This window comes from Eubalaena glacialis, chromosome 6, assembly GCF_028564815.1.
Source record: "Eubalaena glacialis isolate mEubGla1 chromosome 6, mEubGla1.1.hap2.+ XY, whole genome shotgun sequence".
Lineage (NCBI taxonomy): Eukaryota > Metazoa > Chordata > Mammalia > Artiodactyla > Balaenidae > Eubalaena > Eubalaena glacialis.
Genome location: NC_083721.1, coordinates 56,669,327 through 56,795,985, shown reverse-complemented (window position 1 = coordinate 56,795,985; position 126,659 = coordinate 56,669,327). Strand labels below are relative to the sequence as shown.

General features: G+C 35.5%; 1 protein-coding gene across 1 annotated transcript; it reads right to left on the bottom strand.

Annotated features, from left to right (window-relative positions):
* Positions 1–13,991: 13,991 nt before the first annotated feature.
* On the bottom strand, positions 13,992–120,793 carry DZIP3 (DAZ interacting zinc finger protein 3). The gene is made up of 31 exons (XM_061193054.1): positions 120,744–120,793; positions 116,988–117,057; positions 113,630–113,785; positions 107,551–107,667; positions 104,000–104,080; positions 102,635–102,759; positions 92,720–92,834; positions 87,225–87,344; positions 85,749–85,850; positions 84,076–84,168; positions 83,234–83,286; positions 75,271–75,347; positions 72,973–73,590; positions 71,095–71,127; positions 69,846–70,015; positions 69,022–69,066; positions 53,906–53,931; positions 46,330–46,495; positions 44,735–44,830; positions 44,458–44,585; positions 38,286–38,354; positions 35,742–35,838; positions 33,743–33,846; positions 32,207–32,294; positions 30,757–30,858; positions 22,882–23,007; positions 20,683–20,822; positions 17,512–17,632; positions 16,869–17,015; positions 16,681–16,782; positions 13,992–15,369 (listed from the first exon to the last, which is right to left on the bottom strand). Exons 1-31 carry the CDS (start codon positions 120,773–120,775, stop codon positions 15,259–15,261), a joined length of 3,630 nt encoding a protein of 1,209 aa, XP_061049037.1. The 5' UTR covers positions 120,776–120,793; the 3' UTR covers positions 13,992–15,258.
* Positions 120,794–126,659: the final 5,866 nt, after the last annotated feature.

Below are 126,659 nucleotides of genomic sequence, written 5' to 3'. Positions count from 1 at the left end.
CATAAGGCTATCAGCTGATTTTTCTGTAGAAACTTTGCAGGCCAGAGGGAGTGGCATGATATATTTAAAATGTTGAAAGAGAAAACCTACAACCTCAGATACTCAGTGAGATTATCATTCAGAATTGAAGGAGAGATAAAGAACTTCTCAGACAAGCCAAATCTAAGAGTTCATCAATACTAAACCAACCCTAAAAGGAAATATTAAAATGTCTTCTCTAGGTGGAAGAGAAAACACTACAACAAGAAGAATTTATAGGAAAGGAAAAATCCCACTAGTAAAGGTAAATACATAGTAAAGGCTAGTATGAAGATTTAAAAGACAAAAATTGTAAAATCAGGTATAACTAAAATAAACAGTAAAGAAATATACATGAAGATGTAAAATATGACATCAAAAACACAAAATGTGGGGGAGGGGAGTAAAATAAAAGTAGATCTTTTAGAATGTGTTTGAACTTAAATAACTTTCAGTTTAAAACGGGTAGATATAGTCAGGGGTCAACATATATGTACCTCATGGTAATCACAAATCAAAAACCTACAATAGATACACAAAAACTAGAAAGAAAGGAACATAAGATAGCACTAAAGAAAATCATCAAACCATAAGGGAAGAAACTAAAAGAAGAAAAACTAGAAGGATTACAAAAAGGTAACAAAACGGTAATAACTACATTCCTATCAATAATCACTTTAAATGTCAATGGACCAAATGCTCCAAAAAGAAGACACAAGGATGATTTGGATAAAAAACAAGACCCACTTATAAGCTGTTTATAAGAGACTCACGTCAGTGCTAAAGACATACAGACTCAAAGTAAAGGGGATGAAAAAAGATATTTCATGCAAATGGAACCAACAAGAAAGCTGTGGTAGCAATACTCCTATCAGAGAAAGTAATCTTTAAAACAAAGTCTATAACAAAAAACAAGAATGGAATTATATAATGATGAAGGGATCAATACAAGAAGAAGATATAACATTCATTAATATATGTACCTAATATAGGAGCACCTAAATATGTAAAGAAAATGTTAACAGATAAAGAGATAAATTGACCATAATACAATTACAGTAGGAGACTTTAACACCCCACTTACATCAATGGACAGAGCATCCAGACAGAAAATCAATAAGGAAACAGTAGTCTTAAATGAAACCTTAGAACAGTTGGACTTAATAAATATCTACAGGACATTCCATCCCAAAATAGCAGGATATACATTCTTTTCAAGTGTGCATGGAACATTCTCCAGGATAGATCATATGCTAGGCCACAAAACAAGTCTCAACAAATTTAAGAGGATAGAAATTATATCAAGCATTTTTTCTGACCACAACGGTATGAAACTACAAATCAATTACAGGAAGAAAAATGAGAAAAACACAAACATGTGGAGACTAAACAACAAGCTATTAAAAAAAGCAATGGGTCATAGGTCAATGAAGAAATAAAGAGGAAATCAGAAAATACCTCGAGACAAATGAAAAGAAAAACATAACTTTCTGTTCTATGGGATGCAGCAAAAGCAGTTATAAGAGGGAATTTAATAGCAATACAGGCTTACTTCAAGAAACAAGAAAAGTCTCAAATAAGCAACCTAACCTAACATCTAACGTTATTAGAAAATGAAAAGCAAACAAAGCCCAAAGTCAGCAGAAGGAAGGAAATAATAAAAATCAGAGAGGAAATAATTAGAAACGAAAAAAAAAAAAAAAAGAGAGAGAGAGAGAGAAATATAGAAAAGATAACTGAAAGCAAGAGCTAATTTTTTGAAAAGGTAAGCAAAATTCATAAGCGTTTAGTTAGGCTCATCAAGAAAAAAAAGGACACAAATAAACAAAATAAGAAATGAAAGAGGAGAAATTATAACCAATTTGACAGATATAAAAATATCATAAGAGAATACTACAAACAGTTATATGCCAACAAATTGGACAACCTAGAAGAAATGGATAAATTTCTGGAAACATATAATCTTCCAAGACTGAATCAGGAAGAAATAGACAGTCTGAACAGACTGATCACCAGTAATGAAACTGAATTAGGAATGCCAGTAAACAAAAGCCCAGCACTGGACAGCTTCACAGGGAAATTCTACCAAGTATATAAAGATGAGCTAATACCCATTCTTCTCAAGCGATTCCAAAAAATTAAAGAAGGAACACTTCCCAATTCATTCTGTGAGGCCTCCACTACCCTGATACTGAACTAGAAAAAGACACTACAAAAAAGGAGAAAATTATAGACCAATATCTCTGATGAATATAGCTGCAAAAATCCTCAACAAAATATTAGCAAGCCAAATTCAACAACATATAAAAAGGATCATACAGCACAATCAAGTGGGATTTATTCCAGGGATGTAAGGGTAGTTCAGTATCCACTAGTTGATCCACTAGTATCCATTAGTTGATTTAACTAATGTGATGCACCACATTAACAAAAGTAAATATAAAAATCATATGATCATCTCAATACATGCAGAAAAAGCATGTGACAAAATTCAACATCCATTCATGATAAAAACTCTCATCAAAGTGGATATAGAGGGAACATATCTCAACATAATAGAGGCTATATATCACAAACCCAGAGCTAACATCATAATCAATGGTGAAAAGTTGAAAACTTTTCCTCTAAAATCAGGAACAAGACAAGATGCCCACTCTTGCCACTTTTATTTAACATAGTATTGGAAATCCTAGCCACAGCAATCAGACAAGAAAAAGAAACTTTTATCCATCCAAACTTTTATCCATCTAAATTGGAAAGTAAGAGGTAAAACTGTCACTCTTTGCAGATGACATGATACTCTATATAGAAAACCCTAAAGTCCTCACCAAAAAAACTATTAGAACTAATAAATGAACTCAACAAACTTGCAGGACACAAGATTAATATACAGAAATCTGTTGCTTTTCTATACACTAATAATGAACTATTGGAAGGAGAAAGCAAGAAAACAATCCCATTTAAAATAGCATCAAAGAATAAAATACCTAGGAATAAATTTAACTAAGGAGGTGAAAGACCTATACTCTGAAAACTATAAAACACTGATGAAGGAAACTGAAGATTATTCATTTAAATGGAAAGATATCCCATGTTCATAGATTGGAAGAATTAATATTGTTAAAATGTCCATACTACCAAAAGCACACTACAGATTTAATGCAATCCCTATGAAAATACTGATGACATTTTTCACAGAACTAGAACAAACAATTCTAAACCACAAAAGACCCCTAATAGCCAAAGCAAACTTGAGAAAAAAGAACACAGCTGGAGGTATCACGCTCCCTGACTTCAGACATGTGCTAGTAAGCAAAACAGCACAAAAATAGACACATAGCTCAATGGAACAGAATAGAGAGCTATGTGAAATAAACCTATGCCTTTATAGTCAATTAATCTGTGGCAAAGGAGGCAAGAATATACAATGGAGAAAATATATTCTCTTCAATAAGTGGTGCTGGGAAAACTGGACAGCTACATATAAAAGAATGCAATTAGAACATTTTCTCACATCATATACAAAAATAAACTCAAAATGGATTAAAGACATAATGTAAGACTGGAAACCATAAACTCCTAGAAGAAAACATAGGCAGAACACTCTTTGACATAAATCATAGCAATATTTTTTTGGATCTATCTCCTAAGGCAAAGGAAATGAAAGCAAAAATAAATACCTGGGACCTAATTAAATTTAAAAGCTTTTGCACAGCAAAGGAAACCATCAACAAAATGAAGACAATCTACTGAATGGGAGAAAATATTTGCAAATGATATGACAGATACAGGGTTAATATCCAAAATAAACAGCTCATACAACTCAATATCAAACAACAACAAAAGCAACAACAAACAGCCCAATTAAAAGATGGACAGAAAAAAAAATGGACAGAAGACCTGAATAGACATTTTACAAAGAAGACATACAGATGACCAACAGGCACATGAAAAGATGCTCAACATCGCTAGTCATCAGAGAAGTGCAAATCAACACCACAATAATCACTTTACACCTGTCAGAATGGCTATCATCAAAAAGACCACAAATGTTGGAGAAGATATGATGAAAAGAGAACCCTAGTACACTGCTGGTGGGAATGTAAATTTTTGCAACCACCATGGAAAACAGTATGGAGGTTCCTCAAGAAACTTAAAAATACAACTACCATATGACTCAGCAATCCCACTCCTGGGCATATATCCAGAGAAAACCATAATTCTAAACTATACATGCACCCCAATGTTCATTGCAGCACTATTTACAATAGCCAAGATGTGGATGCAACCTAAATGTCCATCAACAGAGGAATGGATAAAGAAGATGTGGTATATATACATACAATGAAATACTACTCAACAGTAAAAAAAGAATGAAGTTTTGCCTTTTGCAACAACATGGATGGACCTGGAGGGTATTATGTTTAGTGAAATGTCAGAGAAAGACAAATACTATATGTTATTACTTATGTGGAATCTAAAAAATAAAACAAATGAATATAACAAAACAGAAACAGACTCACATATAAAGAAAACAAACTCGTGGTTACCAGTGGGGAGAGGGAAGAGGAGAGGGGCAAGATAGAGGTAGAGGATTAAGAGGTACAGACTACTATGTATAAAATAAATAAACTACAAGGATATATTATATAACACAGGGAATATAGCCAATATTTTATAATAACTTTAAAACAAGTATAATCTATAAAAATATTGAATCACTATGTTGTATACCTGAAACATACAGTAAGTCAACTAAACTTAAATTTAAAAAAAAAAAGAAAAAAATTGGTTACATTAATTTATATTCTTATAAGAAATTAAGAGTTTCTGTTGCTCTACGTTTTTTGCCAAACTCTGGTAGTTTAGGTTTTTGCTTGTTTGTTTTCATTTTAGCCATTTTTCTGTGTATTTAGTGGTATCTCATTGTGGTTCTAATTTGCAGTTTTCTGATGACCAACGATGACCATTATTCATGTGCTTTTGGCTATTTGGATACCCTCATTTTTGAGGTATCTGTTCTGGTCTTTTGATTATATTAAATTCACTTGTTTTTCTTATTTATCTATATAAGTTCTTTATATATTCTGAATAATAGCCTTTGTCTTATTTATGTATTTCAAATATTTTCTCCCTGACCGTGGCTTCCCTTTTGGCTCTCTTAATATGTCTTAAAAATAAACAAAATAATTTTCTTGAGGTACAAGTTACTTGCAATTAAATTCATCCATTTTAAGTGTTAGTTTGAAGATCTTTAGTAAATTTATTCAGTTAGATAACGATCACTGACTGCCACAATTTAGTTTTAGATTTGTTTGATTTCCAGAGCCCAGAGTTTTGGGGACAACTTAGAATATTCTATACTTTACTTTTATAGAGAGGATTCACTCCATAACGATTCATTGTAGCCAGAAGTCCCATAGGTCAACGGTCTTATAATAAACATAAAATCTTAATTGTAATGAAATATAGATTATTAATCCACTTTTTCATGGTTAGACATTTTTGTGTCTTAATTAAGAGGCACATGGGGATTTTTCTCTTATCTTCACACTGACAACCTGGTGGGGCTCTTGGAGGCAAAACTCACAAAACTGGGGTGAGGCCTTCCTTTAGGCTGGGTGCAGGGAGCTTATTCTCAAGCTAGTCCACACTCAGTCTCCAACAATTAGTCAATTGCCTTTTAAGTGTTTTTACTAGTTACTGGCTCCAGCAGAGTCTTCTATTCCCAGTAAGCTGTGATTCTCTGTATTCTCCTCCCCTCATTTTCAGAGCAGCTATTTGCCCTTTGACTTCAATTCTTTGACAGATTCAAGAAGAGTTGTTGATTTTCAGTTTGTTCCGCTTTTTTCTTATTATCCGGTTGGGAGTGATGAATTCCAAGCCCTTCACATGTTGGACTAGAAACTGGAAGTCCTTATGTTTACTTTTGATATTGATTTCTAGTTTAATTCTATGGTCAGAGAATATACCATGTGTTATTCCAACCGTTTGAAAGTTGTTGACAATTGCTTTGTGGCACAGCATATGGTCTGCTTTGGTCAGCCTTCCAAATGTAGCTGAAAAGAACATGTAATCTGCAGTTGCTGAAAGCAGTATTCTATAAATGTCAAGGTCTGCTTGTTCCATCACTTATTGAGACAGCTGTATGAAATATCCCAGTGATTATGCATTCATCTCTTTCTCCTTTTACTTATTTCAGCTTTACAAAGGCTTTGTTACAAAATATCCCCAAATTGAGAATTTTTGTAAATATCTCCCTTGAAATGAGCCCTTTATCATTATCTCTCTCAGTAACCCTAGTAATAATTTTTGCCTTCATGTCTGTTTGATCTGATCTTAATGTAGCTATACCAAGTTTATTTGGCTTAGTGTTTGCATATAACTTTTTACATACTTTTAATTTCAACACTTCTGTGTTCTTACCTTTAAGGTGTTTCCCTTCAATATAAAAAATCATTGTTGTTTTTATTCCTTTTGTTTATTTTTTATATCTGAGCTTGCAATCCTTGTCTTTCATGTAGAAAATTTCAGTTACTGTTATGTAATGTAACTACTAATATATTTGCCATTTAAATCTATTATATTTCTGTTTTCATATTTGTCTTTTGTGCTTTGTTTCTCTTTTCTTTCTTTCTTGCCTTCTGGCTTAATCAACTATTTTTTTTACTATTCCATTTTCCCTTCAATTGGCTTGATAGTAATATGTTTTCTTTTTATAATTTCAGGCAGTTACCCCAGAAAGGATTTTTCTTACTATGACAAATGACAAAAATATTAAGAAACTGTACTGATGCTACAATTGTACCTCAGTAGCCATTTGCATGTGGATCAAGAAGAGAAAGAATTAAAGTTTAATAACAGTAGATTTATTAGAGCAAGGAATTGAGAGTGATATTTACAATTTAAAAATTACTGTTATAATGTTTACACACTAAGTATTCTCATCTCCCAAATGGAGATGAAATCTTCCCTACATACCTTCAAAACTTTCAGTCTTCTAGATCATTGTCAGTTACCAATCTTACTAGGCAGTATTAAGGATTATTAAAGTTTATGTAGTTCAAGTGGATCAATCAAATGTTAGGGAGATGTAGTATTTTATGCAATAGGTTTACTACTCAACATTATGGGGCCATGTAAAACTGGAAGTGGGACTAATGGTTCTATTCTTTCCTCCCTTCATTTTAATAAGGATAGTTGAAGATAAAAAAAAAACTTTTAAGAATTTTTCATCAAGGAGTAAATTCAAACAGGTTGAGTGACTAATGGAAGGCTTGTTACTTTGAGAACAAAGACTAATACAGATATTTACCAACAATAACTCTGTCAGACAAGTAGTCTTTCCCCCATTTTACAGAGGATTTGGTTGAAAAAAATTTAAATAATTTGTTTATGATCACACAACATGCCAGATGGAATTCAAAAGTTCAAATCTAGATCTGCCTGAAAAAGCCACTTTTTCCTACACCAATGGTTTTCAATATTTAGTGTGCTTCAGAACAACTGGGTACTCATTCCAAACAGATTCCCAGGTGGCCTCTTGGAATATGCATTTTTATGAACACACCATGTAAATGTGACATGGCCAGGATTCATATTTAAGATCAATAGTCCATTAGCTCTAAAAACTGCCTACTCAAGAAAATCAGAAACCATATAGCTTTATAATAAATTAGTATTCCTTTGTTATTTTTATCTGGCTATAAACCAGATATTCCTCAGCTACTGCAGTCCTAGAATTCTTACATGAGAGGCTATGTGATGAGGTATTCCAGAAGCATTTTATAAATGCAGAGGAGATTTGTTAAATTTTGTTGTTTTATTTTTTTGTTAGTTCCTGATCATTCTTTTTTTTAATTTAATTTTTATTTTATATTATAGTTGACTTAAAATGTTGTATTAGTTTCAGGTATACAGCAAAGTGATTCAGTTATACATATATGTATATCCATTCTTTTTCAGATTCTTTTCCCATATACGTAATTACAGATTATTGAGTAGAGTTCCCTGTGCTATACAGTAAATCCTTGCTGATTATTTATTTTATATATAGTAGTGTGTATATGTTAATCCCAAACTCCTAGTTTATCCCTCCCCCGCTTCCTCTTTGGTAACCATAAGTTTGTTTTTGAAGTCTCTCAGTCTGTTTGTTTTATAAATAAGTTCATTTGTATCACTTTTTTAGATTCCACATCTAAGTGATATCATATGATATTTGTCTTTCTCTGTCTGACTTACTTTACCTAGTATGATAATCTCTAGGTCCAACCATGTTGCTGCAAATGGCATTATTTCATTCTTTTTTTTATGGCTAAGTAAATGAATATTGGAGTGTATGTCTCTTTTTGAATTATTGTTTTCTCTGGATATATGCCCAAGAGTGGGATTGCTGGATCATATGGTAGTTCTATTTTTAGTTTTTTAAGAAAGCTCCACACTGTTCTCCATAAATGGTTGTACCAATTTACATTCCCAGCAACAGTGTAGGAAGGTTCCCTTTTCTCCACACCCCCTCCAGCATTTATTGTTTGTAGACATTTGATGATGGCTATTCTGACTGGTGTGAGGTGATACCTCATTGCAGTTTTGATTTCTCTGTTAGCGATGTTGAGCATTTCTTCATGTGCTTTTTGGCCATCTGTGTGTCTTCTTCAGAGAAATGTCTATTTAGATCTTCTGCCCATTATTTGATTGGGTTGTTTGTTTTTCGATATTGAGCTGCATGAGCTTTTTGTATATTTTGGAGATTAATCCCTTGTCAGTCACTTCATTTGCAAATATTTTCTCCCATTCTGTGGGTTGTCTTTTCATTTTGTTTATGGTTTCCTCTGCTGTGCAAAAGCTTTTGAGTTTAATTAGGTCCCATTTGTTTATTTTTGTTTTTATTTTCATTACTCTAGGTGGTGGATCCAAAAAGATCCTGCTGCAATTTATGTCAGAGTGTTTTGCCTATGTTTTCCTCTAAGAGTTTTATAATATCTGGTCTTACATGTAGGTCTTTAATCCATTTTGAGTTTATTTTTGTGTATGGTGTTAGAGAATGTTGTAGTTTCATTCTTTTACATGTAGCTGTCCAGTTTTCCCAGCACCACTTATTGAAGAGACTGTCTTTTCTTCATTGTATATTCTTGCCATCTTTTGTCGTAAGTTAATTCACCATAGGTGTGTGGGACTATTTCTGGGATTTCTATCCTGTTCCATTGATCTATATTTCTGTTTTTGTGCCAGTACCATATTGTTTTGGTTACTGTAGCTTTCTGGTATAGTCTGAAGTCAGGGAGCCTGATTCCTCCAGCTCCATTTTTCTTTCTCAGGATTGCTTTGGCTTTTAGAGGGCTTCTGTGTTTCCATACAAATTAAAAAATTTTTTGTTCTAGCTCTTTGAAAAATGCCATTGGTAACTTAATAGGGATTGCATTGAATCTGTAGATTGCCTTGGGTAGTATAATCATTTTGACAATATTGGTTTTCCAATCCAAGAACATGGTATATCTTTCCATCTGTTTGTGTCATCTTCAATTTCTTTCATAATCATCTCACAGTTTTCAGAGTACACGTCTTTTGCCTCCTTAGGTAGGTTTATTCCTTGGTATTTTATTCTTTTTGACGTGATGGTCAATGGGGTTGTTTCCTTAATTTCTTTCTGATTTTTCATTGTTAGTGTATAGAAATGCAAGAGATTTCTGTATATTAATTTTGTATCCTGCAACTTTACCAGATTCATTGATGAGCTCTAGTAGTTTTCTGGTAGCATCTTCAGGATTTTCTGTGTATAGTAGCGTACCGTCTGCAAACAGTGATAGTTTTACTTCTTCTTTTCCAATCTGGATTCCTTTTATTTCTTTTTCTTCTCTGATTGCTGTGGCTAGGACTCCCAAAACTATGCTGAATAAAAACAAACAAACAAAAAACAGGTGAGAGTGGACATCCTTGTCTTATTTCCAATCTTAGAGGAAATATTTTCAGCTTTTCACCATTGAGAATGATGTTAGCTGTGGGTTTGTCATATATGGCCTTTATTATGTTGAGGTAAGTTCCCTCTATGCCCACTTTCTGGAGAGTTTTTATCATAAATGGGTGTTGAATTTTGTCAAAAGTTTTTCTGCATCTATTGAAATGATCATATAGTTTTTATTCTTCAGTTTGTTAATGTGGTGTATCACACCGTTTGATTTGCATATACTGAAGAATCCTTGCATTCCTGGGATAAATCCCACTTGATCATGGTGTATGATCCTTTTAATGTGTTGTTGGATTCTGTTTGCTAGTATTTTGTTGAGGATTTTTGCATCTATGTTCATTACTGATATTGGCCTGTAATTTTCTTTTTTTGTGCTATCTTTGTCTGGTTTTGGTATCAGTGTGATGGTGGCCTCATAGAATGAATTTGGGAGTGTTCCTTCCTCTGCAATTTTTTGGAATCATTTTAGAAGGCTAGGTGTTAACTCTTCTCTAAATGTTTGACAGAATTCGCCTGTGAAGCCATCTGGTCCTTGACTTTTGTTTAAGTTTTTTAATCACAGTTTCAATTTCAGTACTTGTGTTTGGTCTGTTTATATTTTCTATTTCTTCCTGGTTCAGTCTTGGGAGGTTGTACCTTTCTAAGAATTTGTCCATTTCTTCCAGGCGGTCCATTTTATTGGCATAGAGTTGCTTGTAGTAGTCTCTTAGGATACTTTGTATTTCTGCGTTGTCTGTTGTAACTTCTCCTTTTTCATTTCTAATTTTATTGATTTGAGTCCTCTCCCTCTTTTTCTTGATGAGTCTGGCTAATGGTTTATCAATTTTGTTCATCTTCTCGAAGAACCAGCTTTTAGTTTTATTGATCTTTGCTATTGTTTTGTTTCTATTTCATTTATTTCTGCTCAGATCATTATAATTTCTTTCCTTCTACTAACTTTGGGTTTTGTTTGTTCTTCTTTCTCTAGTTGCTTTACGCGTAAGGTTAGGTTGTTTGAGATTTTTCTTGTTTCCTGAGGTAAGATTGTATTGCTATAAACTTCTCTCTTAGAACTGCTTTTGCTGCTTTCCATAGGTTTTGGATCACTGTGTTTTTGTTGTCCTTTATCTCTAGGTATTTTTCGATTTCCTCTTTGATTTCTTCAGTGATCCATTGGTTGTTTAATAACATATTGTTTAGCTCCCACGTTTGTGTTTTTTACAGTTTTTTCTTGTAGTTGATTTCTAATCTCACAGTGTTGTGGTCGGAAAAGATGCTTGATATGATTACAATTTTCATAAATTTACTGAGGCTCACTTTGTGATCAATCCTGGAGAACGTTCCATGTGCACTTGAGAAAAATTTGTATCCTGCTGCTTTTGGATGGAATGCTCTATAAATATCAGTTAAGTCCATCTGGTCTAATGTGTCATTTAAGGCCTGTGTTTCCTTATTGATTTTATGTCTGGATGATCTGTTCATTGATGAAAGTGGGGTGTTAAAAGTCTCTCACTATTATTTTGTGTCGATTTCTCCTTTTATGGCTGTTAGCATTTGCCTTATATATTGAGGTGTTCCTATGTTGGGTGCATATATATTTACAATTGTTATACCTTCCTCTTGGATTGCTCCCTTGATCATTATGTAGTGTCCTTCTTTGTCTCTTGTAACAGTCTTTATTTTAAAATCTATTTTGTCTGATATGAGTATTGCTACTCCATCTTTCTTTTGATTTCCATTTGCATGGAATAGCTTTTACTATCCCCTCACTTTCAGTCTGTATGTGTCCCTAGATCTGAAGTGGGTTTCTTGTAGTAAGCATATATACAGGTCTTGTTTTTGTATCTATTCAGCCAGTCTATGTCTTTTGGTTGGAACATTTAATCCATTTACATTTAAGGTAATTACCAGTATGTATGTTCTTATTGCCATCTTGTTGTTTTGGATTTGTTTTTGTAGGTTTTTTTTATTCCCTTCCTCTTTTGTTCTCTCCTCTTATGATTTGATGACTATCTTTAGTGTTGTGTTTGGATTGCTTTTTCTTTTTTGTGTGTGTATCTATTGTAGATTTTTGGTTTGCAATTACCATGAGGTTTTGATATAGCAGTGTGTGTGTATATGTATATGTGTATATATATAATTGTTCTAAGTTGCTGTTCTCTTAATTTCAAATGCATTTCCACTATCCTGCATTTGTACTCTCCTCTTCTCACGATTGCTGGTTTTGATATCATTTCTGTGTGTGGATGATTTCCTACCTGAGAGGCTATGTGTGTGGATGATTCTTACCTGACAGGCTACATGATAAGGTATTCCAGGAGCATTTTATAAATGCAGAGGAGTTTTGCTAAATTTTGAATCTCGTAAAAAAAATTAACCATGAAATATAATTCATCATCCATACTAGGACACTGTTGAGAGTAAAAGGGAGCACTATTAATAATATAATAAATATGTCAAGACAATGGGCATTAACTGGAACCATCCCAAGCAAACCAAGACATCTGAGGGAAAAGTCTAACTTTTCTTATCATGTTGTATCATTATTATATATTTTATTATATACTCAATACCATGTTTGTAGTCCAAAACAATCAGTAGGTTTACCATTCATTTCATTTTCTTATCTTGAAGAATATTATTTAAAACAATATTTGGGTGTACATTCAATCTGAAATTGGGATGCAGCAATAAAGTACTGAAAGAGAAAACCAGCTAAGGCACGGAAGATCTGCATTCAAATCCCAGAATGCCACTTCATAGCTATGACCTCAGACAAATTATTTCCCTCTTATTTGAGCCTCAGTTTCATCGTCTGTAAAATAAAAAGGAGAGTATCCACGTTAAAGTTATTAGTGGATCAAATAAAGTAACATTTGATCAAGGAAAGTGTCCCATAAAAGCTGGAAAATATTATTATACACATGGACAATAAATATGAAGGAAAACATTACAAGACATATTATCTGACGGCAGCTGCAGTGATATTACAGGATGCTTACAGATTGTTTTTGATGTAAATATTGCTACTTCCCTCACTGAATTTCTGTGCAGTATGGTGTTCTGGATCCTTCAGCAGCCACAGGCATGACAGTGATCACTGTTTATAGAAGAATGGCCACTACAGTTGTCTTTATTGTTAAATTTTACTTCAAAAAGAAAAAAAATCCCATTACCTTCAGCATCTGCAGAATTGGATATGACTTTCAAGAGCATGGTCCTACTATATTCTCACTGTATATCAGCTATCTTGTTAAGTCTTCTGGCCCCCTCCTTGGAGCCAAGAACAGCAGTTCAGCACCAATACAGCCTAGCAGCCTGAATTTGTGGAGGAAGCATGTGACTTACTGAGCATCAGGACTCTCAAGTATTAGGACTGGCTCAGCCACTATTTAGCCACATGACCTAGGGCAAGATGTTCCTGTAAAATGAGGGAATAGATCAGAGGATCATTAAGGACCCTATAAGCTCTGACATTCTATGATTCTAAGGCATACTTGGTATTTTACAAGTCTAGATGACTGCTTTCCTTTTGGATATTTTCCCATCCTTTCTCACAACAGAAGAAAAAGTTTAAGCACAATGAAACAGAAATAGATGTTTGAAATAGAGATTTCAAGTAGCTTTAGGACACAGTTAAAGTGATATACACAGATAAAATAGTTATTCAATTAAGAAACATTTATTCTTTCCCACATGAAAGTGAAATTACAGTTGTAAACATACACTAAAAAATATTTGTTTTACAAGGTAATTTGCTATATGACCATGACGTTGAGGTGTTAGACAAGATAATTATTAAAGGCCCTTTAAGTTCTGAATTGTACAATTCTAAGACATTCTTGGCACTTTACATGTCTAGATGACTGCCTTCATTTTGGGGTATTTTCCTCCACATTTTCCAGTCTATTCTCATTAGAGAAGAAAACATTTAGCATACAATTATAGAAATAATAATTTTAAATAGAGATTTAAAGTAAATTCAAGATATATTTACACTGAAATATACAGGTAAAATAGTTGCTGAGTCAGGAAACACTTATTCACAGTATGAATTTCATTAATTTATGGAAAATAATATGAACCGCGTAACATTTTTCTTACAAGGTCACTGAATTCTTTTAATTTTGTAGCTAGAGACATGTACAACACTTATAGAATTTACACAGTACTAATTTCAAAATAGGTTTTCGACCTCTAAGAATGAAAGTTCTCAGTGACAAGCTTTAGATGTGCAGCTTTAGCTCAGTGGGTGTCAACTCTGTCATGAGAAGCAACTATACACAAACAGTACCCCCCCAGCATGAGAAAGTGAAATTAGAAACTTTCAAGGCAGAAAAAAAATCTCTCCAAAGTACACACGATTAGGGTCCAAAGAGCATGTTTACAAATGACCAAAGTTATTCAGCTGAGCAAATGACTTAATTTGCACAGTAACTTTTCTTACTGCTTCCTGATTTCTAATTCTCGGGACTATTTATGCTGCATCTACTGTGCAAGACATTGAGAACAGTAAGAATCATCAGACATGGTCCCAGAGGTATACTGGTAAATGTTTAATAACCAGCTCTTGAGGGGAAAATAAGCCCTTACTTACAGCGTTTACCAATTTCCATGGTGTAAAATACTCCCACTATGGCAGATTTCAAGCTACCAACAATTCCAATAACTGGCTCACAAAATTCCCGAAACTAACAGTTGTCTCTCATAAACCAGTATAAGCCAGCTCCAAAACACCACTGTTTGGACCCCACCCTCAAGTAGATCATAATCTATTCATAGGTACGTATTTTAGAGAATAGAAAAGAATAGGGAAGATAGAGATAAAATGTAAATAAATAATATATATTTTTATAATCAATTTTAAAAGTTAAAAGGAACACTAAAATCTGGGGAATTTTCCTACTCTTGTTTACATTTATTTCAGGAAATTAAAGTGTAGTATATTTGGGAGAAAGTAAAGGATGAGTGGAATAAGGACAAAAAAAGACATCCTAGTATACATGCTAACAGTAATCATCTTTATGTTGGAAGAAAATACCTGCTAAGGTAAGGGCAAATATAATGTAACTTTTAAAATTCTATCTTCTTTAAACCTGTTCAATTCAGTTCACAGTCCTGAAGATTTGTCCTCTCCTCTTTGGCTCCAGCTTTGATGAGTTTAGCTAGCTTATTTTGCATAATACTGAAGAGCGTACTGCTTCACATCACTCACACTATCATCAGCCCAAATAAAAGGCAAAACTAAATGCTGCAGTCTGAAAATTGAACTTCCCTTGCATAGTCACCCCGTGGTATCAGATCTTGGGCAAGTGCCGGCTGGGGTGACCAGGAAATTCTTCTGGTAGCAAAACGTGGAGTCTGCAGGTTGGGCATGTCCCCTGTTGCATCAACCAAGGTCTAATGCACTAAGGAGCAAAAGGATTCATGTCAGTCTCTCAGATTTAGCCTAGCAGAGGCAGCTGTTACTCCATACATAAGGGTTGCCAACCAACATATCTTCCAGTGGATCTCAGAGCCTTATTTGGTGGATTGCCATGAAAACTGCTGCAATCATGGAACTTTGTGGTTTGCTGAGCAATATAGTTGGTAACAGGAGAACACTTTTCAGCCAGTTTATTCTATTAAGATCCTTTCCCCTAACCCCAATCTTCAGGAAGACTAGTTCTTCCTAATAAGGAGACTGAGGAAACCTATTACATTTTTTCTCTAGTTTATTATATATTATTCTAATTTATAATCTAGAAAAAGTCATACCTAAACATACAAATGTCACAAATACCTTGTATCAAGTGCTTATGGTGTTTTGAAGTTAAAATCCCTAGATAACGGATATACTTTTCAGATTGCTCTTTTTTGTGAAACATTTATTTTCTAAATGGATCTTTAGGACTTTCAAAACTTCAAATGGGAAAACCAGATGGCTACGTATCTATCCTGGAGGTCTTTTGGGATTAGCCATTCTGTGTATAGCTCTTCTTATCAGAGCAGATACAAAACATAATTCTGTACCAGGTATCATATATCTTTGAAATGATGTTTTACAGATACGGCTTGAATGAGCTGGTTATTGTTCACTTCCCTGAGAAGCCTTTCTTGTGTAAGATTATCTTTTCCTGTGTCAAATTACACCTCTGCATCAGAAGACTTGGATCATAAATTGTATATCAATAGCACTTGCATAGCAACAACACCAGAAGTTAATCTATATAAATGCTGAGAATTAACAAAAGATATGCCAGCCTCACATTTTTATAACATCAAAACTCAGGCCTCAGCATCTTCAAAAGCAAATACAGGAGCCTGGACAGACTGTTAAGTCTTATGCGTTATAACAGCAGTTGGCTATCATTAGGTGTGGACAAAGGACACTATTTATAACAAGCCAAGGTGAAGTGGCACTGTTGCTAAACTGCCAACTGCCAAGTCAATCAACATTCCTTCCAGTTCTGTTCAAAGGAACTGCCGCTCTGTCCCATTAAATCTCGTCATTGTCCCCTTCTCCTGCTAGGTGTATCAAGATCTGAGAAAACACAATGCAATCCATGGCTAGGTATGGGAAAACATATAAATGCTTCTGTGCAGTACCCAAAAGCCCAGAGTTATATCCAGTGAAATTCATGACACAGCAGTGGATGATACATGTATACAATTTCAAGGAATGCAGTATGAATTTCACTTAATTGATTAATGGCGAAATATTAAAAAGATAAGTTCACCTGAGAGTGGAATTTGTGTGCACAGGGCAAAACTGAGAGGTTTTCTGGAGAGAGATTCTCATGACAGATCACACAAGGTTCCTCTTCCTCTTCCTCATCATCCTAGGGAGAATACACATAAGGTTAAATTCAGCTCATTTCTCTCCTCTAACTTTAAATGTATTCAGAATCAACAGTCTCAGTCTCACCAAATTATTGGCTCCTTCCCATGTGGCAGGACCTTGTGAACCGAGGGGCCTCTGGGCTGGTTTTGAGCGCTGGGCAGCATTAGCCTGAGGTGGAGGAGTATGGCTGGGTGAAGCACTATTACCATTTGGCACTGATTTTCCTTGACTCTGAAAATTAGAATATTATACTTATTATTTTTTTTAGAATTGAACTAAAACAGGAAGAACTGATAAATACCATAGAATAGGCTACCGTGAGAATTAGCAAAAGGGTAAAGGTTAATCAGGTTCATGAGAAACCTTGAAATAAATGTTGGCAATATTACTTATATACTAAGAACCAGGTAAAACCAAAAATAACTCTATGTGCTCTTTCAATTAAAACAAGTCTTTGCAGAAAATTAGAAAAAATGTCTCCTTTTAGAGCCATTCAAAATAACCTAGAGTAAATTTCAAGAGGGTCAGTTTTATTCTAGAATGATCAGGTGGTGTTTCCCATGCCATTTGTCAAGCTGCACTGTTTGTTGTTAATAGATGATTTAATATGATTATAGACTGTTTTCCTGATCATGTAATGGAGATAATTAATACGACTAACTACTAAAGATAAGGGCCAGGAGATAAAGTTGTCTTTTCTTTTTTTCTTTTTTTTTTTTTTTTTTACCTGAGATCTCTTGGGGTCAATAAATTGGGAAATCTTGTGAACAATTTCATCAAATGTCAGTCTAGATAAGGACTTCCCATGAGTATCCTTCAATTTCCGTAAGAAATCTGTAAGCTCCTTTCTGGAAGAGATCAAGGAAAGAGCACTGGTGATTTTCCTACTGCCTTGAGGATATGCCCTCCAAAGGAGATATGAAATCCTATCATAGGATTGATATGTAGTATACAGATGTGACCCTTTAGATTTCTGATCTAAAAAAGTGATCACAGGTCCATCTGCATTTATTTTAAACCAAAATGAAAACTCCTAATGTATTGATTAATGATAATTAATGTGTTTGTGAGTGATAAAGTTTAGTATTTATTTTCTTTCCAAAAAGAGATTTTAACTGTTTCTAAAAGCTCACTGTGTGAAAATTAAATTTGTTGTCTACTTATTTATGTACTGAGCTCATTATATCATATCTCTCAATGCTCTCTTACTCAAGACTAAAATATTCTCTATGACATAAATCACAGCAAGATCCTTCTTGACCCATCTCCTCGAATAATGGAAATAAGACCAAAAATAAACAAATGGGACCTAATGAAACTTAAAAGCTTTTACACAGCAAAGGAAACTATAAACAAGACTAAAAGACAACCCTCAGAATGGGAGAAAATATTTGCAAATGAAGCAACTGACAAAGGATTAATCTCCAAAATATACAAGTAGCTCATGCAGCTCAATATCAAAAAAACAAACAACCCAATCCAAAAATGAGTGGAAGGCCTAAATAGGCATTTCTCCAAAGAAGACATACAGATTGCCAAGAAACACATGAAAAGATGCTCGACATCACTAATCATTAGAGAAATGCAAATCAAAACCACAATGAGGGGCTTCCCTGGTGGCGCAGTGGTTAAGAATCCGCCTGCCAATGCAGGGGACACAGGTTCGAGCCCTGGTCCGGAAAGACCCCACATGCCACGGAGCAACTAAGCCCATGCACCACAACTACTGAGCCTGTGCTCTAGAGCCCGCGAGCCACAACTACTGAGCCTGTGCGCCACAACTACTGAAGCCCACGCACCTAGAGCCCGTGCTCTGTAACAAGAGAAGTCACTGCAATGAGAAGCCTGCGCGCTGCAATGAAGAGTAGCCCCCGCTTGCCGCAACTAGAGAAAGCGTACACACAGCAATGAAGACCCAGTGCAGCCAAAAATAAATAAATAAAATAAATTTAAAAAAAACCCAAAACACAATGAGGTATCACCTCACTCCAGTCAGACTGGCCATCATCAAAAAATCTAGAAACAACAAATGCTGGAGAGGGTGTGGAGAAAAGGGAACCCTCCTGCACTGCTGGTGGAAATGTAAATTGATACAGCCACTGTGGAGAACAGCATGGAGGTTCCTTACAAAACTAAAAATAGAACTACCATATGATCCAGCAACCCCACTACTGGGTATATACCTGAGAAAACCATAATTCAAAAAGATACATGTAGCACAATGTTCACTGCAGCACTATTTACAATAGCCAAGACATGGAAGTAACCTAAATGTCCATCGACAGATGAATGGATAAAGAAGATGTGGCACATATATACAATGGAATATTACTAAGTCATAAAAAGGAACAAAATTGAGTTATTTGTAATGAGGTGGATGGACCTGGAGTTGTCATACAGAGTGAAGTAAGTTAGAAAGAGAAAAACAAATACCGTATGCTAATGCATATATATGGAATTTAAAAAAACGGTACTGATGAACCTAGTGGCAGGGCAGGAATAAAGACACAGATGTAGAGAACGGACTTGAGGACACAGTGGGGGAAGGGGAAGCTGGGACGTAGTGAGAGAGTGGCATTGACATATATACGCTACCAAATGTAAAATAGATAGTTAGTGGGAAGCAGCTGCATAGCACAGGGAGATCAGCTCAATGCTCTGTGATGACCTAGAGGGGTGGGATAGGGAGGGTGGGAGGGAGGCTCAGGAGGGAGGGGATATGGAGATATGTGTACATATATATATATAGCTGATTCACTTTGTTGTACAGCAGCAACTAACACAACATTGTAAAGCAATTATACTCTAATAAAGATGTAAAAAAAAAAAAAGACTAAAATATTCCTTTTAAACTATGTTACTATCAGTCTCTTTCTATCATTGCTAATAGTTCTACTTCTGTAAAATTCAGAAACAGAAAACAAAGATTTAACAGAAAATGAAAGCAAGGACTGAAAGACACATTAATTATGTGATAAAGAAATCTAGGAATATTTTAACTGATATGTTCTTTTTCCATTCCCATGGCCATTGACCCAAAGCCTGCATATACATTTTTGGTAGGATAGGGTAGGATGATAAAAGCAGTTTTCTTTCTCAAATGAAATGTCATGTCATCAGCCTTATAAAACTACCTTTGATTTACTATTTATTTTCTATATATATTTATAACAACTATATTACAGTTCTATTTTCATTTTCTATTCACTATTATATTTATAAAACCATAATCTAATCCTGAAACATAACAGTACATATGTTAAATAAAAGCATTGGTCTTCAAATGAAAATGCTGGTGAAAACTAGAATTATTTCATTTGATACAAGATTAAAGACACTTCATTTCTGGAGGAGTAGAATTAAATAGCTTTCTGCTGGAGTCAGAACTGTGAAAAGCACAGTAAAATAATGATTTCTTGCATTTAACTATGTCCCCTTTCTTTGTCCCCTAACAAAGAAACTACAAGAACCCTCAATAAAATTAAGGAAATAGGAAAGTAAAACCTGATTATGTTTGGGCTTATGTGGCATACAATTAACTTAAAATTCACTTTGGAAATAGGTTATTAAGATAATTATTGCAGCTAGTGGCATAAAATTGGGTAGGTTTACAACTGGTTGTACTTTCAGTAAATGAGCAAACCTAAATTTAAAAGTTTATTCTCTCATGACTTTAAACTAATAATTTTAGTGAAGAGGTTTAGCATTTATACTGAAAACTGTCCCTTCTTAATAAATTTCATTTTCCCTACCAAGGCCATGGTTAGGAAATACCTGTACTTTGTGTGTATGTGTGTGTGGGGGTGTTATATTTCTCTGAAATGTTTCACTGGCATAATTATGGCTGTGGAAACTATAGAGTATGATCTGTACTCAACACTAAAAGAGACTAAGGTACCTGGTCTGTTGTGGAAAGGCAGTTTTCAGCCTGTCTGTAATCTTCTCCCAATTCATCATGGGGGGATCACTTCCCAGACCTGCACTTGGAGGCACAGCTTCTCCCACAGGTGCTGGCACCGTCCAGGCTATGCTAGTCATCTGTAAGGAGCACAGAGTTACAACCCATCAGCTTCAATTATTAGGAAGCAAAGCTCCATGCCAACATTACATTTCCATACCTCAGAAAATGGGTAGAATGAAGAGGAATACTGACATACATGTTCCCTTTTTAGAATTTTTTTTCCTTACAGCACAATATTTGTTTGTATATGTTTACCTTTATTTTAAAAATGGCACATGCTAGTCTCAGTAATTGCAAACATATACAGAAATACATACAGAGTGTGCATTTCTGAAAGCAACCTAAAGTTTGTTAATAGGGGAATAAGTCAATAAATTGTAGCATATCTAATCAAGTCCTTAAAAATAGATTTGTATGTCTGAGCATGCGAGATGTCCACAATATATGTCTCATTTTTAAAAAAAAGTCTACAACACAGCATTTATGGTAGAACTCATTTTATATTAAAACATTTCTTAAATGGGTATGCACAGAAAAAGGTCTGTAAGACATAGAATAATCTGAAAACAGTGATTATTTTCTAGGATTCAACAGCAGGGTAATTTTGCTTTCTACTTTATATAATTATTATATACTTTGTATATGCTTTATGTATTTCTATATTATTTGCTTTTTTATAATTAACATATACGACTTTTATAATTAGAAAAATAATGAAGTTTAATTTTCAAACAACTAAATAAAGATGAGAATACTACTAGAATATCTGCCCAGTGTCATGAATGTTACAAAGGTGGTATGGAAGTAGTAGCGACAACTTTGAGCCATGAAACCATCAAACAAAGTTTTCCTCATATTTTATGATGGTTCCTTCTTAGAACCATCAATTTTCTAATTAATTAATATCAGTAAGGGAATATTTTTGAAGTGCTTATCTGATTACTAGGATAATTATACACATGCAACCTTTACCTAAGACTATAGATTATTTTCAAATATAAGGTTATTACTTATGAAAAATTACTAACAGCCACTGAAATTACTCACACAAAGCCTACTAAGTCAGAGAAAGAGCAGAATATCACCAGAAATCTGGGTTTGCCTCAGTGTCAAGCTTTTTCAGAGGAATCAGGAAGTAATCTTATTAGAAGGTTGAGGTACTTTAATGTTTTCAATAAAATGTTATAGTTCCTTATAGAATGGTGCAGGAGCAAACCACATAAGCAACACTGTAATATCATGGTGACAAAAAAGATGTGGTACTTAGTAAACATGTTAAGGCCTAGATACATATTTATTCATAGAGAGGCAGCCTCTACACAAATGAGTAAGTCCATTTGACTATATGTTTCAAAGGGAGGCTGTCAGCAATACATAGGTGCAAAATAAACCCCAACTGACTAGAATGTAGTTATGGGAAAGTCAAGATTAGAGAATTTTTTCATTAATTATATTAAACATCAATCATCTGGGAGAAGATTTTTCTTTTAATAAAAAGTTTACCTTGATCAAGATTACAACTAATAATCCTAATCATTTTAAATTTCTCTGTTGCTTCTTCAGGTTTGGATAAAGCTTATATGGCTCTTTGTAGCTAGAAAGATTTATAACTTTATAGTATAATATGTTGCAAGGTGATATTATTTATATTACCTGTTTATAGATAAACAGTGTCCTACTATACACACTTATATGTGTGTGTGTATATAAAATTTTTCTTTAGCTTTGTGGCATAATGTTGTGACTTGGGTAGGTTGAAAAGCAAAGAAGCTAACAATCATGCTAAATATAAATTATCTATTAAAAATATCAATCTACCCTGCATTAGTGCCTGTTATAGAAGCAAAACTATAAGAATTCTCTACTATAATATTATATTTATCTTTGTATCTAAAAAGTAAGCTATAAGCACTTAATGAAATAGTTAAATATATATAATGCATTTAACACAGTGCCTCACATGGAACTATTCATTCAATCATCATCATGATCATCATCATCATCATCATCACTACCACCATCACCTTCATCATTACTTATCAAGTAAATGAACAAAGAGAAGACATTCATTCTGGAAGTCCACTGTAAGTGACAGCAAGCTAGTTAATGTATATTCTACCAAGAAGGGATCTGTACCAGTGGGGGTCTAGGTTGACCAGTTGCAGAGATGACTCCAGAACAAACGGCAGGCATTTGAGGAACAGTGAGTACGGGTCTAAAGAAAGATTCTTTCATAACGGGTCTTCCCAAGAACTGCTGTATCTAAAATAGAAAAGATAGAAAATAAAAATAAAACCCCCACGTATTTATATATTTATATAATCAATAATCTAAACTCATAGAGCAATGTTTTTTTTCGGGGGGGGAACTGATTTGAAATCTAGATACAAAGCATATTAGAAACAATGTTGTCATAACATTAGTTAAATATATGAATATTTGAAAAAGCAAAGGGCAGTAAAATATACTAAAGAGCACGGAGACAGAAGAGAACTGGGTTCTAGTCCTACTTTCTCTCCACCTAGCTGGGTAATCTTGGATACCAAGTTATTAATCTATAAAGTAAGAGGGTTGGGTTAGGTGATCTTTAAAGTTCTCTGACAAATGGAATAATATAGGACTATGGAAAGGAGCTCCTCAATGAGTACTCTTCATGCTGATAAACAATATTGACACTCAGAAATTCTGCTAAAGAACCAAAGTTGTCTACAGAAAATATTACTTTTGCTATTATGTATTGAAGGGACCTTGTACCACCTGGTGGAGTTCTGACCTTATGTTTAGTTCCAAGGACAGTGGAAAGCTGAAGTGGGGTGGGCCAGGGGGATAAACCCTCCTACAGTGACTTGTAGACATGCCTGTGAATGTTACTGAACTTCCCAGGGGGTTGTAGAAAGCTAGCCCTTCTTAGCATCTACCAATGGCATGGATACCTTATTGGCTGGACTACAAAAGAGGACAGGTTTATGGAGCATCTACTATGTGCCAGGTCTAGCACTGGCATAAAGCAGAAATTCAACTATTCGTTGAATTTAAAAAATGAGCATCAATATAGCTCTTAAGTAACGATACTGAAACCAGTAGGGTGAAAGTTAATGGGGAACTTTATAATGGAGAGATAAGGATGACATGTGATTCTTAACGTCACTAAACGAGAGACACTGTGTGTCTTCTAATGTGTGTATACATCATCACCTATAAAGTACTCTTGCCAAAAATACTGAACCTGATTCTAACTAACCCTCTAGATCTAATGATCAGGTTATAGGAAATAGAAGAATATGTATAATGACATCACAAGGATATAATCAGTTACATTAATAATGTAGGAAGTTAGTTTTTTAACAGACAAATGATATGAATAAAAGGGAGGGGGTTAGGTAGCTGTTATATTTTAAAGAAAAATAATCAGCCAAATGAAAGCATAAACCTTGTTTGGACTGTTTTTTTAAAAATAAGGGTTTTTAAAGTAATGGTAATTATAACCACATTGGAAGTACTGTCAATCTAGTTAAGAAAAAGACATTTTTGAGACAACTGGGGAAATATAAATTTCAATATTAGACATTAAAAATTATAATTTTCTTAGGTACAAAATGGCGGTGTGATTATAGCCAATAAGAGTAAGAGTCCTGAGGCATAAATCTGAGCGTAGGGAACAAGACTAAGGATTGAGTTTTATGATCACAAAGGTCAGCAGCAGCTTTATACTAAGGAAGTCACTGAGTTCACCGTGTGGCTGACAGGGTCTTTGTGCTCCGGCCTGTGTCAGGCCTGAGCCTCTGAGGTGGGAGAGCCGAGTTCAGGACATTGGGCCACCAGAGACCTCCTGGCCCCATGTAGTATCAATTGACGAGAGCTCTCCCAGAGATCTCCGTATCAACGCTAAGACCCAGCTCCATCCAACCGCCAGCAAGCTCCAGTGCTGGATGCCCCATGCCAAACAACTAGCAAGACAGGAACACAACCCCACCCATTAGCAGAGACACTGCCTAAAATCATACTAAGTTCAAAGACACCCCAAAACACACCACCGGGGGCAGCCCTGCCCACCAGAAAGACAAGATCCAGCCCCACCCACCAGAACACAGGCACCAGTCTCCTCCACCAGGAAGCCTACAAAAGCCACTGAATCAACCTCACCCACTGGGGGCAAACACCAAAAACAACAGGAACTACGAACCTGCAGCCTGCGAAAAGGAGACCCCAAACGCAGTAAGTTAAACAAAATGAGAAGACAGAGAAATATGCAGCAGACGAAGAAGCAAGGTAAAAACCCACTAGACCAAATAAGTGAAGAGGAAATAGGCAGTCTACCTGAAAAAGAATTCTAAGTAATGATAGTAAAGATGATCCAAAATCTTGGAAATAGAATGGAGAAAATACAAGAAACATTTAACAAGGACCTAGAAGAACTAAAGAGCAAACAAACAATGATGAACAGCACAATAAATGAAATTAAAAACTCTCTAGAAGGAATCAATAGCAGAATAACTGAGGCAGAAGAATGGATAAGTGACCTGGAAGATAAAATAGTGGAAATAACTACCGCAGAGCAGAATAAAGAAAAAAGAATGAAAAGAATTGAGGACAGTCTCAGAGACCTCAGGGACAACATTAAATGCACAACTTTCAAATTATAGGGGTCCCAGAAGAAGAAGAGGAAAAGAAAGGTCTGAGAGAATATGTGAAGAGATTATAGTTGAAAACTTCCCTAACATGGGAAAGGAAATAGTCAATAAAGTCCAGGAAGCGCAGAGAGTCCCATACAGGATAAATCCAAGGAGAAACCCACCAAGGCACATATTAATCAAACTATCAAAAATTAAATACAAAGAAAAAATATTAAAAGCAGCAAGCGAAAAGCAACAAATAATATACAAGGGAATCCCCATAAGGTTAACAGCTGATCTTTCAGCAGAAAATCCGCAAGCCAGAAGGGAGTGGCAGGACATATTTAAGTGATGAAAGGGAAAAACCCACAACCAAGATTACTCTACCCAGCGAGGATCTCATTCAGATTTGATGGAGAAATTAAAACCTTTACAGACAAGCAAAAGTTAAGAGAATTCAAAAAAATAAAAAAATAAAAGTTAAGAGAATTCAGCACCACCAAACCAGCTTTACAACAAATGCTAAAGGAACTTCTCTAGGCAGAAAACACAAGAGAAGGAAAAGACCTACAAAAACAAACCCAAAACAATTAAGAAAATGGTAATAGGAACATACATATTGATAATTACCTTAAATGTAAATGGATTAAATGCTCCAACCAAAAGACATAGACTGGCTGAATGGATACAAAAACAAGACTCGTATATAGGCTGTCTACAAGAGACCCACTTCAGACCTAGGGACACATACAGACTGAAAGTGAGGGGATGGAAAAAGATATTCCATGCAAATGGAAATCAAAAGAAAGCTGGAGTAGCAATTCTCATATCAGACAAAATAGACTTTAAAATAAAGACTATTACAAGAGACAAAGAAGGACACTACATAATGATCAAGGGATCAATCCAAGAAGAAGATATAACAGTTGTAAATATTTATGCACCCAACGTAGGAGCACCTCATTACATAAGGCAAATGCTAACAGCCATAAAAGGGGAAATTGACAGTAACACAATCATAGTAGGGGACTTTAACACCCCACTTTCACCAATGGACAGATCATCCAAAATGAAAATAAATAAGGAAACACAAGCTTTAAATGACACATTAGACAAGAAGGACTTAATTGATATTTATAAGACATTCCATCCAAAAACAACAGAATACACTTTCTTCTCAAGTGCTCATGGAACATTCTCCAGGATAGATCATATCTTGGGTCACAAATCAAGCCTTGGTAAATTTTAGAAAACTGAAATCATATCAAGTATCTTTTCCGACCACAACACTATGAAACTAGATATCAATTACAGGAAAAAAACCGTAAAAAATACAAACTCATGGAGGCTAAACAATACGCTACTGAATAACCAAGAGATCACTGAAGAAATCAAAAAGGAAATCAAAAAATACCTAGAAACAAATGACAATGAAAACACGATGACCCAAAACCTATGGGATGAAGCAAGAGCAGTTCTAAGAGGGAAGTTTATAGCAATACAATCCTACCTCAAGAAACAAGAAAAATCTCAAGAATAAGAGTCCTCATCTTTGTGGAATGCATACTAAAGTATAAATGGATGAGATGTAGGGTTTACTTTAAAATGTTCCAGTGGGGAGGAAGAAGGGGATGACATGGCACAAGACTGACAAAATGTTGATAATGATGTTGAAGTTGGCTCTTGGGTTCACAGAGGTTCATCATTCTGTTTTTATGTATGTTTCAAAATTTTCATAATATAAAGTTCTTAAATAATGAATGATGGGTACTGGGTTAGTAGTCCTGCTCTTTTTGAGGACAACAATTACCTAACACTACTTTTAGGATTAGACAGCCAGGCTACAAAAATCAAAACATAATGAAACACATAAAAATACTGGGTTAAACTGGGAACAATATCCATTATTCCAGACTTCTCAGGTTAGACTACTATATATATTTAAAACCTGGTAACCATTCTTTACAATACTAGAATCTCAGAAAGACAGACTTTAGTGATCAGATCATCTAGTACAATTTCCTGATTTGTAGATAGGAAAACCAAAGTCTGGGACAGCTGAGTTTCCCAAAACCAACACAGTTCTTCACAGAGTTAGGACCTGAACCCAGACCTCTAATGTATTTCCATTATATAATACCACCTCAATTTATTGCAAAAATAATGGTCACAGTTCTAGCATCTGTGCTCTCAAACTGTTCTACTAATTCTCAGTGGTCACTGATGCTTGTACTTTAACACAACTGTCAGCTTTGATAAAGCACAGCAGTGACTCTGGTTAGGAAGCACAAAAGATACACATGTACCTCTCAAGTGTTAGCAAGGGATGCTTATAAATTCCATTGAGCCTAACTGCCAGCAGGTTTTTTCCCTTGACTAAACCTGGGTAGCCACATCAGCCATAAGCAAGTCTCTGAAGGGATGAGGATGTAGAGGTCAAGGTTTGATTATGTTTGTCAGTTATAGTGTCACTAGTATCAGATAGATTATGCCAGTCTGGTTCCAGAAAACTCCAAAGAACAACTCTGTTTCTAGTGTCCGAGTCTCTAGAGCCATTTTATATTTAGAGTCATGGGAGAGTTTAACTACAACCTATAGGCAGTAGTTTGAATACAGGCAGAGGCAACAGGTTTCTAGAAATCCTACCAAGAATATGTGTTACTTCCCATAGAACTACAGGGAATCTGGGATTTCTGTCATCTACGCAACACACTCCTTATCAGGAGAGTTGGGTATGATGGTGTTCAAAGCCTAGAATAATAATATCCATAATATAATGCTCCTATAAAACCTGATTTAACCAAAAATATAAAAGGCAATACTGTCATTCTAAACTAAAGCCCATGGTGCATATCATAATGCTTTCAGCTCTGAATTCTGCTTTTGAAACATAGTGTAACTCCACACAATTCACATAATTTTTAAGTTCTTTGATATACTCAACTAGTATTTGTAGAAAAAACATTTTCAAAGTTCTACTATAAGCAGAAATGCTAATGTCAAAAGTGATCTACCCCTAAATATATCACACCTTTCTTCTTTTCTTACCCTCAGATCTGTTATCATAATAAAGGTTATTATCTAGTGGTTCTGTTTTTTTTTTTTAACATCTTTATTGGAGTATAATTGCTTTACAATGGTGTGTTAGTTTCTGCATTATAACAAAGTGAATCAGTTATACATATACGTATGTTCCCATATCTCTTCCCTCTTGCATCTCCCTCCCTCCCACCCTCCCTATCCCACCCCTCTAGGTGGTCACAAACCACCGAGCTGATCTCCCTGTGCTATGCGGCTGCTTCCCACTAGCTATCTATTTCATGTTTGGTAGTGTATATATGTCCATGCCACTCTCTCACTTTGTCACAGCTTACCCTTCCCCCTCCCCATATCCTCAAGTCCATTCTCTAGTAGGTCTGTGTCTTTATTCCCATCTTACCCCTAGGTTCTTCATGACTTTTTTTTTTTGTCTTAGATTCCATATATATGTGTTAGCATACGGTATTTGTTTTTCTCTTTCTGACTTACTTCACTCTGTATGACAGACTCTAGGTCCATCCACCTCACTACAAATAACTCAATTTCCTTTCTTTTTATGGCTGAGTAATATTCCATTGTATATATGTGCCACATCTTCTTTATCCATTCATCTGTTGATGGACACTTAGGTTGCTTCCATGTCCTGGCTATTGTAAATAGAGCTGCAATGAACATTGTGGTACATGACTCTTTTTGAATTATGGTTTTCTCAGGGTATATGCCCAGTAGAGGAAACAAGCAATGATGAACAACACAATAAATGAAATTAAAAATACTCTAGAAGGGATCAATAGCAGAATAACTGAGGCAGAAGAACGGATAAGTGACCTGGAAGATAAAATAGTGGAAATAAAGAATGAAAAGAACTGAGGACAGTCTCAGAGACCTCTGGGACAACATTAAACACACCAACATTCGAATTATAGGGGTCCCAGAAGAAGAAGAGAAAAAGAAAGGGACTGAGAAAATATTTGAAGAGATTATAGTAGAAAACTTCCCTAATATGGGAAAGGAAATAGTTAATCAAGTCCAGGAAGCACAGAGAGCCCCATATAGGATAAATCCAAGGAGAAACACGCCAAGACATATATTAATCAAACTATCAAAAATTAAATACAAAGAAAACATATTAAAAGCAGCAAGGGAAAAACAACAAATAACACACAAGGGAATCCCCATAAGGTTAACAGCTGATCTTTCAGCAGAAACTCTGCAAGCCAGAAGGGAGTGGCAGGACATATGTAAAGTGATGAAGGAGAAAAACCTACAACCCAGATTACTGTACCCAGCAAGGATCTCATTCAGATTTGATGGAGAAATTAAAACCTTTACAGACAAGCAAAAGCTGAGAGGGTTCAGCACCACCAAACCAGCTTTACAACAAATACTAAAGTGGTTCTGTTCTAAAAGGTCTTTTGGAAAGCTGTATGAGTTTATTGGGTTAAGGTGCTGTGTTCCCCAGAAGGCTAACATAAATAGTATAGCATAGACATTAGTTTGTCTGATGAAGACCCATTTATCCCTTACAGTAAGCAGGGAAGGGTCATAAATGAAACCTGTCCTTACTGTTAAAGGTAGAATAGAAGATAAAAGTTAAGGAAAACAAAGTCTAAAGTGGAAGTGGGGGGGTGAAGTCCAGCATGCTAGGGTATTATGCTGAGATGTTTTAGTCATCTAGCAGTAACTTGAGGGCATTGGGAATTCTAGGCATTCATCAGTTTTCTCTCATAACGTAAGTGTGATCGACAGGATGAATGAGCATATATTACCTCTTTAGATATCAAACGCATTACTAAAATCCAGTGATACAACCTACCTCTTGCCTCAGCTGAGTCAGCCAACTAGTCATATCATCTGTAGATGATACAGCAGGAATGGACATAATTACAAATGATACGCACTACATGTACCCTTTCCACTCTGAACACACAAACATAATGCATATTCAGCGTTCTAAAGCTGTTACCATTTTATCAAGATGAAGATGGTGATTTTTCAAAATGTTATACAGTTGACACTTGAACAACACAGGTCTGAATTATGTGGGTCCACTTATACACTGATTTTTTTCAATAAATACAGTCCCTATATTTTCATTTTACAGATCTTTAAATTAACTAAATGTGGAGAAAGTTTGCATTTGATTAGAAATCACAATATGTGGAATCAAAAAACTAGGGTTTGAGTCCTGATTCTATCCAAACTGTTTCAGCTTCCTGCTCTTGGGTAGTCATTTATCAATTCCGTTGTTTGTGAGGCAGAGAGAGCAGTACCCAGATTTCCGACTGCATGGGGCAGGGGGAGGGGGGGTTGGCACCCCCAACCCCTGCGTTGTTCAAGAGTCAACTGTATTTCTTACCAGTATCTCAGGACTGGGTGGTGGTGGAGGAAGCTGGATTGGAGGCAAGGTACTCAAGGCAAACCCTTGCTTCACCTTGTTAATTTGTTCATTGTACTGTGTCTAGTAGGAGAAACAATATTTCACAGCAAAATCAACTTCAAAGAAATAGCATATGGAAATACTTGATGTAGTTTTGAATAGTACAACATAGATGAGTGACTTCCAATCTATTATGCCAGAAATAACATAAAAAGAATTTTTGACATAAAAACAACTCTATACACCACTATCCATAAATGTAAATCGTTGTATTTTTAGAAGTATCTATTGATTGACAAGATACAGAGACACATAATTCACAGATCTCTGTGATAACTCCTCAGTGTTTCCATAATTTTTAGCCCCCAAATGGGAACCACTGATATAAAGTAAACAGAGTCTAAAGATGAAGAAGATGTAAATAATCTACTTGCTGATAAATATGGGGAAAAAAATATTTGTAACAAAGAGTTGAACTACTTGCAAATGTTCATTTTAAAAACTGGAGGGGAAGTTTTAGGGAAAACTTTTGAATGTCCACATTTTTTTTAATCTTAAAAGTTATACCTGTAGCTTTCTCCAGTTCCACATATACCTTTGTTTTTTCTTCTTAGATTTTGCCAAAGGTAAGACTCCTATCCTTGAAGCTTAAAAACATACTTTCAACATTTTTGGCATTGTCCCCATTTTGCTTTATATGTTATTTTGTAAACAAACCACAAGAGCTGGAAGAGAAAGTCTTCAAACATTTAGAAACTTCCATATATAGGACACGTTCTTAGAAGAAAACAATGATAGAGAACAAGGGGCATCTCTTCTGAGGCCAGAACTTTGAATAAATCCAATAAATATGCTAAGCATCACTAAAGACTGAGTATGAATGAGTCTGGGAAAGAAACAGGGAAGACCACCAAGGACAAAGCTAGACAAATATTCAGTGGGTTACCTCTTTAGATTACTTTTAGCACAGTCCTAATTCTATTACATGAATAATTAAGAATTTATTATTTTGCATTAGGGAGTAATTACATAAAAAGTTAAGATTGAAAACTATACAGATCTGCTTGATCTTCCTTTTAATTCTGTAAACACATAATTCCTCAGATCAAGTTAAGACATTTATTTCTGACTGGAGCAGAGTTAGCTTTGGAATTCTAGGAAAATTAAGTGTGAGGCACAATTTTTGAGTTTACCATTTACTAGACTAAGGACCTAGAAGACCACATGTAAGAGCCTAGGATGTTATCTACAACCAACTACAATGGAAGTAATCAGTCTCAAACCTCAAAAAGGCATAAACTTTAATAACTGCAATGAAAAAACATGTTCTTCCTTAAATTTCTCTAGTAATTGTTTTTAATGTTAGATGTTTTCTTTAAGTATATACCACCTACACCATTCAATTTACTCTAAATACTTCATGACTTACCCTGAGGAATGCAATCTTGTTTCTAACATCTGTCACAATGGCATTCCAACTGTCTACTGCAGCCTTTAACTGAAGTGATTTTAGGTTGCTGGTATAGAAGTGGAGACACAAGAGAAAGTTCTTTCTTTTTATATGCCACTTAGATTTCCAAAAATTTCTATTATGTTCTCTAGCATGTATATAGATAAAGTAAAACAACAAAATTACCTCTATCACCAATTACCTCAAATGGGCAGAAAGTTGTATGGAAGGGCTTGTTATCAAAAATTTTTAAAAGAACTAGGAAACAAAGACATTCGTCTGTATAGGAATCCTCCATTGAAGAAGGGAGGCAGAAGGCCACACAGGGAAACTGCCCTAGCCATCCAATGCAGGAGCATTCTCAAAGATGTTGACATCCTGAAAGCAGGTTTTGGACTATCTTCACATTAACCCTGACATCACAGGGCCACGGTTGGCCTATCAGGCTCTTTTGCAAATTAGAAAAAGGTATTCCCTATAGAAAGGAAAGTCAGAAAGAAATACCTCTTCTGCGAGGATGAATTAGATTGTTGTCTCTATGATATGCTAAATTGCACAAACACAGCAGCTCTGCCCACCATGCCCATCAAACGACTTAAGTAAAACAGCTTTGAGGTGTTTAGGGTCTGGCATCTCAAGAAGAGAGATTTCATGTGGCCTTTCAAAAGGCTCTATCTGTTAAAACATCCCCACCCCACCATCACCTGGCACAAAAGAGCATAACAAGTTATCACTGAGATCATCTCATACAAAGAAGCTTGATAATATTCTAATTTACAGAGCATCCTTTCTCCCTCTAGCAAGCAAAGATAGACTGATCACTTACAACAGTGCTTCCCTGACATGAATGCACATCAGTATCTCCTGGGAATCTTGTTAAACATCAGAGATTCTGATTCTTTAGAATTGAAGAATAATGATGATTATATTAAAATAATAATCATTAAAAGTAGTGATGCTTTGGTCCCAGAGATTTTAATCTAATTAATTCCTTAAGTTCAAAGGTGTACCCCATAAAATTATAAACTGAAGAATCCCATGCAACCTGCCTAAAATTTGAAAACCACTCATTTGTAGCACAGCAGGAAACTGCCTTTAACACGGTTTTAGGTGTTAATACTGATTTTTCCCTCAATGTATTTTTCCAAAGGTATTTAAAACCAAGCGTTAAGAGAGAAAAGAATTAGAAAAAAGTTTTCCAATTAGAATTCACCTTGTTTTGTAAATATCTGGTCTTCAAGCATATCTCTGACTGAGACTTTTGATCTGTTTCATTGCTGAGGAGGGGAAAAATCTGCCATCAGCTACTTAGTAGCCTACTCAGTGCTACAGCAGGAGCAACAAAGTAAAAGCTCAAAGTGACTAAATGACATTTGAGGTTTAAAAAAACAATGGCTTCTTCACTCCAGAGTCTGATGTCATATATGTAAAACACATAACAGATTACATTCAACCTTGGAGCCACCTGTGAGTACCTCAGAGACCAAGACACATTAAGGAAGAGGGAGAGGTTACCTTGCTGCCATGTGAGTCGCCCTGGCAAGCTGACTGAGGCATTCCTTTTCAGTCTGCTCTAGATGAAGCAAACCAAAATCTCTACGACACTGTAAGAAATATACCTACAGATTTTTGAGAGAAAGAGAAAGAAGTTAAAGATGTCCTTGTAAATGAACACATTCTTTCCTCAAACATTTCAAGTAAATTTAGTTATTTTTTTTCCAATCTCTTCCAACAGCACCTGAGCTTCTTTCCTGCCCATAACACATTTTAAAGCTCTTTGATCAATTCTGAAATTCTAATATTTTTATTCGAAAGTTACTGGGTTGGGAAACATTTTAGAACATTAGTTTTTAAACTTGCATATGCACTGGAATCATCTCAGAAACTTAAAAAAATGATGGCTTGGTTTCAGAGATTCTAATTTAATTGATACTAGGTGTAGCCAGGGAAACGGGTTTTTTTTTAAAATTTCTGAGTATCTTTTTCTTTTTATGTTATTGATTTTTTTTTAATAAACATTTATTTTATGTATTTATTTTTGGCTGCGTTGGGTCTTTGTTGCTGTGCGCAGGCTTTCTCTAGTTGCTGCAAGTGGGGGCTACTCTTCATTGCGGTGCACGGGCTTCTCATTGCGGTGGCTTTTCTTGTTGTGGAGCACGGGTTCTAGGAGTATGGGCTTCAGTAGTTGTGGCACGTGAGCTCAGTAGTTATGGCTCATGGGCTCTAGAGTGCAGGCTCAGTAGTTGTGACACATGGGCTTAGTTGCTCCGGGGCATGAGGGATCTTCCTGGACCAGGGCTCGAACCCGTATCCCCTGCATTGGCAGGTGGATTCTTAACCACTGCGCCACCAGGGAAGCCCTGAAAAGGCGTTTTTAAAAGCTCTCAGATAACTCTATTATGCAGCAAGTGTGTTTAAGAACACTCAAAAGAAGTCCTGCTATTTGATTTTTTTTTTAATTGATGAAGGAGTAAGAAAACAATCAGACCATACCGGACTATGCTGTCCAAATGGGCCTTGGAGGTCATCTAGGCCGATGTCTCTCCAACAGTGGGAATCCCTTCCAACTATTATTGATGCATGGTCATTTGGCCTCTGTTTTTTCCTATTGATCACTCAATATTCACTGAAAATAGCTCATTATACTCTTAGACAGCATTAAGTGTTTCTAAAATTAATAATGGAAGTAGAAAGGAACTTTCTGATTAAAAGCAGTGAAAAACAAAGTCTACAAACTTGAACTCTTAAGGTAATCTGAGCTTTTTTTTTTTTCCGGTTAAATTTAATACTCCAATACTTTACTGTCCAGGGATTTTTGGTGCAGATATCACCCGTTGATTGTTGAGCTCTGGATTCCAGAGTACTCTGCTAAAAAATAGACCTTACCATGACAAAGGTGAGAAGGTTTCTAATGCTTTTAATGTCAACGAGTGCTCCAAAAATTTGAATTTTATTGTATATCAAGTTTGGTTATCTATAAATAAAAATTACATACATACATACAATCACATTTCTTTTGAGAGATCCTAGCTGTGGTGTTCTAAAATAACTTAGAAGAAACTGGATGCCTTTCTGGGGGAAGAGTTAAGTTGGTTTCCGACACTGGAATGTATGGTGTGTATGTGTTTTTGGAAGATCTATGTAGTTAAATAGCAAAGAAAGGAGATATTATGGCAGCAGTGAAATGTTATTCTTAGAAGTTTGGCTTAGTCACCTGGATTAATGAGAATTTTCTACGATGTCTATATTTGCTATACATACTGAAGCAAAACAATTTCTTGGAGTCATTTGGGGGAAAACAACATAAGATCATCAATCTTCAAGTAAAAATATACAAAATGCCAACAAGTCAAAAAAGCACAAGAGTTTGAGCTGTGTTTTTCTGGCTGGTCCTCAGATGTCTTAATTCTGTTTATTCAAAAAACAATCTTTTAAAAATTCTTTAGTATACAAGCACACAAGTAAAACTTCACTCCTCAACCCCATCTCTCTCTCCCTCTTTCTTTTTTTTTACCTCAGCTGTTAAAGCTCTGCTAGTTTCTGCATTCAGTTTGTTTAAGTATGTTTTAATTGTGCTTTCCAGATTATGCTTCTCCATTTCCCACTGAGATCTGAAATATATGATAAAGAGTCAGTAACACTGCAGCAAGGACAGACTTTTCAACCTTATTCAGGAGGCAGACAGATACAAGTTATTCAATGAATAGGAGATGATTTCCTGGAAAGTATACAGCATAAAAAAGCAATAGAAGACATTACTTAACTCTTACTGTTACCCTTTACTATCATGAATGTGGAGGGTTTAAAGTTGTCATTTAAACTTTGGTTCTGAAATCAAGTTGTCTGAAGATGAATCTGACCTCCACAACTTATTAAATGTGAAACCGTGGGAAAGTTACTTCTCTATACCTCAGTTTCCTCACATATAAAAATGGAGAAAATTATATTACTTACCTCAAAGAGTTGTTGTGAAAATTCATTCAGATAATATACATAAAGCACTTTGTGTTTGGCACATACTAAGTACTAAATAAATGTTAGCTATTATTATTAATAAATTTTACATAAAATAAAGTTTCTACAAGCCTTTTTGTGTCCTAACAATAGCAACCACACAAGTTTTTATTATCTCTGTCATAAAGCTAAGTCACCGTATTAAAATATTTTACTGTTTATCTCAGTGCTCACATTCAGTACCTTAGAATGAAAACAATTCCCATAGCTTGAGAAGGAGAGAAGGAGATGATGATAAGGATATTATTTATGAAGGACATTATGGAAAATGGCTACCTATGAGGTTTCTCTTTTTCCTATTCCATTTCAGCTTCCTACACCTGAGCCCCAGAACGCTAGAGCATACAAACCAAATTATGTTTCTAATGAAAGCAATTAATTGGACGTATAACATTTTTGTAATAAGGACTTTCACAAAGGCTTTCCTCAATGTTTTATTATTAGAAACAGCTGGATGCTTGAGTACCTGACAAACATTGATGAGAAGCCTGATAAGACAATATGTTGTTAATATCAATAAGGCCAGATTACTTTGAGGGGAAAAATTATAAAATATTCAAGGAGTCAACAAAAAGGAATTATGATGCCACTGAATACCGTGCAAAACTTGCCTACGAGAGAAAAAATAGATAAATTGGACTTCATCAAAATCAACTGTGCTTCTAAGGACATGATCGAGAAAGTGAAAAGACAACCCACAGAATGGAAGAAAATATTCGAAAATCATGTATCTGACAAGGAACTTGTATCCAGAATATACAAAAAACTCTTAAAGCTCAATAGTTAAAAGAGAAACAACCCAATATTAAAAATAGTCAAAGGAAGTAAATGGACATTTCTCCAAGTAGATACACAAATAGCCAATAAGCACATGAAAAGATACTCAACATAATTAATTATTAGGAAAATGCAAATCAAAACCAAAAAGACATACCACTTTACAAACACTACAATGGGTGAAATAAAGACAGATAACATAATAAGTCTTGGTGAGAATGTGGAGAATTGGAACACTCATCCATTCCTGCTGGGATTATAAAATGGTGCAGTCAGTTGGAAAACAGTTTGGCAGTTCCTCCAAAAGTTAAACAGAGTTTACTGCATGTCTCAGCAATTCTACTCTTAGGTATATACCCAAGAGAATTGAAATCATATGTCCACACAAAAATTAGTAGACAAATGTTCATACCAGCCTTATTCATAACAGCCAAAAAATGGACACAAACCAAATGTCCATCAACTGATGAAAAGGTAAGCAAAGTGTGGTATATCCGTACAATGGAATATTATTTGTCCATAAAAAGGAATGAGTACTGATACATGTTAAAACACGGATGAACCTTGAAAACATTGTTAAGTGAAAGAAGTTAATCAAAAGAGGCCACATATTATTATATGATTCCTTTTATATGAAATGTCCAGAATAAGTAAATCCACAGAGACAAAAAAATAGACTAGTGGTTCCCAGAAGCTGGGGGACAAGAGAATGGGGAGTGACTTCTAATGGACCCAGGGTTTCTTTTTAGGGTGAGAAAAATGTTCTGGAATTAGATAGTGATGATGGTTGTACACCTCTGTACATATACTACAAACCAAGGAATAGTATGCTTTAACAGGGTGAATTTTATTCTATATGAATTAGATCTCAAAACAGCTATTATAAAAAATATGTGAATCAGAACAAAACTTACCCAGTTTCATAAAGCAGTCACACCTAGTAGTATTGATTACAGTAAAGAAAAAAGAATTCATAAGCCCTAGTTCCTGACAGTAGTTTGTTGTGGCACCGTAACTTTGCTGATTTAATCACTCTCAGCAGTTTTCCAGGGCCAGAGGCAAGGTGAACATTCCTCCCTATTTGCCTAGGACACTTCCAGCTTTTATCTGTTGTCCCAGTGTAATTATTAATACTGCTCAGTATCATGCTCAAAAGTGCCCCAGTTTGGATGACAAGTTATATGGCCACCTTAGCCAGAATATGCTGAGTGGAATCCACAGAGTTTCAGAGAGGGTGCACTCAACCAAAGCAACAGCTGTTTGTTACCTTTTCATAGAAAGTTGCTCTTTAAGGCTCTTGATTTCATTATCTTTAGCATGGCTCTGACGCTGTAATCTAAGAAAAGAAGAAAGAATGCCATAAAATGTTAGAAATTATTTATCATTAACAGTCAGAACAACTCTACTTGTAGCTGAGGAGGGACTAAGTATGTCCATTTTGGGCCATAAATCTTGAGCCTGAAAATAACTGGACTCCTCTACCTTATTCTTCTAAGATTTATCTTTCTTACGTCTGATGTCCGATTTACTGACTTTACAAAGAAAGAACTAAGTTCTAACCCTGAAAATTAGAAAGCCAAACTGAAGAGTTATATCGTATCCCCAGCTCAATGACTCAGAAAAATGACTTTAGCTCTTTGTTCTTTAGTTTACCCACTAGAAAACAGAGATGGCATCTTGTGATGTTCTAGGCCTATGGTGGGACTGAGAACTTCAAATTCCTTAAAGAGATAGTATATCAAGTCATGCAAACTATTAAAGACTTAAGTTCTGAAAGAAATCAGATCTTAAATACAGAAACAATGAGGCTGTGTACAAATAAGAATTTTAATTAAAACTATAAATTATGGGGCTTCCCTGGTGGCGCAGTGGTTGAGAATCTGCCTGCCAATGAAGGGAACACAGGTTCGAGCCCTGGTCTGGGAAGATCCCACATGCCGAGGAGCAACTAGGCCCATGAGCCACAACTACTGAGCCTGCGTGTCTGGAGCCTGTGCTATGCTACGCAACAAGAGAGCCCCGCGCACCGCGATGAAGAGTGGCCCCTGCTCGCCGCAACTAGAGAAAGCCCTCGCACAGAAACGAAGACCCAACGCACGCAAAAATAAATAAATACATAAATAAATTTATTAAAAAAAAAAAAACTATAAATTATAACAGGGAGTCACTCACATGACCTGATCAACAGAAGATTGGGTAAAAATTTTGTATACATCAGAAAACATAACCCATGATTAGCTTAATAACCGACATGCAAAAAAATATTAAAATAAATGCAAAGTAATACTTTCGGGGTTGACATATATTCACATACCATTTTTGATGTTCCTCCCTTGTGCTGCATTTTTCTTTACCACCTGTTAATCTGCTTCAATATGAAGAGATTTATAGCAAAAGCACATTTCTCTTTAAGTCTCTGATATGTTCAGACACTTGGGATACATATGAGTTTTGGTTTACGTAAACTATGGAATGATAAAGCCTTAAAACAGTGATGTTACATGTTGGCTGGATTGCTCACCACTAGATTTCAGAGACCACCTACTTATGTTTAAGCTTCTTGGAAGCTGTAGAGACTTACGATGAATGTTGTATTGGACTGATAAATGCAATGAAAAGAAACCAGGTCTCTTTAGATACAAAAGAGATCATGTTCTTGAGTAAAGAATAAGAAATACAAGCTTTGTTACTGTATACTCTACAGGAGTATGTAGAGAGAATTGAAAAGTAAGTTGTAAGATTTCTAATACTGACATCTTTCTTTCCCATGTATACTTCCATTACTTCATTATTTTACCCAGCTCTAGTTTAGAGCGGGCGATAAGAACTGACAAAGCTGATCGGGAATTCAGAAGACCTGGATTCTTAAGTAACACAGGATAAGGTAGGCATAGTTCCTATCATCCTGCTCATATATGAACCAGCTATATATGTTCAGGTAGTCATAACTAGTTAGTCCTATTTTTCTCATGAAAACCATGACAGGGTGGGATTAGATTTTGTTCTCTAAAATATCTGAAGTTCTCAAGCTTACTCTGGCTGGCTATGAAGTTTATTATACAAATTTTACAGAGAGCAGTTTCTTAACATTTATTAAGTATTGTAATTTGTGCAAAATATGTCATTTTTGTATGTCTTCTTTATTAACACTGCAATTATCATCAACATATTTACCAAACATTTACTGTAGTATTGGCATTGAATTAGGCCAAAGAAAAAAGATGTTTTTGCTTCCAAATAAACAAGATGTTCTAAGATGAAAGAAATCAACATTTTACAACGAAAGAATATTTATATTTTTATCACATGCTCTTGGGACATGACCAGGTGAATTAAACAAAGAAAGGCTCAAAAGCTTGTATGAGAATACACGCAACATTCATGCTTTCCTCTCTGGTCTGAATGCCCTCTGTCTTTTCTCCCATCTCACCCTATGTACTACCTAGCTTAGGTACAACACTATGTCTTCAATGAAGTTCTTTCTTACCTCAACATCAAAAGTACTCTTTTTACCCCACAATATCCCTATTAAATACAGCTCCATTTGACAGTTATTTATATGCACTTTTTCAAAAAGTTAAGCTTTTTCAGATAAACATAGATTCACATGCAGGTGTAAGAAATGATACAGACAGATCCCATGTACCCTTTTATCCACATTTCCCCAATGCAACATCTTGCAAAACGACAGTATAATAACCCAGGATGTTGTCAGTGATACAGTTAAAGATAGTGAACAATTTTATCACCACAAGAACCCCTTATTTTGCCCTTTTATAGCCACAGCCACTTCCCTCCCTCTTCCATCTCCTCCTTAAAACCTTGGGACCACTAATCTAATCTATTTTCCATTTTTATCACTTTGTCATTTTTGAACTATTTGAAATTTTGTCATTTCAAGAATGTTACAGAAATGGAATAATATAGTATATAAGCTTTGGGGATTGGTTTTTTTCACTCAGCACAATTCTCTGATGTCGGCAGGGTCTGTAGTGATATCATCATTTCATTCCTGAGGGTGGTAACTTGTGTCTTCTCTTTTTTTGTCAGGTTTGCTAGAGGTTTGTCAGTTGCATGGATATTTTCAAAGAAACAGCTCTTTGTTTCATGGATTTTCTCTACTGCTTTTTCTGTTTCCAATTTCAGTATTTCCAATCTTTATTATTTCCATCCTTCTGCTTGTTTTGGGTCATTCTGCTTTTCTTCTTCTGGGTTCTTGAGGTGGGAGCTTGTATTGTATTATACATTTGAGACTTCTCCCCTTTTCTAATGTGCACATTTAGTGCTATAAATCTCAGAACTGCTTTAGCTGTGTCCCACAAACTTTGACATATTGTATTTTCATGTTAATTCAATTCAACGTATTTTTATTTCCCTTGAGACCTCTTCTTTGACTCATGAATTAATTAGAAGTATATTGTGTAGTTTCCACGTGTTTGCAGATTTTCCTGTTACATTTCTGTTAGTGATTTCTAGTTTGTTTCCACTGTGATCTGAGACATGCTTTTCATGATTTCAATTCTTTTAAATTTGTTGAGGTTTGTTTTATGGCCCAGAAAATAGTTTATCTTGGTATATTTCCTGTGGGTACTTGAAAGCATATGTATTCTGTTATTGTCTGGTGAAGTGTTCTATAAATATCAATCAGATCCTGTTGCTTGATGGTGTTGTAGAGGTCTTCTATTTCTTCTTTCAGTTCTGTCTGATTTTGCTTCATATATTTTGAGGCTCTGTTGTTTGGTATGTACACCTTTAGGTTCTTATGTCTTCCCGGTGGACTGATCCTTTTATCATTATGTAATGTCCCTCTTTGTCTCCAGTTTTTTTTGCTCTGAAGTCCATTTTATCTGATATTAATATAGCCACTTCTTCTTTATTGATTAATATTTACATGGTATATATTTTACCATCCTTTTATTTTCAACCTACTTATGTTGTTGAAACTGAAATGTATTTCCTGTAAACAGCATATTGTTGGATCACATTTTTTTTGTTTTGTTTTTAAAATCTATTCTTCCAGTCTCTGTCTTTTAATTGACATATTTAGACCATTTATATTTAAGGGAATTATTGATATGTTAGGGCTTAAGTCTGCCATTTTATTATTTGTTTTCTGTTTGTTTCCTCTGTTTCTCTTTTCTTACTTTCTTGTGGGTTACGTGAACATTTTTTAAGATTCCATCTTAGTTTATTTATAGTGTTTTTGAGTATATCTCTTTATGCAGATTTCTTAGTGGTTGCACTAGGTATTACAATATACATACATAGTCTACTGGTATTGATCTTTTCTTACTTCAAGTGAAGTGTAGAAGGGCTGACTCACACTGCTTTGCTGCTGTACGGTAGAGAGAGGCAGGAGCTCCCTGTTGGGTGCCTCTGGCACCAGGTGGGGAAAGCAGGGGAAATGGAGTACCACCTGGTCCAAGGGTGGAGATTCAGCTCCCCATGAGAGTAGGAATAAAACCTAGTATTGACTAGTCCCACCTTGGATCACTTTGTTAAGTCTCGTTGACGCTAGGTAGAGGTAGAGGCTTAGCTCGCAGCTGGACCATATTGATGCTATCCTGGCAGAGAAACTGGAGCACCCCTTGCTTCCAGTTGGTGAGGAATGGAAGATTAGCTGCCTGCTCAGTATTGCTACCCCAGCAAGGGAACCTGATTTCTGCCATCTTTTGTCAGAGTGCAGTACCTGTGTCCAAGGGGTGGTGTGGGTCTAGTGGTGTTTGGCTGGAGTAGGTGGGTAGTGCCAAAAAGGTTTCATGTTATTATATCTTCCTTTCCCTGATCCTCTGGCTAAAGGGAACAGACTTTTCTTGGCACTTTAGTGCCCCCCTACCCTGTGCTTACTGACAGTTGCATGTTGGAGGTTTCTGCAGTGCCCTGTCTAGGATACATGGGAGGCAATTTTAAAAAAATCACTGTCACATCATTCTTTCACGTTCCAAGGTTTCTAGACAGTCTGCTTCCTTCTACCTTTCAGAGTCTTCCTAGGTTTGTTGCGTTCTATCCAGGGTGTTTAAGTTGTAAGAAGGAAGACTTGCAAGTAACAAAGCTACTACATTTTGGTGGAACTGGAGGTCCCTCTGTTATATGTAATTTTAATCCTCTCATATTAATCTATACTTTCCACTAGCTCACAGTTAATGTCTGATATGTCTTGGTATCCTTTACATGTGCCTTACATAATTCTTCGCACACTGTGGGAACTTGATAAAAGTTTGGTGAATGTTCAGCACTGAATGTTCCTTGTGTGAAGACATATGCATTCCCTAAAGTGGTCTGTTTGTCATCTCAAGCATACAAGGGAGTCTGGGTAAGGTATCAGAGTTGAAGAGGGATATCTCAGATAGCAAAGGAAAGAGGCAGCTCATCTGCATGGATGGCATTACTTTTCTGATCTCTGATACTATATAACATATTTATGGATTGGTCATTGTCTTTCAGGCTAAAAGACAAAATTTTGAATACTGAAGTGTGGGTTCTTAAGAGATTTCAGTCAGTTTAATTTGTCCAAGCTATTTTAGGTCCACAAACCTGAAAGTGTTTGCAACTGATACCATGTTGCCAGAGCTATGGCATCCTGTTCTTCCTGAAAACCCGTTCAGGTTGGATGAAATGTTATGTGGGAGAAAACTGAAGACCAAAATCTCTGCCTAATATTTCTCCAATTTTACTATTGACATCTTGGACTCCTTACACTAAGATATTCCCTAGAATCTGTCTATTTTCCCTATTAGCAGTCTAGGAACTGCAGTGGATTTCAAATTAGAATCATGGATGACTGGTATTCTGTGGTATTACTGTTTATTAAAATAATGTGTCACAAATTATATTACTATTTCACTTCAAAATGGTTTGAGGCAGTGGTTAGTATAAACAGAATGGCGCAGGATACTCATTTTTCCCTATTAAATCAGAATTTTTAGTCTCAGGCATTTTTAATACTTGAGGTTGTAAGAGAAATGAGATTGATGGGGTGAAAAGATTCTCCAGGAATTTGATTTGTTTCCAATCTCTTGCGCTTAGAACACAAATACTCTCAGAAACCAACATTAAAAGGTATGAAAGTGAGTCAGTGATGTCTTTGAGGAATGTACTTACCATATGCTATAAAGAAACAGCCAATCATTAGTCACATTTTTACAAATTAGAGTCATGACCTGAAAGCTAATTATCATTCTCATGTAATTCTATTATCTTCACACTTATTCAGCCAATACATGAAAAGCTTGATATATAGAGTGAGCAGTTGCTTATTTCTCAATCCAGCTGGCAAGGCAAAATATAGTGGGTTTTTAAGCAATTGCAGCCTGTGGTTGGCAGTTCCTAATGTGCAGTCACAATGCCACCTAGTGGCTACATAGGGATTATCTTTTAAAGGATACTGTTCATTATGGAGCAAACCCAGAATTTTCTTCTATCAACAGATTTGCACTTACTTGGACACCTTATTGATTCCAAAAGCCACTTGTTGGTTAAGAGATGAGATGATTTTATCTTTCTTTTTAATCTGCATTTGGTTTTCTTGCCACCGAAAAGTCACTGTTTTCAATTGTCTTTTGAAATCCTGATCAATGAAAAATATTATTTCAGTTAATTCTGTTCAAGCCACCAGAAATTTAAATAAAAAACTGGACTCTTTAAAAATATATACCATTAAATTGAACATTTGAAGTACCTCTAACTTGCCTCAGATATAATGGCAAAAATACTTACTTCACACTGATAGTGCAATTTACAAAGCTGCCGTTGTCGGGCAAGCTTTTGCTTCTCAGTTTCTCCATATTCTGTAGTTACCTTGTTGGTTGAGCCCTATTGAGCAAATGGAATATTCATGCTTTATTTTCCTCTTTAAAAAAGCACTAATATTATAGAAATTTAAAGGAAAAACATTACTATTATTGTTATTTAAAGGGGATTTAAGTTGCTGTCTAACTCATACTCATGCATTATAGGTTTCAATGCAAATATCACTTCTCTGATTAGTTTAAATAAGCCTACCTCTCTCCAATTACAGCATTCACTAAACAATACCATAGTTACTTGTCTACTGCTGCTACTACTGAATAATGTTATCTGTATGCTTACCATTTTTAAAGCATTTTTTGTAATGCTTATATTGTCATAAAAACCATATGAGGGAGGCACTCACTACTCCTACTTTAGAGATGATAAAACTGAGTAACTTGCCCAAGGTCACACAGTAAGTGAAGGAGCCAGAATTCTAAACTCAGGCAATCTTAACTGCTAAACTACTTAATTATTACCTTAGTAATTATCACCTTAGGTTAATGTTCAACTTCTCCACTGGATTATAAACACTGTGATCACAGGGACCATGTCTTAGCACAGCTCTTGACACAAACTAAGTGCTAAGTGTTTTTTGAATAAATGAATGAATAAACATTTTTCTAAAGCTGTGTGACATTTTCATTCTATTTTTTGAGTTCTTATAGCTGTTGGATGAAAACCAAAGGCCCCACATTTAAACTTTAGTGTGACATCCAAAGCTTAGAATATGTCATTTCAGTTAAAATATATGTATATATTTTAATTAGAAAGGAGACAAAAAGGCATGACAATTATACTAATGTACTATCAGCCAGGGAATTGTTTGTACTAACTGTATCCTTAGATATCAACATTACTATATAGTATATATTATTATACTTAAACCATGGAACAGGTTATCATATATTACCTCAGTATAGAATTCCCATGGGTGGGTTAAGCAAGTGGTTTTTTTTAAAAAAAAAGCTTTCTATACATTTTGTCTCATTAAGTGCTCTGTTGAGCATTTAAATCATGTTCATATGCACCTTCATATATAAGTATGTCATTCCCAGCACTGACTACCACCAGGAAAGGAACCAAAAAATTGTTGTTTGTTAATATTTTTTGTAGATATTTCATGGTAACAAAAAGGTTTAACTTTTTGAAAAATGAAAGTAGCTTTGTTTTATAAAACTATTTTTCTCATGAAATTTAATCCAATGGGATTATGCCAGGGTATTTTTTTCTTCCTCGTGGTATTTGAAAACTCTTTATAAGGAATGCATTTGTAATCAACTCTGCCCAACACTTAAAACCAGGAAATGGTCTGAGGACTAAAGTGAAAAGTTTCCAGTTCCTAGGGTTCTTTTTTATGTCAGCCATCCCTCTGTCCCTCCTTTCCTGTTTTTTCTTTTTCCTCAGAAACACAACATAAATCACTAGGTTAACATGCTGTTCAAAGAGTCACGAGGAAAAAATGGATAACAATTGTTCTGGAAGAAGGAAGGCAGGGCTGTATCCTCTCAAATCAGGCTTACCTGCTCTATCATGTCCAGAATATGCAGTTCATCCAGGCTATAGAACTTGTCTTCAGTTGCAGAATCTTCTTGAACATCACTTGCATCATCTTTCATAAATCCACTGATTGAGTACAGATTTGCTTGTTCTTTCTTCAACTGCTCTTCCTTACCTATCATATTTGGGCTATAGTGGTGACATAATCAATGTGATCTTTTATAATTGTATAGTGCTTTTCATCTAAGACATTATTTCCCAAATTAATATTGTACTGGTCTCATGAGATGCTCAGATCAGAAGGGCTCATAGTCAAAGAAAGTTTGGACAGTGCTCATACTGTGTATTTCTTTTGAAGATTCACAATGAATTTTAGCATATTTCAGATAGCACTCAACTGAGGTGCCTATTCTGTTCATAGTAGTGTTTTTAAGAACTATCAGACCATGGAGTTCATTTTTCAAATCATAACTATTAACATCAGTTACTTTGAGAAACAATACTTTGGGAAATATTGACAAGCATGTCTACATCTGCTATATTATTTAATCATCACATCATTCTTGACAAGTAGGTTGGTTCAATCAACTTCAGTGCTTAGGTCCCATGTACATTTAAATAAAGGGCTGCAAACAGCAATATAAAGTAGATTTAAAATGGAGGTTTCTTTTGTAACAGGACTTTTAAAAAAAAACTGTAGTGATAATGAATTTCAGTAACTAGGAACCACTGAGAAAACAATGAAAATATTACATGTACAATGGCAATTAACTCATTTTATACCTATGTCTAAAATTTAAAAGCATGCTACTATCCTTTCAGTTGGCCCACTATTTAGTAGCTATGAATTTCCTTCCTAATCTCATTGAACAATAACAAGAAATAGTACTTTTACTTATAGCATGATATATATTACTTAATTTTATAAGTGAAAGAGAATTATTTTTATTTTATTATTAGAAAGAAAATAGATAACTCCAGGATGCATTAGTACTTATTTTAGGCCACTGAGGCCTAGAAAAAAAATGACATCTAACGCTTACAGAATAACTTGTAAAACACTATAAAACAGTCATTAGGTATCACTGAAGTATTCTAGACTGACTCAAATATTTTGGAAAGTTCAATGAAATAAACTGCTTGTGTAGACCACAGTTCCAAAACCCAATCGGTTTTCCATATTGCTTAAAAAGCTGTTAAAAAATTACATTTTTCTGACACCCCAACACTGTAAAAATATGAATCTGTAGTTTTGAAAAGCTCCAAAAGATTATTCCTAAATTTTTAAAGTATGATAATAGCATTGTGATAATATAGGAAAATATTCATCTCTTATTAAAGAGATGCAAACTGAATCATGTAGAGGTAAAATTATATGATGTTTGGGACTGAAAACATTCAAAAAAGGACAAAATGTTAAGGGAAGAATGAAGCAAATGTGGAAAAACAGTGATAACTGTCGAATCAGGATGATAGGTATACATACTAATGTAGATATATTATTCTCTTTACTTTTGTGTGTATTTGAAAATTCTCATTTAAAAACAAAGCTCACTGCATGATTTGATGATCATCCAGGTTTGGGTCTATGCTGTAAGTCAAAATGAGCCAAATGACTGATAATATTGTTTCATTCTTTAGTAAGTTATTTTTATGGTATCTAGATATAGCATGAAAAAACACACACACAAAAAAACTATCGGAGAGGGCAGACAGCAGAAGCAAGAAGAACTACAATCCTGCAGCCTGTGGAACAAAAACCACATTCACAGAAAGATAGACAAGGTGAAAAGTCAGAGGGCTATGTACCAGATGAAGGAACAAGATAAAACCCCAGAAAAACAATTAAATGAAATGGAGATAGGCATCCTTCCAGAAAAAGAATTCACAATAATGATAGTGAAGATGATCCAGGACCTCGGAAAAAGAATGGAGGCAAACATCGAGAAGATGCAAGAAATGTTTAACAAAGACATAGAAGAATTAAAGAACAAACAAACACAGATGAACAATACAATAACTGAAATGAAAAATACACTAGAAGGAATCAATAGCAGAATAACTGGGGCAGAAGAACGGATAAGTGACCTGGAAGGCAAAATGGTGGAATTCACTGCTGTGGAACAGAGTAAAGAAAAAAGAATGAAAAGAAATGAAGACAGCTTGAGAGACCTCTGGGACAACATTAAATGCAACAACATTCGCATTGTAGAGGTCCCAGAAGGAGCAGAGAGAGAGAAAGGACCCAAGAAAATACTTGAAGAGATTATAGTCAAAAACTTCCCTAACATGGAAAAGGAAATAGCCACAAGTCCAGGAAGCGCAGAGAGTCCCATACAGGATAAACCCAAGGAGAAACATGCCGAGACACATAGTACTCAAATTGGCAAAAATTAAAGACAAAGAAAAATTATTGAAAGCAGCAAGGGAAAAATGACAAATAACATACAAGGGAACTCCCATAAGGTTAACAGCTGATTTCTCAGCAGAAACTCTACAAGCCAGAAGGGAGCAGCATGATATATTTAAAGTGATGAAAGGGAAGAACCTACAACCAAGATTACTCTAGCCAGCAAGGATATCATTCAGATTTGACAGAGAAATCAAAAGCTTCACAGACAAGCAAAAGCTAAGAGAATTCAGCACCACCAAACCAGCTCTACAACAAATGCTAAAAGAACTTCTCTAAGTGGGAAACACAAGAGAAGAAAAGGACCTATAAAAAAAAAAACCCAAAACAATTAAGAAAATGGTAATAGGAACATACATATCAATAATTACCTTAAATGTAAATGGATTAAATGCTCCAACCAAAAGACACAGGCTCACTGAATGGATACAAAAACAAGACCCATATATATGCTGTCTACAAGAGACCCACTTCAGACCTAGGGACACATACAGACTGAAAGTGAGGGGATGGAAAAAGATATTCCATGCAAATGGAAATCAAAAAAAAGCTGGAGTAGCAATACTCATATCCGATAAAATAGACTTTAAAATAAAGAATGTTACAAGAGACAAGGAAGGACACTACAGATGATCAAGGGATCAATCCAAGAAGAAGATATAACAATTATAAATATATAGGCACCCAACATAGGAGCACCTCAATACATAAAGCAACTGCTAACAGCTATAAAAGAAGAAATCAACAGTAACACAATAATAGTGGGGGATTTAACACCTCACTTACACCAATGGACAGATCATCCAAACAGAAAATTAATAGGGAAACACAAGCTTTAAATGACACAATAGACCACATAGATTTAATTGATATTTATAGAACATTCCACCCAAAAACAGCAGATTACACTTTCTTCTCAAGTGCGCACGGAACATTCTCCATATCTTGGGCCCCAAATCAAGCCTCAGTAAATTTAAGAAAATTGAAATCATATCAAGCATCTTTTATGACCACAATGCTATGAGATTAGAAATCAATTACAGGGAAAAAATACGTAAAAAACACAAACACATGGAGGCTAAACAATACATTACAAATAACCAAGAGATCACTGAAGAAATCAAAGAGGAAATAAAAAAATACCTAGAGAAAATGACAATGAAAACACAACGATCCAAAACCTATGGGATGCAGCAAAAGCAGTCCTAAGAGGGAAGTTTATAGCTTTACAAGCCTACCTCAAGAAACAAGAAAAATCTCAAATAAACAACCTAACCTTACACCTAAAGAACTAGAGAAAGAAGAACAAACAAAACCCAAAGTTAGCAGAAGGAAAGAAATCATAAAGATCAGAGCAGAAATAAATGAAATAGAAACAAAGAAAACGATAGCAAAGATCAATAAAACTAAAAGCTGGTTCTTCGAGAAGATAAACAAAATTGATAAAACATTAGGCAGACTGATCAAGAAAAAGAGGGAGAGGAATCAATTCAATAAAATTAGAAATGAAAAAGGAGAAGTTACAACAGACACCGCAGAAATACAAAGCATCCTAAGAGGCTACTACAAGCAACTCTATGCCAATAAAATGGACAACCTGGAAGAAATGGACAAATTCTTAGAAAGGTATAACCTTCCAAGACTGAACCAGGAAGAAGTAGAAAATATGAACAGACAAATCACAAAGAATGAAATTGAAACTGTGATTAAAAATCTTCCAAAAAACAAAAGTCCAGGACCAGATGGCTTCACAGGTGAATTCTATCAAACATTTAGAGAAGAGCTAACACTCATCCTTCTCAAACTCTTCCAAAAAATTGCAGAGGAAGGAACACTCCCAAACTCATTCTATGAGGCCACCATCACCCTGATACCAAAACCAGACAAAGATACTACAAAAAAAGAAAATCACAGACCAATATCACTGATGAATATAGATGCAAAAATCCTCAACAAAATACTAGCAAACAGAACCCAACAACACATTAAAAGGATCATACACCATGATCAAGTGGGATTTATCCCAGTGATGCAAGGATTCTTCAATATAAGCAAATCAATCAATATGATACACCATATTAACAAATTGAAGAAGAAAAACCATATGATCATCTCAATAGATGCAGAAAAAGCTTTTGACAAAATTCAACACCCATTTGTGGAAAAAACTCTCCAGAAAGTGGGCATAGAGGGAACCTACCTCAACATAATAAAGGCCATATATGACAAACCCACAGCCAACATCATTCTCAATGGTGAAAAACTGAAACCATTTCCTATAAGAACAGGATCAAGACAAGGATGTCCACTCTCACCACTATTATTCAACATAGTTTTGGAAGTCCTAGCCACGGCAATCAGAGAAGAAAAAGAAATAAAAGGAATACAAATTTGAAAAGAAGTAAAACTGTCACTGTTTGCAGATGACATGATACTATACATAGAGAATCCTAAAGATGTCACCAGAAAACTACTAGAGCTAATCAGTGAATTTGGTAAAGTTGCAGGATACAAAATTTATGCACAGAAACCTCTTGCATTCCTATACACTAATGATGAACAATCTGAAAGAGAAATTAAGGAAACACTCCCATTTACCACTGCAACAAAAAGAATAAAATACCTAGGAATAAACCTACCTAGGGAGACAAAAGACCTGTATGCAGAAAACTATAAGACACTGATGAACGAAATTAAAGATGATACAAACAGATGGAGAGATATACCATGTTCTTCGACTGGTTGGAAGAATTAACATTGTGAAAATGACTCTACTACCCAAAGCAATCTACAGATTCAATGCAATCCCTATCAAATTACCAATGGTATTTTTCACAGAACTAGAACAAAAAATCTTAAAAGTTGTATGGAGACACAAAAGACCCCGAAGAGCCAAAGCAGTCTTGAGGGAAAAAAACAGAGCTGGAGGAATCAGGCTCCCGGATTTCAGACTATACTACAAAGCTACAGTAATCAAGACAATATGGTACTGGCACAAAAATAGAAATATAGATCAATGGAATAGGATAGAAAGCCCAGAGATAAACCCATGCACCTGTGGTCAACTAATCTGTGACAAAGGGGGCAAGGATATACAATGGAGAAAAGACAGTCTCCTCAATAAGTGGTGCTGGGAAAATTGGGCAGCTACATGTAAAAGAATGAAATTAGAACACTCCCTAACACCATACACAAAAATAAACTCAAAATGGATTCGAGACCTAAATGTAAGACTGGACACTATAAAACTCTTAGAGGAAAATGTAGGAAGAACTTTCTTTGACATAAATCACAGCAAGATCTTTTTTGATCCACCTCCTAGAGTAATGGAAATAAAATCAAAAATAAACCAATGGGGCCTAATGAAACTTAAAAGTTTTTGCACAGCAAAGGAAACTACAAATAAGACGAAAAGACAACCCTCAGAATGGGAGAAAATATTTGCAAACGAATCAACGGACAAAGGATTAATCTCCAAAATATATAAACAGCTCATGCAGCTCAATATTAAAAAAACAAACAACCCAATCCAAAAATGGGCAGAAGACCTAAATAGACATTTCTCCAAAGAAGACATACAGATGGCCAAGAAGCACACGAAAAGCTGCTCAACATCACTAGTTATTAGAGAAATGCAAATCAAAACTACAATGAGGTATCACCTCACACCAGTTAGAATGGGCATTATCAGAAAATCTACAAACAACAAATGCTGGAGAGGGTGTGGAGAAAAGGGAACCCTCTTGCACTGTTGGTGGGAATGTAAATTGATACAGCCACTATGGAGAACAATATGGAGGTTCCTTAAAAAACTAAAAATAGAATTACCATACGACCCAGCAATACCACTACTGGGCATATACCCAGATAAAAGCATAATTCAAAAAGACACATGCACCCCAATGTTCATTGCAGCGCTATTTACAATAGCCAGGATATGGAAGCAACCTAAATGCCCATTGACAGATGAATGAATAAAGAAGATGTGGTACATACATACAATGGGATATTACTCAGCCATAAAAAGGGAACGAAATTGGATCATTTGTAGAGACGTGGATGGACCTAGAGACTGTCATACAGAGTGAAGTAAGTCAGAAAGAGAAAAACAAATATCATGTATTAACGCATATATGTGGAACCTAGAAAAATGGTACAGAGGAACCGGTTTGCAGGGCAGAAATTGAGACACAGATGAAGAGAACAAACGTATGGACACCATGGGGGGAAAGTGGCGGGGGGGTGGTGGTGGTGGTGGGATGAATTGGGAGATTGGGATTGACATAGATACACTAATATGTATAAAATGGATAACTAATAAGAAGCTGCTGTATTAAAAAAAAAAAACTATTACAGTAGTGGCTCAACTTGTTGACAAAGAAAGTGAAAACCCATCTTGGATGATGAACTATTAACTTACCGAGTGGATCATGTCCATTAATCAATGAGAAAATATCAACTAAAATTGATGGCTTTAAAGTTAACAAAATATGTTCTTGTTACCATTTTAAAGTTATCTTAAGTTATGTCCTCACAGAGAGTTCTCTAAAGTAACTAATTTTCAGTTAACAACTTTTTGGTGGGTATAATGATCTCTTTATGGAATGTCTCCCCCACTTCCTTCCTCTACTACACTGTCATTAATCATATGGTTGTAGAATATAGCTCGCAATGTTCTTTAGACATTAAAAGGTTTCCAGTAAAGGTTCAAAATTCACCGTTAACAACTGGGGTTAAAAAAAAAATAATAACATCTCAGGTTAATTAAACAAACCAAACCAAACCAAACCAAACCAAACTCTTTTGTAAAAGGGGTCACTGGGACAAACAATAATCTGCCTCTAAGGTTAAGTTTAACTTAGTCTATATTTGGCTAACTACAATCTAGACTATATTTTAAAGGATTTTATGCTGGAGCCAAATTTAGTCCTTGAAGAAAGCAGTTAGCATTGGATGACTCTTGAGTAGCCATACATTGATAGGAAAATGGCAAGAGATTCTATTCTCCCAAAATAAATGATAATTTAACTTTTTGTCACTTTCAGTAAAAAAACCTGACAACTTACTAAGACAAAAAAACTGTCTATTCTTCTCTTAGTGAGAACACGTTCTAAAGCAAGGCTGTGTCATTCTGGCAAAGCACACTTTGACAGTACTAAGATTTAAAAATTAAATAAACTAATACTTACACTTGCTCTTCTTTAGATTCCTTATTCTGAAAAATAACATCAAGAATTAGTATTATGTATCAACTATGTTGATACAGCATAGTGATCTAACTGCATTTAGGTCAGCATTTCTCAAGCTTTTTGACCACAACCAAAATAAGAAATATAATTTACATTATAACTCAAATGTACTTACATATATATTTTTATACATAAGCATAAAACTGAAATATAAGTCCCATGAAATAAACCTTACTCATATTATGTGTGTTATGGACTGCATGTTTGTGTGCCTCCAAAATTCTTAGGTTGAAACCCTAACCCCCAGTGTGATGGTAACTGGAGGTATGGCCATTGGGAGGTAATTAGGTTTAGATGATTTGGAGTTCTCATGATGGGATTAGCACCCTTATGAGAAGAGACCAGAGAGCTAGCTTGCTCGCTTGTGCATGCTTGATCACTCTTTCTCCAATGTGTGATGATACAGTGAAAAGGTAGCTGTCTGCAAATTAAGAAGGCAGCCTTCACCAGACACTGAATCTGCTGGCACCTTGATCTTGAATTTCCCAGCCTCCAGAACCGTGAAAAATGTTGTTTTTGCCACCCAGTTTATGGTAGTTTGCTATAGCAGCCCGAACTAAGACAATGCGTGATGAACTCTGAAGTTTTTTTTATTCATACTATTTCTTTTTTTAAAATGATAGTTGTGACGCACCAAATTGATTTTATAATCTACCACTGAGTCATGAAACACAACTTGAAAATCACTGATTCAGATATTGGAACTGAGTGTTGCGGTGGAGTTTGTATCTATTGCAATATCTTGGGACAGATACTGCAATTGTGTACGTAATTTTCATTTATGGAATCCGATACTAATTACAAGAGTTCTTGAAAATCTACATGTAAAGAGAAAGCAGATTGATATATTAAGAATCTTATAGGGAAAAAGTGTTAGGGAGATCAGAATTGGGAGGAAATATTAAACAGCCCTATATTTTATTTTCATTAAAACTATAAAGGCAACCTATTAAATAAAGGTAATATCAATGACAGTTAACATACTAAATTAAGAGTATTAATTACTCTTATATATCACCCTTCTATTGAGTATCAATTATTGTCATATAAATTACAGTATTAATTTCTACTACCACCTCTTGTTTACAAGAAACTTCAGGCCTCTTTCCCCACAGATTCCATGATATACTTACTAATTTGTTTTGCTTTATTGTCTCTATACTAAGAGGATTTTTGCATTTCATTGTCTGATCAATGTCCAGTGCCAATTTGATTTTACAATTTAGAATTATCAACTCCTGCCTTGGTTCTAGTGTACTTGAATAACTAGGTTGAAAAGACCTTTGATTGTTCATAATGAACATATCTAGTATAGTTAAGTATAGGTTCCCCTGCTATCCAAAAGTAGAGCATTCCTTTGGAACCTTTCATAAACTGAAATGGCATAAAGTAAAGAAGCAATTACAGGCATACCTTAGAGGTAATGAAGGTTCGGTTCCAGACAACCCCAATAAGGTGAATATTGCAATAAAGCAAGTCACATGAATTTTTTGGTTTCCCAGTTCATATATGTTTATACTATACTGCAGGCTATTAAGTGTGCAATATAGCCTTATGTCTTAAAAAATGTGTACACCTTAATTTAAAAATACTTTATTGCTAAAAAATGCTAACCATCATCTAAGCCTTCAGCAAACTGTAGTCTTTTCTTTGGTAGATGGTCTTGCCTTGATGTTGATGGCTGCTGACTAATCAGGGTGATGGTTGCTGAAAGTTGCAACGGCTGTGGCAATTTCTTAAAATAAGACAACAGTGAAGTTTGTCACATTAATTGCCTCTTCCTTTTACGAATGATTTCTCTGTTTGACAGCATTTTACCCACAGTAGAACTTCTTTCAAAATTGGTGTCAATTCTCTCAAACCCTGCCCTTGTTTTATCAACTAAGTTTCTGTCATATTTTAATCCTTTGTTGTCATTTCAACAGTTGTTACAGCACTGTCACCAGGAGTAGATTCCATCTCAAGAAACTACTTTCTTTGCTCATCTATAAGAAGCAGCTCTTCATCCATTAAATTTTATCACGAGATTGCAGCAATTCAGTAACATCTTCAGGCTCCACTTCTATTTCCAGTTCTCTTGCTATTTTCACCACATCTGCAATTACTTCCTCTACTGAAATCTTAAATCCTTCAGTTTCATCCATTAGGGCTGTAATCAACTTCTTCCAAACTACTGTTACTGTTGATATTTTGACCCCTTCCCATGAATTATGAATATTCTTAATGGCATCTAGAAAGGTGAATCCTTTCCAGAATGTTTTCAATTGACTTTGCCCAAATCCATCAGTGGAATCACTATCTATGGTAACTGCAGCCTCACAAAATGTATTTCTTAAATAATAAGACTAGAAAGTCCAAGTGACTCCTTCAGCCACAGGCTGCAGAATGGATGCTGTGTTAGCAGGCATGAAAACAACATTAATCTCATTGTACATTTCCATCAGAGTTCCCAGGTGAGCAGATGCATTGTCAATGAGCAGTAATATTTTGAAAGAAATCTGTCTTTTTTTTTTTTTACTTTATTTTTTTGAATTTATTTTATTTATTTTTTATACAGTAGGTTCTTATTAGTTATCTATTTTTTACGTATTAGTGTATATATGTCAATCCCAATCTCCCAATTCATCTCACCACCACCCACCCCCCACTTTCCCCCTTCAGGTGTCCATACGTTTGTTCTCTACATTTGTGTCTCTATTTCTGCTCTGGAAACCGGTTCATCTGTACCATTTTTCTAGGTTCCACATATATGCGTTAATACATGATATTTGTTTTTCTCTTTCTGACTTACTTCACTCTGTATGACAGTCTCTAGGTCCAACCACATCTCTACAAATGACCCAACTTCTTTCCTTTTTATGGCTGAGTAATATTCCATTGTATATATGTACCACAACTTCTTTATCCATTCGTCTGTTGATGGGCATTCAGGTTGCTTCCATGTCCTGGCTATTGTAAATAGTGCTGCAATGAACACCAGGGTGCATGTGTCTTTCTGAATTATGGTTTTCTCAGGGCATATGCCCAGTAGTGGGATTGCTGGGTTATATGGTAATTCCATTTTTAGTTTTTTAAGGAACCTCCATACTGTTCTCCATAGCGGCTGCATCAATTTACATTCCCACCAACAGTGCAAGAGGGTTCCCTTTTCTCCACACCCTCTCCAGCATTTGTTGTTTGTAGATTTTCTGATGATGCCCATTCTAACTGGTGTGAGGTGATACCTCATTGTAGTTTTGATTTGCATTTCTCTAATAACTAGTGATGTTGAGCAGCTTTTCATGTGCTTCTTGACCAACTGTAGGTCTTCTTTGGAGAAATGTCTATTTAGGTTTTCTGCCCATTTTTGGATTGGGTTTTTTTAAAAAAATATTGAGCTACATGAGCTGTTTATATATTTCGGAGATTAATCCTTTGTCTGTTGATTCGTTGGCAAATATTTTCTCTCATTCTGAGGGTTATCCTGTTTATGGTTTCCTTTGCTGTGCAAAAGCTTTTAAGTTTCATTAGGTCCATTTTTGTTTATTTTTGTTTTTATTTCCATTTCTCTAGGAGGTGGGTCAAAAAGGATCTTGCTTTGATTTATGTCATAGAGTGTTCTGCCTATGTTTTCCTCTAAGAGTTTTATAGTGTCTGGCCTTACATTTAGGTCTTTAATCCATTTTGAGTTTATTTTTGTGTATGGTGTTAGGGAGTGTTCTAATTTCATTCTTTTACATGTAGCTGTCCAGTTTTCACAGCACCACTTATTGAAGAGGCTGTCTTTTCTCCATTGTATATTCTTGCCTCCTTTATCAAAGATAAGGTGACCATATGTGTGTGGGTTTACCTCTGGGCTTTCTATCCTGTTCCACTGATCTATATTTCTGTTTTTGTGCCAGTACTATACTGTCTTGATTACTGTAGCTTTGTAGTATAGTCTGAAGTCAGGGAGCCTGATTCCTCCAGCTCCGTTTTTCTTTCTCAAGATTGCTTTGGCTATTCGGGGTATTTTGTGTTTCCATACAAATTTTAAGATTTTTTGTTCTAGTTCTGTTAAAAATGCCATTGGGAGATTGATAGGGAGTGCCTTGAATCTGTAGATTGCTTTGGGTAGTATAGTCATTTTCACAATGTTGATTCTTCTAATCCAAGAACATGGTGTATCTCTCCATCTATCTGTATCATCTTTAATTTCTTTCATCAGTGTCTTATAGTTTTCTGCATACAGGTCTTTTGTCTCCTTAGGTAGGTTTATTCCTAGGTATTTTATTCTTTTTGTTGCAGTGGTAAATGGGAGTGTTTCCTTAATTTCTCTTTCAGATTTTTCAGCATTAGCGTATAGGAGTGCAAGAGATTTCTGTGCATTAATTTTGTATCCTGCTACTTTACCTAATTCGCTGATTAACTCTAATAGTTTTCTGGTGACATCTTTAGGATTCTCTAGGTATAGTATCATGTCATCTGCAAATAGTGACAGCTTTACTTCTTCTTTTCCGATTTGGATTCCTTTTATTTCTTTTTTATCTCCGATTGCTGTGGCTAAAACTTCCAAAACTATGTTGAATAATACTGGTGAGAGTGGTAACCTTGTCTTGTTCCTGATTTCAGTGGAAATGATTTCAGTTTTTCACCATTGAGAATGATGTTGGCTGTGGGTTTGTCATATATGCCCTTTATTATGTTGAGGTAAGTTCCCTCTATGCCTACTTTCTGGAGGGTTTTTATAATAAATGGATGTTAAATTTTGTCAAAAGCTTTTTCTACATCTCTTGAGATGATCATACGGTTTTTATCCTTCAATTTGTTAATATGCTGTATCACACTGATTGATTTGCATATATTGAAGAATCCTTGCTTTCCTGGGATAAACCCCACTTGATTATGGTGTATGAAACTTTTAATAAGCTGCTGGACTCTGTTTGCTAGTATTTTGTTGAGGATTTTTGTGTCTATGTTCATCAGTGATATTGGCCTGTAGTTTTCTTTCTTTGTGACATCTTTGTCTGGTTTGGTATCAGGGTGATGGTGGCCTCGTAGAATGAGTTTGGGAGTGTTCCTCCCTCTACTATATTTTGGAAGAGTTTGAGAAGGATAGGTGTTAGCTCTTCTCTAAATGTTTGATAGAATTGGCCTGTGAAGCCATCTGGTCCTGGGCTTTTGCTTGTTGTAAGATTTTTAACCACAGTTTCAATTTCAGTGCTTGTGATTGGTCTGTTTATATTTTCTACTTCTTCCTGGTTCAGTCTCGGAAGGTTGTGCTTTTCTACGAATTTGTCCATTTCTTCCAGGTTGTCCATTTTGTTGGCATATAGTTGCTTGTGGTAATCTCTCATGATGCTTTGTATTTCTGCAGTGTCCATTGTTACTCCTCCTTTTTCATTTCTAATTCTATTGACTTAAGTCTTCCCTTTTTTCTTGATGAGTCTGGCTAATGGTTTATCAATTGTGTTTATCTTCTCAAAGAACCAGCTTTTAGTTTTATTGATCTTTGCTGTCATTTCCATCATTTCTTTTTCATTTATTTCTGATCTGATCTTTATGATTTCTTTCCTTCTGCTAACTTTGGGATTTTTTGGTTCTTCTTTCTCTAATTGCTTTAGGTGTAAGGTTAGGTTGTTTATTTGAGATTTTTCTTGTTTCTTGAGGTAGGACTGTATTGCTATAAACTTCCCTCTTAGAACTGCTTTTGCTTTATCCCATAGGTTTTGGGCCATTGTGTTTTCATTGTCATTTGTTTCTAGGTATTTTTAAATTTCCTCTTTGATTTCTTCAGTGATCTCTTGGTTATTTATTAATGGATTGTTTAGCCTCCATGTGTTTGTGGTTTTTTTACGTTTTTCTCCCTGTAATTTATTTCTAATCTCATAGTGTTGTGGTCAGAAAAGATGCTTTGATATGATTTCAATTTTCTTAAATTTACCCAGGCTTGATTTGTTACCCAAGATGTGCTCTATCCTGGAGTATGTTCGTGTGCACTTGTGAAGAAAGCACAATCTGCTGTTTTCGGATGGAATGTCCTATAAATATCAATTAAATCTATCTGGTCTATTGTATCATTTAAAGTGTGTGTTTCCTTGTTATTTTTCTGTCTGGATGGTCTGTCCATTGGTGTGAGGTGTTAAAGTCCCCCACTATTATTGTGTTACTGTCGATTTTCCCTTTTATAGCTGTTAGTATTTGCCTTATGAAGTGCTCTTATGGTGGGTGCATATATATTTATAATTGTTATATCTTCTTCTTGGATTGATCCCTTGATCATTATGTAATGTCCTTCCTTGCCTCTTATAACATTCTTTATTTTAAAGTCTATTTTATCTGATATGAGTATTGCTACTCCAGCTTTCTTTTGATTTCCATTTGCATTGAATATCTTTTTCCATCCCCTCACTTTCAGTCTGTATGTGTCCTAGGTCTGAAGTGGGTCTCTTATAGACAGCACGTATATGGGTCTTGTTTTTGTATCCATTCAGCGAGCCTGTGTCTTTTGGTTGGAGCATTTAATCCATTCATGTTTAAGGTAATTATTGATATGTATGTTCCTCTTACCACTTTCCTAATTGTTTTGGGTTTGTTTTTGTAGGTCCTTTTCTTCTCTTGTGTCTCCCACTTAGAGAAGTTCCTTTAGCATTTGTTGTAGAGCTGGTTTGGTGGTGCTGAATTCTCTTAGCTTTTGCTTGTCTGTGAAGCTTTTGATTTCTCCGTCAAATCTGAATGAGATCCTTGCCGGGTAGAGTAATCTGGGTTGCAGCTTCTTCCCTTTCATCACTTTAAATATATCATGCCACTCCCTTCTGGCTTGTAGTTTCTGCTGAGAGATCAGCTGTTAACCTTATGGGAGTTCCCTTGTATGTTATTTGTCGTTTTTCCCTTGTTGCTTTTAATAATTTTTCTTTGTCTTTAATTTTTGTCAATCTGATTACTATGTGTCTCGGCATGTTTCTCCTTGGGTTTACCCTGCCTGGGACGCTGCGCTTCCTGGACCTGGGTGGCTATTTTGTTTCCCATGTTAGGGATGTTTTTGACTCTAATCTCTTCAAATATTTTCTCGGGTCCTTTCTCTCTCTCTTCTCCTTCTGGGACCCCTAAAATGCAAATGTTGTTGCGTTTAATGTTGTCCCAGAGGTCTCTTAGGCTGTCTTCATTTCTTTTCATTCATTTTTCTTTATTCTCTTCTGTGGCAGTGAATTCTTCCATTCTGTCTTCCAGGTCACTTATCTGTTCTTCTGTCTCAGTTATTCTGCTACTGATTCATTCTAGTGTATTTTTTCATTTCATTTATTGTATTGTTCATGTCTGTTTGTTTGTTAATTCTTCTAGGTGTTTTTTTGTTAATTCTTGTAGGTCTTTGTTAAACATTTCTTGCATCTTCTCAATCTTTGCCTCCATTCTTTTTCCGAGTTCCTGGATCATCTTCACTATCATTATTGTGAATTCTTTTTCTGGAAGGATGCTTATCTCCATTTCATTTAATTGTTTTTCTGGGGTTTTATCTTGTTCCTTCATCTGGTACATAGCCGTCTGCCTTTTCATTTTGTCTGTCTTTCTGTGAATGTGGTTTTCGTTCCACAGGCTGCAGGATTGTAGTTCTTCTTGCTTCTGCTGTCTGCCCTCTGGTGGATGTGGCTATCTTAGAGGCTTGTGCAAGCTTCCTGATGGGAGGGACTGGTGGTGGGTAGAGTTGGGTGTTGCTCTGGTGGGCTGAGCTCAGTAAAACTTTAATCTGCTTGTCTGCTGCTGGGTGGGGCTGAATTCCCTCCCTGTTGGTTGTTTGGCCTGAGGCAACCCAGCACTGGAGGCTACAGGCTCTTTGGTGGGGCTAATGGTGGACTCCAGGAGGGCTCATGACAAGGAGTACTTTCCAGAACTTCTGCTGCCAGTGTCCTTGTCTCTGTGGTGAGCCACAGCCATCCCCTGCCTCTGCAGGAGACCCTCCAACAGTAGCAGGTAGGTCTGGTTCAGCCTCCTATGGGGTCACTGCTCCTGCCCCCTGGGTCCTTATGCACACACTACTTTGTGTGTGCCCTCCAAGAGTGGAGTCTCTGTTTCCCCTAGTCCTGTCAAAATCCTGCAGTCAAATCCCGCTAGCCTTCAAAGTCTGATTCTCTGCGAATTCCTCCTCCCATTGCCAGACCCCCAGGTTGGAAAGCCTGACATGGTGCTCGGAACCTTCACTCCAGTGGGTGGACTTCTGTGGTACAACTGTTCTCCAGTTTGTGAGTCACCCACCCAGTGGTTATGGGATTTGATTTTATTGTGATTGTGCCCTTCCTACCATCTCATTGCAGCTTCTCCTTTGTCTTTGGATGTGGGGTATCTTTTTTGGTGAGTTCTAGTTCTTCCTGTTGATGATTGTTCAGCAGTTAGTTGTGATTCTCGTGCTCTCGAAAGAGGGAGTGAGCACACGTGCTTCTAGTTCGCCATCTTGAACCGACATCCAGAAATCTTTCTTTCTGAGCAGTAGGTCTCAACAGTAGACTTAATATATTTAGTAAACCATGTTGTAAACAGATGTATTGTCATCCAGGCATTGTTGTTCCATTTCGGGCGTACAGACAGAGTTGATTTAGCATAATTCTTAAGGAGCCTAGGATTTTCAGAATGGCAAATGAGCACTGGCTTCAACTTAAAATCACTAGCTGCATTAGTCCCTAACGAGAGAGTCAGCCTGTGTGTTGGAGTTTTGAAGCCAGGTATTACTTCTCCTCTTTAGCTATGAAAGTCCTAGATGGCATCTTCTTCCAATAGAAGGCTGTTTTGTCTACATTGAAAAATCTGTTGTTTAGTATAGTCACCTTCATTCATTATATTAGCTAGATCTTCTGGATAACTTGCTGCAGCTTCTGCATCAGTGCTTGTTGCTTCACCTTGTACTCTGAAGTTATGGAGATGGCTTCTTTCCTTAAACCTCATGAACCAACCTCCGCTGGCTTCAAACGTTTCTTCTGCAGCTTCCTCACCTCTCTCAGCCTTTACAGAATTGAAGAGAGTTAGGGCCTTGTTCTAGATTAGGCTTTGGTTGAAGGGAATGTTGTGGCTGGTTTAATCTTCTATCCAGAATACTGAAATGTTCTCCTTATCAGCAATAAGGCTGTTTCACTTCCTTACCATTCCTGTGTTCACTGGAGTAGCTCTTTAATTTACTTCAAGAACTTTTCCTTTGCATTCACAACTTGGCTAACTGTTTGGCACAAGAGGCCTAGCTTTTGGCCTATCCCAGCTTTCAACATAACTTCCTCTCTAAGGTTAGTCATTTCTAGCTTTTGATTCAAAGTGAGAGACCTGCAACTCTTCCTTTCATTTGAACACTTAGAGGCCTTTGTAGGGTTATTAATTGGTCTTTTTCAATATTGTTGCATCTCAGGGAATAAGAAAACCCAAGGAGAGGGAGAGAGATGAGGGAACGGCTGGTTGGTGGAGCAGTCAGAATACACACATTTATCTTTTAAGGTGGCCATCTTATATGGGCATGGTTTGTGGAATCCCAAAATATATAAATTACAATAGTAACACCAAAGATCGTTGATCACTTCAAGTGGGATTTATCCCAGGGATACAAAGATGGTTCACTATCCACAAATCAATCAATGTGATATACCACATTAATAAACTGAAGAATAAAAATCATATGATCATCCCAATAGATGTAGAGAAAGCTTTTGACAAAACTCAACATCTGTTTATGATAAAATTTCTCCACAAAGTAGGTACAGAGGGAATATACCTCAACAAAATAAAGGCCATATATGATAAGTCCACAGCTAACATCATACTCAATGGTGAAAAGCTGAAAGCATCAGGAACAAGACAATGATGCCCACTCTTGCTAGTTCTATGCAATACAATTTTGGAAGTCCTAGCCACAGACAAGAAAAAGAAATAAAAATAATCCAAATTGGAAGGGAGGTAGTAAAACTGTTACTGTTTGAAGATGACATGATATTATACATAGAAAACCCTAAAAACACCACTAGAAAACTACTAGAGCTTATCAGTGAATTCAGTAAAGTCACAGGATACAAAATTAATATACAGAAATCTGTTGCAGGGCTTCCCTGGTGGCGCAGTGGTTGAGAATCTGCCTGCCAATGCAGGGGACATGGGTTCGAGCCCTGGTCTGGGAAGATCCCACATGCCGCGGAGCAACCGGGCCTGCGAGCCACAACTACTGAGCCTGCGCGTCTGGAGCCTGTGCTCCACAACAAGAGAGGCCGCGAGAGTGAGAGGCCCGTGCACCGCGATGAAGAGTGGCCCCTACTCGCCGCAACTAGAGAAAGCCCTCGCACAGAAACGAAGACCCAACACAGCCAAAAATAAATAAGTAAATAAATAAATTAAAAAAAAAAAGAAATCTGTTGCATTTCTGTACACTAACAAAGAAATATCAGAGAGAGAAATTGAGAAAACAATCCCATTTACCATTGCATCAAAAAGAATGAAATACCTAGGAATAAATACACGGAGGTAAAAGGCCTGTACTTGGAAAACTAAAGATACTGATGAAAGAAATTGAAGATAACACAAAGTGATGGGTGGATATACCATGTTCACAGATTGGAAGAATTAATACTGTTAAAATGACCATACTACCCAAAGCAATTTACAGATTCAATGCAATCCCTATCAAAATACCAATGGCATTTTTCACAGAACTAAAACAAATAATTCTAAAATTTGTATGAAAATTCAAAGACCCTGAATAGCCAAAACAATCCTGAGAAAGAAAAACAGAGTTGGAGATATCATGCTCCCTGACTTCAGACTGTACTACAAAGCTACAGTAAGCAAAACAGTATGGTACTGGCACAGAAATAGACACATGGATCAAATGAATAGAATAGAGAGCCACCCAGGAATAAACCCACACACTTATGATCAAGTAATCTATGACAAAGGAGGCAAGAATATGCAATGGGGAAAAGACATTCTCTTCAATAAGTAGTGCTGGAACAACTGAACAGCTACATGTAAAAGACTGAAATTAGAACATTTTCTCACCCCATATACAAAAATAAACTCAAAATGGATTAAAGACTTAAATTTAGGACCAGAAACTATAAAACCCCTAGAAAAACACATAGGCAGAGCACTCTTTGACATAAATTGTAACAATATTTTTTTTGGAACTGTCTCCTAAGGCAAAGGAAAGAAAAGCAAAAATTAACAAATGGGACCTAATTAAATTTAAAAGCTTTTGCACAGCAAAGGAAACCATCAACAAAATGAAAAGATAACCTACTGAATGGGAGAAAATATTTGCAAATGATATGACCAAAACTGGGTTAATATCTAAAACAGACAGTTCATACAACTCAATATTAAAAAAAAAACAACAAAAAAACCCCAATCTGATTAAATAATGAACAGAAGACCTGAATAGACATTTTTCTTCAGAAGACATACAGATGGCCAACAGGCACATGAAAAGATGCTCAACATTGCAAATCATCAGAGAAATGCAAATCAAAACCACAATGAGATATCACCTCACATGTGTCAAAATGGCTATAATCAAAAAGACCACAAATAACAAATGTCAGCAAGGATGTGGAGAAAAGGAACACTGTACACCTTTGGTAGGAATGGAAATTGGTGCAGCCACTATGGAAAACAGTATGGAGGTTCCTCAAGAAACCAAAAATACAACTACCACATGATCCAGCAATTCCACTCCTGAGTGTACAGCCAGAGAAAATAAAAACACTAATTTGAAAAGATACATGCACCACAATGTTCATAGCAGCATTATTTATGATAGCCAAGATATCGAAGCAACCTAAGTGTCCATCAACAGATGAATGGGTAAAGAAAATACGGTATATATACATAATGGAATACTACTCAGCCATAAAAAATGAAATTTTACCATTTGCAACAACATGGATGGACCTAGAGAGTATTATGATTAGTGAAATAAGTCAGACAGAGAAAGACAAATGCTATATGGTATCACTTATATTTGGAATCTAAAAAATAAAACAAATGAATAAATATAACAAAACAGAAACAGACTCAAAGATATAGAGGACAAACTAGTGGTTACCAATGGGGAGAGGGAAGCGGGGAGGGACATTATAGGGGTAGAGGATTAAGATGTACAAACTACTATGTATAAAATAAATAAACTAAAAGGATATATTGTACAGCACAGGGAATATAGCCAATATTTTATAATAACTTTGAATGGAGTAAAATCAATAAAAATTTTGAATCACTATGTTGTATACTCAAAACTAATATAATATTGTAAATCAACTATACCTAAAAAAAAGATCACTGATCACAGATCACCATAATAAAATAATAATAATGAAAAAGTTTGAAATGTTGTGAGAATTACCAAAATGCGACACAGAAACACAAAGTGAGCAAATGCTGTTGGAAAAATGGTGCCAACTTGCTTGATGCAGGGTTGCTACAAACCTTCAATTTGTAAAAAATACAGTATCTGAAAAGTGCAATAAAGCAAAGTGCAATAAAATGAGGTTAGTCTGTACCTTTTTTTTGTATAAGCAAAAATCCTCTTCAGATTTCTTTTGGTTAGCACAAACAAATACTAATGCAGGTCTTTCATAAAAACGAAGTGGCGTAAAGTGAATTTCGAAAAGCGGGAGATACCTGTATTTCTAAAACTCCTTTTAAGTTCTTTCCAGGACAAGTTCATGCCTGTCTTACATGCATCTCAGCAACTTCCCTTTAGAGGTGACATCCACTTTGAAGAGCTTGATTTATTTCCTGCCATATTTCTTTTTTCCCCAAGGCTTCAATCACAAAGCATTCTATTCTTCTGCTATCTGCTTTACCTTCCTTTTCTATTCCTAACCCTCAGTCCCTCTGAGTAGGGAATGGAATTGGGAAGAAAGAACTAATGAACTCTCAAAAGAGTTATTTATACCTCTATACATACTAGTTAGAAGAGGTAGAAGTTATCTTATTGTTCCCTCTATTTGCTACACAAATTTTATTTTTTCATCATCTTCATCCAGAGAATCCCTGATAGTTGTTTTTAGGACCTCAACTATTGTTAGGTAGACAGGCTGAAAATCAAATAATTAACAGAGGACATAATTTCACACATAAGGACTTTATAGTCACTCTGTATAACACTAACAAACTTCTATACGCTAGAATTTTTCATGAGGAGAACTCTTGATAAGAGAATTTGATTGACTCAGCTTTTTATAATTGGTTGCTTACATTATACTAGACAATTCTTTGCTTCTATAACAGTAATTGAGTATATGACTAGGACTATTGTATATGAAATAGTCATATGAAAAATTTTCATCATTTTTTAGGTTTATACTTCAAAATTTCGATAAAAGATATAAGATACAAGATCTCTCTTCTGATGCTGAAATTTTATCTTGATAAAATTAGTTTATTTTCAAAGTATCTCAATTTTTTTAATAAAATAAATTGGAAGTAAACTTAGGATGTTTAAAAAAAACAAAAAAATTCCTAGATAGTTGCTGACTTTAATAAGAAATTTTTAATATTACTAGTGTATAAATTTTAAGTAGCATTTACATTATTTCTGCTTATGTTTATTCCCTGTTTAATTTCAATTTGACATAGAAGTGGGGCTTTCCATTTAGCTAAAATTGAGAATCCAAGTATTACCATATTTTAATCTTTTGGAAGTAAGGAAGAGACACACTGTAACCCTTGGAGCTTAGATTTGTGGTCTAATAGCTGTAGATTTACTTGGTCAGCCTTATGCAGTATTAGACCTGGGACTTACAAAATGTTTTGGCAAAAATAAAAAATAGCAGCTAAACTAATGAATCAGGTTGTGTTTTATTATATATGAATGGTCTAAAAGTAAGAAAAAATATTCATACTCATGTCTTTTAAAAACAATTTATTTTAAAAAATTAATTTTCAAAATAACTTTTGATAAATATGAAAATTATATTGACATTTTACTGATCGGAGTATAAAATAATCTTTATTTTGTTCTGTACCTCAATAAGTATTTTGTAAATTTACTTTCATTGTGTAAAATTGCATTTATGACTAAAGTTTGTGTATACTTCCAAATGACTAATAACATGAACTTATCAGATTGTAGTTGGGCAAATATTCTCACTCAGTTTAGAATATAATCTAGACTTTAAATATATGTTTCAAGCCAGGAAATAACATATTTTTCACAGTAAAGTTTCCATAGCATAGCGGTTAGCTATATGCTTAATAAAAAAATTATCTTGAGTCCAAATCCATAGGAATGTACAACAACAAGAGTGAACCAAAATGTGAAGTATGGACTTTGGATAATTATGATATATCAATTTAGGTCCCTCAATTGTAACAAATGTACCACTCTGCTGGGGAATTTTGGTTGAAGAGGCTGTGCATGTGTGGGGGCAGGAGGTATATGGGAAATCTCTGTATCTTCCTCTCAATTTTGCTCTAAACCAAAAAAATTGCTCTAAAATAATAAAGTCTTAACTTTAAAGAATTAAGCCAATAAAAAAAACTCTTGACTTTCTCTTGTAATTTTTCAAGCTATTAAGAGACTTCTTGCTAAAACTGCACTACAGATCATAACTTGTTCATTTTACAACTCTCAAATAACAGGAAGAGGCATAAAGAAGCTTCTTGGATTTGTACCATTTTTGTACATTATTGCATTGTTGGCAGAGTGTTAGACACAAAGGAGAAAATCAAGATTTCTTAGGTTTTGAAAAATGTTTCTGAACTTATCTGTAAAAATATGAAAAGAATCTGTGTTTAAAACAGAGTAGGCATTTTTTAAAATGAGAATGGTACACAGAAATTAGTGAAATGTCCAAGTGACTAATTCAGTTTCTTTACTTATATATTTAAATGTATAAATTATGATTTAGGGAAGTAAAGTAGGGCATACTGTAAGTTTAAATCATTTTCAGAATCTAACATACATAGACTTCTCTATAATCATATATTCAATAAGCTATGAACATTTATAAGTCATTTGTGCTACATGTCTACTTGGACTAATTTTAAGTTCTAACTAATAGTAAAACCATGTATTAAACCTAAGTGTTCATAATCAGACATTCCTCTATTATAACGCTAATATAGCCTCTTACCTTTTTATTCTTGGTCTTTTTCTTTTTCTTTGGTTTACTCTTAACCTGATAGGTAAGAAATAAATCATTTATTTAATATGCAATTCAAACTGCACAATGGATTATTTTACAAAATGTATTTCCTCTAACCACTGGGATCTTTTATTTTCTAATATAGATCATACTTTCCTTCTAGATTCTATGGAAAATTATTTTCATCTTAATTTTAATCTCAGTCTTCTGCTTGAGAAATCACTGATGTATAAAGGAACAACATATAATGTCAATAAGTAGGCTACTGAAAAGAGCTCAGAGGTCCTCACTTGCACACGTGCAAGCATGACTAACAGAGGAGGAAGGCACCTTAAAAATAATAAACATATTCAGGTCCATTAGATGAAAAATTAAGCCTAGGAAGAATTTAGTGACTACATAATACGTTACCACTTATCTGTAAAGAAATACATCCTGGATGGTTTTAATTCTACCTCTGTGTAAATAGCGTTGAAATATCCCTGTTTTCTCTTCCTTTCTCTCTCCTTCTATTCCCCACTATGCTTTCTTCTACTTTCTGTTAACCTCCCACATCCATTCCACCACTCAGGATGAAGAAACATGTGCCAGGCACATAATAAGTGTTCAATAAATGCTGCCAAAATATATGGTTAAGGCAGGAAAGATTATGGAAGAAAGTATTGGGAAAAGAACCATTCCAATTCAAGCTCTGTGTAAACACTATGATAAATATAAACTAAGATTGTCTGGGAGGCTTTAAGAATAGCACATGCAACAAACTAAAAGCCTTAATCAGTTCTTCTAATTCAAATATTAATGAGCACTTATACTTCCTGGAGATCTTTAATAGATTCTGTTGAAGATTCACTGGGTATCGATGCCCCATCTTTATTCATTTCTGCTAACTGTATTTCAGGGATTGATTTCACATTTATATTGTACTCCATAAGAGGTGGACTTAGTTCTTCTTCTTCATTTTGTAACTCTTCTATTTCAATACCTAAATATTAAAACCAAAACACTCAAAGTCTGGATGCATATAATTTTAGCCTCTTATCACTATTTTAAATATATTTACTCCCCCCCATAACACCGCCCCAGAAATAGAAGACCTCTTACTCTGTTCAAATACTAAATGAAAAAAAAATGCCCATTTATCAATGACCAAATAACAGGTACATATACTAGCCTGAAACCAATCAATATAAACTCAAATGCTAAGATACTTGACTGTTATCTTAAGCAGACTATAGATATAGATAATGTAGAACTTAAGTCAATTCTAAATACTAAGTTTTTGAGTATCCTGACATTGACCTTATTAAATATTGCAACTAGTATTATTTTAGGGCATAAGTCTGAAACATAAAGAAGAGAAGGAAAAGCTAGATGTATTTTTTTCCCTTTTTTCTTCTTTTTTATAATCAAAGGTTGTTAAAGGGTATCAGCCCCCAATTATGTGACTTATTTGATACCATGATCCTTGATACTGCTCCAGAGATTCAATATCTAAACTTGTGGACTTCATTTGACTGGTCACAGATGGTCCAAACAAAACCCATTGGGTTACTTTCTTAAGTATAATTTTACTCCAAACAAAACCCATGGTGTTATTTTCTTAAGTATAATTTTAATTGCAGAATTTGAATTCCATTTTAAAAACACCAACAGTACATAAATAGAAATAAAAAAATTAGCAACTCACCATCTGGCAGAAAAGTATATAGCTTAACAATGGATAGTTAACCAGATAAAAGTTACATAAGATAAACAGTAGCATATATGAGCAGGCAGAGCAAGCAGGCAGACATTTTTGCCTGTTGAAGTGCCCTGTGTGTCAAAAGTTAAAATACTCTGTTAGGGTAAACCCTAGGGCACATGCATTAAGACAAAGGCAGAATAAAGGCTCATACTAGATTCAGCTGACCAGTAGTAATCTGACCATATAATTTTCCGAGCTTATAACAAACAATTACAGTTTATCATACAGTTTATCTGACCGAGTAAAAATCTATAGGTGCCCCTTAGCTATCCTGGGTTGAAAGGTCACTTAGGCATTTGATTTTTAAACATACTTACGTTGACTGCCCGTTATTGACTGTAGAGCAATTCCTATGATACATAAAGAAAAAATTTAGATATATAATTGCAAATGTAACCAACAAATATCAGACTAAGAAAAACCAGAAGATTTTTTACACTGCACCAATCAATATTATAACTAAAAATAACCAGCTTCACTCACAAATCCAGTTTAAACAAGGCATAATTAGATTATAACATAAAGGTTATAAACCCATGTTTAGAGAAAGAAAGGTTTAAAAAAAAGATAGTTCATAATAGATAATGCCTAGAACACAAGCACTTTAAACCAAGAAGCAAATTTTTACAGTTTACAGTCTAAGGTCATGAAGTAATAGTCAATTATGAAGCAAACCTCCATTGAAAGTTTGAGCCTTTTTTTTAGCAAAATCCTGATGAGCACTCTCTCTCCTTGCCCATTAATATTTATTAAGCACCTATGATATACCAGGCTGTGTTAGGCTCTAGAGTTTGAATGGTGAGAAAAAAGATAACTGTCAAAGAGATTTAGTGGGGACAATGGATATTAATCAAATAATCAGATATACAAATGAAAACCAAAACTGTAGTAACTACTAGGGAAGACATATAAGATACTAGGAAAGCCTCTATTAAAGGGACTTGAGCAATAAGCTCGTCAGACTTTCAGAGTGAAAATTGTTTGAAATACCTTGAATTTATTGCTCAACTCACTTTCCCAAATATTTTTATTATCATAAGTTTTTGTCATTCAAAATCTTGATAGAGTAAATGTAAAAAAGAAAAGCCTCTAATTTATAAGCCAATTTACAAGTCAAGGGTGCTTGCCTGACTTTCTTATAGCATCAAACTCAGCATTCTCTTCTTTTATCTTCAAAGAAAGCTTTTAAAGGTTAAGTAGGAAAACACAATGGAATCCCAGAGCCTTAGCAAAAGGAGTGGGATTGGGGCCTAGCAATTATCGCTGAAGAAAATCTGGACCAGGTCAACAATTACTAGAAACTTGGAAAGTTATATGTTTAAATAGCATCAGTGTGATCATCAGTTGCTCACCAGGTAGTATGACTAATAACTTGGGACCAGGAAAATTCACCTAGAATAACACAGCAAGGGTTTCAGTGATGTTGACATGGCTTTCCACCATGACAGCTGAGAAGCTATCCTGGAATGTGGGGAGGAGGTCTGAAGTCTTCCCCATAACAACAAATAAAGTTTGGGAATGGCCACCGCCAACCTTAGACAACCTTAGACCTTGCATAAATGTTATCTGATTTTTAAAATAACCTATGACCAAACTTTTAAACAAAAGTCAAGGTTCTGATAGAAAGGAGAAACATACACTCATGGTGTCTAAAAGGGCATTCCTGAAATACTCAGTACCTGTATTTCATGGTTTTAGGCATCCTTAAATTTGTAGAAGTGATAAAACTCCTCTACTTAAAAATATTCAACAATTCCTTTTTGAAAACACAAATACCTCAACATGGCAAGAGAAATCCTCTTCAATGTATTCTATGAACCCTCCCCTACTTTAATCTCAGTATTGCCAAACTTTTTAGTTCCTTGTACTATAATATATCTTTATGTTTCTGTACCTTTGCTCTTGTTTCCTTCTGAAACATCCTTCTCCATCTTCTTCACTTGGCTAACTTTTACATGTCATTTAAGAACTCCTTAGATATTATATCTCCAGAAAGCCTTTTTGGATTCTCTTAGGCTAGAATTTCCCATGGTATTCTGGAAACATCTCTAGCACTGTAATTTCTATTAGCTTCTTGATGAGGATATTCTCTCAAGAATGTGAGCTCACTGAATCTCCTACCCTTAGCACTGTATCTGGCACATAGCAGACACTCAGTGAAGGTTTACTGGCTTAAGTAAATAATTATTTTGTACCTTGTTGATAGCAGGATAACATCCTCTGAATGATTTCTGGTACTGGTATGCCTAGGTAGATGGACAGCTGATGGTAATCAAGGGAGATATTCTCAATGGGATTCTCCTTCACTTTGTCAATATCTTCTTGCTTCATCCCAAGGCGCAGAAGAATATCTGAAACTTTTTTCCAAATTGAATTGAATTGTGACTCAGTGAGACCATTCATCAAAATCTCACTAAGGAGGATATCCCTGTATTTGCACAGCCTCAGGATGTCTGCAGACTTAGAGAGATCAGAAGATAGTGGTTCCATATTCCAGCCAGTTTTGGGTGCAGGGAACACATTCAAATGTTTTATGAGAGCTAATAGGAGGTATAAGTCAAACTGTTTGGACTGTGGAAGCTCCTTGTTTGGGGGATAAAGCAGATGCCATGCTCCACCCAAAGGGTGATTGGTCCAAAGATGGTTGTAGTAGGGTTCCAGTACATTCTTGTGTATAAGAAGCTCTTTTTTCAAAAGAGGGGGTGGCATAGCCTCATCAAATATTTGCCGAACAATGTCAGTACCAGAAACAATAATTATATGAAGCAGATGATAGAAATAATTATAATCAAGTTTGAAGATAGGCATTTCATCTGAAAATGAATTTTGAGAAGTCAAAAGATTCCACATTAATGCTCTTTTTCTATGTGATTTCTTGCATTACATCTTAAGCTCCTGTAGGACAGGCACTATTCCAAAAGAATGAAGTACAGTACAGTGCTTTGTCACAGCCAGTGCTCAATAAGCATGCTGCTATCTGTCTAGCTGTCAAAAAATCAAAACAAAAACAGTATGTTCCAAGCAAAAGTAATCACAAAAACTAATCACTATAGAAGGCTTTCAACCATCCAGGGTTTTGTTCAAGTAAATGAGCTTTGGCCACCAAATGGCATAAAAGTATTAAGCCTTTGAAAATTCTGAAGACTGTCAAGAATGGTAACTGCCAGTGTTTAGTTATATTTTACTTAGGCAATTATATTTTATCTTAATCAGCATTGTCCAGTAAAACTTTTTGTGATGAAAATATTTTAGATTTTCACTGTCCACTAGCCACTGAACAGTGGAAATGCTGCTTGTCTGACAAAGGAACTGAGTTTGAAACTTTATCTAATTTTAATGAGTTTAAGTTTAAACAGCCACATATGGCTAGTGACTACTGTATTAGACAATGCAGAACGATAGCAAGAAACATAAAGTGATTTAATGCCTTGCTTCTCAAAGTACAGTCCACCGACCAGCAGCAGCAGCAGCAGCAGCAGCAGCAGCCACGTGGGAGCCTGCTAGAAATACAGAATCTCAGGTCTCACCCCAGAGATACTGAATTGGCACCAACATTTCAACAAAATCACAGATGATTCAAATATATATTAAAGTTTGAGACACACTGATCTTATGAACCTCTTGTTCTTATCCTTTCAAAAAATAAGTTAATGATTAAGTAGGTATTTCATCAATGAAATGGAATAAGGCATGAGACTGAACTATTTGATATTTTTCTGGTTTAGTAGCACTTCCAAAAGAAGAAAGTAGACTGAGGTGAATTAGAAAGTAATAAGAATTTGGTATATGATGGTATATTTTTTAAACTAATAAAATATGTGTTTATTATGAAGTGCAACTTTATTATTTTATCCTTCATGATTCTGTGTTTCAAAAGATTTTTAAAGTAATATTGTTGTTTGATATACTTGACATAAACTGTGGAGGCAAGCAAGGTTACAAAGCAAATGACTCAAGGAGTTTTCTCTGGGCTGCCAAATAAGAAGCTGGCTAGGATCAGGGACATCCATTCTCCCTAGCAAGAAGGAATGCCACCAGACTGCTCTTCCATGGGTCCAGGAGCCCTTAAGCTCTCCAAGTGCTGAGCAGCTGGCATTTCCTAGCACGCTCCTGAAGAGCGGGCACCTAAGTTTAGACTACCTGGCCTTGAGCCCCAAATGTTCATTCTTTCCATTTCACCCTTTTAACAGGGAATGCAACAAGTGAGGAGTTGGTAGGGAACATTAGCTGAAGCTCAATCTGTGTAGTCACAGCTATGCACCAAACCCAGCAAACCTCTCTATAGATGCAAGGTAATGTGATACCCATACACCTGCTGATCTTTCTGTCCATGAATTCCAGCCTACACCAAGTGATGTTTGTTAGTGTAAACCCAAGCCCAGCGAATGACAAACTCAAATAAACACACGGTTGTTAATGGCATGATACTTTACAGAGCAAGTCAAAATTTTTAACACAGTTTTCAACAGGAGACATATGAAAGTGAAATATACCTTTTGTACCAAATTTTAAACCGATCTTCGGTCTTATATCGGTATCATCTATTTTCAGAGACATCAACTTTTTGTAACTGCAAATGGAAAAAAAATTAGGTTAAAAAAGTCAGTCAAGATTTCTGGTATCAACATGGCTAAGTCAGTGAGCATTTTCTTCTCCTCCTTCTGGAAATAATTTAAAAGCAAAGGAGAAAAATAAATGAACAAATAAAAACCACCAACAGTAACAACCCTACATTGCCACTTTCATTAGAATTCAGAGGCAAGTAGAATTGCTAGATTTCATACAAAAAGAATCACATGACTAGCTTATTTGCAAGAAGACTATTTGGTAGTAGGAAAAAAGAAATCTTTGCACTGTAAAAAGGCAGCAAATCTGGAACTCCTCCCAGACCCTCCTCCACCACAGCATCTTCTTACCAATAACTATTCCAAGAAAACGCAACTCATTTAATGACTAGTGATTAAAAAAGAGAGAAAGAAAGAAACTGGCATAGCATCAATACAAATAATTAGAAAAAAATTGAGGGAAAAAGTAGCAAAATTTATTAAATAGACTAAACACTAAGTAAATGCTGCTATGAAACAGATGAAAAAACTTGTGGCTTGGCTTTGAAATGAACTCTCCCACAGAAAACAATACAATACAAAAAAAAAAAAAGGGACAGAGATGTTGGTTTGGTGGTGGTTGCTGTTAACTGATTTTACCTCCAGCACCAGCATAACACTGCCAATCAGCTACTACATTGAAAACACTTTAAACTCTAACAATATAAAGTACTGGCAAAGATACTGAGTAAAAGGAATTCTCCTACACTGAAAGTGGGAGTGTAAATTGATAAAAGCACTGCGGGAAACAGTTCAGCCATACCAATCATGGAGCACATCCTACAGCTTGCATGGGCAAAGGAGCAAATTTTGCACTTCTGCCTAACTCTTAAGCACAGTCTCCAGTCCCACTTCTCTGGGAAATATGGCTATAGATGGCCAGTCGGTACAGAGCACATACTATGGCCCACTCAGACAAGGAAGCAAATTCGAGCTCTCACCCCTCTGGGAAGCATGCCCACATATACCTAGCAACCACGAAGCACATCCTACAGCCCGCCTGGGCAGGGAGTCAAGTCAGTTGCCATACCTAACTATTGAGCATAGCCTCTGGCCCTGGATAATCAGGAAGCCAGAACAGTGACCCTGAGCAGCCTCAGAGCCCAACCTAAGGTACTTTCCAGTTGCAGAACCCAGCCTAACGCCTAATGCAGCAGCAGAGCCCAGATACAGCCCTGCTGAATGCTACCTATGTAATCACTCAAGCAGGGAGTCCAGCCAGTAACCTGCCCAACATCAGAGGACAGCCTCTGGTCCCATTACACCAAGGAATCCAGACAGCAACCCTGACATTTTCTGCCCCACCGAAATGTGGGGTACAGCTGAAGGCCACACCTCACCCAAGAGCAGAGCACAACGAACAACCTATCTGATTGCAAAGCCCATCCTGTGGCCCTGCCAAACTTTGGGGCACAGCCTGTGGCCCTGCCTGATTGCAAAGTACAGCCTGATATCTCATCTGATCATGAAGCCTGGCCTGTGGCCCCACCTGAATGTAGAATCCAGCCACTGTTTCCATCTGCTCAGGAAGCACACCGTGAAGCCCCACCTGACCAGGAACAATTGCAGAGCATGGCCTGCAACTCTGCCCAATCACAGAATCCAACTGGTGACAACACCCAGTCAGGGAACAAAGCCTGTGAATGTGCCCAACCAGAGGTGATTACAGAACACAGCTAGTAACCCCACCTGACCACAACATAGCCAGCAGCCCAACTTGACCTGGGAGCCCACCTAGCACACCCACTTGAACATGGAACCCAGCCACCAGCCCCACCCAACAGCACCCCACCCCCAACCTCAGAGCACAGACTGTGGCTTCACAGAACTAGAAAACCCTATGGGAAGTTCTATTTACCTGTAGATGCTACCAGCTGATTGGTGAAGGTCTTTCCCTGCCAAAACAAACCTGTAAAGTCTGCAAGTGGAGACCATGTATTCAAATGTGCAGAAACCAATGCAAGTATACAAAGATCATGAAGAATCAGGTAATATGAGGCCACCACAAGAAACTAATAAACTTCCAATAAGTGACCCTAAAGAAATGGAGATCTATAGACAGTGCAAAGAATTCAGAATAATCCTATTAAAGAAGTTCAGTGAACTACAAGAACACACAAACAACTAACTGAAATTAGGAAAACAGTGCATGAACAAAATTAAAAGGTCAACAAAGAAATAGAAACCATAAAGAAAAAAAAAAAAAACCCAGAAGTCCTAGAGTTGAAGAATACACTGACTGAACTGAAAAATACAATAGAGAGTTTCAACAACAGACTTGATCAAGCAAAAGAAAGAATCAGTGAACTCAAAGACAGATCATTTGAAATTACCCAATCAGAGGTGGAAAAAGAACAAAGAATGAAACGAGTAAAGAAAGATTACGGGATGTATGGGACAACAATAAGAGAAACAATATACTAGTATGGTAATCCCAGAAGGAGAAGAGAAAGAGAAAGGGATGGAAAGAGTATTTAAAGAAATAATGTCCCTTTCCCAAACTTAAGCTGAGAAATGGACATCCAGATTCACAAGGTTCAAAGGACCACAAATGGGTTGAACCTGTAAAAGACTACATCAAAATGCATTATAATTAAACTGACAAAAGTAAGAGACAAAGAGAGACCTTTGAAAGTAGAGAGATAAGCAACATTGCCTTGAAATCAGTCTTGGCAATGATTTTTTTAATTTGACATCAAAAGCGCATGCAAAAATAAATAAGTGGGACTATATCAAACTAAAAAGCTTCTGCACAGTGAAAGAAACAGTCAACAAAATGAAAAGGCAACCTACAGAACAGGAGAAAATATCTGCAAATCATACATCTGATTAGGGGTTAATATCTAAAATATATAAGGAAGCCATACAATTCAACAGCAAATAAATAAATAATCCAATTAAAAAAGGCAAAGAACCTGAATAAACATTTTTCCAAAGAAGATATAAAATGGCCAACAGGTACAGGAAAAGATGCTCAACATCACCAATCATCAGAAAAATGCAAATCAAAACTACAATGAGATATTACCTCACACCTGTCGATAGAGCCACTAGGGGAAACAGTATAGAAGTTCCTCAAAAAATTAAAAATAGAATTGATCCAGCAATCCCACTTCTGGGTATATATCATATGTCCAAAGGAAATACAATCTCTGTCTCAAAGAGATACCTACACCCCCATGTTCATTGAAGCATTATTTACAATAGCCAAAACATGGAAAACAACTTAAGTGTCTGTTAATGGATGAATAGATAAAGAAAATGTGGCATATATATACCATGGAATACTATTCAGCCATAAAAAGGAAATCCTGCCATATGTGATAACATGGATGAACTTGGAAGGCATTATGCTAAGTGAAATAAGCCAAACAGAGAAAGACAAATACTGTATGATCTCATTTATATGTGAGAGCTAAAAAACCCTGAACTCAGGAACACAGAGTAGACTGGTGGTTGCCAGGGGTGGGGGTGGGGCGTGGGAAATAGGTAAAGGGGTCAAAAGGTACAAACCAGGGGTCCAAAGTACAGCACGTGACTATAGTTAACAATGCTATATTGTATACTTGAAAGTTGTTAAGAAAGTAGATCTTAAATGTTCCCATCACACAAAAAATCTATGTGAGGTGATGGATGTGTTAACTAAACTTATGGTGGTAATTGTTTCATATATACATATATATAAAATCATCATGTTGTATACCTTAAACCTACACAATGTTATATGCCAGTTATAGCTCAATAAAGCTAGAAATTAAAAGACCAGCAGCAATATGAAAAAAATAAACAGATCATGACCAATTGCTATTTATTCTTGGAAAGCAAAGTTGATTCAACATTTGAAAATAAATTGATGTAATTCAACATACTAGCAGATTAAAGAAGAAGAAGAAAACCATATGATCGTCTCAATGCATGCAGAAAAGCATTAGTTCACTATCCATTCATGATAAAAATTTTCAGAGAAGTAGGATGAAAAAAGAATCTCTTCAACCTAAAAAAGGGTATCTGTAAAAATTCTACAGCTAACAGCATACCAAATGGTGAAAAACTGAAGACTTCTTCCTAAGATCTAGAAAAGGCAAAGATGTCTGCTCTCACAAGTGTATTCAACATTGTACTAGAGGACCTAGACCATGCAATAAGTAAGGGAAAATAAACAAAAAGCATATAGATTGCAAAAAAAGAAATAAAGTTATCTTTATGTATAGATGACATGATCATTTGTAGAAAACCTCAAAGAATCTATAAACGATATTAAAATTATTAAGTATCAAGTCACAGGATACAAGATCAATAGACACAAATCAATTCTGTATAACACAAATAACTAGAAATTGAAATTTTAAAATTATCATTTGCAATAACATAAAAAGTCAAATATACATGGATAATCTAACAAAATATTTATAAGATTGTACAAATAAGACTATGTACACAGAAGATTACAAAACATTCCTGAGAGGCATCAAAGAAGACCCAATTAAGTGAAATTAATTATACACCATCTTCACGGATGGGAAGTCTCAATATTGTTAAGATGTAAATCATCCCCAAATTGATCTACAACTTCAATGCAATCAAAATCTCAGCAAGAAGTTTGGAGAAATTTATAAGGTGTTTCTAAGATTTATCATGTAATAGCAATGGATCTAAAATAAAAAAATAGTTTTGAAAATTTAAGCGAATGCAAATTAAAACCACAATAAGATACCATTACACATCTTTTAACATGGCTGAAATGTTTAAAATTGATAATACCAAGTGCTGGAGAGAATGCAGAGAAACTAGAATTCTTTTATTATGCTGGTGAGAATGACAAAATGTACAGCTACTTTGAAAACAGTTTGGCAGTTTCTTATAACATTAAACACATACCATATGACTCAGCAATCCTGATCCTAGGAATTTATCCAAGAGAAATGAAAGCATATTATCTATGCAAAGAGTAACACATGAATATTTATAGCAGCTTTATTTATAACAGCCTAAAACCAGAAACAACTCAAATGTCATCAACTGTTAAATGAATAAATAAGTTATGGTACATCTATACAAAGGAAGACTACTCAACAACAAACAAAAATGAACTATTGATACATGCAATAACAAGGATGAATCTCAAAAGCATTATGCTAAGTTAAAAAAAATCCAGATGCAAACGGCTTTCCTACTAGAGGATAGTCAGAAAAAAGCAATATTAATCAGAACAGAAATCATATCAGTGGTTACCACAGTTTGGAAGTTGGAGGTGGGAATGACTATGTAAGAGATTTTAGAGAAACTTGGGATGATGGAAATACTCTTGATCATGGTAGTGGTTACTTGGCTGTATAAAAATAAAATCATTTAAAACGTATTTTTTTAAAAGTGAACTTTACTGTATATGAGCTATAGCCTGAAAAATTGACCTATAAAAAAATTCAGTATTTAGAAATGCATTTATAATTAGTATATTTATCAAGAAAGCAAGGAGATGATTACTGTGAAGGTCAGGATAACAGTTACCTAGGAAGAGGATGAGCTGGGGGAGAGGGGAACAGTGAGTGCTTCCAGGGTGCTGATAAAATTCTATATGGGTGGAGACACAAGACTGTCTGCTTCATAATTCGTTTTTAAACTCTGCATTTATATTTTGTGAGCTTTTATTTATGCATATTTTAATAACAATAAAGCATTTTAATGTTAAAAAACAACCAAACTTTTTTGTCATTCATTCACAAAACCTCATGAGGTAGCTCTTCCACTTTTGGTAATAAGGTCCAATTATCAGAGGGTTTTCCCACAGAAAATAACTATAAAACTTAGGCAAATTACAAAAAGCAACTCCTTGAAGGCACAGAGAGAAGAGAAACAAACCACCTCTGCTGTAGGGGGTATATGCTCAGAGAGAAGAGAAGAAGACTGTATGAAATTAAGTTCACCAATTTTAGAGCTTTGAGCCTGAGGCTAAGTGTACCATGATAGAAAACAAAGGTCTCCTTGGCTGAAGGAACCAGAAAATTGAAGCTATGGAACCATGGCTGCTGAAGAGTGTGGGGGAATCCCAGAAAGGAAAGTCAGAGAAGAGATCCCCCAATTTTTTCCGGCCACATCTCTGACTGACTGCTGAACCATATGTGTGGAACAGACTCAAAGCAGCTCAGCTAAAGGCTGAAGTTCTGAATTGAGACTGGAACCACCATCCAAGGAAAACAGGTTCGCAGTTCATCTCCAAATAAGTTAATTGCCTGTCAAACAAAAGTAACATAGTCATTGTAGAATAATGGAAGTTAGAATCTCTACATCTGTCATGTATTTACTGGGTACCAGCTATATGCCAAGCATTAGGTTATGTACTGGGAATATAGCAGTAAGCAAGTTAAAGTTCTTGCCCTCAAGGAGGCTATAGTCAAATGGAGAAGAGAGCCTAGAAAGTGTAACAGAACTTAGTAAATGTTTTAATAGGAGAAGTAAAGGGAATATGTGATTGAAACACCTAATGCAAAGTAAAAATGACTTTCTGGAAGTTTTAACCAGGCAAAGCCAAAGGAGTGGCGTATTCTAGGCAAGTCCTAGAGGTAAAACAGATGGCACACTTGAGAACTAAAAGAAGCTCAGTATAGTTGGTGTATATATAGTAAAAAAAAAAGAATGACAAGAGATGACACTAGTGAGTACAGCAGGGACCAAGGTGACTAAAGAACCAAGCTAACGAGCCTGAACTTAATTGAGAGCAATGAGAAGCCTCTGAAAGATTTTCACGCAGAGAAGTGAAATATTTCCTTTTTTTTTTAGAAAAGTGATTTTGATGGCTGAACAGACTGTTCAATAGACTTGAACAGTCAGACTGAAGAAAGGTAAGACTGGAGACAAAAAGACGGGTTTAGAAGCTGTTTCAGAATTCCCAATAAAAGAGGGAGGAGATATGGGGATACATGTATACATATAGCTGATTCACTTTGTTATACAGCAGCAACTAACAACACTGTAAAGCAATTATGCTCCGATAAAGATGTTAAAAAAAAATAAAAAAAATAACTTTAGCTTAGTGGAAGCACAGGGACAGAAGTAAGGAGGCATGTACAATATATTTAAGAAGTTGAATTGATTGGACCTAAAAAAAGTTACAGAGCAACTGTAACTGGGAAGAAATATTGTGAGTCTAGTTGTGGGCATACTGAACTATAGATCTTTTTGAAAAATAAAAATGGAAATCTTTAGCATGCAGGTAGACAGACCTAGATTTTTAAGAGTGAGATCTACAGCAGAGATAAAGATTTGGGTTTCATTAGCTCATAGGGAAAACTTAGATATCAATGTAATAACCCTGGTAGATTAAATAATGGTAGACATTTTAAACAGAAGAAAAGAGAATCAATGGATTAGGATAAGTCTTATATTGAAATTTCTAATTTCAATAGCAACAGTCTACACCTCTATGAATTCCCAGCTTATATTATATATTCCTCTGCAATACAGCTTTCTCATCTAAGAAACAGGATGATTCTAATTGTCAGACAAGCCTGGAGGCTTGAATGAGTTTTGAAAGCTAGGAGAAAGTTTTTATATCATAACAATCTAATTTAAATAACTTTAAGAAAAATACGTTTGGTTTTCAGGAAAGGATTCTTTTCATACTTAAGGGAAAGGTATTCACATTTCTACTTTCCTGCTTTAGAATTTAAAAGTCTACAAAGTGGGGGGGGCAAAGGGGTAGACAAATGTCAATTAAATACAATTTTTTCACACAACTGATACTGTCTTTAAGTTTAATGGAGCTCCAGAAAGTAACAGAAAACACAGAAGAAAGAAGCAACTGAAAAATACATACATGCTCAAAAAAAAGTAGCACATTTAATTTCAAGCTTACCTTGCTCCTAAATTTTCAATGGTTATATATTCATCCTTTCTCACAACTTCAAACTGCAAGTGATGAAAAAAAAAATAGCCCTAAAGTAGTTCAATTTTCAAAAGTCTTTAATGTTACTTCTTAGCCTTAATATTTGAAAGAAAACAATGAGAACGAAGCTATAGTGAATATAAAACAAATAAAACAGAAGAAACAAGCTATAAACAATCTTAATCAAATAACAAACTAGAGTTGGTCTTAAAAACTAGTTCTACTTTATATCACTATAGGATTTAAATGTCAAATCTAAAATACAAGAAGACCATACTAAACATTAAAAAATATACATATTCCTATTTATAATTTTGGTCTGTTTACTAATTAACTGAAAATTCAACAAGATATTTCATTAATTAAAAAAATTAAATGGATACCATTTAAGTGCATTTTATGTAACAGCTACTCTATGAGATGTTCTATAGATATTTTTATAGGAAGATGCTTAGAGACTAAAAAAGGGTTCAGACAATCTAAAATTATTTTTAACCATAGGTGGAAGAGAATTAGATTATCATCCTTTGTTCATGATAAAGACTTTTCCTCATCGCTACAGCCATGGCCTGCTTTGTCCGTTTCTGTTTCTGTGTGTGTATGTGTGTGTGTCTTTATTTTTTAAATTTTCTTATTCTTAAGTACCACTTAAATACTACTTTGGAGAAATCAATGCAATAAAAAGGTTAGAGAGCTTAGTCCCATCAAAGAGAATATGGCTAGAATACTATTACTACAATTCCCAAATCTGTTTGAAGTCAAAAACATCATTCCAGTGAAGGAAAGCAAAAAAATAAGAGAAAGATACTCACCAAAATTTTGACAATCCCAGGTACCTCACATTGCAGCATCCTTACCATGTCACCTGTACATCCTTCCTTCAAACATTTTTTCCCACTAAAACTCTAAAGTTATCAATAGAAAAAAAAACAATAAGTTATCAATAGAAAAAAATAATACAAACAATAAAAATAGAAAAAACCCGCTGATGTGCAAGACTGATTATATTTAAATAAAGTTAGAAGCAGATGTTGCTAGACGGTAAAACAAAAGATGTGAATAAACATTTGAGAGTTAGCTGTTCAAAGATAGTCCATTTCTTATACCAATGGATTTCTTATTTAAAATTTATGACTACACTTTTCTCTCTCATCATTTCTACTGCAAAATCTTCAAATAGTTATATTACAAACTAAAATGTATTTGCTGCCCCCAATAAAAGCAACTTCAAGTAAAATATACTAATTAAGTAAGTGCAAAAAGGAATACTGAATTTCTATTAGATATATGAGGATTCCAGGGAAAACGAATTTGAGCCCTTTTTCTGATTCTGACCTTGTTATTTCCTCTGGCTAAGTTACTTAGTTTTCTTTTACATCTCTTTCTAAAGTTGAGCAAAATGGATTGCCCTAATAATCAAAGAAAGTGAAAAGTATTTACACACTGCTTAAAAAATGAATAATAATGCTTTATATAATGATTTTTACAATGTACAATGCAAGTTTATCTGTTTTACCTGTTAATCCTCATAACAAACTTATAAAGTAGGTATTACTATCCTCACTATATGGCTTAGAAAAATGAGTTTCAGCCTAGTGCAAAGAAAACTAGTAAGTGGCTCAATCTGGACTTGAACTCAGAACTCTCAACTTCATATACAGTGCTCTTTCTGTTCCACCACAATTCCTTTGTAAGTGTTTTCTGCTGTTTGCACAATGTAAACACTCTAGAACCAAACATTATAGACCCAACTTATGGCCATTACCTCATTAAAGAGTAATTAATATAGAATTGGGCTTTCGATTTCTGCTTTAATTTTAGCGGCAAAGAATTCAATTTAGTTATATGACTTTAGGCAAATATAAATAATACAAATATATTTTGGGTTGTTTTGTTTTGCTTTGTTTTTTGCTGTTTTGTTTGTTTGTTTGTTTGTTTTATTGGCCGTGCTGCATGGCTTGAGGGATCTTAGTTCCCTGACCAGGGATCTAATGCCGGCCCCAGCAGTGAAAGCGCTAAGCCCTAACCACTGGACTGCCAGGGAATTCCAAATAATACAAGTATATTTTTGAAGACTATAAATTTATCACTGTTCTCTACCCTTAAAATAGAAACTATCCTTAAAATTATATAGTTGTCCTTTCTTTTTATTAAGTGATTCTATTTATGTCCTTTATGTGAATATACGTCACAATATTTCTATTCTTAAGAATATAAACTTCTGAAGGGAAGAGAACAAATTAATAGAAATCAATAAGCAAAGCAACTAGCAAAGTATTTCCTACAAAGACCTGTTTAATAAATGGTGATGATGAACCAATAGTGAGGAGAAAAGCATCAGAGAGAATAGGAAAAAAAAAATGAAGGGAGAAAAAAAGAGGAGGAAGGATGTGATCAGGAAGAAATGAAGAGGAAAGAGGGAAAATAGAGGAAAGAGTAGAGGAGGATATGCTGTAGTAAAGTTTTTAAGGAAGAACAAATATACCTGATCATTTTCACCTGGATATTTTAAATTCTTGAACTTTTTCCAACAAATTTTATGGAAGTAAACACAACAGCTTTTACTGCACATTAACTGAAAAAATCCCTGGAAAAGAATAAAAGCAGCTGATAAGAAATAATAATCCATGTAGATATAGAAAATACCACCTTAAGTCATTTTTTAAATTATTCTATAACTAGATGAGCTTTCGATGGCATTGAAAATTTATCAACAGATCACTGGTAATCAAAGAACTATACAAGTCATTTTTATATCACTAAAGACAAAAAAATAGGCAATAATTTGAATAAGTTAATGTAATATTTTCCATATGCTGTATACAAAAAAATATCAGAAAATTGGTGAGTGACCTTTGTAGATGAACATGCTGTCTGCCCCACTTCACCTCAACTTTTATATTTCTCTTTTCTTTCAGCCCCAATTCCATACCATTATTCCCCAAAACTTCTTTGTCACCAATCACCAGACCTTAGATTGCTATCTTGGTGAGAAATGGCTCCTGAGCTACTGCATTATCCCAAGGTATAGATTTCTTGTCTTTCCTAGTGTGCCCTCCCTGGGAACCACAGTCCTGCTTCCTTTAAATAGGTGCACTGCTTAGATGACAAGAATCTAAATTTTGTGGCCAAGACTTCCTGCTGCTACATGCTATCCATTTGGCTGGAACCCTCATGCCTCCCTGGGAAACCACAGGACCATATCACCGTGTCACCGAAACCAGGACTGACCCTGACCTGCCCCGAGCACTGCACTTCACCAGGCCTACACTTCCCAATACCCATCTTACCCTAATGAATAGATCTTGGCTTTCTCCTCCTTCCCATCTACGCCATTTGCTCTATACATCATGCTTTTCAACTCAGATTTCCAATCTTGTAGAAGTAGTCAGATTTACACTGATGATCACATCTCAGCCTATCTTGTGATTTTCCACAGTTTTATTCTGATAGATCCAGGGAGAACTAGACTTGAAGTACTTTGATTGTTGAATTTCTTCAAATCAAGGCTGGTTATATGTGTGTGTGTCCCACCCAAGGCCCATAGAAGAAATAATGATCCTTACTTAGTAACATAATTCTTGAGGAGTGACAACCTTTCTCCTTAGTCAAATGCTAATATTCTCAACCTGTAACATTTCTAACTATAAAGAATATTTTAGATAATTTCCATTATATGATTACAAGAATATTTATTATAACTTCAGAAACTTGTGAATATTACAAAAACCCTAGCAAAGCCAATTCAGTCTTTTACTGACTCAAAGGATATAAATATTTCCTGATCACAATGAATGTAAGCTCTGAGACATTCAAACAACTTCTCAACTGCATTATCACTGTAATTAAACTAAGTACTTTTTAAACAATATTTTGATGCATGATAATATATTAATTTTTATCTAAGTTTAACTTTACAATCACATTTTTAAAATACTCAGTTAATTGGTAATTATAGTACCTTATAATTGGTGTTCTTTAAAATGTCAGCTTCACAAGATCGCTCACAATCTAGATAACTGCAAATGGTCTGCTTCATTATATTACCCTCAGTTGTCTTGATGAAATTGTTAAGAAGGTCCTAAATTTTAAAAATAAAAATAAATCTCATGAATCAGTAATAAAAAGACTACAACACTTATCTTACCTTAAGTTATATGTCCATTTCATATCCTTTTTGAAGGTGTTGTATATATTTTTTTAAAATAGTTATAGAACCTATTTCCCTCATTCAAAGTAAACAATACATAGAAAGGCCCTAAATAAGAAATACTACACTTCTTATTGAATACAAACATGGAGAAAGGAGAAAAGTCTATGTTCAAAGCTATATGTCTACTCTTCATTCTAACTCATAACACCTAGCATGTTCCTAACAAGAATTACTTGCTCTGATATAAATACAGAGAGACAACAAATCATTGGAAACCCAAGAGAGTCCTTGCTAGAACTGGCCCCCAAGACACCATGTTGGCAGTGGAACTACTGTAGTGGTGCAACAGGCTGCTCAGCCAGAAGGGGCAAAGGCAGGGTACAGAAGTATGTTTCCAGTGTTCAGAGTTACAACTTGGAATGCAATTTCCATATTTTAAAATGCTAGTTAAAGGTTTGTGAAACACATTATCAAGTCTAAGTTAAACAGGTCCTTAATACTGTCCCTTAGAGGAACATACCCATATATATTGAGGGTATAAGACATGATAAAATAAGCCTCTACAGACTATTTTACAAATCAAGTCGGCATTCATAACATTTGTTTAATGGCATTCAGAATTTTATGAGGAATAAAAATGTTTTGACCAAGTTGACTAGAAAATTTTAAGTATCAAGAGAGAAATAAAGAAGCAGCGTTCAAGGACCTATCAATATGAAAGTAGTATATCCTGCGAGGATAACCAATAGTCAAGTGGAGATGCTGAAAACAAAGGGATAGGACTCATAGTAGGTATATAACTACTGTGGTTTCACATATCTGACACTTAACAGTTCAATACTGATCTGTGAGTCTCCTAACAAAATCTGTTCCTTGTTCCTTACTCCTCATCTTCTGCCTCAGTCACTGATATTCACTCATTCAATAAATATTTACTGAGTGTCTGTTATGGGCCAGGTTGTTATGAATGTTAAGGGATGTTAAGGATACAGCAGTGAACTTAGCAGGTTAACACTTAGTCCTTATGGGACTTACATCAATTTCATCTACCACAATCTATGTAGGTTCAAGCCAGTAGTCTTGAAGTCATCCATTGTATAATTATTCCATCACCCTTTACATGCAATATATTAGCAAGTACTGTTGAGTCTTCTCCCAGAATATACTGCAAATTTTTCTAATTCTCTCTCCATTGCTACCACTCTATGTCTTACCTACATTACTGACTATAACAACTGCCTAACTGGTCCGCCTCTTCCTTGCCTACTGTGTTCAAAGCACTCTCTGCAAAAAAACAAAAGATCATTGTCAGTTCCTTGCTTAAAACTCTTCAATGGCTTCCCACTACCTAAAACAAAATCCAGAACCCTTACCAAGACTGACTGCAAGGTCCTGCAGAATCTGCAGAATCTGAACCCAGTACACCTAGCCATCTCTGGTCCATCTCTTCACATTCATCTCTAGCCTCACTCACTATAAAATTCATGATTTTATATTTTCAGTTCCTCAAATTTGCCCTTCAAGGCCTGAGGGCCTTTCCACATTCAATTCTGTTTACCTAGAATGCTCTTACCCAACTCTTTACAGAGCTAGTTCCATTCTCAACCTTCTGCTTCCAACTTAAATATCACCCCCCAGAGAGGCCTTTTCTAACCACTACACATAGATACACATACACATTTATGCATATATACATATAGACAAATATAGATATATGCAGGTATACAAGTGTATGTCTGTGTGTTATCCATTTTCTCTGTCCCAGTCCCTTGTTTTTCTTTAGAACACTAACTACAATTTGTAACTATTTTATTAATATTTTTTTACTTTCTGAACTCCTCCCTTACCATAAATACTGAAACTCTACAAAGTCTTAAATTCTATAAGTCATATTTTACTATAATTTGATTATAACACCCCACTGTTTAAAAGTTTTGAGGGGTTTCACATGACCCTCAAGATACAGTCTGAGCTCCTTACTTGGTTTATGAAGCCTTACATGATCTAGCTAACATTACCTTTAACATTTACCTCTAAAATTCATGAAAAAAGGACAGGATATTATTTTTTTTTGAAAAAAAGTAACATTCATAACAACAAGAAAACTCTTGGTAGATGATAGCTGAAATAATCATTGAAATCAAAAATTCAATAGAAGGATAGAAACAAGGGTAATGTTGAAAATAATAACAATATGAAGGGACACTCCCCTGCTAGGGTGCCAGCAAATCTAGGAGTACAATCTCCCCCACAACAGGGTGAGTTCATCTAAGGAGACACATGAGGATAGGAGCAACTGGGGCAGGGCAGGCCTCTGGTGGTACTCACCTGGAACTCCTCAGTGCCAGATAAAGGGGTACAGGCCAGCCCTCTAAGTTTTCTTAAAGAAAAACTAATCACAATGTTTGGGAAGTAGGACTTTTGGTGGGCTGACAGGCATAGGCACCGCTTATAACAGATTAAGAACATGCTGGCCTAGAGCCAGAGCACGATCATGGAAGCACTCTGCTCTACTGGGCATTAAACCTTTAGTTATTGGATTTTAACTTAAGAAGTATGGAGAGAGAGGGCTGGAGGAGAGTCCAGGGCATCTGGAATGGTGGCTGGTTACCCAACTATTTTTGAAGCAGCCACTATTTTCCAAGCAATATGGAAATATTTTAACATTATAAAAACTAATATGATAGCACTAGTGTATACTGGCTGAATATTAGCTCTATGCAAAAAAGATGAAGAAAATCTCCTAGAAAGTAGAACAAAAATTAGGGACTTCCCTGGTGGTCCAGTGGTTAAGACTGCATGCTCCCAATGCAGGGGGCCCTGGTTTGATCCCTGGTCTGGGAACTAGATCCCATATGCTGCAACTAAAGATCCCACATGCCGCGGAAGACCAGGCACAGCCAAATAAATAAATAAATATTTAAAAAAGAAAAGACAAAAAAAAAAATTAGCAAAGAAATAAGAAAACCAGAAATTCAGTCCAGGATGTCAAGTATCTGAATAAAAGACATTTCAAAAAGAAAAGAGAAAATGAAGAAGAAATCATCAAATAAATAAAAAAAGAAAATGTCCCAGAACCAAAAAACGTTAAGTTCAGAACACTAGGAATATACAGAATATCCTAAAAATTCCCAGAAAAAAAAAATAGGTTATAACAAAAGATTGATAATCAGAACATCAAATTTCTCAAAAATACTACTGTTGGAAGTTAAAGATAACAGAAACACAATTTTAAAAATTGAAGGAAAATGATTTTCAACCTACAATTTTATGCCCAGGCAAGATATAAATAAAGTGTACAAAGAGAAATTATTTTGAGACTTGAAAGATCTCAAAAAATGTATCTCCCAAGCAAGTACCCTTTTCCAGGAAGCTGCTGGATGAGTTGCACCACCAAAACAAGGGATTATACCTAGAAAGAGGAAAACTTGAGATCCAAGAAATAGAGGATCTACAAAGGAAAGGGGTGAGGGTATTCCCAGGAATAGAGTAAAGGGAAACCCTAAGGCCAATTTAATAAAAACTTATAACTATTAGTAGGATGGGGAAGTAAAGTGTGTTGTGTGAAGGAGATGTATAAGGAAGCTACTAAACCCTCCTCTTCCACAGTGGAAAGTCAAAAGATAATATCTAAGATGGAGAAATTTTTTAAATAGCAGTATAGCTTTTTAAAAATACAAGTAAATATCAAAGGAAAATGCCTAGAGGGTTGGAAGAAGTTACCCATAGTCAGGAACTACAATTAGAGATGATGAACCACAGACCGTTAATTTTTAAGCCTTTTAATATTACTTGACAAACTGCATACATGTATTACTTTGCATAAAATAAAAATAAGAAAGTTTGGATAAGAAATAAAAATATTTTAGAAGGAGAAGGAAAAAAAGAAAAACAACCAAGACCAGGTAGAGGCTGCTTCAGGTAAACACAGAAATTCAATATTTTTCAAAAATGTATAAAATTACTACTTTATTAGGTCAAAGTTAAAAGTCATATTATTATCCTGGCCAACACCAAAGACTGCCTGCTTATTCTATTGATTACTGAGAGAGGTACATTAAAATATTCCACTGTGACTGGGAAGTCTTCTATTTCTCCTTTTAGTTCTACCAGTTTTTGTCCCAGGAATTTTGAGCCTATATTATTAGGTATATACAAACTTTGAGTTGTTATAGCTTCCTAGAAAACTGAATTTTTTATTTTTATAAAACATCCCTCTTTATTTTGAGGAATGCATTTGGCCTTAAAGTCAGCTAAAATATAAGGATCCAGAAAGGTTTAAAGTAAAAGTTTGGAAGAAGATATGTCATTCAAACGCTAACCAAAAGAAGCCGAGTGTAGCTATTTTCATATTAAACAAATAAAAAGTGACCAACATGGCTTATCAGATGAGTAAAAATTACCCAAAAGGTAAAAAATATCCAGAGGGTGTGGGGAAATGGAAACTCTCATAGGCTGTCTTAAGAATATAAACTGGTTACACACTTTCTGGGAGTAAATGTGGAAACATACATGAATAACTGTACAAGTGTATAAACACTTCACAATTCCACCTTTAGAAATTTATACTAAGGGAATGATGTGAGAAATACAAAAAGATCACTTTCCATAATAGTGAAAAACTAGAATGCTTAGGATAAACTAAATCTTCAATAGCAGGGAATTGGTTAAGCAAATTAAAAGCACAGTTTAAGATGGACTATGAAAAAATTATACTATATAATAATCTACTTGCTGGGAAATTCACAATAATATATATTTTCATACTATAAATCAATGTGTATAACATCACACCAATTTACTAAAAATAAAAGGTAAAGAGTGTTTATACATGTGTGTATGGAAAGATATAAATGAAAATACTAACAATGGTTTCTCCATTTGAAGAAATATATGGATGAATTTTACTTTTATCTTTGGCATTTTTACATTTTTCAAGTTTTTTGATGTAAGCATTTAGTACTTTTAAAATTTAAATCAACAGCAAAATAATGGTAAATATAGTTAGAAAAAAGAAGTTAACTATTACATTTAGCTGTAGCCATGTGAAGTACTGAACTAGTACAGCTTTTAATCTTGTTATTTGGAAATGCTAACACATCCACCTCATTTCTCTCTACTTGTTGAATCATACTAACATTCTGCACTAGATAATGGAATCAAGGTTGTTTCTCATACAAAAAGCTAATGCCCAACAAAAGAATGTGTTTGCTATAGAATGACACAGTTAACATAAACTGCAGTTTATCAAAGATGATTCTGATTAGCCACAGATGAAATGTTATTCTTAAATAATTTCTTACTTTAAAAGTTGTAGGTAAATCTTCATCTTCCATAGGATCTATGTCAAACCAATGATCATCTGTATCTCCTGTTTCTTGTAAGCTTTTATGAAATTCTAGCAGTCCTGCATTATATCTGCAAGGCATTTTAAAATAGGGTTAGTTTGAACAGGACTCTGTAAGTAGACAGTTTACCAATTAGACAACAAGCGACCCTTTTTTTTGTGTGTGGTAAGTAGGATGGTGATAACCTCTGGCATGCTATAGAAATACAAACACTAGGACTCTCACCTGTGGTAGATTGGGATGAAATACAGGTGGAAGGGGAGGCAATAGATTATGTAGTAGCTCAAGCTTGAACATTATGGGGGCCATGGTAATTAAAGCGACTGTAGAGTTGGTTGGCTTTTTTTTTACTGTCTTGGAAGCCTTGAAGAAAGAAAATGGCACAGGTCAGCCAACTATTGACTCCGGACACAATGAAAGACAGAGGCCTCTGAGGGCACCATTTAAAGAGACCCTCATCTCCTACAGACATAAAGATAACCTGTGCTGAAAATCAGGCCCAGATTTAATCACAAAGTGGAACAAACTGCAAAAGAAACCAAATACACAGCCTCAACAGGACTACTACTATCAACTAAGGATACTCCGTGAAAGTTAAAAGGCCGCTTTGGTAACGTTTCAAAAACCTTGACCAACTCTAAACATAAAGGCAGACCATGCTGAAAATGAGGCCCAGTATTTAATCACAAGAGTAGAACAACAGCAAAAACCAAAAGCATAGCCTCAACAGAACTACTGTACTATCAGGACTCTGATAGGGAACAAGTAGACCATGCAAAAATATGATCTGAGGTACATGTCTCAAAAGATGATACTCTTCCTTCTCAAAATCCTCTCATATCTGCTCATTGCCTACAGACAAAAAAATCTAGGATCAAGTATAAGCAAAGCCCAAGTGGGAAAACAGAGGAAGAAAAAGCTTATTCACCATAAGCATTGTAGAACTTGACTACTATGTACTGGCAGGAAGTGGATGTACTATGTCCGGGAGTGGATCTTAAGAGTGCTGAACCAATGGTCAAATATATAGCTTGACAGGGAAATATATATTGATATGGGGGAACTCTTCCATAATTCAGCATTTACTTTCCTAGCAAGGACACCCGAAGCCAGTCCTAACATGCTGCTGAGAAGGCTACTTGAAGCTTGGAAACCACAATGGCCTCTAGTAATTGAGGTGGAAATGTTGAAAATTTCTTGGCAGAGGATTAAAAGAAAGCTCAGGGAGGTAAAGATGTTAGAATGGACTTACTGCATAAGACCATAGAATCCATCACTAGACAATGTTCCCTAGAAAGGCCCAGAAGACATTCCATCCATTAATGTAGTAAGAAATACAGGGACGAGGAGAAGATGGAGGAAGAGTAAGATGCGGAGATCACCTTTCTCCCCACAGATACATCAGAAATACATCTACACGTGGAACTGCTCCTATAGAACACCCACTGAACGCTGGCAGAAGACGTCAGACCTCCCAAAAGGCAAGAAACTCCCCACGTACCTGGGTAGGGCAAAAGAAAAAAGAAACAACAGAGACAAAAGAATAGGGATAGGACCTGCACCTCTGGGAGGGAGCTGTGAAGGAGGAAAGGCTTCCACACACTAGGAAGCCCCTTCGCGGGCGGAGACTGCGGGTGGCAGAGGGGGGAAGCTTCGGAGCCACGGAGGAGAGCGCAGCAACAGGGGTGCGGAGGGCAAAGCGGAGAGATTCCCACACACAGGATCCATGCTGACCAGCACTCACCAGCCCAAGAGGCTTGTCTGCTCACCCGCCGCAGCGGGCGGGGGCTGAGAGCTGAGGCTCGGTCGGATCGCAGGGAGAGGACTGGGGTTGGCTGCGTGAACACAGCCTAAAGGGGTTAGCGCACCACAGCTAGCCGGGAGGGAGTCCGGGAAAAGGTCTGGAGCTGCCCAACAGGCAAGAGACTTTTTCTTGCCTCTTTGTTTTGCGGTGCGTGAGGAGAGGGGATTCAGAGCGCCGCCTAAATGAGCTCCAGAGACGGGCGCGTGCCGCGGCTATCAGCGCGAACCCCAGAGATGGGCATGAAACGCTAAGGCTGCTGCTGCAGCCACCAAGAAGCCTGTGTGCAAGCAAAGGTCACTATCCACACCCCCCCTCCCGGGAGCCTGTGCAGCCCGCCACTGCCAGGGTCCCGTGATCCAGGGACAACTTCCCTGGGAGAACGCACTGCGCGCCTCAGGCTGCTGCAACGTCATGCTGGCCTCTGCCGCCGCAGGCTCGCCCCGCATCCGTACCCTTCCCTCCCCCCGGACTGAGTGAGCCAGAGCCCCCAAAGCAGCTGCTCCTTTAACCCCGTCCTGTTTGAGCGAAGAACAGATGCCCTCAGGGGACCTACACGCAGAGGCGGGTCCAAATCCAAAGCTGAAACCAGGGAGCTGTGCAAACAAAGAAGAGAAAGGGAAATTTCTCCCAGCAGCCTCAGAAGCAGCGGATTAAAGCTCCACAAATAACTTGATGTACCTCCATCTGTGGAATACCTGAATAGACAACAAATCATCCCAAATTGAGGAGGTGGACTTTGGGAGCAAGATATACTATTTTTTCCCATTTTCCTCTTTTTGTGAGTGTGTATGTGTATGCTTCTGTGTGAGATTTTGTCTGTATAGCTTTGCTTTCACCATTTGTCCTAGGGTTCTGTCCGTCTGTTTTTTTTTTTTTTTACTTAAAAAATTTTTTTTTCTTTTTTTCTTAATAATTATTTTTTCTTTTTTTATTTTAATAACTTTATTTTATTTTATCTTTATTTTATTTTATTTTATTTTATTTTATCCTCTTTCTTTTTTTCTATTTTTTCTCCCTTTATTCTGAGCCGTGTGGATGAAAGGCTCTTGGTGCTCCAGCCAGGCATCAGGGCTGTGCCTCTGAGGTGGGAGAGCCAACTTCAGGACACTGGTCCACAAGAGACCTCCCAGCTCCATGTAATACCAAATGACGAAAATCTCCCAGAGATCTCCATCTCAACACCAAGACCCAGCTTCACTCAACGACCAGCAAGCTACAGTGCTAGACACCCTATGCCAAACAACTAGCAAGACAGGAACACAACCCCACCCATTAGCAGAGACACTGCCTAAAATCATACTAAGTTCAAAGACACCCCAAAACACACCACCAGACGTAGACCTGCCCACCAGAAAGACAAGATCCAGCCTCATCCACCAGAACACAGGCACTAGTCCCCTCCACCAGGAAGCCTACACAACCCACTGAACCAACCTTAGCCACTGGGGACAGATACCAAAAACAACAGGAACTACGAACCTGCAACCTGCAAAAAGGAGACCCCAAACACAGTAAGATAAGCAAAATGGGAAGACAGAAAAACACACAGCAGATGGAGCAAGGTAAAAACATACCAGACCGAACAAATGAAGAGGAAATAGGCAGTCTACCTGAAAAAGAATTCAGAATAATGATAGTAAAGATGATCCAAAATCTTGGAAATAGAATAGACAAAATGCAAGAAACATTTAACAAGGACCTAGAAGAACTAAAGAGGAACCAAGCAATGATGAAAAACACAATAAATGAAATTAAAAATACTCTAGAAGGGATCAATAGCAGAATAACTGAGGCGGAAGAACGGATAAGTGACCTGGAAGATAAAATAGTGGAAATAACTACTGCAGAGCAGAATAAAGAAAAAAGAATGAAAAGAACTGAGGACAGTCTCAGAGACCTCTGGGACAACATTAAACACACCAATATTTGAATTATAGGGGTCCCAGAAGAAGAAGAGAAAAAGAAAGGGACTGAGAAAATATTTGAAGAGATTATAGTTGAAAACTTCCCTAATATGGGAAAGGAAATAGTTAATCAAGTCCTGGAAGCACAGAGAGTCCCATACAGGATAAACCCAAGGAGAAACACGCCAAGACACATATTAATCAAACTATCAAAAATTAAGTACAAAGAAAACATATTAAAAGCAGCAAGGGAAAAACAACAAATAACACACAAGGGAATCCCCATAAGGTTAACAGCTGATCTTTCAGCAGAAACTCTGCAAGCCAGAAGGGAGTGGCAGAACATATTTAAAGTGATGAAGGAGAAAAACCTGCAACCAAGATTACTGTACCCAGCAAGGATCTCATTCAGATTTGATGGAGAAATTAAAACCTTTACAGACAAGCAAAAGCTGAGAGAGTTCAGCACCACCAAACCAGCTTTACAACAAATGCTAAAGGAACTTCTCTAGGCAAGAAACACAAGAGAAGGAAAACACCTACAATAACAAACCCAAAACATTTAAGAAAATGGGAATAGGAACATACAAATCGATAATTACCTTAAATGTAAATGCATTAAATGCTCCCACCAAAAGACACAGACTGGCTGAATGCATACAAAAACAAGACCCATATATATGCTGTCTACAAGAGACCCACTTCAGACCTAGGGACACATCCAGACTGAAAGTGAGGGGATGGAAAAAGATATTCCATGCAAATGGAAATCAAAAGAAAGCTGGAGTAGCAATTCTCATATCAGACAAAATAGACTTTAAAATAAAGACTATTACAAGAGACAAAGAAGGACACTATATAATGATCAAGGGATCGATTCAAGAAGAAGATATAACAATTGTAAATATTTATGCACCCAACATAGGAGCACCTCAATACATAAGGCAAATACTAACAGCCATAAAAGGGGAAATCAACAGTAACACAATCATAGTAGGAGACGTTAACACCCCACTTTCACCAATGGACAGATCATCCAAAATGAAAATAAATCAGGAAACACAAGCTTTAAATGATACATTAAACAAGATGGACTTAATTGATATTTATAGGACATTCCACCCAAAAACAACAGAATACACATTTTTCTCAAGTGCTCATGGAACATTCTCCAGGATAGATCATATCTTGGGTCACAAATCAAGCCTTGGTAAATTTAAGAAAATTGAAATCGTATCAAGTATCTTATCTGACCACAACGCTATGAGACTAGATATGAATTACAGGAAAAGATCTGTAAAAAATACAAACACATGGAGGCTACACAATACACTACTTAATAACGAAGTGATCACTGAAGAAATCAAAGGGGAAATCAAAAAATACCTAGAAACAAATGACAATAGAGACACGACGACCCAAAACCTATGGGATGCAGCTAAAGCAGTTCTAAGAGGGAAGTTTATAGCAATACAAGCCTATCTCAAGAAACAGGAAACATCTCGAATAAACAACCTAACCTTGCACCAAAAGCAATTAGAGAAAGAAGAACAAAAAACCCCCAAAGTTAGCAGAAGGAAAGAAATCATAAAGATCAGATCAGAAATAAATGAAAAAGAAATGAAGGAAACAATAGCAAAGATCAATGAAACTAAAAGATGGTTCTTTGAGAAGACAAACAAAATTGATAAACCATTAGCCAGACTCATCAAGAAAAAAAGGGAGAAGACTCAAATCAATAGAATTAGAAATGAAAAAGGAGAAGTAACAACTGACACTGCAGAAATACAAACGATCATGAGAGATTACTACAAGCAACTCTATGCCAATAAAATGGACAAACTGGAGAAATGGACAAATTCTTAGAAATGCACAACCTGCCGAGACCGAACCAGAAGAAATAGAAAATATGAACAGACCAATCACAAGCACTGAAATTGAAACTGTGATTAAAAATCTTCCAACACACAAAAGCCCAGGACCAGATGGCTTCACAGGCAAATTCCATCAAACATTTAGAGAAGAGCTAACACCTATCCTTCTCAAACTCTTCCAAAATATTGCAGAGGGAGGAACACTCCCCAACTCATTCTATGAGGCCACCATCACCCCAATACCAAAACCAGACAAAGATGTCACAAAGAAAGAAAACTACAGGCCAATATCACTGATGAACATAGATGCAAAAATCCTCAACAAAATACTAGCAAACAGAATCCAACAGCACACTAAAAGGATCATACACCATGATCAAGTGGGGTTTATTCCAGGAATGCAAGGATTCTTCAATATACGCAAATCAATCAACGTGATACATCATATTAACAAATTGAAGGAGAAAAACCATATGATCATCTCAATCGATGCAGAGAAAGCTTTCGACAAAATTCAACACCCATTTATGATAAAAGCCCTGCAGAAAGTAGGCATAGAGGAAACTTTCCTCAACATAATAAAGGCTATATATGACAAACCCACAGCCAACATCATCCTCAATGGTGAAAAACTGAAACCATTTCCACTAAGATCAGGAACAAGACAAGGTTGCCCACTCTCACCACTATTATTCAACATAGTTTTGGAAGTGTTAGCCACAGCAATCAGAGAAGAAAAAGAAATAAAAGGAATCCAAATCGGAAAAGAAGAAGTAAAGCTGTCACTGTTTGCAGATGACATGATACTATACATAGAGAATCCTAAAGATGCTACCAGAAAACTACTAGAGCTAATCAATGAATTTGGTAAAGTAGCAGGATACAAAATTAATGCACAGAAATTCTTGCATTCTTATACACTGATGATGAAAAATCTGAAAGTGAAATTAAGAAAACACTCCCATTTACCACTGCAACAAAAAGAATAAAATATCTAGGAATACACCTACCTAAGGAGACAAAAGACCTGTATGCAGAAAACTATAAGACACTGATGAAAGAAATTAAAGATGATACAAATAGATGGAGAGATATACCATGTTCTTGGACTGGAAGAATCAACATTGTGAAAATGACTCTACTACCCAAAGCAATCTACAGATTCAATGCAATCCCTATCAAACTACCACTGGCATTTTTCACAGAACTAGAACAAAAAATTTCACAATTTGTATGGAAACACAAAAGACCCCGAATAGCCAAAGCAATCTTGAGAACGAAAAATGGAGCTGGAGGAATCAGGCTCCCTGACTTCAGACTATACTACAAAGCTACAGTAATCAAGACAGTATGGTACTGGCACTAAAACAGAAACATAGATCAATGGAACAGGATAGAAAGCCCAGAGATAAACCCACGCACATATGGTCACCTTATCTTTGATAAAGGAGGCAAGCATATACAGTGGAGAAAAGACAGCCTCTTCAATAAGTGGTGCTGGGAAAACTGGACAGCTACATGTAAAAGAATGAAATTAGAACACTCCCTAACACCATACATAAAAATAAACTCAAAATGGATTAAAGACCTAAATATAAGGCCAGACACTATAAAATTCTTAGACGAAAACATAGGCAGAACACTCTATGACATAAACCACAGCAAGATCCTTTTTGACACACCTCCTAGAGAAATGGAAATAAAATCAAAAATAAACAAATGGGACCTAATGAAACTCAAAAGCTTTTGCACAGCAAAGGAAACCATAAACAAGAGAAAAAGACAACCCTCAGAATGGGAGAAAATATTTGCAAATGAAGCAACTGACAAAGGATTAATCTCCAAGATTTACAAGCAGCTCATGCAGCTCAATAACAAAAAAACAAACAACCCAATCCAAAAATGGGCAGAAGACCTAAATAGACATTTCTCCAAAGAAGATATACAGATTGCCAACAAACACATGAAAGAATGCTCAGCATCATTAATCATTAGAGAAATGCAAATCAAAACTACAATGAGATATCATCTCACACTGGTCAGAATGGCCATCATCAAAAAATCTAGAAACAATAAATGCTGGAGAGGGTGTGGAGAAAAGGGAACCCTCTTGCACTGTTGGTGGGAATGTAAATTGATACAGCCACTATGGAGAACAGTATGGAGGTTCCTTAAAAAACTAAAAATAGAACTACCATATGACCCAGCAATCCCACTACTGGGCATATACCCTGAGAAAACCATAATTCAAAAAGAGTCATGTACCAAAATGTTCATTGCAGCTCCGTTTACAATAGCTAGGACATGGAAGCAACCTAAATGTCCATCATCGGATGAATGGATAAAGAAGATGTCGCACATATATACAATGGAATATTACTCAGCCATAAAAAGAAACGAAATGGAGTTATTTGTAGTGAGGTGGATGGAGATAGAGTCTGTCATACAGAGTGAAGTAAGTCAGAAAGAGAAAAACAAATACAGTATGCTAACACATATATATGGAATCTAAGGGAAAAAAAGAAAGATCATGAAGAACCTAGTGGCAAGACGGGAATAAAGACACAGACCTACTAGAGAATGGACTTGAGGATATGGGGAGGGGGAAGGGTAAGATGTGACAAAGTGAGAGAGTGGCATGGACATACATATGCTACCAAATGTAAAATAGATAGGTAGTGGGAAGCAGCCACATAGCACAGGGAGATCAGCTCGGTGCTTTGTGACCACCTAGAGGCGTGGGATAGAGAGGGTGGGAGGGAGGGAGATACAAGAGGGAAGAGATACGGGAACATATGTATATGTATAACTGATTCATTTTGTTATAAAGCAGAAACTAACACACGATTGTAAAGCAATTATACTCCAATAAAGATGTTAAAAAAAAAAAAAAGAAAAAAAGAAATACAGAGTGAGAAGGACATCAGTGTCTTTGAGCAGCTCAGTGGTGGCTGTTCTCTATAGGCCAGGGATGAAAGTAAATGATTCTGCCAGACGACTGGGCTTCTAGTGTCAATGATTTGGGAAATTGATTTCTTTCCAATGCCCATCAATAAGGAAAATAAACAGTAGTTCACATATCTGAGGAAAGGACAGCAGTACAGATTGCCTGTCTTGTCTTAGAGCTATGTTAATTCTCTCCACAATATACACTAAGGGGATTCTGATCATCCTGACATTCTGCAAAACATCACACTGGCCAACTACATTGATGACATCATGCTAACGAACAGGAAGTGGGACATCTTCTGGACAGTAAAAACCAGGCATGCCAGAGGACAGAAGATCAACCTTACAAAGAATCAAGGAACTACCATATAAATGATGCTTTTAGGGATTCAATGGTTGGGCCCAGCAGTAATACTTCATAAGGATCTGCATAAGTAAATTTTCCCTAATTTACCCTTCAGATCCCAGCCAAACATTATTTCCTCAAGGAGACTTCTGATTCCCAGAAAGACATTGGGGTTCCAATAAAGACTAATTTTTCATTATATTTTCCTTCATAGCACTTTATCACATTTCATAATTGATTATTTATATAACTGATTATTTGATTAAGGTCTATAACGTTCACTATACTGCCAGTTATGTGAGGACAGGAACTATCTATTTTGTAAACCATTTTATCCCCAACACCTAAAGCAGTCTCTAAAATATGATAAATGTTTAGCAAATAAAATGAATGAATGATGCTACAAATGGCTAAGGATCTACATATGGGAAGTGAACAGATGGCCCATTAACATTCTCCTGTACAATTTCACTAAGTGTGTAATACCCAATACCCCCAGACTCAGAATTTGGACCCTTTCAACGAGTTATAAGCTCATTTATAACTTAAATACCTATTCCAAGTGGTGATAACATTAATAACTACAACCATTAATTATCTATTAAGAATAGCATTTTTGTGTCCTGGGCACTGTTAATCACTTTATGAGGTGGGCACTATTATTAGTTCCAAAGATAAGGCTTGGCGACATTAAATTTCCTAGAGTCATATATTAGATAAGTGGTAGAAAATGTATTTGAACCCAGGCCTATCAGACTCCAAAGCCTATGTTCCTAATGCCTATGCTATACCACCTTTTATTGCCATGGCCTGTTAAGTTTGATACTTAATATTCTCAAGTACATTAAAGAAATTATGTATAGAATCAGTGATGGAGAAAAGAATCAGTAGAGCACAAATGTCATGATCTCTGGTATATTGTACAAACTTTATTCCCATTACATAATGCTAAATGTTGATAGGCAAGATCTACCCATTAATTAAAATCCTTACCTCTTCTGAGCACATCGAAGTAAACCACGTCCAAAATAAACTAAAGACATAAAGTTTTCACAAATTTCATTTTCTTGGATCACCATCTTCATCACCAGAAATTTATTCTCAGCTTCTATACAATCCTGTAGCAACATAAAGCTAGGTTTGGCTGACGTAAAAGTCATTTTTTTCCTTTTACAATAAACAGTTATTTCCCAAACTGGAGAAGTTAGGGCAGCTTTAATATTGATCCAGTCATTTACTCATATCTCTAATACATCTCTGTATATAATCCCATAAATAATGTACTCAGTGCTTTAGTTATTTACAAAAGAACTAAAGATCTTTAACCAGTGTTTCAAAGTGAATATTAAAACAACAACAATCTTTATATCTAAAACTGACAAATATTACTAGCCAAAATAAGGGCTCTTCTGATGACTATGGGAACATATTTCTTTATAATTCTTCCTAATTTTTCATTCTAATTGGAGCACAAATCTTCCTAGTTTTTCAAATAGGAAATAAGTGACTTTTTGACCACACATATAGTCTCTTTTGAGGAATGACCACCTTGATCATAAGCAATATAGGTTTAGAAGTAAACTACAGAATCAGTTCTAATAAATGTTTTAGTTATCATTATTAAAACAGGCACAGTAGCCCAGGTCTCCCTGGGAAAAAAAAATGCTGCATGGCCTCATTTTAAAATATTCTCTAGCACATCACACTAAATAATTAGCATTATGTGAAATTATTTAAAGTGGAAATGTTTTCAGTTTGGTGCTTATAAATTCTACTTCACCTAATTAACAAGTCAGATTTATTTATTTATGAAACCAAGTAGAGAGTACAAATTTAGGAATACAAAAAGTAAAAAGAGATATCAAGGCTGCAATTGAGAAATCATTAAAAATAAGAAAAAGAGTATTTAAATTTGTAAGGACCCTTAGAAATTACCTACTTACCTCCTCGATTTTTACTTTTGCACTTCACTTTATTTGATAAAGAATTTGAGGTAAAACTCATATTTTACAAAGAGGGTAAGATAAAGACCAGAGAGATTAAACTACACTAAAAAATGGATTAAAATTTATTATATAAGTGAAAGAAGCGAAACAATTTTCTGTTTTATATAAGTGATAAGTATTTCAAAGATAAATAAAATAAAGTTATAAGCTAACATTAAGTTTCCCCTACCAATATTTTTAGTTTCACAATATAGTCTCTAGCATAATTACTCTACATTTTCAATATATGACAGAAAAGTCACAGAGTGGTTTCAATTTTTAGAGAATGTCAAAAATCAACACTTTAATTTGTTAAAATGAAGTCAGTGTATGTGAAGAGATTTATAATGTGCAAATAACACATGCTACGTACCTCTTTCTTTCCTCTTTCAGTGACTGCTACTCCATATAAAAATAGTAATGTCAAATAATAACCAATATTAATCTGATGTGCCTAAAAAGATAAAATATACTTTAGTTGATTATTTAGACTATGCTACTTTTTAGTGTAGAAAGCTTAATTAAATATCCTAGGCCTATTTAATAACTATTAAAAATAGTTAAAATTATCATTATATTGTTAATCATCTAATAATCACTACAGAGAATTCATTTTAGATGTATTTAATAGTTTGACCCAGAAGACAGTCAATAATCTCAAAATAAAACATTAGAGTTTGATCAAAGAAAATGAAAACAAATGCCATCAAGATTTGTTATACTAAAACTTTCCAAAAAATTCTCTCTTTCTCTCATGATATTTTTGTATAGGAACACTTTAGATAATAACAAATACTACCATCCAGCTTAAAAAATACAATGATCTCTTAAATCAAAGTCTTTTATTGTCCACGTGTGGGTTTTGTTATAACAGTATGAACATAAAGCTTATCACTTATTTAATGAAAAATTAAAACACAAATATTTCCTTCATTTGAAAATGGTCTATGCCAAATTAGAGATGGAGAATAGATTAGGGGTTAGGGAGAGTGAGGAGGGTAAAGGGTGCATGTGACTATAAAGGGGTAGCATAAGAGATTTTCATGGTGATGAAATAGTTCTTTTATCCTGATTCCAGTAGTGGTTACAAACATATACACTTGCGATAAAATGGGACAGAACTATACACACCTGTGCATAAAAAACTTATCACAGCTGGCCTGAGAATGCTATCCTTAGAAAGGTCTGCTTGCAAGGCTGACCTCGGCTGGTATCTATAAATCTGGATTTCAAGAGTGTTCCCACTGTTCTCTGACAGGGGTGTCTCACTGTTCCTAGAATGTTTGTGCCAACTATGTGATTTATGCTGAACACCAGGAAGTTTCTCCTGGGAATCTGGAATTTTGATACATGTTAGGCAGAGGGTGCCTACATGACCAACCCCCAATAAAAATCTTGAGCACTGATTCTCTAATGGACTTCACTGGGCAGAAATATCACACACACACACACACACACAGCTGCATTTTTGTTGCGAAGGAGGGAAAGAAGGAATGTACTCTGTGTAACCCCTCATGGAAGGGAGAAAACATAAGGAAGCCTGAAGATGGATTCCTCTAGACTCTGCCTACGTTATGTTTTGACCATTATAGTCTGGGTGTGTATCTTTACTATATAATTGTAATAAATCTCAGCATGAGTACAACCATATACTGAGTCTCATCAGTCCTTCTGAACATGGGGGTTGGAGACCCCTGACACAACACCCACTGTACCAATGTCAACTTCCTGGTTTTGATAATATAGTGTTACGTAGATATAACTATTGAGGGAAACTGCCTGAAGGGTACACCAGGACCTCTCTGTACTTCTGTATTGTACAAAGTTGTATTTTTGCAACTTCTCTGCGTCTAAAATTATCTCAAAATAAAAAGTTAAATGTCTATGGAGAAAAATATTGTTCATTCTTTTCATAAGCTCTATACTGACTAAAAGTATAATGGCCAACAGTATATATTTATAACTGGCTGGGGTTAGGAGTTTAGCTTCAAACTAATTTCAGTGGAAATACACATGTATGTTTGTTATCAATGGGCCAAGTGAGTTTATAAACACAAACTCCCCTGTAACATCCAATTGGTTTCCATCTTAAACTTCCTATCTCTGCAGAGGCTCTGAAGCCAACACTACATGGGTTTGTATCTTGACTCCACTACTTACTACTTGATGAATGAAGCAAATTATTTAATCTCCGTGCCCTAGTTTCTAATCTGTAAAATGGGAATAATGAGATGGGTTGCTTGTGAAGACTAAATAAGCTAATCCTTACAAAGTGCTTAGAACAGTGTCTGCTTTATAGCAAACACTAATAGGTGTGAACTATTATTTTGTAACTTTTAAAAAACTAGCTTCATTAATACTACAACAAAGTCCTTGGCTCATACAATTCTAAACAAAAAGAGCACTTGAGAACAAGAAAAGATGCAGAATTGCGGTAATGCTATCATTAGATGTAGAATGTAAAGAATTTAAAGATGCAAATGGTACATTTCTAACCTAAAGGCCCTGCCCTTTCCTTCCTACCTTCCCCCTATTAACAGAGAGTATCCCAGGTACTGGAACTAAATGGATGTTACTGGCAGCTGTCCCCCACTCCCACCCTACTGCCACCTCCTAAAAGGTTGTCTCGCCTCTCCTCGGTGGCCCTGAGGAACAGAGAGAGACATTTGGATATAGCAGTAGGCTGCTCTGATTGTGACAATTCTGATTCTGCTCACAAGTGCCACCAACAGAGGAAACTTTTCCATTCTTAGTGTAAGACTCATCTTTGAAGTAATGCCTAAGTAGAGAAGGCTAAGCAATCAGCATCTGTTAATGCTGAGTTTATAGTGATTTATTTCACTGCTTAGCAACCTGGTCACTGGGAGAAATAGCAGGTCTGCAGCATCCCAGAAGTTCTTGGGATTACATGTTGATGCAAACTACTTTTCTTTGTTCCCTCTTTTGACTCCATCTAGAATTCTTTTACGGTGGTATATATACCTCTTAGAACCTGTCCTGAGAATCCTAAAAAAGGATGATTTTTCCATCTCTTTGTATACTATTATAATATGGGATGTGGTGTCTTAGGCTACTTTGTTTGATGCCTGGGTAGTCCATTCTTGAAGACAACTCTAATCCATCTTCTACATGTGTGCAAAACTTAGCTTATTTTACTGATCCAAATTATTCAAAGGACTGATTTTTCCTTTTATGTCCTTACTATTGGTTCTTATTTTTGATGCAATGTTTACTTTTCCTCAGGTTTTTCTCTATTTCTGAAGTATCATTTGACCTTGAACATATAAGTATGTCTTGTCAATTTTATCTCACATGATTACTCAATAATAGATGACAGAAGTTCCAATTTTTACAAATACAGAAATATCAGTAGAATTACATATAGAATGGATAAACAACAAGGTCCTACTGTATAGCACAAAGAACCATATTCAATATCCTGAGATAAACCGTAATGGAAAAGAATATAAAAAAGAATGTATATATATGTATAACTGAATCACTTTGCTGTACAGCAGAAATTAACACAAAATTTTAAATCAACTATACTTCAATTTAAAAAACAGAAATATCAGTAAAAAGAGGAGCTGGTTATCAATTAGGGGGAAAGGAAGGAGTAGTTTTTAAAGTTCATGACTCTCCATTTCTAATTGGGAAAGCTCATTTTTACTAGTTCAAGTTTCTCTATTTAAGATGAACAGTTATGGCAGGAAAGGAAACTAGAATCGGCTCATTAAAGAGAAGCAGTCATGAGAAAGTAAAAGACATGTGAAAGAAATCAATCTATGTGTACCTTTCTCTAGAGGTAAATGAGGAAAATACAAATTGGCCTACACCTTAAAATAAGCATACACTGACTGTTCTCTCATTGAAAAAATGTTGTCCAAGTCCATTATTTCAAACTTTCAAAAAGAAAACACTTACAGTATAATTAGTAGCTTGAATGTTCCTAAGTGCTGCTTCCAGTTGTGTTATTAAGAAACGTAAAGTCAAAGCAGGAACAATTTCCTCCCCATTTTGGCTGTTGGCTGCAACTTCTCTCTGTGGAAAATAATTCGGTTGAAAATTTCCTTAAGTTAGAGCAAATATCAACATTGATTTTTATTATACAAATAATACATGCTCATTGTAGAAAATTTGGAGAATAAAGATGATTTTTTAAAAAAATCTACATGACCTAGATAAAATTGTTCTCATATTTGTTTGTTTTTAAGTAGTTCGACAAATCATCTTTGTAACTACTTCCTCAAGATGCTAAAAAGCATTCCTATGCCTGCTGAAGGGTTGGCAATGTCCACTCCTACTTCAGAGGAAAGTCATAATCCCACTTCATTCTCATACCTTCTATTCTCTAACATAGCTAAAAATCTTCATTCCAGCCCTGAATCTCTGGTAAATAGAAATGCTGGCTTTAAAAATACCAACACCAAGGCAAACCATCTTATGCTGTCATCTAATTGGAACCAAGCTAATATATGATTTATTATGCACCATAGTTTATTTACATAGATGAAATGAAAGGAATTAACTATGTCTTATCTTTGTGTCCATTCCCCAATGCCTTGTACCCACAAATGCTTGGCTTAAATCACATTATTTGTTTAATGATGTATTATCTATGTGGGAAATTTAATCTACACTTTCTTAACTTGGTTTCCAGTATACAGTACTTCCCTGTTTTTCTCCTAGCCTAACTAGATACTTTACTTCAGTCTCCATAACACTCTATTTAATGAACATCTTCTCTATCAACACACATTCCCTAGATAAAGTAATCCACTGTCATCTTTTTAAATAGCATCTACACACTGACAGTTTTCCAAATTTATATTTCGAGCTCAGAACTATCACCTGAATTCCAGACTCATGTATCCAACTATATACTCAACAATATCTCTTGAATTTGAATAGGTATATAAAACATAACACTGAAGTTCCACCTTTGCCAAACAGTTTAGGTAGTTTCAGAGCAATATTCTCAACGAAAACTAAAAAAGCTGGATAAAATACAAAAAAAAACTTTTTTTGTTTGGAAAGCTACCAAGGCACTGAAAATCTCTGGGGCCAACATGCAATAGAGGAGGAAGGCCCAGAGACAGCAGACTGACCTTTGGAGCCACTTTTCTCCTTAAGGCAATTGCTGTATTCAGTTATGGCTGAGAGGCTGAAATGCTAGGCAGAGCTTTCCACAAAGCTGCAGAGCTAGAGGGAAAATTGGAGTGTATGACCTATCAAGGAAGAGGGGCCCTGGTAAACACCTTATTCTTTTGGTTGGGACCCTGAAGAAATTTACCCTTAGAGTCAAAGTGTCTGTTTTGGTTCCAGTTGGAAGCAGACCCTAACGCAAGGATTTGAATGCAAGTAGCTTATTTGAGAGGTGCGGAGAACAATGGTAGTGGAGTGGAGAAGGGCATCAGGGAAGAGAAAGCAGGCTTTAAATTAACAGGTGTGTTATTAAGTTAGTTAGTTACCCACAGTGGATGACTAGGGTTAATACAACAGAAAAACACTGAAAAATTCAAGCCTCAGTATTATCCAACTTAAGGGGAGAGAGAACTGGGATATTTATATAATAACTCCCAAGGTTTATTGACTGAGTGCTTTCTGAGGTAAGGGGGGAGTATTAATTCCTTGGGATCTCTAAACTGCCATGAGAATTACAGCCTTCTGCAGTTCCAGAAAAAAAAAAAAAAGAAAGGCCTGAAGCATAGCGATGTAGATACTGAAAATTGGAAACTGTCCAGAGTATACTGAAATGATAGAGTTCAAGGGGCCAAGGGGTATGGGCAGGGCACTGACAGTGTCTGCTACAAAGGGTAAACCACAAATAGACTCTTCTTCACAGAACAGAAGTAAAGCTTGGAATCATCTCAGTCCCTAGTTGAATTAAGTGATCTGCAAGAAAAGCACAAATAAGCAAAAGATTCTGTCCTGTTTTTCTAGTTCTTCTCAAAAGAAGGTTGCTCTAAACCAACCCAGGCAGCCACTGCAAGTAGCAGAATTCTGTATTATCCTTTAGATGACTATGGAATTTAAAAATAATTTTATTGAGTTATAATTAACATATAATATTATATTTCAAGGTGTACAACATAGTGATTTGACATTTTTCTTATGACATCATCATGAAATGATCACTGCAATAAGACAAATTAACATCCATCATTACACGAACTTGTTATAATATTACTATATTCCCTAGGTATATATTATATCCCCTTGACTTATTTATTTTATAGCTGTAGGTTTGCACCTCTTAATCCCCTTCAGACAAAATAGATAACTATGGAATTTGTACTGATGTTTTTACGTTCATTCATGATTTTGGTTCTTTTTGCCTTCTTTTTTTTTGAACATTCTTACCAGGCATTTATCAATTTTATTGGTCTTTTCAAAAAATCAAGTTTTGGTTTAACTGACCTTTTCTAGTTTGTTTTATTCTATTTCATTAGTTTTAGCTATCTTTATTCTTTTTTCGACTGTTTTTAATTTGCTGTTCTTTCCTTAGCCTCTTGAATTTTATGTTTAGATGACTGATATTCAACCTTGCTTCTTTTTCTATTATATGCATTTCAAGCTATAAATAATCCTTGCAGCACCGCTTTTATCTAATAACACAAATTCTGATATATGTTTTTCATTCAGTTCCAAAATTTATCTAATGTCCAGTGTGCTTTCTTCTTTGATCGCTGGTTTAACTAGATTAGACGTATATATCTTAACTTAGGAACAATGGTTTTCTAGTTTATCTGTAACTAATTTCTAAATTAATTGTACAGTTGTTAGAAAACATGCTCTGCATGTTTTGATGTTTTGAAATTTGATGAGATTTGCTTTGTGAACTAGTATACGGTCAATTTTTGTAAATGTTATATGCATTTAAAAAGAATATACATTTTGTCACTGTTACATATATATAAGTCAATTACATCAAGTTTGCTACAGCTCTACTAATTTTGTGTTCATGTTCTATTACTTATTAAGAGAGCTATGTTAAAATCTTCCACTGGGATTGCTGATTGGTCCACTTCCCCTTCAGTATTACCAACTTTTGTTATTACGCATAACAGTTCTGAATGTATTTGGGTCTACTACTGGAATTTCTCTTGTATTTTCTACACTTGTTTGTAGAGTCAAGAGCAAGTAACACAATCTTTTAATTATTAGAGCTTCATAGTAAGTTTTTTTTTTAATTTATTTATTTAACTTATTTATTTTTGGCTGAGTTCGGTCTTTGTTGCTGTGCGTGGGCTTTCTCTAATTGTGGTGAGCGGGGGCTACTCTTCATTGCGGTTCATGGGCTTCTCATTGCGGTGGCTTCTCTTGTTGAGGAGCATGGGCTCTAGACACGCAGCCTTCAGTAGTTGCAGCACGCGGGCTCAGTAGTCATGGCTCATGGGCTCTAGAGCACAGGCTCAGTAGTTGTGGCGCACGGGCTTAGTTGCTCTGTGGCATGTGGGATCTTCCCGGACCAGGGCTCAAACCTGTGTCCCCTGCATTGGCAGGCGGATTCTTAACCACTGCTCCACCAGGGAAGTCCCCATAGTAAGTTTTAATATCAAAGTGGGCAAATCCCCAGCCCTTCTCTCCCACACTTCTCTTTCATAATTTTCCTGGCTATTCTTCCCTTAATTTCCCTTTAGAACTAGCTTTTAGTAACAAAAACAAAAACAAACAAACAAAAAAAACAAAAAAAACCTTTTGTTATTTTTATTGAAATTATATGATATTTGTAAATTTTAATTTCAGGAAAATTGACTTCTCTATCACACTGTGTCTTCCTACATGTATTGCTTCCCATTCAGGTCTTCGTATCTTACCTTTAATAGAGTTTTAGAAATTTTTATTTATTGTTTTAATATAAAGTATTGATTTCTAAACTTAATGTAAAAAAAATCAGTGTGTGGGGGTACTTGCTAAAATGCAGATTCCCAGACCTCCCCCCAGAGATTTTGATTCTTTAGGACTAGTATGGGGGTCAGATAGGCTCACGTAAGTGGCTTAGGAAAAACTTTGAGAAACACTAGTTTATATCTTGTATATTTCTTAAGTGTTTTCCTGGGTATTTTATCTTTTCTGTTACTATTAAAAATATTTTTCTTTCATTTTTACCTTCTAACTGGTATTGTTTATATATATAAAGGCTACTGATTTCTATTTCTTATTGTGGTTTCTGGGTGATTTCCAAAAGATAAGAGGGAAATAGTGGCATTATTCCATCAATTTCAAACCAGAATTCATACTTGTGGTAAATTACCTCACTTAAGATTATAGCTGTATATAAAGTCTTTGGATATTTTTAGAGTTTTTAAAATTTTTAATCATAATAGTATTAATTTGTTTCATGGAAATAATTAATGATATATTCTTTCACAGAAAAGGTAAATGTGGCCTTTCCAGGACACTTATGCTGTTCTGTCTCCGCTCCCCCAATTAATTGTCACAAAGAAGAGAAGATCATTTTCTTTAACTTTGGGAAATTCCATTAATTTACAAACTGATACCCATCTTGTGTTGAAAGTTTCACAACTTATTATCTAGAAAAACTATTTCTAAGATGCAAATTGACAATATATTCTCTAAAATATTTATCTCATTAAAAAATCCAAAAAAAAAAAAAAATCCAGGTCTTATTATTTTTCTTTATATTTTACATTTTTGAAAAATCTGTCAGTATTTTACAAATTAGGAAAACTGAAAGCAGTTTCCTCTCCCAGAGTGGCATGTTGTTAGTTATTAGAATTAGAATAAACACTAGACCTTATAGTCAACAGCTTATAAGCTACTAACCCACATTCCTACCATTATCTTTGAAAGGCTAGCATCAGCTTTATTTAATTAATAAAAGTCTAGAGTCAAAGCTGAAACCAAAGCCCTTCACAAGATATAAGATGGAGATGTCAAGACCTTAGTGGCACTGTTATGGTAAAGAAAGAAAGGAAAGAAAGAAAGGAAAGAAAGGAAGAAAGGAAGGAAGGAAGGAAGGAAGGAAGGAAAAGGAAGGAAGGAAGGAAGGAAAGGAGGGAGGGAGGGAAAAAAGAAAGAAAGAGAGAAAGAAAAAATGAAAGAAAGAAAAGGAAAGAAAAGAAAAGAAAAGAAAAAAGTAAAGAAAAGAGTCATTGTAAAATAATAGGAAATACATATATAATAAGAAATACATATATTGATCTGTCCCCAGTTCCTGCCAATATTTGGTCTTTGACTCTGGTTCCAGACACAGAGCTCCTAAAACCCTTGGAATTTCCTGGATGACAGGAGTGTCTTTTGTTCTAATGAGGTGACTCTCAGTGGGCTTCTGGATGGAGGCTTGGTCACCAGAAAGACCAAGCCATGATTAGAAGCTTGGAAATTTCAGCACCATACCCCAAAGAGGGAAGAGAGGCTGGAAACTGAATTAATAATTAATCATGCCTACACGATGAAATCTCCATAAAAATTCTAAAAGTATGGGCTTCGGAAAACTTCCAGTTTGCACATGCACATGCCAGGAGAGTGGTGTACCCCAACTCCAAAAGAAGAGAAGCTCCTGCACTTGAGACCCTTCCTTGCCCTAGGTATATCTTCCTGTGATTATTCAGCTGTATCCTTTATCAATCATATCATTTATCATGTAATAAACTGGTCAACGTGTTTCCATGAGTTCTGTGAGCTGTTCTGGCAAATTATTGCACTCATGAGGGGTCATGGAAACCCCAATGTATAGCCAGTCAGTCAGAAGTACTGGGGCAACCTAGGACTGGTGATTGGCATCTGAAGTGGGAGCAGTCTTGGACTGGGCCCTTAACTTGTGGAATCAGATGCTAACTCCAGGTAGACAGTGTCAGAATTGAATTGATTTGTAGGACACCCAGGTAACGTTGGAGAATTGACTGTTGTGGGACTAAACCCACACATCTAGTGTCAGAAGTGCTGTGAGTATGGCAGTAGTGTGAGAGTAAAGGAACACAGTGTATCATATACACAGACCTACACTTCTGCCCCAAATATCAAATTATGATCTTACCTGCATAGTTTGGAAGGAAAAATCTTCTTGTAAGAACTTCTTGATGTGAGGAACCACACCTTTTGGTAGAGTATTGATTGCATTCAATAACTTCTTCACTTCTAATAGCAGGTTAACAGGGACAAGATCAGTAGGTATGTTCTTTTCCTGTTTGTCCTAGAAGACATTATTAAAAATTTACACAATTATACATGTTCTAATTTACTCTAACATTAAAACCAGCTAAAGTATTTTTTTTAAAAAAGTTCCTTTACATGCTATATGTAGATCACTCTGACAGACTACAATAAGAATAAGACATTCTCTCTGCTCTCAAAAAACTTACAACATAGCTGAAAGTTTAAGACTAAAACTCAAGAAGCTTTAATCTAAGGAAGGCCATCATAAATGAATTTAAAAGTTATAAACAAAGCATAGATTCTAAGATGGAAATAATTATGTCTTTTTTTTATGGTGGTGGGATGGGGAACATGAATGATTTTAGGCTTAAATGTGAGTTAAGCCTTAAAAAATGGTTGCCATTGAGAAAAACACAACATGTACTGAATTGGTCCATTTAAGGCATAAAAAAATGCTAAGTTTAAAATATTAAATAGATTATTCTACAAAATAATATGAAAACTATATCCAACAGTGCTTTTTACATTATGTGACTAATGCATCAGCTACTAAACACAGCAATTTGAAAATGAATAGTTATAATACTTTAAATTATAAATAAATTAGTATAATATAATGATTCTACCTATAATCTCAATTCAATCAGAGCCAAATAAATAGTAATAATCTTGGGACTTCAGGAACTGATCCTACAGACTTAATAAAGCTGTAGTTAATGGTTAACTGATAGCTATATAGTCAAGTCTTGCTGGATTTTCTATTAACATTAATTGTGAGGAATGAATGGGCAATAGAAATGAATAAAGATCCTGGAACAGATGGATGATGGCCTTCCTTCAAACCTTAACAAGATACCATAGTCCTTACACCCTGCTGAAACTTTGGGAATATGAATATGTAGCCACTGACCTCTGTATATGAGAACAGACAGGTTATTACTGCAGAGGCCATGTAGTCACTGAAAACGCAAAATAGTCACTGGTGTGTGGTGACCGTGACTGCCTGGTTTCTAACAGACCTGGAACTACCCAGGAAAGTAACTAGGAACCAATAAGGTCCACAGCAGGACTACTACTCTTCTTCTTCCTCCTCCTCTCCACTTCTGGTTTTGAGTCTTAAATTGAGATTCCTTCATTCCCAACAACACCCAACAAACGCATCTTACATTTTACGGTACTTCATTATATTTACATCCAAAAATGTAGGAAATGTTAACAGTTTGCTAAATCCCAGTAAAGAGTATATGTGTTCATTGTACTAGTCTTGCAACTTTTCTGTAGGTTTGAAATTTTTCAAAAAGTTAAAAAAAAAAAAAGCTTCTAAAAAATAACCAAACAAACCTTTATAAAGAATGACCATTGTCACACTGTTGGTGGGAATGTAAATTGATACAGCCACTATGGAGAACAGTATGGAGGTTCCTTAGAAAACTAAAAATAGAACTCCCATACAACCCAGCAATCCCACTACTGGGCATATACCCTGAGAAAACCATAATTCAAAGAGTCGTGTACCAAAATGTTCATTGCAGCTCTATTTACAATAGCCAGGACATGGAAACAACCTAAGTGTCCATCAACAGATGAATGGATAAAGAAGATGTGGCACATATATACAATGGAATATTACTCAGCCATAAAAATAAATGAAATTGAGTTATTTGTAGTGAGGTGGATGGACCTAGAGACTGTCATACAGAGTGAAGTAAGTCAGAAAGAGAAAAACAAATACCGTATGCTAACACATATATATGGAATCTAAAAAAAAAAAAAAAAAGAAAAGGTTCTGAAGACCCTAGGGGCAGGACAGGTATAAAGATGCAGATGTAGAGAATGGACTTGAGGACACGGGGAGGGGGAAGGGTAAGCTGTGACAAAGTGAGATAGTGACATGGACACATATACACTACCAAATGTAAAACAGATAGCTAGTGGGAAGCAGCTGCATAGCACAGGGAGATCAGCTCGGTGCTTTCTGACCACCTAGAGGGGTGGGATAGGCAGGATGGGAGGAAGACACAAGAGGGAGGAGATATGGGTATATATGTATATGTATAGCTGATTCACTTTGTTATAAAGCAGAAACTAACACACCACAGTAAAGTAATAATACTCCAATAAAGATGTTTAAAAAAAAAAAAAGAATGACCATTGTCAATAGTGCATATATTTCAAACTAAAGGTCAATTCTGTAATCAAAAGTCATTGCAGAATCATCTAACACTAATTACCAAATTGATATACAAGTAAGATTATGGCATGAATAAAATTTTTTCAACAGGAAATACTATAAGCTTCATGTTTGTTAAATAATTTTATTATAAATACAATTTTAATTTTTAAGTTAGTTGTCAAAATATTTGATGTTCAATCCATTTTTGCAAAATAGATTTAGTATCTAAGCCAAATTCAGGTTAAAGTTTCCACCTCCTTTCCCTCTGTATTCCGAAATCTGTATCTAGAAATGGCTTTTCTGGATCCAATCCCCCTGGTCCAAGTGTACATATTGCACATATTGTATTTCATCTGCAAAATTTTTTACAATGATAACCGCATGCAGGTGAATACTATGGTTATTTTACGTTTATATATTTTTCTCCTCCTAGGTTACTGGATAACCTTTATTAACAAATGGACATCAATCATTATATAAAACTATGTGGAAAGTAAAAATTACACTAACAAGAACCTAACAAATACCTCTCATCCATCCTTCACTAAACATAAATACATGTGATATTCACAAACATGTGTCTGTATTTTTTAATCTACCATAAAGTATATTGTCACTGGCAATAAAAGCTTTATATTAGTGTAAAATTCAGTTATTCATTTAGAACTGGAGGTTCTGACAGTAAAGATGATAAAAACAGGAAAAAGAATTAACTTCAGAAACAACTCAATGAAATGTCTTACTAAATAAAATTCTCTGTGTATGTTTTATTTCTATGTGTATAGTGTTCATTTTGTTTGAATTTTGCTTTTAGAAGACAAACAAGAGATTTCTTACAATTGATTGTGGGATGTTTCTGGGCAAGTCAATTCAATTATCTACTAATTTTAACTTACAGTTAGGATTGGTGTTTAGAATGATAACTTTGAGACACAAATATCAATTATCAAAGAAAGATTTAGTGATGACCACTAAGGTAGGAAAATTTTTAGCAGATAATTAAATTGATTAGATTTAGCATTCAATTCTCATACAGCATTAGTTAACTGACTACATTGTCTCTTACCAGTTGATCAGTTGATTTTTCTACCTTATTCTTGGTTTCCTCCTTAGCCTGCTCCTCCACAGGAAGATCCCTATTTTAAATGAAAAAGCATTATATTCAGAGCATGTCCTTACACAGAACACAATTAAATTGTAATAGTAAAGAATCTGACATGTGAATTTTTGCCTGAAAGTTTCAGAAGTATAAACAATATGTACCAAAGACTGGTAATAGTGGTAGATGCCATATCTCTTTAGGAACTCAAGTTAAAGAAAAGAAATTATGCCATGACCTTACTGGATAGTGGCAGAGAGAATACAAAGCTGATGTAAAAAATTTTTCACCTTTAACAAACACACAATAGACCAAAATAATGGGAAAAAATAACTTTATAGCACTGTTTCTCAATGTAAAGAAAAAAAAGGTTGAAAAGGTTGATGTTTTGATTTGTGTGTGTACGTGTGTGTGTGTGTGTGTGTGTGTGTGTGTGTGTGTGTTTATGAAAATAATTGAGGTCTGGAAAGGATCTATCTTACAGAGATCTTTTTTTTTTTTTTTCCAGTTTCCTGGCATTGCAATTGTCCAGTTTTTCAAAATGGCTTTTTAAATTGAGGCAGAATATCATATTTAGAAATTATTAACTATTTTTATAAAAAGGAATAACTTGACAAGTTTTGCTTTTGACATGGGCTTGAAATGTGAACATATGCAGTATTATTTACTGAATTGAAAAATTTATTTATAAAATGGCTTTTGCCTATATACAGCACCATGACACAGGATTCATAATATAAGAACCATAACATAGGGTCATATATGATTTATATAATTTTCTTAATCCTATACACTAGCAGAGATAAAACTGAGGTGAGAAACTTATGTCAATTGATTGACTTATTCAGAATTGTACTTTGTAAATATTATCCTATTTTACTTCATATTTATGTACTCATTTGACAGACAATCATTTATCATCTATGTGCTGATTTTGTCAGGGGAAACTGACACAGATAAACAATACAGTATTGTCCACACAGTGAAAGTTTCAACAAAAGATGATTTATACACACAAACAATATTTCACAGTATGAGTCTCAGTGCTCTTTAAAATGTCATGGTAAAGAGAAACCTGTTAACTGTTTTTTCCTACACTTCTAAGCCCCACTCCAAAAAGGAACACAAGGAACTGTGTTATCAAGGAATGAAAAATACTGCAGCAGTATTCTGAAGCCTCTCAATGTTTAAGAGTACAAAAGTTACTCAAAATGGATACTCTACTTGCTAACTCCATTTCATGATAATTCACTCCTTAACCCAGTAGTTCTCAGTCCCAGATGCATATTAAAATCACCTGTGAAGCTTTGGAAATATCCACATGTCCAAACTCTACTTCAGAGCTTCTTAATCAAATGTGTGGAACATGAGCTTCTGTATTTTCCATAGATTCCATAACAAATTTTGATGTGAAAACTTAACTCATCTGTACTTCCTCCCCAACACTGAAATTGCTCTAGTAAAAGTTGCTAATGAAATCGTATTTGCTACTACAATAGCTTTGTCTTAGCTCTTCATCTTACCTAGCTTTTCTGCATTACTTAACATTATCCATCATATACTCCACCCCTCCTTGAAAACCTCCACATCCTTCGCTGCTATTGGTTCTTCTCCTAGCCCCTCCAGCTGTCCACTTCTCAGTTAGTACCACTGGCTATCTCTCTTCCTTTCATTCACCTTATTCATCTATTATTTTAATAATATTTAATATAAAACTGCTTACATTAACACTATCAAACCATGCTCCCCATGTATTAGAACAGGAAGGTACATCAGTGGTCATATATGGCAGCTACTTTATTCTGTAGATGGGTAAATTAATGCCCAGAGAGGTCATACACTAGAAAGCAGCAAAGCTAAAACTAAGTGCAAGACTAGTATTTTTCTTTTGCTATTCTGCTACTTTTACCACCTGTGTACTTTATTCTGCTGCTGGGAGAAGCTGAAATTTTGGTATAACAATATACCTGAAATATTGAATATATATAGTATACAGTAATGTTCCATTTTTAGCCCTCTTTTTTCTTAGTACATTTTCTACTTAAATCAATCTCATTTATGCCCATGAATAAACACTCCCAGATAGGATTCAGGTCCTTCTTATTGAACTACCTTACCTTCAAGTCTCTAGCCCAATATCTGACATAAAGTAGGCACTCAAATATTTATTGAATGAATAAATATAAAAACAAATAAATGAACAAACTTCCATGAACTCAAATAGCACCCCATTCTAATGATCCACAAATCTATTTCTGCAGACTTAATCGTTCTTTGATGCTACAGCTACACATTTCATTCCACCTACTCGACAATCTCCATAAGAATATCTTAGCGACACCTCAGTCTGGCTCATGTCCAAAGCTGAACTCATTATCTGTCCTCTCTTACTTTCTCAACACACATTAAACCTGTCTCCTTTTGTGATCTTCATATTAGCTAACGTTACATATTTCCTTCCGGTCATTAGAAACTTTCAAACCAACTCTACTACTCTTTTGCCCCTTTTCTCATATTTAAGTAGTCAAAGAATTCTGTTGATTCTAGTTCTATAAATCCTTCCTCTCTTACTATTTACTATTCCCATCATACAAGCCTTCATTAACTACTTCCTGAGCTATTACAATTGTCATATCTTGTCATTCTTCCCACTATCAACAGAGGTAGTCTTCCCAAAATACAGTGTAAAATTTCATTTCTCTTCTTCAAATGTCAATGGCTCTGCACAAAATAAAGCTAAACTCCTTACCAGGAGTCAAAATCCTCCCTAAGAATTTATCTTAAACACTTTTTCTTGCTGTTTCCTCAGCCAAATGACCTCCCATCTGCTCTGTTTCTACACCCATCAAAAGCCACCTGTACCCTTTAAAGTTCAGTTCAAATGTCACCTTGTGGAAACCCACTGAACCCCACTCAATAATTATTGTTCCTTTCTATATATAGCCACAGCATTTCTACTATAACACTTATGTATGCATTTTGCCTAAAGATAAAATAACTTTTTATATATCTTCCTACTATATTATAATTCTCTCTCAGTACATACATTTTGTCTTAGTCTTTATTCCCTAAGTACCATGGAGGTAAGTAAATACTTGTAAAACAACATATTGCTTATTATATGAGATAGTGAAAGGTGGCAAGGAGATCTCCAATACTAACCTGCTCTTTAGTATTATATGGGAGAGGTACAAGCAGGCTGAACTTTCCCTAATTTGAGGGGAAAGATTGACGTTTAGCCTAGGCCCAGTTGAACCACTCAGTAGAGTCTTCTGTGTTACGCTTAGGTTACCTTCTATAAAATGGGAGTAATAATAGTATCCACCTCACTGAGTTGTTATGAAGTTTATGTAAGTTAATGTTTGTAAAAGCAATTAAAACAATGCCTGGCAAAAGCTAGTGTGAATGAGATAAAAGGTAAGTCTATGTAAGTGCTTGTTAAATGATAAATAAAACATTACTTTGTTGAGAATGGCCCAGGTGTGGCAAGTTATGGTACATCTTTCAATTCTTAGCTATTTAGCCAGGGTGTGGTCCTTACAGAAATTTTCTAAAATTAGATTTTACCCAGTTTACATCTCTCACTAATCAAAATTGCTAAATTGTCTTGAAACATAAGGGTATCTCATTCACACTAGCTTCCCAAAGTTATGTGAAAAAAACCAATGTCGTGTCTTCAAAATGCAGCAACTGCAGCTGGTTTTTTGTCAACCCATCCCTTACCTCACAAAAAATTCTTCTGGTAGAGAATCCATGCTGCACAATATTCTCTTGCAAGTCTTATTTCAAAGCTTGCAGACTGACTTTTACGACTGCTGTTTAAAGCTGTAAGGAAAATAATACTTTTAGTGGGAAGGTAGAAGGATTTCATTCTTTCTTCCCACTATCTAAATAGTACATAATCATTAAAGAAAATTTTGAAACTGCTATAAAACAAAAATCACAGTTTCATCATCCAAACATAAATCACTGCCTATATTTTAACATACTTATTTTTTTCCAAGCATAGGTATATCTTACCAATTTGTAATCATATTGAATAGGGAATACTCTACATTACCTTTTTCACCACTGAACACTATATCAAAAGCATCTTTCATGTTATTTTATACTCCTAGTAAACATTCTCAATGGCTACATAACAATTGGTTGACTGGGGTTTCCTTGCCCATTTCCTTACAGTTGGACATTAAGATTGTTTCCCATTTTTTTCATTATAAATTAGTATTATGATAAACTCCACTGCCTATGAAGGATTTTCTATATTTATGATTAATTCCTTACAGTAAATTATCAGAAATAGAATTCCTAGGTCAAAAGACACAAATATTTTAGGCCTCTAGGTGCATATTGCTAAATGGCTTCCCAAATGGTTTGTAATAATGTATTTCCCAGAGGTACAAGAAGTTTCTCTTTAACACAATCTTGATAGCACTCATTGTTTTATTTTCTTTTAGTCTAAAAATAACATTTAGCTGCTTTTCCCCAAAACTGTGTGATTCTCTATCTCCATTAATAAGAGAGGTGGGATGTAAAGAACTCTTGCATATTTTCTAGTTCAGATATCAATGGATGTTGTGGATATTTCCTGAAGGAAAAAAAAAAAAAATACTGAGGCAAAATAAATGAAAACCAAAGAGGAATAGTGTATTTTTAGCATATCTATTTATTTATATTGCTCTCTATTTAACTACCCTAAGACCAATTCTTCTAAAATTAGTCCCATTTGATCTCTTTTGCTGAGAGTTCAAGCCTCCAAACTCCATTGCCCTCTGTTAGGCTGACTTCCCTTTCTGATCCCACTGTACATAAGCCCAGGGAAGTGTTAGAGTGAAAGCAGGTAAAACTATTGCTTGGTGCTCTGGGGCAAAGAAAGAAATGATGAGAAAATGGAAAAGAAAGTGGCAGCAATAGCATAAATAAAACAGACCTAGAGTGCCTTGCTGCCAAGCACAAGACTGGATAAAGTTTCTCATTTGTTGCCTCTAGACTGTTTATTTATTTCAGTAACTGGGTAGCCAGTTTCTCTAACAGCATATTAATATACACCCATAAATTAGATTGATAGAGCTTTTGGAGGCCCATTACTAAAAGGCAATTCAGCAGAGGTAACTCTTAAATCAAGAAAATATATTCCACAAGATCATTTGTAAGTCACCTGTTAAGAATTCAGATTGTATTTACTCAAAGGAACATTGTTTTAAATGAGGCCGAGTCTCCCAAAAAGTCAGAAAAAGCCAACAACACATAGAGGGGAAGAAAGAACTGTAGGACCTGAACCATCCTAAGCCTTGAGGGTTGAGAATCCTATCACTAACAAACTTATGGGGAGGGGACAACTCAGTTCCTGGTGTAAGGGCTAAAAGAAGTCCTGAGGGGATCATCTGAAAAACAAGTATTCCTAATCATGATACTAGCTATTTTCTGTATTTGACTCACATCAGCTCTCAGTTACACAGAAAGGCTGGAGAAACAAGGGTAATTCTCCAACAATTCAACGTTAGCTGATACTTCTTAATCAAAACACAAGTGCAAAGATTCACACACACAGACTCACACTAAATTCCCTCATTTAAAATGGAGCTTTCTAACACCTCTTAGTTTCTTGCCCATCCTTAATAAAACACTTCTTGCTGTCAGTATGAATATAATTCACCTACTCAGAATCTTGTTCTGTACATTATTTTGTACTTTTAGTCTTATTTTAAAAACAGTATACAAAGTCATATGCTTATTAAAATTTGCATTCTCTATTCAAATACTGTTGAAATATACAACCTAGAGCCCATAATGAAGCAGAGAGAGGTTGCACAATCCTTGTTATTCTTTCACACTAAATCAGATCTGCTTCATTTCTTTAATAAAGCTGTACAGAAAAGGACATGGCTTTGAGAATTGTAGGACTGTGATCAAACTTTTTCTTTTATGGTTTCCTTAACCTCCCTGGTTATTTTAATAAAAAGTAACAGGCATTATTTCATAGCCAGAGCATACAAACGTGTGCCTTTTCCAGACAAAACAATCCTCTCATTTTCAGAATTTAAAAGCTCAGACATGGATACTTCCCCTTCTAATAAGCTCTCCTTCAGTTAGTAGCTGTTTGCACAGATCACAGTGAGGCTGAAGAGAGAGGAGGAAAATCCTCTGGCAACAAGGCAGAGAGGATGGAAGGCCTCAGCTAAGCTATTCAGTGTTCAGCTTGAAAAAGAAAAAGATATAAAATTAATTAATCAATAAATCAGAAGGTATTTGGATCCTGAATTAAGAGTTAAGAAAGGCTAATGGCTTTCTTTTTCAGCCTGCTTTAAAATACAACCTGATGTGAATCTCTGTGATGAAAGGTTTTCCAGGAGAGGATCATCAATCCCATCATTTCCCAGAAGCTGAGCTGATATGTGTGGCAAGCCCTACAGGCAACAGCGGCAGCAGTAGCACTTTACAGCCTCTGTTGGGAACGAAGGTGTAAGTGCCTAGCAACAGAAAGGAAGTAGCCAGCCTGAAACGTTACCCTGTATTTCTGAAATAATCCGAAGTCCTTACCATTCTAGAAGAGGCTGAAGGAAACCTTTAAAATCAGTGTTAACATGGGAGAAAGGGTGAATCCAGTTTCCCCTGGTGTATTCATTTCAATAGACTTTCCCTGTCAGCAGGAAACTTAACATTTACTCTGCCTTCCTGGAATTGAGAAACAGCTCTTCCGCAGGAACTATTCAGGTTCTGGCTGGTTGATCATAGGGCAAGTTAAAGTTCAGTGTCAATTTACAGCACACCTTTATCCACCAACCAAAAGGATTTTATCTGCAGGCTGTTTTACTGGTTGAAAAATAAGGTATTGCCATCCATTTCTTGAAACAGTAAAATACCTTTCTTACTGCTCCCTCTATCTGAGCTTCCAGTTTGCACTTTTCCTCTTACCTACTGAAATTATAACAAGCTTTGTTTAAATTGTAAAGGCTTTTCTTTCCCTACTTTTAAAGCTGTGCATATTCACATCAAAGTAGGCACAGCTACTTATTGTTTATAATTTTTCAATCATTCATTTAAACATTTACCGTGTAGCACTCCTGTCACCTCCCTAAACTGTATATTATATAAGTACATTGCCTTTAAATCCACTCAAATAATCATCTTAAGTCACCTGACCAAGTTAGAGGCTCTAATTGGCCAACAAGGTTACATTTCAATGTGTGGGTGATGTTCCATGGTCCCATGAATTTGCTACCCTTGTCAGCTCTGGCACTTACAGATCACACAATGCCAGGTGGGAAAAGTGAAAAATACCAGTGTAAAAAACAGTAAAACTAAAGTTCGCTTTTCTCAATGCTACTAGCTTGAAAACAAAATAATATACTTGGTATTTTTCAGGACAGGAGTCCAATTATTAAGAACTTTCCTTATGCCAACTAAATCAGGGTTTCTTGCCACTATTGACATTTGGGCTGGATAAATCTTGGTTACGCGAAGTTATCCTATGCATTTTTAGGATGTTTAGCAACATCCCTAGCTATCCAGTAGATGACAGTAGCAACTATCTCCCATCTCTCAGCCCCACTGTGACAACCAAAAATGTCTCCAAACGCTGCCAAATGTCCTCTAGGGGACAAAATTCCCCACAGTTGAGAACTACCTAACTAAATGAACGAGTTAAAATGAAAGGTTAATTAAATGAACATAGATTGTTTTCAGCAATAAAAATAGGACCATCCTGTTATTAGGTATCATGTATTATATAAACACAACAAATCATCCGTCTACAAGAACAAGAAATAACAAACTATCTCATTTAGTTTCCATCAATGTCAAAAGTAAGTTGAGAGGATGCATAGAATTGGTAGTTAAGAGCACAGAGACATTGGAGCCAGTCTGCAAGGGTATGTAAGTCAGCTTCGACACATACTAGCCATGCAACCTTGTGTGGAATTAACATCTTAGTTTCCTCATCTGAAAAATGGGGATAAAGATGATCGGGTTGTCGTGAAGAGTAAATGTTTAAAACATGTAATTGAACAGTACCTGGCACATAGTAAGGACTATGTAAGTGTTCCTATCATCATCTTCATTTAATTTTGTTTAAATTTGTGGCAAAATTAGTTCACTTTTCTTACAATTCTCTACCTTAGAGAAAAGCTATTGTATGAAAAGGAATGGTAATAATGAGACTTAAGAATTGGGACAAAAAAATTTTTCAAATATATCCCATATGGTACAAATGGCAGCTTAGTTTGCATATGTTCGGCACTTTGCATTTTTCACATCAGCACATATTCATCTGCCATATTCTTTAAACTGCATAATATGCCGTTGTTAAAAGTGTATCATTTTACCAGACCACTATTGATAAATACATCGTGTCCAGTTTGTGTTTGTGGGTTTTTTTTTTTTTTTGCTATGATAAACAATGCTGCAATAAACAATCTTGAACATGCAACTTGGTAAAATTTTAAAAGCTATCTTAAAAGCTGAATTTACTATTTCAGCACTGAATTAAATGTACTCCAGAAGTTCATGGGTCTGTTAATAAAGCAAACCCTGATAATGCTAGTTATCACTTCTGCTAGATTTTACCAAAAGAATTCCAAAACACTCCTTAAAGTTGAGATGTGAGATGTTTTAGCCACATATGAGAAGTACAGTAACCAGTTCAAGGCTGAAAAAAATATGAAGAGGACATTTTCTAGGAATAACTCAAGACATTTTGATGGGAGTTCCTTAAAACCAAACTTTTAACCATTATTGATCTGACTATATCTGCTAGCCAAGCAGCAAAAGCCATTCTTGGTGGCTTTGAAAGGAGTAAAGCAGGTTTTCTATGGCTCTAGCACTCTCAAAGTCTATTTCTCACATGTTAGATAGATGCAGGTAAACAAGAAGGGCTAGGGCCATCAGGTTAAACTCAAAGAATAACAGGTTGAGGTTGTATCATTAGTTTATCAGCTGTGTGAAGAATAGGCAAAATATACTGATTATTTGATTTTCGAATTTTCCATTAATTTCTTCCATTTTGTATTTGATTAGGTTCTTGGCAAGGCCTCAAAATGAACATACCTAGGCAAGGGAGGCCAAAACACTATTTTCCCACAAGGAAAAAATACATAGTTTGCTTAAGTAAACTCCAGGACTGATAGAAAATGGTTGGAAAATCTTTGCAAAAGTTATCAGAAACCAAAGATATTTTCTGCCCCAAAATATCAGGGTACTCACTGTCCATCTCAGCTCTTGCCATTTAGCAAAGATCATTGCTAGCATTATCTGGCAGTTTATACCAGGAAGCAAGAAACTTGCAATGCATACCCAATGCCCCATATTTATAAATCTGCCAATATAGGGAACATCCTTGCCAAAATTAGCATCTTGTCTGAAGCAGGTATTTGATTCTCTTCAGATCTATTCAGTCACTATTCCTGGACTTACACAAGCAAACCTACAGAATATATACATTAATTTGTTACAAATATATGGAATGTACTGTACCTACAAAAATATGCACAGGTTAGAATTTACCTGAAAAAAAATCCAAATATTAAACTACCCATCAGTTTCAGGTTATTTACAGATAGCACTGCCAAAACCATGCTGTTCAAAAATGTAGCTTGGACTGTTAGAAGGACCATATGTTACCCCTAAGCAAATTCTCCAAAA

Bases quoted from the DNA above. Each gene is read 5' to 3' on its own strand.
- DZIP3 (XM_061193054.1), bottom strand. From the start codon at position 120,775: ATGGATTCTCTACCAGAAGAATTTTTTGTGAG. The intron at 83,287-84,075 runs GTGAGTATCTTT...CATCACTTGCAG, and splicing joins CTGGGATTGTCAAAATTTTG to TTTGAAGTTGTGAGAAAGGA. The intron at 17,016-17,511 runs GTAAAAAAAAAA...TCTAATTTTCAG, and splicing joins TTGACCCCAAGAGATCTCAG to AGTCAAGGAAAATCAGTGCC.